The 139,939-nt window shown below is 41.5% G+C and overlaps 1 protein-coding gene across 1 annotated transcript; it reads right to left on the reverse strand.

Moving 5' to 3' along the window:
• Positions 1-292: 292 nt before the first annotated feature.
• On the reverse strand, positions 293-111,919 carry LOC127643526 (slit homolog 2 protein-like). The gene is made up of 38 exons (XM_052126320.1): positions 111,873-111,919; positions 106,980-107,051; positions 106,447-106,518; positions 105,491-105,562; positions 79,760-79,923; positions 79,533-79,544; positions 79,243-79,375; positions 75,699-75,770; positions 75,542-75,613; positions 72,729-72,800; positions 70,756-70,899; positions 70,040-70,203; positions 69,271-69,294; positions 68,916-68,936; positions 62,640-62,790; positions 61,849-61,923; positions 61,586-61,729; positions 61,271-61,414; positions 51,251-51,417; positions 50,959-51,091; positions 50,652-50,720; positions 42,725-42,796; positions 40,747-40,818; positions 40,567-40,638; positions 29,126-29,289; positions 28,966-28,998; positions 28,595-28,719; positions 24,672-24,769; positions 21,071-21,210; positions 20,870-20,896; positions 15,529-15,622; positions 14,265-14,402; positions 13,919-14,159; positions 13,658-13,788; positions 2,476-2,630; positions 2,114-2,402; positions 1,346-1,554; positions 293-589 (listed from the first exon to the last, which is right to left on the reverse strand). Exons 1-38 carry the CDS (start codon positions 111,917-111,919, stop codon positions 345-347), a joined length of 4,329 nt encoding a protein of 1,442 aa, XP_051982280.1. The 3' UTR covers positions 293-344.
• Positions 111,920-139,939: the final 28,020 nt, after the last annotated feature.

Genomic DNA, 139,939 nt, shown 5'->3' on the forward strand with positions numbered 1-139,939 from the left:
TCTCCACCTTAGTTTGCTTACCCTCGCCTTTGTTCTTTGTTCATGTTCCTCTTCCTCAGTTAGTTTTTTCCCATTGTGGACCCTTTGATTTGCTCCTGTGTTTGTTTATTTTGTCATAGCCTTAATAAAACTGCTTTTGGATCTCATCCACCTGTCTGCCTGCTCCTGCTTCTACATGAACGTTGCAATCTTACAGTAATCCATTATCTCCTTTGCAGAAAAAACAAAACAAAACATTAGTCCAACACTGACAAAAATAGATAAAACAAAAAGAGGGGACATCATTCAAGAAGAAAGCGAGGAGAGAAGAGGGGATACGGGATGTATTTCTTCTTTTTCATTATTTAGGATGGACATTTTGTGCAGCCACACTTGACAACTTTTTCCACCTCCTGTACAAAAGAGGATCCATCTGTGCATTGGAAGGTGTATTTCCTGCATTTGCTGCGGAGGGGGGCACAGCAGGAGGTCCCATCCCCACAGCTGCCCCGACATTCTAAACGGGAGACCTTCTCTGTGCTTTGGCATGCTGCATAGCCCTTCTGCGTCTGATAGTGATCTCGGACCCGTTCCCCCCGACACGCCATCTCTACAGAGAGAGAGAAAGAGAGAAAATGATTGAGCACTTGGTCACAATATTAGGTTCATTATATCAATAATGATCTGGCCACTATTATTTTCAAGTGAAACTGAAAAGTGACCCTAAGAAAACTCACAGAAAAAAATTAGAAAAGAAAAAAGAAGAACATTCCTGTCGGGAGCATAAGGAACATAAGTGCACCTCAAGCTTAAGATTAATTACTGGTTAAAGAAGGAAGGAAATTTCTCTTGATGAATTCTGAACACACACATGCACACACCCCTCACCTGGCGGACCTGAGTGGGGTCCACGGCACTTTCAGTAACAGCTTGAAAGTTTCAGGAAGGTTAAAAATGAACGTTAGTTTAATAATAACAGTAATAACAGTCCAAGATTATTTCCCTGTTTGGTTTAAAAAAATTTATCAAAACAACCGCACTAAAAACACATAAAGCAAATAAGCATTTAAAGGCTGTTAGGACACTGGTGACATACAAAAGCAGGTTGTGATATTAAAGGTGCTGTAATTGATTTTTTTTATTAAATGACATGCAGAAAACACCTCTATTACCAGTCAGATATCAATGAAATAGGTGCTATTAAATATCACACCTGTCTCTGTAAAGAGGGGGCATGGATAATTAAACGGCTAGTCTGGTGACAGTTCCAGAATGTCTAAAATTACTTACAGCACCTTTAAGCACAGCTGGCTAATTGAGTATCAGATAATTGGTAAAACAATCACTTTACGTGAGCGTGTCATACCTTTATCACAGCTTTCCCCTGTGTAGCCGCTGTTGCACTCACAATAGGCTTTCCCCAGTCCAGAAACGCGACAGTGCCCTTGTTTACATGCTATGTACTGACAGGGACTCATCTGTTCCTCCTCATCACACAGTACACCTGCGAAGCCTGGATGACAGCGACAGCTATACAAGTATGAGTTTATGGGTAGACAGGAACCATGGATACATCTAAGACAGAAAGACACATAAAAACAAAGAGTGTGTACATAGCATTTTATGTACAAAGCACTTTACAAAACCAACAAAAAAAGACAGAAAACCTTGCAGGTTTCCTACCATCATGGAAAACTGTAAAATATTAGAAATGTTATTAATTGCATTTACCAGGCCTGGAAAAGTGACTGAAATTAGTATACTCTTTAGAGAAATGTCAATGGCCTTTAAATATTTTATTAAAGTATACTATTTAAACTTGGTATACTAACAGTATACTAAGTATGCAGTTTCTCTATCTGTGCTTTGTCATTAAATGTTTAATTGGCTGGATATAGCGCTTACGTAGATTAAAACTTGGAAGCCATTTTAATGTTCAGTTTATGAATGATGATTCATTAGAGAATGCTTTTTATCACCAACGACTGGAAAAGTAATGGAAAAATCGTAACAGTTCACAGGTCAAAAAGCATAGGAACCCTGACTTTATACCTTACCTTCCACTGAAGCACAGATAGATACAAGTTAAGAAGATGAAAGAATGTGGTTGTGTTTGGATTTTTTAACCTCTTACTTATTCCCATTACATGGATTGTTGATCTGCTGGTTGCACAGCTGCCCGGTCCACCCTGCCTCACACTCACAGCTGAAGGATGAGTGACCGGTAGCATGGCACTGCCCATGAGCGCACACACTCCGCTGGCATGGCCGGCAGCCTGGCACCACCCCCTCCTGCAGCAAGAACTGGGTGAGGTCCTGGAGCTGGTCATTAATATAAAGGTTTCTGATACAGCTGTGGAAACTAGAGCCGTTTCTCCCAGAGCCCTGACGCAAAGAGGCCATTCCAGACTGCAGAGGAGTTCCTGAGAGGAGAACAGATTATTATTTAAGAAGATTATTAAGATGTTACAGTTGAAATGTTAAGATATTACATACCTCCAACATAAAGCGGAGAAGGGCTGGGTACTGGGCTTGGATTGTTTGCAGTAGTAATGGATTTGGAGCTGCCTCCATCAATGGAGAGAGACAGAGATTGATCTTTTGCCACCAGCTCCACTACATGAAAACTTCCATCATTTATCATTTCCACACTAGAGAGGGTGAGGGAGTGTGTTAGTAAACATTGAGGGTGAAACCTGCAGTCAGTGTTTTAGTTGATAAGTTAATAGTTTATACAGTAGTTAATATGTGATGTGTTACTAGTTCCCCTTCTGTCACTCACTCGACGTTGTGTTGAAAGAAGTGACACAAGGGGTCTTCCTTGGGAGCCTCATGTACCTCTGAACTTGAGAAAAGGCCAATGTGAAATAGAGTTTGTTTCTTTAAAAGAGTTTGAGTTTTTACTCATAAAAGAGCAATACACAGCAGGCGTTGAACGTCCTTTTCAGGACGAGTCTTTTTAAAGATGTCTTTCCGCCTCTGTGTAGTTCCTGGATGCGATCGATTTCTCTCCACGCATTGATCCTTCTTCCCACAGGATTGAGGATGACCCGGCTGGCAATGAAGGCGATTTGGGGATGACAACGTGCTCGGTTTCGCCGGGTACATCCCCACGAACCACCATCCACCCGGCACACTCGTCCGAGCTCTCTTGAGCCCCCGGAATTGGATGACGATATCGGCGCTGCATCGGAGAGCATCACAGTGGCGTCTGATGCTGATGACTCATCTGAGCTGCCACCTTCGGGTCTGCTCGCCCAGTCTGAGGCTGACGCGCGGATGTCTGCTATGCTTTCCCGGGCCACCGTGAGGCTGGACTGGAAACTTCCGGTTGCAATCCACCTGTGTTCCGTCCTGCATGCCATGGCTCTCCTACAGGTTCACCAAGCCAAGGCACTCCAAATCTGCACCTGGGTAGTCCCAACCCCGACGTGCCCTCACTCTCAGAGCCACGGAGATCACAGCGCAGGCACTCAGGTGGGTGATGGCCACCCTCGTGGTCCAGGAGCATCACCTCTGGCTGAACATGTTTGAGATGACCGCTTTCTCAACACCCCCGTCTCCCAGTTGGCCTCATCAGTGCCACCGTCAACAACTTCGCCCAGCAGTTTTCACCGGTGAAGAAGCAGATAGAGGCGATATCCCACATCATGTCGCGGTGTCGCCAAACCACCGCGACCCACCTGCTCGCCGAGGGCATCCCCTTGCGGCTAAACAACAGGTAGCTCTGCCTCAACCCGGGCCCAGTTCTCAGCCCCAGCGTCGAGCACCTCGCAGGTGGAATACACCCCCATGTAGCACCTGTTCCCCCTCAGGGGTGCTGGGAACATAAGGTCTGTTTATGACATCTCTTTTGGGAGCGTTGGGGAGGGTTGCGTGCAGCTGATACAGTTGCCCCTATCATGCAGCAGCCTGCTTGCACCTGTGAATGGGACCCATTGTGTCACTTCATTCAACACAACGTTGAGTGAGTGACAGAAGGGGAACGTCATGGTTACTGCTGTAACCTCCATTCCCTGTGGGAGGGAACGAGATGTTGTGTCCCACCTGCTACAGCGCTAGACCTACCAATGTAAATGGTCGTGCCTTATCCTCAGCTCCTCAGTGCATAAACCTGACTGACAGAAGCACGCCCACTTCCCTTTATACCCGTATGTCCGGGGGCGGGACATGCAAATTCTGTCTGCCAATTTCACACTGGCCTTTTCTCAAGTTCAGAGGTATGCGAGGCTCCCAAGGAAGACCCCTTGTGTCACTTCATTCGACACAACGTCTCGTTCCCTCCCTCAGGGAAGTGAGGTTATGACAGTAACCATGACGCTTATCTTTAAATCTAGCCCACAAATACATTTTCACATTATAGTTTGACTTTTAAAGTTCTCCTATAGTTTTCTTTAAAGGGATAGTGCACCCGAAAATTTTAATTCATCTCATCGTTTACTCACCCTTATGACATCCCAGACATATTACTTTTTTCTTCTGAAAACAAAGATTTTTAGAAGAAAATCTGAGCTCTGTTGGTCCACACAATCCATTTTAGGGGTACCTACATTTTGAAGCTCCAAAAATCATATAAAGGCAGCATAAAAATGAATCCATAAGGCTCCAGTGGTTAAACTCACGCAGCTCTAAAGTGCCTGGATAGAGCTATCAGTTAGCACTCCCATTCATATCTTTTGCATTGCTCAGTTGGCACGGGGTACCCTGGATGTAGCCATCTTTTCTACTGCTGTAGAAAAATGACGTCCTCACAGCACAAAGTGTGTGCGTTAATAATTAACCAATGGAATTTTACACCAGACAATGCTAAATAAAATACATAAATCATCCAATCCTGCCAGCCACTATCATGTTTATACTAATTAACTTTTTCCCTTATTGCTGACCATCTGTAATGATCATTCGCAGCAGGCGTACATTAAAACAAATACTACTAATTCTATTTTATAATATTAAATTTCAATTAAATTTAGTTAAATGATTGACCTAACAATTACTTAAAAATGGCAACATTCCAGATTGATGAATGAATTATGCATTACAACTATCTGGTTTTTAACACGCTGCTGTTTAGTTTTTAACACTCTGCTATATTCAAAATAGTTTAAATAACCATGACACAAGACAGAAAAAATCAAGAGTTACCATTTGTTAATTTTGTAGCACCTCTGAGAGGTGGCTATCCTGAGTTCTTTAAAACCTCTATCCAATTAATCAAATAAGTGGGATTTCTCTAATAAACTTATTAGTGCTTTACTTGTGTGTACGTAATTACTAACTTATTACATGAAATACTCTTTTCCTTTAAATCACCATTTAAACAATAATATTCACACTTTGAAATGAAATATCTAGGAATTACTTTTGTCCTTAAAACCCTTCCACATTTAACCCAAAAACACAATTTTTTCCTATTATTACAGGCATTTTCACATATATTCACAACAAATATTTAACATTTTAAATGCTGTATTTAGTATAACATGAACATTACACAAATATGCATTTCTCTCATTGAGCAAATTATAACGCCATTGCTGGTCAATGAATCTTAACTTTTAAACCTCTGTTTATTAAACTATGAAATTATTTATTCAACTTGTATATCTTATATTAATGAATTAATTTCAACCTGGTTACACCCCCTTTTAAATGTCTGTTTGTCCTCATCAGACACTAATAAACTAGCAAAGGAGTCCTAAGGGCATAATAACTATTGTTTCTAGTGTTTTCCTATTTTAATGACTATCCCTCAATACAATGGTTAGAGGCTGATCTCTTGATCTACCAGGCTCATCATAGGTAAGTCTAATAGTTGGCTTGGCAGTTCTCTTAGGTCTAGGCTCAGATCTGGGCTGCATTCTATCCTCCTTGACCTCAGATAATTCTTCAGGGTCAGACTCTGATCCAGCTTCACTGGTCTCTTCTAGAGCTACTTCCTGATCACACTCCTCATCCTCAGGTTCCGGTTCACTGTTGTGGTCAACATCGTCTGGGTCTGAATCATTTTCATGAACAGTTTCAGCTTTAGGGTCATTTTCTTGTTCTGTTTCAGGGTCATCTTCTAAGTCAATTACTGGCCTGGCAGTTTTTAGCACCCTCGGGACAGGCTCTCTCCGAGTGACATGTTGAGTGACATAATACTCCATGTCAGAGGACAAATCAGAAAACTCCTGTAACGCTTGAGTCTCTGGTCTCGAGTCTCTTTGACTTTTCTTGCGAGTGTCTGCTCTGGTCTTAGGTCTGGCAGGTGGATCAGCATCCTGGTCGGTGGGTGGCATTCTCACAAGCTGTCCAATAGGAAGAAGGTGGTCTCTGTGCATAGTTTTTTCTCTAGCCTTCCATCCTCCCGTTTGATCTTGAACACAGGTATGTTTGGCATCTTTCCTACGACAACATATAAGTCAGGGCTCCACTTAATTTCTAGTTTGTGCTCGCCTCTCAGGCCTAAATTACGGAGCAGGTAACTCGGCGATCATATAACCTCTTGTTTCTCTGGTGCCGTTTGTCTGCAGCATCAGAGGCTAGCTTGTAGGCTTGCTTCAAGTCTTCCTTCAGCTTTGTGACATATCGGTTGTGAGACGCATCTTCTATGCCATCTGGGGACGTTCCAAAGCACAAGTCAACAGGAAGTCTCGCCTCTCTGCCAAACATTAAATGGTAAGGCGAGTATCCTGTGGCATCACACTTTGTGCTGTTGTACGCGTGGACCATGTAAGGCACATGTTGGCTCCACGTACGCTTCTTCTCCCGGCTTAAAGTACCTAACATGGAGAGCAGAGTTCTGTTGAACCTTTCTGGCTGCGGGTCTCAATGCGGATAATATGGTGTGGTCCGTGACTTGTGTATCCCCATCAAGGTCAACAGCTCTCGGATCAAGCGGCTCTCGAAATCTCTTCTTTGATCCAAATGGATCCTCGAAGGCAGTCCATAATGTATTAAATATTTTTCAATCAGGACCTTAGCCACAACATGGGCCTTCTGGCTTTTTGTTGGGAAAGCCTGAGCATATCTTGTGAAATTATCTGTGACCACTAACATATTGCTTATGCCTTTGGAGTCAGGCTCCATGGAAAGAAAGTCCATGCACACTAAATCCATATAGGCCCTTGGCTTACAATCTGGTGCAATGGAGCAGCTCTCTGTATAGGCGTCTTGTGAGTGACACAGTCTCCACAGTTCTTGATGTATTCTTCCACATGCATCGACATCCTAGGCCAAAAGAATCTACTTCTTGTACCAGGTGCCCCAGGTCATCATGCATGGCCTGCATAACTATCTCCCGGAACACTCTTGGCAGGATGAGTTGACTGACCACATCTCCAGATGGTCTCCGGCTGCACCGGTACAGCAATCCATCTTCCATTGACAGCTTCCTAGCTTCTCTTTTCAATCTGGATAACTCAGGACTCCCGTACACGTCCTCTGGCCAGCGCCCATACCTGATGGCTTGTATGGCCGGTCCGATGGCTTCATCCTCTTCCTGAGCCTTCCTGAGATTCTTTTTGGACATGAGTTCCAGGGACTTTAACTCCATGTGTGTTGGAAAGGCATACAGGTCAGGAACACAGTTGGGAGATGCTCCAAGCTGAGCAACACAGACTGGTGTACTGCGTGCAAACTCTGGGATGCCAACTCTCTGGCAGATGGTCTTCAGTCCAGACTGAGGGATAGTCACCCAGCCATCATCATCCTCTTCTGGCATGTTCCTTGACAACAGGTATGCATCAATGTTATTTTGGCCTGGGCAATACCGCACATCAAACTCATACGTCGATAGGGCAGCTAGCCAGCGATGCCCCACCGCATTGAGCTTGGCTGTGGATAGACTACTGCTCACTTGAGTGACAAGAATTCTAGCTGATGTATGGTGGTAGTTTCTCTCTGCAGAGCTGAGTTTTCTGCCTTCAGTGTGTTCTTGGTAAAGAACAGTGCCCAGACCCTTCAAGCTTGCGTCCACATGCAGGATGTATGGATTCTGTGGATTGGCAAATGCCAGAACAGGCGCATGTGTCAGACAATGAATTATGTGATGAAACGCATCGGTGCAGGCTTTGTCCCATCTTTCCTCAAAAGGCTCTGATTCTTTCAAGTAGACTTGTTCACATCTTGGGTCATTTCTTTCTCTTCTGTGTTGGAGCATATCCCTTCGTGAGTTCAGTCAGTGGTCTGACGATTGCAGAATAGTTCTGAATGAATCGGCGGTAATAACCGCAAAACCCTAAGAAAGATTGTAACGTCTTCAGGTTTGTTGGCATTGGCCAGGTAGTGACAGCCTCAATCTTGTTTGGATCTGGGGTGACGCCATCTGCAGACACGATGTGCCACAGGTACTTGACCCTCGGCAGACAGATCTGACACTTGTCAACTGAGAGTTTCAGCCCAACTTCACCGAGATGATCTAGAACATTGAGCAGACTCTCTTCATGTTCCTCGAGAGTTTTTCCAAACACTATCACGTCGTCAAGGTACACGAGCGCTTGTAGGAGGTTCATGTCACCCACTGCATTTACCATTAACCTTTGAAAGGTTGCTGGTGCCCCAGTAATGCCTTAAGGCATTTGTTCGAACTGGAAGAATCCTAACGGGCAAATGAATGCCATTTTCTCTTTTTCTTCTTCGGACATAGCTATCTGGTAGTAGCCTGAATAAAAATCCAGTACAGAGAACCACTGGCTCCCTGTTAAGGCATTCAGTGCATCTTCAATGCATGGTGTTGTATACTGGTCAGGTATGGTTCGGCTATTCAACAGTCTGTAATCTATCCACATCCTAATAGCCCCGGTCTTCTTTCTGACTACAACTATTGGGGATGCATATGGGCTTCACGACTCTGTTATGATCCCTGCCTGCAGCAGTTCCTGTAGATGCTTTCTCACATCTTCGATATCTGCAGGGGCCAGCCGGCATGATCGTTGACGGAAAGGCCGGGAATCAGAAAGTCGGATTCTGTGCTCTAGTCCTCCTGCTAATCCCACTCTTGCATTGAGAAGACATGAGACTTCTGAGCCAGTTTCTTACATAATCTGTTCTTCCATTGTTCTGAGATAGGAGAGTCTCCAAAGTTGATCATGCTCTCATCAAAGTCAGAGGAAGCAGTCTCCTTAGGGGGAATCATCGCAACTGGATCAATGTGATACACACATCCAATCACTGTTCCCACAGGTATGGAAGTTTCTCTTGAAGATTCATTCTTGAGTAGTCACGGGCACAACCATGGGATGAAGAATCACATCAGCAGGTAAGGCAGCTGCAGGTAATGAGTCTATCATCAGGATTTCTTGAGCAACAGGCTTCTTCAGCTCGACCTTGCACACAACCAGAGCATCACCATCTGGGGTTAAGACCAAAGGGCCTGGACCCATCCATCTGACACGGCCAGCCTCATCATCATGGACAGGGACATCAACACCCTTGAATGCAGCTTGATCTTCCTTGACACAAACACGAAGGCCTAGTGTTCGAGTGACATCAATGCCATTGTCTTTGCATTGATCCACCAAGCGTCTAACATGGCTCGCATTAATGCCCACAATGACCGCCGTCTCATCTTCAGCTTTGGGATCATTTTCAGCCCTGGGGTTTGGACATATGAGAGCTAGGACAGTTACAGTCTGGCTGGTTCCTAACACCTCCGCTGGATACTCCATATCAACTACCACGTAGCCACGGTAAGGGTAGCTAGTGCCAGACTTGCTTAAACCCCACAGGGAAAGGCCAGAAACTGGCTGAATGGGCATATCAGACAAGTACTTCCGGTACCAGGGTTAAAAAATGATCATCACCTGAGAGCCACTATCTAATAAAGCAGTGCAGGGTTGTCCATTAACCTTCATCAGCACCAGGCTAGGCGGCCCAACTAACCCATCCAGAATATGCACACTCTCAGGCATGTCAGCGGTACTTTTATTAACAGAACAGTTAACTGCATTAGCGGTGGCATCACTTGATGTCTGGTTGTTCTTGGATAGCTTCAGAGCCTGGATAAGTCTCTTGATAACTTTAGCCTGGGTTTCTGGTTTTTGACACTTCCTTGCAAAATGCCCACTCTCACCACATCGATAACAGAAGCATTCCTCCGATACTTTGAATGATCGTTGTGCGGAGCTGACTACTGGTTTTGTTGCATTCACAGCTGAAACAGCAGCTTGAGGTTCAGCTACTTTATTTGTGACTTTCTGTTGCAAGCGCTTCATTTGTTTTTTCAAAGCTGCTATCTCAATGTCTGAACTTCACTCACTGTACTCTACATTTGGGGGAATTTTCTCACTGCTAGCTGACGTGTCTTGTGATTGCTTAGACATGACAGCAGCAACCAAGGCCTTAAGTTCTTTGATCTCAGCCTTCAAGTTCTGAATTTCAGTCTGTTTCACATCAGCATTCTGCCTTACATTTCCACTTTGCATGACAGGAGTAATCTTGTTTCGTGAGGCCTCAAATCCCTCTTCTGTGCGTATCTCCTTTAACAGCTGGAGAAAGGTTGGGGGTGTTGCTTTCCTCTCTCTCAGATGAAGGTTAACTAACATCATATCCGAGGCTATCGCACCACGCAACAACTGTTTTAGTCTTGCTTTATCTGCACACCCAAGGGGAAGACCATCTCTCTGCACAACCCTATTCAGCGACTGTTCTAGACATCTGAGGAAGTCAGACAGCTTCTCACCTGGTTGTTGCTGCAGTAAACGAAATGCAAAATACAACTCTTCTCCTGATTCTGCTGTCCCAAAAGCATGCTCAAGGGCCTCTAAGCAGTCTTTGGGGCTCACATCAAGATCACTGGCTCGTGCTGCTTTTACAATATCAAGCGCCGGGCCTCTAAGACTTTCCTTCAGTCTCCGCCTCTTCTCTTTGTGAGAGCAGTCACTCTCTTCCACCATGAGCCGTGCTTGACCCAACCAGTGGTCAAACTGCTCCTCTCCAGCTAGGGTGGGCAACAACCCAGAGAAAGTTTGTAGGTGGCGATAGCTTCCATGCTCACTTGAGGACTTGTCAAGTAAATCACTTTCAGCTCGCAGAATGGCCTCTGTTGTCTTGGCAGCAGCCTCATCTTCTGGAAACAATGTGCTAATTTCTTCAACATGCGTACCTGGAGCTTGTTGCGATCCAGACATCAGAAATTGTGCTTTGCTTCGTGAAGCTTCATCTGCAATGATAAGAGACCACGGCCCTCCACCTTCAATAGGAGACACTTCAAAGGGAATGATTTCGTCTTTTACTACTTCCTTACATTCACACAAAACCAAGTATCGGTTTTGTTGGCTGTTGAAGATGCGGCTTCTGACTCGCACACGTCCCAAACACTTCACTGTTTGCATTGTCTCTTCAATTACACTTGTGTCTACATCTTCTCGAATGAGCACCATGACTGCATGAGACTCCTCTAATGCCTCGCCACGGCACCATCCCTTTAATTCTGATGCTAACTGTTTTATGCTCTCCATATTAGCTTATAAGTTAGCCCTAGTTTCAGAATGCAAATTTTCAGTTGTAAATACTAAAAAAAAAAAAAAAGAAAAGAAAATCCACACTATTATCCCAGTGGTGGCTCCATTTTATGTAGCGCCTCTCTAGCGTGTTTAACTATAGTGAGAGGTGGCTATCCTGAGTTCTTTAAAACCTCTATCCAATTAATCAAATAAGTGGGATTTCTCTAATAAACGTATCAGTGCTTTACTTGTATGTAATTACTAACTTATTATATGAAATACTCTTTGCTGTCTGCCTTTTAAAGCTGATTTGTGGCCATCGGACTGCATATGAGATTTAACAGCTCCATGTTGACAACCAACGGGCTGCAACCATGTCCTAAATTCTTTGTCTTCTAGCCACTTTTGCTGGAATTTGCACTTACCCATTTCTTTTCGACTTGACTAAATTTACGTTCTCTGTTCAAACTCCTCCAGGTCCCAGCCTGCCGCTGTCCAAACATCCGGCGTTACGGGAATTTTGCACCGGCCGGAGTCAATTACCAAACTGGTTCCATGTGTTTATCACACCAATGAACATATTTTTGCGACAGTTATTAATTATGAAGGTTATATTCAAAATAAATTGGTGATATTATTTTCTCAAAACGATCTATATTTTTTATGCGTGTAGGAATAACATTTAATTCTTTTTTATGCCATTTAAGGCCTTCATTTTCGCAAAATCCACTTTTAATGCTTTTCAATGCCCCGTGGAAACCCTGATTCAAATGCCCCCAGAAATGTGTGTACTTTTTGAGCAGTGGTGGGTAATATTGCTCAACTGCCACCACCGTGACGGGCAAACTAAGACAAGAAATACTGTTAGACACAATGATGCTTGCTTGAAGAAACACACTTGATTATATTTTGAAGAACAGATGAAATAAATAATCTGTTAAATTCCCAAGCGTTGATGCCATATGACACCATGCGATGATTGGATGTGTGAATGGCGAGCTCTGTGCATTTTGCTAGTTTTAATACTTTTAATGACATAAACCGGTGAGATTCGATACACTCTGTTCCATAAATGTTCTAAGAGGACAATATGTCTAAAAATTCTAAATCCTTGGGCTCTGGAGACATTAAAAGACACTTACGTGCTCAATCTGATGCCCCCACCAGGAAGTCGACTTAGTCGGAGAGGTGCGGGAAATGTGGCGAGAGATGCTGAACATGTTGGCAATGCTGATGAAGGTCAATGCTGACTTTGAGGATCTTGCTGTAATACGTCGATCGATCACTGCCATGGAGGCGAAGTTCACTGATGTGGTTACAAGAGTGTAGGATGTCTAGAAATAGATCAATTAAATGGAGTCATCAGAGACTAATCTGCTAGTGACCAAGGTGGATTTGGAGCATGTCTGGGAGAAGTTGGAGGACATGGAGAACCATAGTCGGTGGAATAACGTCTGTATCGTCAGAGTTCCTGAGGGAGTAGGGGGACAGTATATGGTGAAATACCTGGATGGGCTCCTTCCGAATCTGCTCAACATAGCTGACCATAAGCTGGAAATCGAGCAAACTCACAGGGTTCCTGCTTGGCGATCCATGGAAGGAGACAGGCCCCGATTAATTCTGGCCAAATTTCTGAGATCATACAATAAATATCTTGTGCCTGGAAGGCTTTCTTGAAAGAACCACAGCATTTTCTGTTACCAAACTTTGCAAATTCGCCAATTTGACAATTCGTAATCGACAGTGACATTGTTCTTTCCCTGATGGCCCAGCCCGAATAGACTTTTGGCGACCCACCAGTTGAGAAACACTGCTTTAACTCACACACACACTCACTTATGTCAGACCCCTCACCTCGTTTCTCTCTGACATTTTCTCCACTGCATGTGTGTGTGGTGCAAGTTGACGAGTCTGACAGGCAGTCGAATAGGAAAGGCGATGCGCACGCGCAGGTGAGATTCTCCGTCCGGTTGCATTTGTTTTCTCAATACCGTAGAGACACAAATGTACACGGTATGAAACCCATCAATTTTCATACCATGGTATACCATGATACCGTTATATCACTGCAACACTTCAAATACAATGTGGTCACGTGTGCTTTTGATTCCTCCATATGTGATCCGATCACAAAAAATTAAAAAACCCTTTGCACACTTGTTTTTACTGCTGACCACTTGTGATCGGATCATCTGAAATGCATCTTAATATCAAGTGTTAACGGGGTCAATGTATAGTAGGTGTGTGTGTACCTGTAGATTGCAGAAGGTGGGTAGGTCCCAGAGTCATAACTGACTCTCAGTCTGCCTCTGTACAGCTCAACTGCGATGTGTTCATCATCACCTTTGTAAAGCAACACTCCATTATCCTCATCTGTGGCAATCTATAAAACTCACACACACACACCACATGAGTGTGTATACCGCATGCATATATGGTGATACATTACCTTAATTTCTCTTTCACACACAAAACAGAATAAAAGTAGAATAATAATTGTAGGTCATATATACCTGGAGTGATATATTGGCCTGTTCTGTTATAAGATTGGAGGGGATCTGCAAGAAAGATTCTCTATTGATAAAGTTGACGCTGACCAATCTCTCACACCGCACACCCTCGTAACCATGGAGACACTGACACACAGGATCTGTGTCCTTGACAACACACTGTGCACCATTGGCACAATCAGAGTGATCACACAGACTTGTTCTGGGCAGTACCATCGGAGAAGAGAAATCACAGAACAGCCCACTGCACAATCACACAGAGGGACAGATGTGTCACATGGTACACTCTGAATGGTCTGTTTATGACCTGTCAATGATAACTTTAGTGTGTTTGTGCATTTATGCTCACCTGTACCCTACTGGACACGCACACGTGTAGCCATTCACAGCATCGATACACTGAGCACTGTTTTTACACTTATTGTCTTCGCAATCATCAAAATCCACCTCACAGTGCTCCCCTGTGTAACCTGGATTGCACTCACACCTATAAACACACACCAAGACACTGTGACTATCACAGAACATAAAAAAATCCCAGCCTCATCTTTAACTTAAAAGACCCAATGAAATTGCTTAAAAAGTGTTTTTTTTCCCAGTGTTGACCTAAGTCCTGATGAAACAGAAAGTTGGGGCCAGACATATCAAAAGGATTATCCTTTTGTTTTCAATAGCCTGTAATGTCATGACCATGAAACATGATTTGCTAGCTGCTAGTGGGTTGTAAGTGGCATTTCCCTGAGGAACATTCTCATTCTAGAGAGTATTTGATTTGTAAAAAATCTATGTAGTGCAAGATGATCAATATATCATCAATATATTTTACCTGTTTTCCCAGAAGAGAATGTTGAAAATTTTCAAAAATTGAAATGCTAAAACTTAATTTTGTCAACTTCAAGGAGTACACGTGCATAGAAGACCTCAAAGATAACAACACAACTGAACTAAAAGGCACAATTTCTCTTTTTTTTATTGGCTCTTTAATTCTTTTTGTTAATTCATGCAGATTAATTTAAATGAAAATAATCCAACATTTAGAAGCCATAAAAATGTTTTCAGTAACTTAAGGTCCTGCCACAGCATCTTAAAGGGGTTCAACTCTAAACACTTTTTCACTGCTTCAGCAATTCAATTGTAGATTTGTTTTTGTGGTCGGCACCATCCTTTTTTCTTTATACTGTATAATGAAACAAGTGTGTTATCTGAATTTAGCTTTCTCTAATTCTAGAAGCTGGTGTTACTTGTCCTGATATGTAATACCACTGAATTAAAAGAGGGTCTACTTTCCATGACTCTACCTGAACATAACCCTAAAACCTCTCAAAGCTACATAAACATATTCATCATCCAATTATATTGAATCATATATTCTTTGAACCCCTCCCCTCAAGCCCATTTATATCCCAACAGGAGTGTTGGATAAATTCTTCAAGAAAGACCTCTAGAGTCGCTTCATTCGACACAACGTCTCATTCCCTCCATCAGGGAACGGAGGTTACAACAGTAACCTAGACATTCTCCAGAAAAAGTTCTGCTTGTGGATAACTAGTTATCTTTCTACTCATTCCATCTGAGGCTAAGACTATGATACAGGTAGTGTTGATAAAACTTACATGAAGCCCTTAACTGTCAGAATACATTTTGAGTCGTGTTGACATGGGTTCAGCTCTGAAGCGCAGAAATCCATCTTATCTTCACACAGCTCTCCTGCACAACACACACACACATATTTTTTAAACAGATCTATGATAGTATATATGGTATAGAAATTGTTCTAACTGTAGCAATTCTGCTATACTGTTTACACCATGGTATATCAGCAAATAAAAAATAAAAAAATAAAAAAAAACTCTCTCAAGTAGAAAACTATAGCCTTTTACTATAGGCATTTCCAGTGTAGACAGCTGATTATTATAATGCAGCATTTTAGTCTTAATGAGAAATACCAGGATGACCTACTATTCCCAGCAACTGGACACTTTACAATCCCTTAATCCCTCGGGAGCTGAGGCGACATCGTGCTGAAAATGCTGGATTTAAAAAACATCGGTGAACCATGAGTCGGAAGGCTCCTCTCAACTGTAAGTGCTATACAGTACATTCAGAAAGTATTTAGACCCCTTCATTCTTTTCACATTTTGTTATGTTTTAGACTTATGCTAAAATTCTTTAAATATTTTTTTTGTTTCACATCAATCTACACTCCATACCCCATAATGACAAAGCAAAAACTAGATTTCTGATAAATTTGCAAATTTATTAAAAAGAAAAAACTGATATCACATTGACATGTGTTCAGACTAGAGGTCGACCTATATTTTTTTTTTTCAGGCCGATGCCGATGCCGATCTTTTGAAATTCGGTTCGGCCGATGGCCGATTAATGCTGCCGATTTATTTTGGCCGATATTTGGCCGATATGTGCTTGTTTTTAACCTCTTATTTGAACCTTTTATTTGAAACACAAATAATTACTTAAGATAGACAAAATTTCTCAACAAATACATTTATTGAACACTTGACCAATCTGCACTTGTACACTTAAATTAAAAATGTATAATGTAAAAACATATTGTATAAATAATGTATAACAAATATATTAAATAAACAAAGCAGGTGTTACGAACTGCTCCGAGACACGAAGGTTGAGATCCAAATGCAGCTTTAATTAAGGGGCAATCCAGATACGTAATCCAATATTCAAAGCATCCAAGAGAAGCACAGGCATAACTAGGGATGGGTATTGTTAAGTTTTAATGGTATTACTACTCTTACCGATACTGCTTATCGATCGGGTACTTCAACGGTATTCTTAATGGTTGTTTTTGTTTATATATATATATATATATATATATATATATATATATATATATATATATATATATATATATATTATTAAACAAAGATAAACGTTATATAGGCACAGTGATTTAATTTCAGGAAGGTCTACTAACTTTACTGTTCAGGTGTGGTCTAAAATGTAATCTAATAAAGTAATCAATTGTAAAATAACACTGCATAGTTTATTATAGATAAATTAATGCTTATTAGTGCAGAAGTTATTCATTAAAGAGCTGTAAGTGATTTACTCTTTGCCTTTTGTTGTTTGATTCGCAGTAATGGCTCAATCGTCAGCATGTTCATTATTAGACAGCTTCCCCTTTAAGACCGAGTCTAATAGGCTCCTGATGCAGCATATTTTCTCCCAACTATTTCCATAACTACGTCCATTTAAGACATAAACTGTGTTTAAGTGAATCTCCAAGCCGGTCGTTTTGACATATTTTTGTGTATAGTTGATTGTTTAGACGCGCACATGAAACCCAAAGTAGCCTATACTTTGCTTGTCTCGTTGCGGTGTGTTTTGGAGCGCGCGCCGCCTTAGGAACGGTATCTCTTGCGCTCTTTTTATTATTAAACGCGTCCCGCAATTTAGCAACAGAAGCTAGACTGCATTTTACAACAATCACCGATCGTGCTGATTCTGACGTTAAGTTTGAGTTTTAGGGAGAAATGTCAGTGCACCGCTGTGAAGGGAAGGAAGTTGTGCTAGACAGAATGTGGCTTATGTATAAATATTATTTTTATAATCTTTGGAAGGCGAAATCTAAAATAAAATCAGACTAATAATCACAGATCTAAACCAGGCTACATTTAAATGTTTAGTTCTGTCCTCTGTCGTCACTCATTATGCAGGGCTCTTGTTGTGCTCACTGTGCGCGAGATCTCTCTCTCTCTCCGACTGCGAATAGCTAAATTGCATCACAGACAAATGGTTTCATATTACTATACATAGAAATGGCTGGCGAGATAAAATAACTTTCTCTTTATAGCAATAATAAATGTATTTTCTTAATTTCTCCAGTACCGACAGCAGAACCGATAATGTCCGAGCTTACCAAAGCCAGTCCTTCACTAGCCTATAGTGCGTTGGTATCTTTTTTATTACTTATTTCTCTGCATTGAGTGACAACCCTCTCAAATATAAGACACACAAACAGAACAAATAAAAGTCTCGGATTCACTGTCTGTAATTGCAAAATTCTTGCTTGCTTATTGTGACATGATAGCAACCCTTCTGCTGTGATAATGCAACTTCAACTACGCTATCAATATCCAAAGTAGCTGCACGTCATGTCGCGTTTTTTCTCGAAGTTGGCAGTAACATATCAATAGTTTTTAATTAAATATAAATAAGTTATACAAATTTAATCCTTACCATTTTCTCCAAGGAGCTTAGCTCCTTCCTTAGGCACTGGATGAGGTCTGCTCACTCTGCTGGAAAATGACTCTAGGGGCAGCATGTGTCGAACACGTGTTCGACAACAACACTAGGCTTCCCACAGATGCGCCTGCCTAATAATCGGCTTGATATACTTGGATATTGGCCGATGCCGATTATGTTAAAAAATGCTAAAAATCAGCCGATTAATCAGCCGGCCGATTAATCGGTCGACCTCTAGTTCAGACCACTCAATTCATGACACTTGAAATTTAGATAAGGTGCATCCCATTTCTCTGGATCATATTTCAGATGTTTATTCACTTTGACTGGAGTCCACCAGTGGCAAATTCAACTGATTGGACATGATTTGGAAAGGCACACACCTGTTTTGAAACACTTACTCATTCTTTATTATTGTATTTTTTCTTCAAAACTATGGAATAACATAAATGGAACTATGGGAATTATGTTGTGACTAAACAAAATCCAAAATAAATCAAAACTCTGTTATATTTTAGCATTTTCAAAGTAGTCACCCTTTGCCTAAAATTTGCAGACATGTACTCTTGACATTTTCTCAAACACCTTCTTGAAGTATCACCCTGGGATGCTTTTTAAACAGTAATAAAGGAGTTCCCATCTATGTTGGGCACTTATTGGCTTCTTTTCTTTTTTATTTGTTTCAAGTCATCGATTTCAAAAACTTTTTTTTATTAAATTTTAGTTTTTTAATAAAATAAATAAATATGGTGGCACAATTCTATTTTTGTCAACAAAAGAAAAATAATTCAAACATTTAAGCATACTCCTTCAGATCAAAAGATTTTTAAGATCATGAGAAACATTTCAGTCAAGTGTTTCAAAAAGGTCTCACAGCTGAAAATGCATTTCAAAGCAAAAACCAAGCCATGAGGTCAAAGGAATACCTGCAGAGCTCAGAGACAGGATTGTATCAAGGTACTGTTCTTAGAAAGGCTACAATTTCGGCTGAATAGAAGGTTCCCAAGAGCACATTGACCTCAATAATTCTTAAATAGAAAAAGTTTGAAACAAACCGGACTCTTCCTAGAGCTAGCCCCAAATTGAGTAATCGGGGGAGAAGGCCCTTAGTAAGAGAGGCGACCAAGAACCCGATGGTCACTCTGGTTGAGCTCCAGAAATCATTTGTGAAAATGAGAGAAACTTGCAGTAGGACAACCATCACTACAACAATCCATCCAACTGGGATTTATGGCAGAGTGTCTAGATGGAAGCCTCTCCTCAGTGCAAGATACATAAAAAAGCACCTAAAGGATTCTCAGACTGTGAGAAACAAGATTCTCTGTTCTGATGAAACGAAGATTGAACTGTTTAGCCTCAATTCCAAGCGTCATGTCTCATCATCTGCGCAATACCATCCCAATGGTAAAGCATGGTGGTGGCCCAGCCAGAACCCGGACATGAACCCAATGGAACATCTCTGGAGAGATCTGAAAATTGCTGTCCACCAACGGTCCCCATCCAAGCTGACAGAGCTTGGGAGGACCTGCATAGGGGAGGACCTTGGGAGGACCATTCTTATGGCAGTAAACCCCAAATCCAGGTGTGCAAAGCTTGTATCATACCCAAAATGACTTGAGGCTGTAATCACTGAGTTAAGGGTCTGAAAAGTTATGTCAGTGTAATCTTTCAGTTTTTTTCTTTGATAAATTTGCAGTTATCAAAAATCTGGTTTTTAATTTGTCATTATGAGGTATGGAGTGTAGATTGATTTGGAAAAAATATATAATTTAAAGCATTTTAGCATTAGGCTGCAACAACAAAATGTGAAAGAAATTAAGGGGTCTGAATAATTTCTGAATGCACTATATATACCAAGCTTGTTTCTTGTGCTTAAATAGTGCTTTTTTAACAAAATTAGAGCAGATCATTTCCACAGTCGTTGTTCTTATGTTGTATATTCGGGTCATGGGTCAATACTCACGTCCCTGGAAGAAGTATGTCCGGAATCTATTCATACTACTCGCATGCATACCTAAAGAATGTACTGTTCTATTGGTCGTGAAGTGCGCCCTTCATGAAATACAGTACATACTGTAACAGTATGCAGTTTCATAGTTTTTTGCATAGAAAAACAGTTTTTTCATATCATTTCATAAAAATAAAAAAATATTGATATTTAAAGACACATTTTGTTCAGGTCATTTGTTCAGTGTAACCCTGAGAAAACTCCACATGACATTTTAAAAGTCATAACATCAATTGTAAAACAAATCAACAAATGTTTATCAAAATGTTGTAAATACCAAGACAAATTCAAAGATTACAACCTTGTTTGTCAAAAACCCATCAATAATTATACCCTTTGCTTTGCGTCCATAAATATATAACAAAGGTATGTAATGTGTCAAACATTTAGGGGTTGAATTTCCAGCAAAAGTAACTATATTGTTATACCATTAATAAAAATACAGACATACCACCCCTGCCTAGAGCCTAGAACTGCCCCATCCCATTAAGCCAGTGTGTTTGTGCATGCATGGTAGTCTGTGATTATTCAACTTTAAAAAAGAAAGCAGGGCAAGATGTCAAAATACCAGTGCCCTGAAGAACAGCAGTACATGCTGCTCTAATGTCCCAGCAAGGAAAACATCAATGTGTATGTTTCAGATGATATAATGTCAAGCAAGCACAGACACAGCGAAGGAGACAGACACACAATCAGAGGATGAACTGAGAGTATAAACTAACCTTTCTCCACCTCATTATTATTAGCAGCTAGTAGAAAGTGAAAAAAGCAGCGAGAGAGAGGCAGAAAAACAAAGAAATACAGAGGACACGTTTGACAAGTTAGCACAAGCAGCACATTTGCATGTTAGCGTCAGAACGTTAAACACAAGCACAGAGAGCACAGAGCACTTAGAGTGTGTAGAGTTTGTGCTTGTGTGTTACCTGTGTATTCAGGTGAGCAGAGGCAGGTGTAGTTGTTGATCCCATCCACACATGTAGAGTTATTCTCACAGTCATTATCCTCACAGTCATCAATATTTATCTCACATTCATCTCCTTCAAATCCATCTGGACACACACACCTGACAACACACACACGGCAGTAACATGAGCCTTTTACTACAGACATTTAAGTAAATTAGACAAACAACATGAGTAGTATTCTTTTTGCTTTTTGAGTAGTGGGACAAAACAGGATACAGAACTGAAAGAATAAAAGTTTATGCACCAAACAATTGTTTTGGATTAATCTGTAAAAATGTTCAGACCTACGTCACCAAATGGGTGCATTTATTTACTATCATATAATCAGCATCGTCAGATACAAAGAACATATGCATCACCTGCCAGATGAAAACAGTAAGTTTGTTTGCTTTAAAAAGTAATAGCATACCTCTCCTCATTAAGCCACACAATTTAGGATATAATTCATGTTCATAGCACAAATGGTGTGGGACGAGTTTAGTGGATTGTTAAAAATCCTAACCCAAAGTATGAGCAATAATGATAGTAATTAGAGTTGACAACTTTCTACCAGCCAAATACGGGACATTCCAGCTTTAAATAGGGGGACATTGATTTCAGATGGTCCTGCGCAAGACGCTGGGCAACAGCTAAAGTGTTCCACCTAGAGCTTCTTTACATAGGAAAACAATTGAAGAACAACACGGACAGACGCAAACATGCATTTGGTTTGAACGGCCCTTAAAACTAAATGTAAACCGCTTTAATACCACGACCAGGAAGAACCAAATATTCATCAATCTTCCCTTATAATAAACACTAAGTTTACCAAAAGAGCAAAGCTGCAATCTATGGAGAAAGAGAATATTATTCTGTCTAGCATTTTCACAAGCCTTTCATTTAAAGTTGGGATAATTGATTTGCGGACAGTAAATTATTAATGTGTTAAAAATAGTATATATCACAAAAATATATATATATATTATTTGGCGTTCCAGGGCCACTGTCTTTGCACTGTTTTAACCTCTTAAGATCCTTGCCATTTTTGGGGATTTCCGCCTGGATTTGGCCTACCCAAATTAAAAAGCTTCCCATTCCCACATACTTTGGCCTAAATACACAGTTTTGGTGTCATTTTACAGGAAACCCTTTGAAGTTGCATAAAACACTGCTAAAAATAAAAAAAAATTAAATATATGTTGTCTGAACAGTAATAACCCTCCTAAAAAAAGAGGCGCTTTTTGATTTTTTTTATATAAATTCATTTTTGAAAGTTATAACTCAAGCCCTGTAAACCCTAGCAGCAAGCAGACAGCTTTGGCTGTTTCCACTAGATGTCAGCAAATACCTGAAAAAGGAATTTTGTCTGTATCATGTTTTATTTAATATCTATTTCAATTTATTTGAAGGGAGGAATTTTTTGGTGTACTTTCCGCCTACCCAAATCTAAAGTCTCCCCATACCCATATACAGTGCTATAAATGCAAAATCCCAGTGTAATTTTACAGAAAACCCTTTGTCATTACATAAAACACTGTTGAAAGTGGTAAATATGCGCTCTGGTGTCTGGTGAGACGCGTCTGTGTGTTTTGGGCACGTAACCTACCCAGTGATCACTTCACAGTCTGGATGCAATATCACAGCCCCTGATTGGTCTATTTGATCTTGAGAGACATTGCCGGAAAGCGGAGGGTCTAAGCTTTACGGCAATATATGCTTTATCCGGATCGGATGTTTACATATTTTCCTGGATTGTTGAATATCATATAACATTACTTTGTGGTGTTTCTGCACTCGTGTGACATATCGAGGGATTACTTGGGCACACAACCACAGAAAACACTGAAAAACGGCTCATTTTGCAGAGAATAATCTAAGGTAAAAGATTATGTAGCATTTGTGGCTAACTGTGCTGTCTAGTGCGAGTAGCACGGCTAATATTCAATAATTTCACTTGTATGATTGTATACTTCATGATTCATTCGAAGTGTATTAGATATGTGATTATACCTCAATAAAAAGACTTATTGGAACTTCTTACTGGCAATGAGAGCTTTCATTTGATACATGGTTTGTATATGTGCGTCATATTTGAGCGATATGAGACATATGTATTCAAAAACGCACATAATTATGACACGACTTTTGATGGGTGGAACTATGTAATTTATTGTAAATAAGTTACTTAGTGTAAAACAAATGCCAAAGTGATGCATATCTCAAGAAAGTAGACATTCTAAGCTTTCAAATGGTACCAGATATGAGCTCATAACTCCTCCGCATACATTTAAAATTGGAAGTACATTATTACTGACGTAATTTTAAATCCCGGAACCGGGATCGTGAAACCATGCATTATAATGGATTTTTCTGAGAAAATGCTTAACATGAAACATAGTGTTGTTGTTTTGCCAGTAAATAGTGGGTTTTTTTCCCCACAAGGAAAATATTAGAAATTAAGCATTTGAACTAAACCTGTACAGTACTGTACTTCCGTACTAAAAGTGCTGCATTTTTTTCACACCGTCATTTAGCTGAGTCTCTCTTTCAGAACGAGCACTGGCATTGCAATGCAATGTAATCTCATATCACGAAAAGGAGCGTTTACTGGAAATTTGAAATCATAATGGTGAGAAACAATTATCATGCACCTGAATGATATATGACAGAAAAAGTGTACTGATTGTCATTGAACTTTCCCCCAGGTTGCTTCTGTCAAGTGTGGCATCTATATAAAGTAGCAACAGCCGATCTCTCACACCACTAATGTGAAAAGGTGTGTGTTTCAGGTCTGTTTCTCTCAGTTTTTGGAACGTTCTTAGCAGTTTGGGTGTGAGACGCTAAAATATGGGATAAACAGCATGCCATATGGATTTCATTTAGAACGCAATTTTGTTCCCTAAATATTGGATGATTTTATATTGCACAGGACAGTCAGCAACCCTAATCGTGATACTTGGCTTAACAAGCACCAATAATAATTGTTTCCAAACACTCCTACTGCCCCTTCCATCCGTAATTGGTTGAGCCATTTTAACATGGAATAAATGACCAACTTCAACTTTGACAGACCTCCAGAAACCCCTCATGTAGTGTGTGTGTGTGTCATTACAGTATCTAATCATAATTTAAAGCAGAACTTCTCAAATGAAACTGCCCTCATTCACCAACACATAGGATTAATTAACACTGACAAGTGCTTATGACTGCAGATGAACTCAAGCATATCACAGTCACATCTCTCTCCTGTATATGTCCACAGAAGAGCCCTTGATTGGCTGATTACATGCATGAGTGAGCTCAGATAATTTTCAGACACTTCAGTCTGATTACGACAGATTAGGCACACACTGTCCATGAGGTATATTCATTACCTCATCAGCAGGGACACGCCCACACTAAGCTGAGCATTTATTTAATGTACTAAATGAAAGCTATTCTGCTATTTTCAACAGGAGCTGAACACAATAAAGAAGAGAATATAGCTCTTTCTCTGTCTCACACATACGTATACACACACGGGAACTCAAAGATTTGAGGTTTTGCTGATGACAATGATGATGACGAAGGTCTGTCTCACCAGTGAGTTTTCTCCTCTCCATCCTTCAGGTGGCAGGTACCTCCATTCTGACAGGGGTTACTGATGCACGCATGAATTGGTTCCTCGCAGTCTTGACCCTATACGAACATTCACACATATTACATAGAGCTGTTATTCTAATTTATGAACATGCATACATATTTCAGTAGTTCTCAATATTTAAAGCTGCACTAAGTAATTTTATTTTGGTTGCAATGAACAAAAGTTCATTATTCAGTGACTCCTTAAAAAATCAAAAACCCTGTCCTGCTCTTACCCTAATTCTCTATGGTAAGCTTACAACAATGTTTTTTATTTTGAGCTCTCGGGTCGGATTTGGCACGCAAACACAGGCTTCGTTGTTCATCCTTGCATGTTTACGTCATATCCGTAAGCTACTGTCTGTGTCCCTTCACACACATGTAGGCTGGGGAAGCAGTGGCTGTTCAGTCAGCCGCATTTCTGGACAGCAGCGGGATGACAGTGTTCTCTGGTTGGATGTTTAATTGTTAACTGTTTGGTGAAGTTGTTTACTTGCTAAAATACTTGGTTATGTTTTTTGGTAGAGTTTTTCAATCTTGTATTGGCCATCAAGCTTTAATGAATCGAATATCACTCAGGGATATTGTTGTTACAGATCACGATGTGTTTAATAAATTTTGTTTTCCAGTGGAGTTACTGTGTAATATGTTTACTAATATTCATTAGTTCTGAATATTTTATAACATTGCTGCATTTTCAAGATATTTGTATTGTCCCTAAGTGTGTGTGACACTGTTTTCTTATTTATTATAATCAAGACACAGAAAATCACATTTGTTATCACTTTTCATTCATTGCCCTTTTAGCAGATATATAATAATTTCATGTTTAATAAAGTATATTTCATCGTCATAATTATTTAATCCTTGTTTTGTGTTTTTATATTACAGTCATTTTAAAACTTTATTGTTTTCAGTGCAAAGAAAGACTAGCATTACAATTCAATTGAATTGTCCACTTAGGCACTGTAGATTGGGTGTCTAAAATACAAATTACTTAGTGTATTCCATTGAACTCATATCAGCCCTTTCACGAGTTTCACCTCTTGTACAGTACAACCATTAACGTGAAGTGGATAAAACACTTAAAAAAATATAAATAAGAGATTTGTTTTTCTTCCAAAGCAAGTAATATTTAGGTTATAAATGTTTTCATGAATAGCATAATATCAACATGAAAATAGCAAGTTATGATGAATGTGTCTGAGTTATCACAGGCAATGTCCAGGTTACCTGAAACCATTAGATTCATCAGCCAGAAGAGCAGTGCTGAATTGCAACTCACGTAACGTGTTCTTCAGCAAGTTGCTTACAATTTTATGCTTCAACTGCTAGATTGCCAAAAGTTGCATTGTCTAGCTTTAAATTAACAATTCTGTTTAGTAATATTATTCATAGTGTTGGGTTTGAATCCACCATAGTTGAGTCAGAGTCTATAAACAATCGCATCCGAGTTGAGTCCGATTCCAAAAGGGGCCAAGTCAGACTCAAAGCCTTCACAGGCAGAGTCTGAATTAATCTGTCATGAATATGAATTAAAATTGTAACCGTAAACTCAACATCAATATTTTTAGCTCATTTTAAACTTCACAAAACAGTTTGTCAATTCAAATGTAACAAAAACACCTTTATTGCATTTCATATAAACATTTTAGAATTAGTATCCTGCTGAACAGAAATCAAAGTGGTTTCAGAATGAAAGCATATGCTTTAGGTGAATGAAGACAAAACTGTCCTTCAACAAAATTCTAATTGCATTCTGTTGACATTTCAATTATTTGTTGCTTTTTCCCTCCACTCAAACATAGACTAAAGAAAGAGAAAGCTATGTTAGTCATTACAACCAAGGTTATTATGTTTCTAATTTTAATTTGTCAATTCAATTTAATTTAGTTTTATTTAAAATGATCCCTATCTAAAGAAAAAATTGTCCATACAGAGATTTCTTTCTAAATCTTTTTTTATCTATCTGCCGACTGATTAGGGAAAATACAGTACATACAAATGAGTCAACTCAGTTGTTATTAGCACTCGCTAAGAAGTTATGTCTCGTGATCTGACTGCAAATGCTACATCTTAAAACACCGGAAAAGCCCACTGACAATATGCAGGAAAGCACACAGTGCAGGGCAGTTCTGCGTGCTGCTCGTGTACCTAAATCCCTGATGCATCCGTGTGCTGCAGAAGATAAAAATATTACTAATTGATATTTGCTTGAGCGGCAGCCACTTTTGTCTGCAATCAGTCTGAAATCTTTAAATACCAACCAAATAAAATTTAATTGAGCTATTCTTTAACCGAATAATCATTTTGAGTCATACATTTAACAGAATAGTCCTTCAAATGTGTCAGAGATGTAGGCTAAAAAAGACGTGCATAAGTTACCCGGTAGTTTACAATAAAAATAAAATTAAATAAACATTTAAAATAGAAACATCATAACCAACTAAATTCATCTTGTAACATGAAGTTTAGCTTCATACACAAACTCTGTCATCGAATAATACATTTCTTTTATAGTCTATAATTAAATTATAAGCAAACCATTTCACTGCCTAAAATATCCTAATAATTTATTGTGCATGGCTGAATGTTGTGAATGGTGGACAAATGCTGTAAAAGAATGTATTTTATGCAGCTTGTCAATGCTTTGAAAATAGTCAATCAGTAATAAAGTGTTCTGTTTAGAGTTGCTGTCTGCTTTAGCAATAATGTTATTTTTTACCCTGGCTTTTTAAAAAGTTTCAGTGACTAAGCTAATTTAAGTAACTACCGAAGCCTGTGTAGACTTAATATCCAATATTATTACTATTGTTATATAATTTTATTTCGATATGCTGTTTTTAGTTAACTGTGAGAGACATGATTCTTGTTTTTAAGTTTTTAACCACAATGAAACTGCAATGCGAGCACCGTCTTGGCTGCACAAACACCACATGCAATTTTAACAGTTTTTAGGCCTTGTTTGCCTTGTTTAGTTTCTATTACATTATACCCGTCTTTATGTTTTCGTCGTGCCAGTCACCTCAGTAGTTGATGTTATACAATAGTCTCTGTAGTAACATTCACAGTACTGGTTGACTGATGAGTGTGACTGTGCACGTGCGTATGTGTGTGTGTGTGCGTGTGTTTTCTTAAGCACAGTGTAACAACTCTGGCTACATCTACAACTTCAGGGGCTAATACAGCTGCATGCAGACAAAGATATGTTCATTAATTTCTATTTTGTTATTTATTAATTTATTTTTTCATTGCATCACTAATGTCATGGACTCGGCTGGACTCTGAAAAAAATCCCAAGTCCCAAATGCAAGTCATAGTAAAAATACATCTGAGTCCATGACAAGTCCAAGTCCATTAAAATTGGACTTGTGACTTGGACTCAAGTCAGAGTCCAAACTTGAGTACCCCAACTCTATTTACTCGCCTAGAGAGCAAGAAGAAACTAGATTTTTACATTTGTGTAAGAAAATGTGAGTCGTGCTTCCCCGTGCAAAAGTCACCTCCGCAATGACAAGCTGTTGTGGGTGGTTGCTACTGGCCCAAGTCAAAAAAGCATTCCCCTAAGTCTCAAAGATATTTTGGTTCCTAGATATAGTTCATGTCACTTGTTCAGTGTAAGTCTATGGGATTTTTTCGAAAATCATAATTCCAGATGCTTATAATGTCATAGCAAACTTCTCTGCAACAAGCCACATTAAAGAAGGTATCACTCAAGCCCGCAGCACAAAAGGTGCAGGACAAACAACACACTGAATATTATTACTTAGGGTTAGGTGTTTTTTCAAATCTCTAACATATACTGTAAAACCCTAAGTATAAAAAATAATGGTAGTGATTACTATTGAACCAACAATTGTTTGTGTTTTTGGGTGTACATACCTCAAAACCATATGGACAGGTACATCTGTAAAAGTCTATGGGATGGTTATTGCAGGTTCCGTCGTTTTTACAGGGGTTAGATAAACAAGGGTTACATTTTGCCAAAACACTCACATCCACTGGAACTGTGCAACAGAGAAAAAGCAAAACAAGATACACAGACTGTTACACACACAAACACAAAAGTACATGCACAATTTTACTGGCTCACAAACACTGGAACACACACAGGATTAAGCAGGTAAATCATCACAGAGTTAGCTCACAAACTAACAAATGTCACTGTAAACCTGAGGAGAATTCAGGGGGCTGGTGGCAGATACATAGGGTTGGTTTAGGAGCTCACAATGGGCTCTGATTGGCTTCCTTACCTTGCACAGGAATACCACAAGTCCCCGGCACCTCTACAAATGTACCAATCAAATCAAATTACTTACAATATTATAGTCTGAGCACAGTGTTAGAGTTAGAGCTAATGTTATAACTCTCAGTAACGGGATGAGTGTGGGTGGGTGTTCATGGTGTGTGTACCTGTGCAGGTGAATTTCTTGGAGGGCATAGTCAACAAGAGTTTGTCAGTCATCTCTCCTGGACCAGTGCAGCGTGCAATTCCAGGCTCCTTGTAGCTGCTCTTTACCCAGTCAGAAAGCCACTGCATGTGACATTCACAGTACAGGGGGTTTGCTCCCAGAGCCCTGCAGGAAACAAACATACAAGAAGACAGATTACACAACTATTTAAACTAAACACCTGGGTCTTTTTTGCTAACCCATGTTTTTTTGTGTAAAACTTTATTATGCAAAAATCACAATTAATTAATGAGTTTGTGCTTATATTTTTCATAAATTAAAGATTAAATTCAGAACCAATGGCCTTACAAACGTAGCATGTGTTAAGCTGGAAATGTGACTTTACAGCTGAAGTGTGTAACTTTTGCGATGTTAAAATAATTTCTCAATTTCTTATTATGAAGGGACAACTATAATTAAACCATTCATAGCTTGATTTCCTCAAAAACTGTGTCTCTGTGGTGCTATAAAAGTTGTTCTGTTTTTTTTACTGGTTCATTTATCCCAACAAACAACATCAACATCGAGAAAAGGGCATCATTAAGGAATGATGTCTGCTGGCTTAAGGGGGTGCAGAAATGTCATGCTTCAGTTATAACCCTTTAACACGGGTGACCCTTGACCTCATTCCACTCCATGTTCCTAATCTATTTTTTGAAATTTGTTTTGCCCACACCTCTTTAGTATTTCTCAACCTTTCAACCTCTCAAAAAAGGTAAAATTACAAATAATTCTTTTTTTTTATAACTGTTTAATTACCAAAAGTGTATATGGTCATTAAAGACCCTAGATATGTTATAGTGTCAGGGGTTTTTGCGCTTCCATAAATCATATTTTCATGATTCAATGAGTAGTATATTCATACAAATGACTACTATATCAAATAGATTTTCTGTGTGAATTATCAGTATTCCCTATGCGTGTACTCCAGGGTTACAGCTAGCTGGTAATTACTGTTTTTTTTGACCGTCAAAAAAATGTCAACTTTCAAACACTGGACACATGTGACTTCACTTTGGCTGCAAAACGCTTTTGTGCTATGAAAAATAGAGGAACATTTTTATTATTTATTATTATTATTTATTATTTTTTATATATTTAATTATAAACCAACAGATGTGTGGGAAATTGCAGTTTAGTTTTTTGTTCCCTATCTGTCACTCACTCGACATTGTGTCAATGAAGTGACACTAGGGGTCATACTTGGGAGCCCGAGACACTTCTGATCTTTGATAAAAGGCCAATGGGAATTGGCGAGTAGTATTTGCATGCCACTACCCCGAACATACGGGAATAAAGGAGCTGACCTGCGAACCACTCATTCAGATTTTCTCTTTGGAGCCGAGCGGTAGCTATTCATTGAGCTGAATTACCATGGCTTCCGACCTCTGCTGGTTTCTGACGGCGTATTACAGCGGCTTCTGCCCCCTCTGCACTCGTGCACTGCAGAGAACGTCCCTGGGCGCTTCAGCAGAACAAACTAAAAGAGCATATTATAAAAGAGTATAAATCCTAAAAGAGTATATTATAAAATAGCAGCACACATGGAAATGTCTTTTTAAAAACTCGTCTTTTTAAAGATGCCTTTCAGTCTGTGTGTTATTCCTGGTTATGGTCGTTATCTCTCACCTTTGCTGTGAGCCACTGACATCCTGGGTGACCTCAACACCACAGTGGACGCGTTACCACGATAGGTTACCCACAGGGGCAAGTGGAGACTCCACCCTCAGGTGGTCCAGCTGATTTGGAGTCAATTTGGGCAGGCGCAGGTAGACCTGTTCGCTTTCCCAGAATCCTCCCACTACTTTGGTATGCCCTGACCGAGGGACCCCTAGGATACTAGGATGACCTGCTCCTCATCCGCAAGGTCAGGGAGGATGAGGAGCAGGTCATCCTAGTAGCACGCTACTGGCCCACCCAGACTTGTTTCTCAGACCTCACGCTCCTCGCGTCAGCCCCCACCCCTGGTGAATTTCCCAGAGGAAGAAATTCTTTCTCCTGGATGGGACACGGAAGACCTAAGTGGCCTACCACCCGCCGTGGTAGACACGATCACTCAGGCTAGGGCTCCCTCTACAAGGCACCTGTATGGCTTGAAGTGGCTTCTGTTGGCTAAGGGGTGTTCTTCCCGATGCAAAGACCCCCAGAGTCGGATCGGTGCTTTCCTTCCTGGAGGAGAGTTTGGAGGGACGGCTGTCCCCCTCCACCTTGAAGGTGTATGTAGCCGCTATAGCAGCACACCACGACACCGTGGACGGTAAGTCCTTAGGGAAGCACGACCTGATCATCAGGTTCCTGAGAGGCGCCAAGAGGTTGAATCCCTCCAGATTGCACCTCGTTCCCTCATGGGATCTCTCTGTGGTCCTTCAGGGAGCTCCCCCGCAGGGCTATGAGCCCATTCTACTAGGAGTGTGGCGGCCTCCTGGGCCTTGACCAGTGGTGCCTCTCTAACAGACAATTGCAGAGCAGCAGGCTGGGCAACACCCAACACCTTTGCGAGGTTCTACAATCTCCGGGTGGAGTTGGTTTCGACCCGTGTCTTGGCAGGAATGAACAGGTAAGTCTGAGACAGTTGGCCAGGTGTATCACTTGCGCATAGCGCCTTTCACCTCCTCTGAGCTGAAGACGTGCGCTGTTGACTCCCAGTAGTTTTCACAAAATGTGTTCCCTAGTTGACTTGACTATGGCAGACTCGCTTTGCGGAGAAACTCGCTTCCAGCCCAGTACATTTGCTAACTAAGCCCTGTACTGGGGTAAGTGCGCCGCATGCGACGTATATCTTCCACTACAACGTTTTCTTATTGGTAAAATCTTCCTTGGGCAGAGGCCCCTCTACCCAAGTCACCTTATTTGTAGAAAATCCTCACCCATTGGGTAGGACCTACCATGGGATTTCTCCATATGACACTTCCGAGGAAAAAGAGTCGGCAAGACCATGTGACATATTTCCATTGAAAATACCCCCCACCCCCTCTCTGGGCAGGATGTGGTCTCTGCAGTGCCTTCCCCTTGAGAATGCAAATGTTCATTCTTTTTGGGGAGAAAAAGAAAAAAAAAAGTGAAGAAGGCACGACTGGGCTAGCCTGTCCCTATTTTTTGGGCAGTCGACTTTCGATGCTCATAACAGCATTGGGGGAGGTTACGTGTTGGCTTGGCACGCTGGCTACGAGGCACACAGTAGTCTACCCGTCTCGCACAGCCAGTTCACGTAACACAGTTCAGCTAGTTGTGCCGTTTTTGTAGGGGGACCCCAAGTGTCACTTCATCGACACAACGTCGAGTGAGTGACAGATAGCTCCTTCATACCCGTATGTTCAGGGGAGTAGCATGCAAATATCACTGGCCAATTCCCATTGGCCTTTTATCAAAGATCAGAGGTGTCTCGGGCTCCCAAGTGTGACCCCTAGTGTCACTTCATCGACTCACGTCTCGTTCCCTCCATCGGGGAATGGAGGTTACAGAAGTAACTAGGACATTTTGCCCCATTGTTGAATTATTTTATTTTTTTAATTAGACGTTTATTCTATGACAGCTGTTTTTTTTTTTTTCAAAATGTATGAAAAAGCAGCTATAATGAACGTCTAGGTTACGTATGTAACCTCCGTACCCCGATGGAGGGAACAAGACGTTGTGTCAGAGAAGCGACACTAGGGGTCTCTCTTGAGCGCCGATATTCACCTCTGAACTATGAAAAAAGGCCAATGAGAGTTGGCAACCAGTATTTGCATGTCCCGCCCCCGGACATACGGGTATTTAAGCGGCGCAAATACGGGAGTTCATTCAGGATTTTTCTGAGGAGCCGGAAATGGTCCGGCCACAACAGTGGCTCGGCTCAGCGACGTGGCAGGGGAGACACAACGTCTCGTTCCCTCCATCGGGGAACGGAGGTTACATATGTAACCTAGACGTTCCCCTTCTGTCGCTCTCTCCACGTTGTGTCAGAGAAGCGACACTAGGGGTCCACTTATAAAAGTGCCATGCTCTGAGCCGTGTATGTGAACTGCTGATACAGGAGCGAGCAGGTATTCTTACGTGCAGGACGACCAACTGTATCAGGCTGCACGTACCCTTCCCCAATGCTCCATTTAAGCCATCAGGATTCCTTATCGTTACCCTGGAGGGGGGAACAAGGTGCTGGCCACCAACCTGGGAACGGGCCAAGCCTGGCCGGGCCTCTTTTCTCTCTATGTTTCTCGCATAGAGCAACTAAGGACGGGGCCCTTACACGCATTGAGGGAAGGGGGTCTTAGCCCTTATTCAGGGCAGAGAAGACCTTGTGGAGGCCACGCCTACCCGAGAGGGGAGGCAAGTTTAAGTGGCAAAACCATCAGAGGCCTGACTTAGGGCCTATGTGGAAAAGTTGGTGCGGTGGTGGATCCAGCCTCATAGAGGGGGGAACATACAGCACGGCAACCGAGGCAGCTGTGACTGCCTAAGGGAAACATGGGAGTCCACTCACCAGAGGGGACAGAACCGTGGTGTTACACACAGGGGGAGTCCGAAGGAGGCCTTACCTGTGGAGCACCCATACCAGTACAGGGTAGCTTGCGGTACCCGCAGTGGCTTGGGTCGGCGAGTTCCTCCGCTGAACTGCGACCCACGAGGGCTAGGGAGGAATCAACCAGTGTCCCAAACCTGAGATCTCCTGGGAATGAAGGCGCACTGTTTCCCCTGGTTAGGGGGAAGGGCGCTAGGTGCAAGCGATTCACCCGGTCAGATCGTGGGCATGCTACCGAGTTCTACGGGCTCGGTACCTGAGAAAACACGGGACGATACTGACTCAACTCGGAGATTGTAGAATCTCGCAAAAGTGTTAGGTGTTGCCCAGCCCACTGCTCTACAAATGTCTGCTAGGGCAGTGCCCCTAGCCAGTGCCCATGAGGATGCAACACTCCTGGTGGAGTGAGCTCGGACCCGCAAAGGGGGGGGCACGGCCTGGGTGTGATAAGCCAGGGAAATGGCGTCGACAACCCAGTGGGCGAGTCTCTGCTTGGAGACAGCGTTCCCTTTCTTCTGTCCCCCAAAGCAGATGAAGAGCTGCTCAGAGCATCTGGTGCTCTGTGTGCGGTCCAGATAAATACATAAAGCACGTACTGGACACAGCAGTGAAAGGGCTGGGTCTGCCTCCTCCCGGGGCAGCGCTTGCAGGTTCACCACCTGATCCCTGAAGGGCGTGGTAGGAACCTTGGGCACATAGCCCAGTCGCGGCCTTAGGATCACGAAAGTATCTGCCGGCCCGAACTCCAGGCAAGTGTCGCTAACAGAGAACGCATGCAGGTCCCCGACCCTCTTGATGGAAGCGAGCGCGATCAGCAGGGCAGTCTTGAGAGAGAGGGCCCTGAGTCCAACTGAGTCAAGCGGCTCGAAGGGGGGTCTCTAGAGTCCCGTAAGGACGGCCGAGAGATCTCAGGAGGGGAACAGGTTAGGCCGGGAGGGAGTTATCCTCCGGGCACCTTTTAGGAACCTGACGATTAAGTCGTGCTTACCAAGAGACTTGCCGTCTACCGTGTCGTGGTGGGCCGCGATAGCGGCGACATACACCTTGAGGGTGGAGGGGGACAGCCTCCTCTCCAGCCTCTCCTGAAGAAACACGAGCACTGACCTAACTGCGCACATCTGCGGGTCTTCGGCTCGGGAAGAACACCAGTCCGCGAACAGACGCCACTTTAGAGCGTAGAGATGCCTGGTAGAGGGGGCTCTGGCTTGATTGATTGTATCTATGACGGTCGGTGGTAGGCCAGCTAGATCTTCTGCATCCCATCCAAGGGCCAGACGTGGAGGTTCCAGAGGTCTGGGTGCGGGTGCCAGAGCGTGCCCCGTCCCTGAGAAAGAAGGTCCTTCCTCAGGGGAATTCGCCAGGGAGGGGCTGTCGTGAGGAGCGTGAGGTCCGAAAACCAAGTCCGGGTGGGCCAGTAAGAGGCTACCAGAATGACTTGCTCCTCGTACTCCCTGAACTTGCATAGCACTTGTGCAAGAAGGCTCACTGGGGGAAATGCGTACTTGCGCAGTCCCTCCGGCCAGCTGTGTGCCAATGCGTCTGCCACAAGGGGAGCCTCTGTCCGGGCATACCAGAGCGGGCAGTGGGAGGTTTCTTGGGAGGCAAACAGGTCTACCTGAGCCTTGCCGAACCGGTCCCAAATCAGCTGGACCGACTGGGGGTGGAGCCTCCACTCTCCGCCAGGCAAGCTTTGTCTTGACAGCGCGTCCGCTATCACATTGAGGTTGCCGGGGATGTGAGTGGCGCGCAGTGACTTGAGTCGCTGCTGACTCCAAAGGAGGAGACGACGGGCGAGCTGTGACATGTGGAGGGAGCGTACTCCGGCTTGGCGGTTTATGTAGGCTACGACCGTGGTGCTGTTTGTCCTGACTAGGACGTATTTGTTCTGAATTAATGGAAGAAACTTCTGCCGGGCCAGAAAAACAGCCAGCAGCTCTAGGCAGTTGATGTGACAGCGCAGCGGGCCTCGGTTCCACCGGCCTGCGGCTGCGCGCCCGTTGCATACGGCGCCCCAACCCAGTTTTGAGGCGTCGGATGTGACCAGAACGTGTCGGGACACCTGCTGCGAGGGTACTCCTGCCCTTAGAAAGCAGAGGTCTGTCCAGGGTTTGAAGGTTTGGTGGCAGGCAGAGGTAACTTTTACGTTGTGCGTGCCGTGGTGCCATGCTCGTCTCGGGACTCGAGTCCAGAGCCAGTGCTGAAGTGGTCTCATATGCATCAACCCCAGCGGCGCGGCCGCCGCGGAGGATGCCATATGCCCCAGGAGCTGTTGGAAACGTTTTAGCGGGAACACGGCGCCTGGCTTGAAGGAAGCGAGGCATTTCAGCACTGAATGAGCACGCTCGTTGGAGAGACGTGCTGTCATTGGGACTGAGTCTAATTCCAGACCGAGAAAAGAGATGCTCTGGACCGGGGAGAGCTTGCTCTTTTCCCAGTTGACCTGAAGCCCCAAACGGCTGAGGTGGCTGAGCACCTGGTCTCTGTGTGCGCATAGTAACTCTCGGGAGTGGGCCAGTATGAGCCAGTCGTCGAGGTAATTGAGTATGCGTATGCCGGCTTCTCGGAGCGGGGCAAGAGCTGCCTCTGCGACTTTCGTGAAGACGCGAGGGGACAGAGACAGGCCCAAGGGGAGGACTTTGTACTGATATGCCTGGCCGTCGAACGCGAACCTAGGAAGGGTTTGAGACGTGGAAGTACGCGTCCTTCAGGTCTACCGCTGCGAATCAATCTAGATGCCGGACGCCAGATAGAATTTGTTTCTGGGTGAGCATTTTGAATGGGAATTTGGACAAGGTCCGATTGAAAACTCGCAGGTCCAAGATCGGTCATAAGCCGCCGCCTTTCTTGGGTACAACGAAGTAAGGGCTGTAGAAACCCTTCTTCATTTCGGTTGGAGGGACAGGCTCTATCGTGATTTCTTCGCACAGGGAATGGGCATGTTGGCCGTGTACTGCGGAAAAATGTACGCCCATGAAGGGGGGCGGAGAACTGGCAAACTAAATTGCGTAACCGAGTCGAATGGTCCGGTGCAGCCAGCGTGACGGGTTGGGCAGTGAAAGCCACGCCTCTAAACTCCGTGCTAGGGGCACCAAGGGGACGAGTTTTTTGGACGTACCCGGCGGGGCTTCACAGCGGTGCGGAACAGGTAACGCGGCGTCGGGAGGCAACGTGGCGTCTCGAGGCTCTGGTGCTGAGAATAAACTCAAAGCACTTACCTTGCTCCGCGCATCCGGCAGGGGGCGGGTTCGTGACTGAGGAGGAGGTCTGATGCTGGCGTCCTCTGGACTCGTCTGAACTGGCCGGCCGGGGAACAGTCGTGGGGCTGAAGGCGGGGACACCGCGTCCATGGAGCCGGGACTGTTGTGGCCTGAAAGCAGAGTGCCGTGAGAACGGCATTTGCGGGCCAGGTGACCCCAGAGACAACAAGGAAATAGCTCTATAGAGTGTAAAGAATTTAACAAAAAATTCTCCTCCCGGCCCTCCACCGGTGAACGGAGTGGTCTTACCAGCTCCGGAGCTAACGTCTCGGTCTCTGGGTTTGTCATCTCAGGAGCGCCTGGGAGCCTTCTGGGTCCTCAAGGGGGTCCGTGAGACGATGGGCGTCCAACTTCTGCGGGAGCTCAACGCTGGGGCTGAGAGCTGGGCCCACTCACTTGTTAGTTGAGGCAGAGCACCACTTTCTTTCTTTCTTGAAAGCCGCAGGAGGACGCCCTCGGCGAGCAGACAGTGCATGGCCCCTGGCGGCAGGTTTGCGGCATGGCAGGATGCTTTTTATTGCTTGAAAATAGCCTTCGTCTGTTTCTTCACCACTGAGGACTGCTGGGTGAAGTCGTCAAGTGGTGTCGCCGAATGGACAGAGCTGGGAGACGGGGGCGTTTGAGAAATCGTGCTTTGTCTGGCTCCCGTACTGCCTGTCCATGGTTGCGTTTCTGGACCACGGAGTGGCCATCGCCTGTTTTAGTGCAGTTCCTGCAGCACATCAAGAACAGGACCACCCAAGTGCAGATTTTGAAGTGCCCTGGCCCGGTGGACTTGCAGGAGGGGGCCATGGCGTGCAGGGGGGAGCGGTCTGGGACCGTTCTACCACGGAGGGTAGCAAGAGCGGAGGAGCGAGGAAGCTGAGCTTGCTCAGCTCGTCATGCACGTCCGGGAAGGAATCCGGGGGGGGGCACGGCTGTGAGCGGCGCACATGCCCGCGGAACCAATTAAGCCCAGGAAAGCATAGCGGACCTTCTTGTGTCAGGCTCAGACTGGGCGGAGACCCGAAGGTGGCGGCCCAGGTGAGTTATCCGCATCCGACGCCGCTGTTACGCTCTCCGATGTAGCGGTGATGTCATCATCCAATGCCGGGGAGCTCGAGGGACCGGACGGTAGGCTGTTAAGCGGACCGCACTAATCCCGAGCTCGGGGGAAGCAGGCAAGCGTGCCGCAGTTATGTTCTCAAACTGAAAACATAACCCATTGGAGAGAATGCTCATCCCGAGCTCGGACGGAAACAAGCAAGCGTGCCGGGGAGGCGTGGGGTTTCGAGGGGGTTCACCCGGCGAAACGGAGCCCGTCACTGTCCCCAGATCGTTTTCATCGCCCGCGGTGCCTGCCTCAATCCCATAGGAAGGAGGCGAGGCGCGGGGGGCGGCTGAAGCGGCTTTTTCTCACTACAAGAAAAAGCCTACGACCTTCTCGTACTGAAAACATAGACCATTCATAAAAACGCTGCCTGCGTGTGATCGCAACCCAGGAATGCAAGGCAGTTTTTATGGCCGCCAGAGGTGGGGAGAATCAACGCATCCAGAAACTACACAGAGGCGGAAAATCGTCTTTAAAAAGACGCGTCCTGAGAAGGACCTTCAACGCCGCTGTGTTATGCTCTTTTAGAGCGAAATTCACTCTTTTAGAATAACTCTTTCGAGTTGTCTGCGCTGTCGAATCGCCCAGGGGCAAGAATGCACAGCCATGCACGAATGAGAAAGCCGATGTTATGCGCCGTCAGATCCAACAGCATGCAGAGCGTCAGAGGATTAAACAGGAACTGGGTGTGTAACTCGCAGCAGACTGCATGCACGACCATCGTCTCCGAAGAAATTTTCTGAATGAACTCCCGTATTTGCGCCGCTTAAATACCCGTATGTCCGGGGGCGGGACATGCAAATACTGGTTGCCAACTCTCATTGGCCTTTTTTCATAGTTCAGATGTGAATATCGGCGCTCAAGAGAGACCACTAGTGTCGCTTCTCTGACACAACATGGAGAGAGCGACAGAAGGGGAACAAATGTTTAACAATCATTTGACTTGATTGTGTCATTATTAGCATATATCACATTATTTTGCTTAGTCCATCGTGTTTACAGTGCAAAACCATCATTGAAATGAGATGACCGGATTTTTCCTAATTTGTCCAGCAAAATGTATCATTCTCAGACTCATTGCTGGAGCCAAAATTTCTTATAGGAAACTCTTGTGTAAACACACTACCAGTCAAAAGATTTGAAACACAAGTTTTTTTTCTTCACATTTTAGAATAATAGTAAAGTCATCAAAACTATGGAATAAGAGAAATTGAACTAAGGTAATTGTGTTGAAAAAATAAAAAAATAAATCTAAACTATGTTATATTTAGCATCTTCAAATTAGTCACCCTTTGCCTAGAATTTGCAGAAATGTACTCAGCCTTTTCTCAACAAACTTCTTGAGGTATCACCATGGGATGATTTTTAAACAGTATTGAAGGAGTTCCCACTTATTGGCTGCTTTTCTTTACTATTCGGTCCAAGTCATCCATTTAAAAAAAAAAAATCTTTTTATATACATTTTAGTTTTGTAAATGAAATAAAAACTAATCAAACATATAAGCATACGCCTTCAGATCAAATGTTTTTTTTAGATCATGAGAAATATTTCAGTCAAGTGACCCCAAACTTTTGAATGGTAATGTACATGCCAGGTCTTTAAAGACCCGAATATGTAATCATGTTTGGCAAAACAACCATGTATTTAAGGGAAAATACTTAATTTTAACCAACAAATTATATATCATATAGCTTGATCTTGGATAGGTTCTGCTTAAAAATGCAGCCTGTGAATGTATATGTACAGCTGAATGATGAGGGGTCCAAAACACAAACAAATATAGTCTATGCCTACAGTATATAATAGGTTTTGAGAGTGGCATACTTGCCTTTACCCAAAGAGTAAATCTGGCTGTGCGTGCTCTCAGGCGAGAGCGCATCTTTAGAGAGTGTAGACATGTCCTTATTTAGAATAATCTGGATTCATCAACATTAAAAAGAAGGTAAGAAAAAATGTATGTGCATATGCACTAACAGTAACACTGCCGTAAGACCACTTTACACTATTCATAGTAAATGAGACCCATTATTATAGGCACATTTAAGTGTTATTCATGGAGAGCTGCAAAAAAGTAAAAAAAAAAAAAAAAGAACACGTGTTACTCATTGTACAGTCATTTAGATACACTCGTCTGTATGAGATTATTTAATTTATCCCAAAGTGAGGTATTAGTATTATGTTTCAGGTAAATTATATTTATAATTGTTTGTGTTTTATTTATTTTTTATATATACAGTATATATTACTGTGTGAGTGTGTGTGCTGTTTTTCTTAATGTTGTTGGATCTAATTTGCTGTCAGTTGATCCATGGGAATTGTGGAAAATGGTCATTGTGAGAGACAAAGAACCAATCTGTGGCTGCTAATGCTCAGACGTTGAGAGTGTTTTAGTGTGTGTGTGTGTGTGTGTGTGTGTGTGTGTGTGTGTGTGTGTGTGTGCTTGAATGAGAGTAAAAGAAAGAATGAAAGTACATCCAGCTGTCAAAACCTATTTGGTGCACCCGTAAGTGTGGATGTGTGTGTGTGTGTGTGTATTTTGCCATTCTGAGGTACTTACAGGTGGGAGAGAGAGGACAGATCTTTGAAAGCTCCATCTGGGATCACAGCAATATCATTACCATGGAGAGACCTGCAGAAAGAAGTGAGAGAAATTAAGCAATCCAAGAGGCTTCAAAACACATAAATCAAAGTCTAATAGCACTTAGACACACACACACACACAAAATTAGATACTCACAACAAGCGCAGAGATTTGAGGCCATCGAAAGATTTTAAAGGAATACACCTCAGTCTGTTGTAGCTTAAAATTCTGGGACAAAACAGAAGATATTATAAATACTGCCAAAATATGCATTCAGGCAAATACACACTTTAGAGCAATAGTCTGTCATCATATACATACTCCCCCTTAAGTTGTTTCAAACTCATATTACTTTTTCTTCCATGGGACACTCAAGAAGAAATGTTGAAGACTGTTCCATATAATGTAAACTTACATACATATACAACAACAATGAATAGCGATGTAGCTATTTTAAAAATAAAAATAACATAAAGAAACATAAACGTAGTCCATATTACTTTTCTTATTTTCCATTTATTTTATTTCTGGGACTCTATTTTCATGAGTGCACAAAGCGCAACACTCGCTGAGAGCCCAATTCTTAGCACAATTTTTGTACCAGCAATGGGCGTGGGGGAGTGTTTGTGCTACTGTGATTGTAGGCGCACAAACTGTGGGTATATTGTATGTAAATGAAGTTGCGCAAATTGCAATTTGCTATTTTACTAAGAATATGGTCATTGCACTATGCCAGTTTCAATACCACCTCTTAAATCAGCGCAAAGTCCAAATTCAGTTCCTGCCTTTGCAGTTTGGAGATTTCACCAGCAGGTGGTAATAAAGTTAATCTCATTTGATATTCTGAAAGTACAGAACATTAAATGATGTCCCTTCAATCGCTGTTGAAGTTGTTTGTTGAATCAAAAAAATATTAGATTTGTGTTGCATTTTCTAAATAATTTTTATTCTTGTGTTTAATTCACTGCAAAAGGGACCAGTGGAAGAAGGAGAGAGTAAAATGTTTGGATTTGGTTTGATTTTTTTGACCACATTTTGATTATATTTTAGTTTCGTTTAAAGTGTAATTTTAATTTAGAAATATATTTGGTTTCATTTTTTCGTGTTTCAATAAATGAATAAAATTTTTCAAAATCAAATTTTGACCAGTAGAAGTGAAGAGCATGGCGAAAAAATTACTGTTAATACTAGCCATGATATGTGTGTCAGTAGATGAAAATGATTAATAATACTTAAATTCTCTACAATTAAATGGAATATCCTGAACCACATTTTCTATGCATAAAAAATTAATGTGTCCCATTTAAAAAGGACGCACAACATAATGTAAACGTATAGTTTTATTCTTCCAATTCATTACATACAGTTAATTTACACTACCAACTTCTTATGAATGTACTGTCTTTGTTTATATCGCTAGTGCTTGACAGGGTAAGGACTGTATAAAAGGACGGAGACGGTGCTGGAGAAGAACCTCCATTGACCCGATTTAGCACCATGTGCGCTCCATTTTGCCAAACTCACTTGCCTAAACTAAGTGCATGCTCGCACAAAATATTCAAAACTTCATGGACATGCCCATTGAGTTTGTGCTTATGAGTTAAGGCATTATGCTGTGCTTAGCTCTTGCATGTTTAAAATAGGGCCCCTAATATTTCTGGAGCAAAACAATTGCTTTGTGTGATAAACAGAACAAAATCAAAGATGCTCTTCACAACATTTTCAATTATTAGCTTTAAATTTTAAGTCTGTTCATCATACAAAGCAACCACTTGGCTTCAGAAGACTTGGAATATAGTGCACAAGTCATATGGACCACATTTGTGGTAGTTTTAAAGTGTTTTCTCTTTTTTTTTTCTTTTTTGTAATTTTGGAGGTCACCACAATTTCTCATTTACTTTCAATATATGGAAAAGTGTAGCAAGGACAGTCTTCAAAATGTCTACTTCAGTGTTCCATGAAAGAAATTCACACAAGTTTGTAAATGACGAGTAATTTTCTTTTGTGGGTGGATTTTTTTTTTTTTTTTTGCACTCTTCATAACATTTAGAGAAATATACAATTGTTAAAATGCACACTCTCAGCTTCATGCACAGCAACACAAACCAAAGGCATATATCATGGTGGCACTCACAGGGTGAGCAGCTCGGACATGTTACTGAAGCTGTGGTTGGACAATGTGCTGATCAGGTTATTACTCAAATCACTGCAAGAAAACACACATAAACACACAGACAAACAAAGGCTGAGTGTTATGAGTAAAATCAAACACACAAAGCCAACATTTAGGGTACATGACAGTAACAAAACGCTATGCAGCATTAAACAAGCAAAAGACCAGATTCTTAACATTCTGCACAAATAAAAATACATTTAATTGGCGAGCTGCAGAATTTATATAAATAGTTTTATTGAATTAAAATATCTCCATCATAAACAAACTGACTAAAGCTTCACTGCAAATAAAATTACAAAAATCTTTCTCGGAATTTCAGCTTCATCATGCCACGTTGGTGAAATGACCTCCCCAACTCCATTCGTGAAGCAGACTAGCTCTGTCTTCAAAAAACGACTTAAAACGCATCTTTTTCATGATCACTTAACTAGTCACTAACAACAATTTTTTTTTTTTTTAAAGTTGTACTTGTATATATGTTTTGAATACTATTCTGATGCTAGTAAAACTTTGTAATTTGGCACTTTTGTACCACTGTCTCCTTAAGATGATTCGCTTATGTTTTCCTCTTTTGTAAGTCGCTTTGGATAAAAGCCTCTGCCAAATGAATAAATGTAAATGTAAATAAATGTAAAAAAAAAAAAAAGAATATGCTTTTAAAAGATGAAATGACTCAAGAGAGAAATATTTAAATCAAACTGGTCCAAACTAAATTAAAGAATTACATCACAAGTTTTATTGCATGACGTAAGACAATGCAGTAGAACTGATGTAAAAACAATTTCATTTTAAAGATGTTCAAACAGCAGATCTACACTATTTATGCCGTGACTTTTAAAAACTGCAAACAGCATACACAGAACAAGTACAGTTGTGTTAAATTCAAAGTCATAATAAAACATACAGAAGCCTTCAGCAATCTTTATGCATTGCTTCACTAGAAGTTACTTTTCTTTGAGGGCATTTTTTTATAAACTTCCTTTTGCTCTTAATATTTGGTATTATTCTTTATAAACTGACAAAAAATGTACTTAGGACCTCTCTAAGAACATCCATGCTGCCCTGCAAAGGCAAAATGCAGTAACTACGTCAGTATTGAGAAATGTTGTGACTGTCCAGTTGAATGTACCCATGCTAATGCACTGATTTTATATAATAGTTGAGTCAAACCCATCTGATGCCCAATTTCAGTCATAATTGAGTTTTGACAAATGTAAAGGTATTGCGTTGTGCCTTTGAATGGCAGTATGGTATAAATAACTAATTTGGACCAGAGGAGGAAGGGAAATTAGTAATTAGTCTGTTGACATATGTAATTGATGAATATGTTCATTTGTGTGTATAATGATTGTAGTTCATTAGAGGCTAATTCTAGTGTTGGGTTTGAGTCTGTCACGATCCCCTGTTGTCTGCCCCGTGTTTCTTGTTACCGTCACAAACTACACTTCCCATGATTCCCGGCCCTCATCACTGCCAGCCTTGTGTCATTGTTCTCACCTGATTGTCGTTTGTCATCATCATGTCTCCTGTGTATTTAAACCCTGATGCTTCTCCATTCCCCTGTCGATTGTTGATGAATGTGGATGTTTGGATGTAGCTGTCTTAATATGTTTACCCAGTTTGTCTAGTTTACCTTTGTCCACCGTGGATGTTTCTTCAGCCCGTGTTTCCTTTGGATGTTTTCGTGTTTTTTTTTGTATTCCCATCGTGAACGTTTCCTTTGTTACAGTCTTGTTTGTTTTTACTTTGTTTTCAATAAAACCCGCACTTGGATCCTCACCCCTCGTCTGCCTCCTCCTGCCTTCGTTACAGAGTCCACCTTAATCGAGTCGGACTCAAGACCGAGTCAATAACAGGCCAAGTCTGAGTCGAATCCAAGTATTAATCGAATTAATCTGTTCATGAATCTGAATTAAAGTGTAACCATACACTCAACATCAGTATTTTAAGCTTATTTTAACCTTCACAACTAAGAAAAACTATTTGTCAATATAAATGTAACAAAAACACCTCAGTTGCATTTCATATATACATTTTATGATTAGTATCTTGCTGAACAAACTTCAAACTAGTTTCAGAATGAAAGCATATGCTTTATGGGTATGAAGACAAAACTGTCCTTCAACACACTTCTTATTGCGTTCTGTTGACATTTCAATAATTTGTGCTTTTTCCACTCAAACATAGACTAAAGAATGTGAAAGCTGCATTACTCACTACAGAGGTATTATTATTTAAAAAAATTTATTTAGTTTTATAGTTCATTTTCAATTTGTCCATTCAATTTAATTTAGTTTTATCTAAAATTATGAATGAAATACATTTAATGTAATTAATTAAATACATTGAATGTGTTTACTACATTTAATAAATGGTAATATTAACACATTAAATAAATGGCAATAAAATTAAATACAACAACAACATAACAGAAAGGATCAGATACCATTAAAAATTAATGTTTATACTACTAAACTTCACACTTTTCGGTCCTCCTGCTGTGTCCAGGTGTAACCTACTTCCCTAAAGTCAAGATCAAATTTTTATTATAAACTCTGTAGTTGTATTCTTTTCAATTTATATTTAGTATGGATAATAGATGAATAGAGACTTCTCCTCTCACTTGTGTATTTATGGAAATTTTTGCCAATAAAATGCAAGTTACAGCTTTACAGGTATTACACAGAGGTTGCGCTCCAAATATGTGATGGACTGAGTTTTCAATTACAATCATCCATCATGTTAGTATAAATGTCCTTGATATGTAGTACATTTTATTTTGTCTCGATATAGTCAACATTTTCAGTTACAAATGATTTTACGTAGTGAGCATGAGTCTGATAAACCTTCTGTTCCCTATCTGTCACTCACTCAACGTTGTGTCAATGTAGTAACACTAGGGGTTGCCCTTGGGAGCCCCAACCACCTCTGATCTTTGAGAAAAATAAGAATTGGCGTGTGGAATTTGCATACCACTCCCCTGGACAAAGGGGTATAAAAGAGCTAGCTCACAACCAATCATTCAGAGTTTTTCCTTGGAGTCAAGCAGTTGTGTTCATCGAGCTGAATTCCTCTGCTGATCCATCCACCTCTCAAGAAAGCTGTTGGATTTATGGTGCATTATGGCGGTTTCTCCCCCTCATGCACCAGTGGACTGCAGAGAACTCCCCTGGGAGCTTCAACAGTCTACAGTAAAAGAGTATATATATTCTTGCAATAAGAGTATATTTTCCTACTAAAAGTGTGCCACTGACGGAGACCGTCTTTTTATATGTGTTTAATTTCTGGTTGCAGTCGTTATCTCTCCGCTTCCGATGGCCACGATCAATGTCTCAGGTGCTTGGGCACTGCCCACGCAGAGACAGTGTTCGTGGATGGGTCATGTACTCACTGTGAGATCATGACCAGGTCAAAGTTGCGGTCGTGGCTTTCCTTCATCAGAGGGAAAGCCACCCCAGTGGCTCCCAGCCTCTGTCCTTCTACCTACGGGTTTGAGGTCACATTGGTTAGTACTGGGGGTGATTTGGGGACCCAATGGGAGCTGCTCCACATGGTAGCCCCCACATACCTCCCATTCCCCAGCATGCTCGTTCACCCCGATCAAGTTCTGGGATGACACTGCTGGCTCGTCTCAGGGTGAGTTTGCGGTCTTATTCGGAGCTCGTGAAGCAGATGAGCTCTCGATAGCAGTATCGGAGAGCAGGCTGGTTCAGTCTGATGAAGAGGACTCGTCTTGCAGGCCGACGCGGAGCTGACAAGGCGGTTGCGGTGCACCTGTGTCTGAGATACCTGTACAGGGCCTGTAGGTTCATGTCGTCACTGCTGACAAAGGCCTACAGTTCTACTTGACAGGCCACCTCCACCCTGCACGCCATGGCTCTCCTGCAAGTGCACTAAGCCAAGGCACTGAGAGGCTTGCACAAGTGTAGTTCTGACCCGGGAATGATGAAGGAGCTGTACTCGGCAACTGATGTCAGGCAGGCGATGTCCATATTGGTGGTACAGGTGCGCCACCTTTGACTCAACTTGGTTGAGATGAGGGAGGCTGACAAGGTACGGTTCCTTGATGCCCCCATCTCTCAGGGTGGCCTATTCAGCGATGCCATTGAGGACTTTGCCCAGCAGTTATTGGTGGTTAAGAAGCAGACGGAGGCTATTTAGCACATACTGCCCCAGTGCAGATGAAGATCCCACATCCCGTCTGCTCATCGCCAAGGGCTTCCCCCTGCTGCAACAACACCGACTCCAGTGCAGACCGCCCCAAAGGGCTGGGAGGAGAATCTTTTGTTGCCTTTCCTTTGATTTCGCCTTGCACAAACTCCCATTCAAGATGGTGACACAGAAACATTCTAGTGAGCGTGAAGATTGGTTCGTGGCAGAAGACCTGAAGGACGCATACTTCCATGTCTTGGTTTTACATTGGCACAGGCCCTTTTTGCAGTTTACCTTTGAGGGCCGGGCGTACCACTACAAAGTCCTCCCCTTCGGCCTGTCCCTGTTGCCTCGCGTCTTCACGAAAGTCACGGAGGTAGCCCTTGTCCCGCTAAGGGAGGTGGGCATCCACATCCTGAACTGATCTTAATGACTGGCTGATTCTAAACTTGTTGTGTTTGCACAGGGACCTGCTGCTCAGGCACCTCAGCCAGCTGGAGCTTTGGGTCAACTGGCAAAAGAGCAAGCTCTCCCCAGTTCAGAGCATCTCTTTTCTTAGGATGGAGTTAGACTCATGAGTGAGCGTGCGCAGTCGGTGCTGAACTGCCTGAAGCCATTCAGGTGGAGAATGGCAGTCCCACTGAAACAATTTCAGAGGCTCCTGGTGCATATGGTGTCCTCAGCGGCAGACAGACCATGGATGCATATGAGACCACTTCAGCACTGGTTTCAGACTCGAGTCCAGAGATGGGCATGGCGCCGCGGGGCACATCGCGTGGTCAATACGCCAATCTGCCACCGCTTGTTCAGCTCTTGAACAGACCTTGCATTTCTGCAGGCAGGGATCCCCTTAGTGCAGGTATCCAGGCTCGTTCTGGTTACAACAGACACCTCCGAGCATGGCTGGGGCACCGTGTGCAACGGGCACGCAGTCGCCGGCTCCTGGACAGGTCCACGACTGCATTGGCATATCAACTGCCTCGAGTTGCTGGAAGTGTTTCTCGCCCTGCGGAGGCTTCGGCTGTTGATCCAGGGCAAGCGTGTGACTTCTCTGTAGTCAGCAGTGACTCAAGTCTTTGTGTGCCACTCACATTCCGGGCGACCTCAACAGCATTGTGGGCGTGCTTTCGCGGCAGGTCAAGCTCAGTGGAGAGTGGAGACTCCAACCCCAGGTGGTCCAGCTGATTTAGTGTCGATTCAGTCAAGCGCAGTTAGACCTGTTCGCTTCCTGTCAATCCTCCATCTGCCCGCTCTGGTATGCCCTGATCAAGGCTCTCCTCAGCACAGTCCCGGAGGCTATGCAAGTATGCATTCTCCCCAGTGAGCCTACTTCCACAGACCCTGTGAAAGGTCAGGGAGTACAAGAAGCAGGTCATCCTAGTAGAAAAATACTGGCCCCACCAGACTTACTTCTCAGACCTCACACTCCTCACGATAGCCCTCCTAGAGAATTTCCCTGAGAAGAGATCTCTTCTCTCAAGATGGGGCACCATCTGGCACCCACGACCAGACCTCTACAATCTCAATGTCTGGACAGGACGCGGAAGACCTAATTGGCCTACGATGGTAGACACGATCACTCAGGCTAGGGCTCCCTCTATGAGGCACCTGTGTGCCTTGAAGTGGCATCTGTTCGCTAAGTGGTGTTCTTCCCGACGCGAAGACCCCCAGAGATGTGCAGTCAGGTTGGTACTTTCCTTCCTGCAGGAAAGGTTGGAGGGGCAGCTGTCCCCGTCCACCTTGAAGGTGTATGTGGCCGCTATAGCGGAACACCACGATGCAGTTGATGGTAAGTCTCTCGGGAAGCACAACCTGATCATCAGGTTCCTTAGAGGCACGAGGAGGTTGAATCCTCCTAGACCACGCCTCATTCCCTCATGAGATCTCTCAGTGGTCCTACAGGGCCTGTGGGGAGCCCCGTTTGAGCCCCTGGAGTCAGTTGAGCTAAAGGCGTGTTCCCTGTGGCAGGCGAGTTCTCTGAGAAACTCGATGCTGGCCCAGTATGTGTGCTAAATAGGCCCTCTAATGGGGTAGGTGCTCCACATGTGCTGGTTGCCTGTATGTAACTTCCATGAGAAAGTTTCCCCATTTGAGTCCCCTCTGCCACCGGTCACCGTGTTTGTAGAGCACTATTCCTGTATGATTGGACCTACCACGGGGACTTCTCCACATGCGACACTGCCGACAAAACTCGGTAATACCATGTGACGTATTTCCACAAAATTACCTCCCCTTCAGGCAGGGTGTGGTCTCCGTGGTGTCTTCCCCTTGGGAAGGGACAGCTCCCCGACGAGGACACTTGTGGCCCCCAGCTTTCTTTTTTGGGGAGTAAAAATAACAGAACAGGCCATTTTGCGGATTTACCCATTTTGGGCAGTCGACTTGTCCACGAGGTGCGGGGACCGTACGACACGTGTAGGAGCATTGGGGGAGGTTACGTAATTACTGGGTGCGCTGGCTACGAGACACGTAATAGTTTGCTTGTCTAGCACCGCCAGTCCACGTAACACAGTTCAGCTAGTTGTGCCATTTCGTATAGGGACCCCTAGAGTGACAGAAATGGAACATCCTGGTTACTTTCGTAAACTATGTTCCCTGATGGAGGGAATGAGACATTGTGTCCCTCCTGCCACAACACTGAACTACCCACTGAAATGGCCAGGACATGGTCTCGGCTCCCCAGCACAAAACCTGAATAAGTGGTTGCAAGCCAGCTCCTTTTATAACCCTATGTCCAGGGGAGTGGCATGCAAATTACACTCGTCAATTCCCATTGGCCTTTTCTCAAAGATCAGAGGTGTTTGAGGCTCCCAAGGGCGACCCCTAGTGTCACTACATTAACACAACATCTCGTTCCCTCCATCAGGGAACGGAGGTTATGAAAGTAACCAGGACATTCTATGTAATAATTTGCAGAGTTGGGGAATGTACTTTTTAAAGTGCACTTATGTTATTAATATTTCTGCATGAAAGTGGCACAGCATGGGCGCACAGATTAGAAAGTTAATAAAGTACTTTGAAAGAGTGCGTGCTGCTGCTCTCAGCCAGAATAATCACACGTAAGGACACATATGTGTGAAAACTGATGCGCAGTATCAAATATACAGACCGTATGATAGTACTAACTGTAGAGAGCACATCAATATGAAGACAAAGCCGGACATTTAGAGGCAATTCTGAAATCCCGGCAAGATGATTTTTCAGGTCTGAAAAAGAGGACATGTTCCAGAAAAAGAGGACGTATGGTCACCCTATGTTATGTTATCTTTTTGTTAGTTTGTTTGTTTTTCATTGCATCACAAATGCCATGGACTCGGCTGGAATCCAGAGTCCGAAATGCTTGAGTCCGAGTCAAGTCAGAGAGAAATTTATCTGAGTCTGTGTCAAGTCTAAGTTCATTAAAATTAGACTCATGGCTCGGACTTGGACTCGAACTCGAGTATTCCAACTCTAGCAAATTCAGTGGCAATCTTTGGTAGAGATGTAATATTATAGATTGCTCTCACATGAATGTCCAGGAAATGAGGTCCAAATCTAAAAACCTACTTGGAACAAATCTACAAACATTAAAATTTTCTGGATTTGGGTGGATGGGAAAATAGATGAAATACAATATGTACCAGGCAACTCTGTCCCTTTAAATGAGCCCAATATTTTTATGATTTGGTGGTTTTAAAAGGGCAGGGTCTGGATACCAGTACAGTATTTTATCTCCAGAGAGGGTTGTACCTACATGAGAGTGAGGTGTTTATAACTGGATAGTTCCAGAGAGACTTGCATGAACTGGTTGCCATCGAGATAGCTATCAGAAAAAGACAATCACGTTATTACTCTAACACAGAGGAAATAGCACATTAGCAACAGTGTAATAGGATAAACTTCAAAAACTCATATAGCAGGAGTGTACATTGCTTCAAACGTCAGCTATACGTTGTTGGAGACTGCCTGAATCAGATAAGAGTTATTTCGAAAATGGATATATCATGGAATTACTATGAGATTTGTGACTGTGGAGTACAAATGTGTTTGTGTACACTCACAGTTCTGTAGCATCTTTAGGAATGCCCTTGGGTAAAACCTTGAGTCCTTTATTACTGCAGCGAACCACTGAATCCAAACATGAACACTCAGCAGGACAGTAAGCCTGAGGTGAACAGCTATTCACATCATTACCTATAAAGGAAAGATAATTATACTCAGCGGCTGTGCTCAAGTTAGTGTAACAGATCTTATAGTGAACCTCTTAAGAGTTAGAAACAGGATCTTCAGTACCATGCAGACCTCTTACACACACACTCACACACACACACACACACACACAAATAGTCATACCGTCTTCACCGGCAAAGTCTTGTACGGCTACATCTTGAATAGGGATCTCTTTTAGAAAGTATGGGCTCTGACAGCGGGGGTTGCCTGTGACAATTAGTTTCTTACGAAGCCATTCTCCCAGGCAGGCCAGATGACAATTACAGTTAAATGGATTGGCCAGCAAGTTCCTGTGGAATTACACAAAGAAAAAAAATCAGCAAAGCATCCTGGAAGCTTACAAACAAATACAACACTTTGTTTTGATCCCTTTGTTTTCAAAAGGATCAAAAATCCTCCTGATATGTTTCCCCCATTTTTATTTTGCAAATAGTAAAGTATTGATCACAAAATAATTATTTTCCCCCAAAAAACTAAAACAAAAGGTCTTTAACCTTTTTCAGGCCAAGGACTCCCTGGTTGAAAGAGAAACGTAGCAGGGACCCTCAGCTACTGTACATATTGTATAATATTAAGGGGGTAATTCACTAAAAATGTATTGTGCCTGGTAAAAGTGAAAGTTATTTGCACGTGCTGCTGTCTGTGTTTAGAACCCAATTCACTAACGAATATACGCAGATCTGGCAACGGCACAAACATGTCTGCAAAATCGCTGTTGATTTTCTCCCCTTTTCTCCCTAGTTTGGAATACCCAATTCCAGTTGCCTTCGCGTCTGAGACCGTCAATCTGAACATTATATCACGTGGCTTGTTGAGCTTGTTACCGAGTAGACCCAGCGCGTGTGGAGGCTTCACGCTATTCTCCACAGCATCCACACATAACTCACCACGCGCCCCACAGAGAGAGAGATCCACATTATAGTGACCATGAGGAGGTTAACCATGGTACTCTGTCCACCCTAGCAACCCACCCTAGCCAATTGGTTGCTTAGGAAACCTGAATGGAGTCACTCAGCACACCCTGGATTCAAACTTGTGACTATCTGACACACTTGGGCAGGACTGAACAACATCACTGACTACTGTGATCTGAATCATCTCTTTAACATGCCGAAAGTGCACTTAACTACACTGCGCATCAGGATACATGCTAGGTCAGGGTTACTCAATAGGCAGACTCCGGTCCAGATCCGGACCAAAGGAAAATTCAATCCGGTCCGAGATCTAAATCTTTATGCTTGTTATCTGACCTGTGTTTTGTAAGCATACATGCATAGGTGCTCGGAGCAGGAATATAGCGCGCTCAACGCTAAAGAGAAATCTTCCTCGTTAGAGTGGGAATATAGCGTGCCCAGTGCTGCGTGCTTATTTCCATGCTGAACATGCTTTATTCCCGCTCCGCACGCATTGCCTCTCTCCCAACTATGTGTGTGTGTGTGTGTGTGTGTGTGTGTGTGAGAGAGAGAGAGAGTTTATTCACACAGATGTATATGAGAGATTAATTTATTTGCGAGTGAGTGAGTGTGTGTGTGTGTGTGAGTGTGTATTTATCACTTTGTGGGGACCAAATGTCCCCATAAGGATAGTAAAACCCGAAATTTTTGACCTTGTGGGGACATTTTGTCGGTCCCCATGAGATAAACAGCTTATAAATCATACTAAATTATGTTTTTTGAAAATGTAAAAATGCAGAAAGTTTTCTGTGAGGGTTAGGTTTAGGGGTAGGGTTAGGTTTAGGGGATAGAATATAAAGTTTGTACAGTATAAAAACCATTATGTCTATGGAAAGTCCCCATAAAACATGGAAACACTACATGAGTGTGCGTGTGTGTTTGGGTATATACACACGTGTGTGTGTAAATAAATAAAACTCTCTCTCCCTCACACACACGCACGCACGCACGCACGCACGCACGCCACGCACGCACACACACACACACACACACACAAGTGAATATATAAAACACACACACAGTTAGGAGTGTTTCACTACATGAACCCTTAGATGATACCTCAGAGAACCATACACTGAACTGAAGAACCTATACTGAACCATAAATAACTTTTTTAATCTCCAGAGAACCATGTAACTCAAATCAAGAACCCTACATCATAAAAAATGGTTCTTGACAAGAAGAAGGTTCTTTGTGGAACCTAAGGTGCTGCCAAGAACCATTTAAGAACCCTTTTTTTTAAGAGTGTATAGTCACCGCATAAAGTCCGAACTGAACGTAGATGAATGTGTGATTATTTTAACAACAGTAGCGGAGACACCTCTATAGATACTGGCATCTTTCGCTTAAACACACTAAAACACACAAAAATTAAGCAATGTAAATATGTCTTCATCTGTCTGATGTGTTATTCAAATGGTTCAGCTAAGCTAGGTTTGTGTAAGGACAAGTTAAAATGCTGCTTTTAGACTATTACCTTTTTTCTGTCTAATTACCTTTATTAATAAGCATGCATGGTCTATCCTACACTGTTCAGCTTTCAACACCATCATCCCAGCTATCCTATGGAATAAATGAACCCAGCTATCTGTTCCCACATCTATCTGTCAATGGATCACCAGCTTTCTGACGGACAAGCAGTAGAGGAAATTTACTTCCAGCACTGGTGCCCACCGGTTATGTGTGCTTTCCCCACTACTCTTCTCCCTATACACCAAAGACTACACCACCAAGGACCCCTCTGTTAAGCTCCTGAATTTTGCAGACGGCACTACTGTCATTGGCCTCATCCAAGATGACAATGAGCCTGCATACAGAAGGGAGGTTGAACAGCTGGCTCACTGGTGCAGTCATAAAATCCTGGAGCTGAACATGCTCAAAACAGTGGAGATGATTGTGGACTTTAGGAGGAACACCCCAACATTGACCCAGCTCACCATTCTAAACAGCACTGTGGGAGCAGTGGAGTCAGTCAGGATCCTGGGCACTACCATCTCAAAGGAAGTGGGAGAGCCACAATGACTCCATTGTGAAAAAGGCCCAGCAGAGGTTATACTTCCTTTGGTAGTTGAGGAAGTTTAACCTGCCACAGGCACTGCTGATACAGTTCTCCTCAGCAGTCATTTAGTCTGTCCTCTGCACTTCAATAACTGTCAGGTTTGGTTCAGCTACGAAATCATACATCAGAAGAATACAAAAGGACAGTTTGGACTGCTGGGAGGATTATTTGTTGCCCCCTGACCTCCCTTCAAGAACTGTACACTTTCAGAGTGAGGAAAAGGGCTGGTAAAATCACTTTGGACCCCACTCACTCGGCCCACTACCTTTTTGAACTGTTGCCATCTGGCCGACACTACAGAGCACTTGAGCATCAGAACAATTAGTCACAAGAACAGTTTTTCCCCTCAGGCTATCCATCTCATGAATAGTTAAAACTATACTATAATTTCGTGCAATACACAGCCTAGTCAGTTATATTATTTAACATATCTTACCTCTTCTGCATTACATTCCCTTGCACTGTATATAACAGATTTGTTTTTGTACATGCTATATGTATATTGTTGTCTTATTGTGTATTTCTACAGTATATATACCTATATTTTTATTCGCTCTTTATTTTTGTTCTATTTTTATTTTGTATTATCATGTCTTGTTGTTGTATTGTTTGTGCACTGGAAGCTTCTGTCAGGAAGAACATTTCCTTGTATGTGGATGCATACTTGGCAATAAAGCTCCTTCTGATGTTAGCCTTTCATAATTAACAAACAGATTTTTGTTCTAATTTTATGAAAATTAATCAGAGACGTCATCATGGCATCGGTGGCAAGGAAAGCCTATTTATACTTAAATTAAGCAAACTGTATTGTTATGCTTCACTGTTGTTATGTAAATTGTTTGTTGTAAGCAGATTCTCACTTTACGGAAAATATAAAAATTGTCCATTCAGACTTTTACATTTTTATACATTTTCTCTCAGGGGACAACCTTGAACCCCTATACAGTATTTTATATGAATCAAAAATCCTCCTATAGGTTATGTATTACCTTGTCTTGTTTCACCGTTGCCCTTTGTTTATCATTTTTGTCACTTTTGTAACTCCTTAGTTTTCACTTTTGTCCCTTGTTTAGTTCCATAGTCTCCTTGTTAGCTTTCGTGTTCACCGTTCATTGTTTGCACCTGCCCCCATTAATTTGCCATTTGCTTCTGTTTATCATCTTGTTATCTTGTTTGAGTTCTGTTTGTTCATTGGCCCCTTTGTCCCTTGTTCATGTATTTATACCCCGGTTCTTTGTTCAGTCCTGGTCTATCGTTGTTTGTTGTTAGCCTGGTATGTGTTCCCTGCCTGAGTTCTCTGTTTTGTTGCCTGAGTTCTCTGTTTTGTTTTATCCTGCCCGTGTTTCAGTTTTATGTTTTATTTCCCCATTGAGGGTTGTTCCTTTGTGTTTACTTGCTTGTTTATTAAATAAAGTCAAACCGCATTTGGATCCGCATCTCCTCGTCTGCCTCGCTGCTCAATCGTTACAGAACGATAGACCAAACCATGGATCCAGTGGTTTTACGCGCCAGATACCACCTGCTCTGCCTGAGGCAAGAGGACCGTCCGACTGAGGCCCACGTCCGCGACTTCCTAGAACTTGCGGCTGTTGCGGACTTCCTGGACACCTCCCTTGTGGTCTTCTTCAGGGACAACCTGAGTGGCTGGCTGAAGGAGCGGCTGCCGCCAGCATCACGCGGCTGGACTCTCCGCGACTTCCTGGAGGTGACCTTACTGTTGTGCGGCTCCCCGTTCACTGTGGGCCATGCTGGGAAGGACCCTACCTCCCCACCTACTGTGGAGACTCTTCAGCCGTCCCAGGCTCTCCCTGTCACGCCTGCCCCAGAGCCCACGCCTGCCCTGGTCTGCGAGCCAGAGCCCACGCCTGCCCCGGTCTGCGAGCCAGAGCTCACGCCTGTCACCATGAGCGAGCCAAAGCCTACGCATGTCACGGTGAGCGAGCCTGCGCCCACGCCTGTCACGGTGAGCGAGCCAGCGCCCACGCATGTCACTGTGAGCAAGCCAGCGCCCACGCATGTCACTGTGAGCGAGCCAGCGCCCACGCATGTCACTGTGAGCGAGCCTGCGCCTGCGGCCTCTACCGTCAGCGAGCCGGAGCCCTTGCCAGCCACGGCCAGCGAGCCTGAAGCCATGCTGACCAGGAACAGCGTCCCAGCTTCGCCAGTCGCATCAGCCCGAAGGAAGAGGAGAAGGGGAAAGGTCTCTGCTCTCCAGCCTCCGCCTGCCGCGGCCCCGTGCCCTGGACCGCTCTTGGCTCTGCCCTCAGGGCCCAGCGAACCCAAGCCGGCGCATACCACGGTAGCCCAGCCAGTGCCTGTCGCCTCAGAGGTCGGTGAGCCAGTGCCTGTCGCCTCAGAGGTCAGTGAGCCAGTGCCTGTCGCCTCAGAGGTCAGTGAGTCAGTGCCTGTAGCCTCGACCGTCCCTGAGCCAGCGCCTGTAGCCTCGACCGTCCCTGAGCCAGCGCCTGTAGCCTCGACCATCCCAGAGCCAGCGCCAGTAGCCATGACCATCCCAGAGCCAGCGCCAGTAGCCATGACCGTCCCAAAGCCAGCGCCAGTAGCCATGACCGTCCCAGAGCCAGCGCCAGTAGCCATGACCGCCCAAGAGCCAGTGCCAGTAGCCACGACCGTCCAAAAGCCAGCGCCAGTAGCCATGACCGTCCAAAGGCCAGCACCAGTGGTCACGCCCGTCCAAGAGTCAGCGCCTCTCGAGCCTCCCAGAGCTCCTCTCGAGCTTCCTAGTACTCTGCCTTCCGAGCCTTCCGAGCTTTCCAGAGCTCTGACTTCTGAGCCTCCTAGGGCTCCGCCTCCCAAGTCTCTCGAGCCTTCCAGGGCTCCTCCTCCCGAGCCTCCTAGGGCTCCGCCTCTCAAGTCTCTTGAGTCTTCCAGGGCTCCTCCTCCTGACCCTTCCAGGGCTCCGCCTCCCAAGTCTCTCGAGCCTTCCAGGGCTCCTCCTCCCGAGCCTCCTAGGGCTCCGCCTCTCAAGTCTCTCGAGTCTTCCAAGGCTCCGCCTCTCAAGCCTCTCGAGCCTTCCAGGGCTCCGCCTCTCAAGTCTCTCGAGTCTTCCAGGGCTCCTCCTCCCGAGCCTTCCAGGGCTCCGCCTCTCAAGTCTCTCAAGCCTCTCGAGCCTTCCAGGGCTCTGCCTCTCAAGCCTCTCGAGCTTCCCAGAGCTCCACCTCTCAAGCCTCTCGAGCCTTCTAGGGCTCCGCCTCTCAAGTCTCTCGAGCCTTCCAGGGCTCCGCCCCTCAGGCCTCTCGAGCCTTCTACGGCTCCGCCTCCGAAGTCCTCCTTGGCTCCGCCTCATGCGGCTCCGCCGGCCCCTATCCTGCGGCCACCACCCAGGTCCCCCAAGCCTACCCACATCCCGTGGTCAATTCCCAGGCCTCCTACACCTGTCCCTGCCTGGTCGATACCTCCCTGGACCCCTAAACCTGTCCCTTTGTGCCCCCAGGGACTGCCTAATTGGCCCTGTGGACTGTCTCATTTCCCTTTGTGCCCTCGTGGACCGTCTCATTTCCCCTCGTTGCCCCTCTTGGACTTCCTGCCTGCCCTTTGTGCCCCCTTGGATTTCCTGCCTGCCCTCTGTGCCCCTTGGTCTGCCTTCTTGCTCTTGTGCCCCCCTGGTCTGCCTGTCTGCCCCGGTGCCATCATTTTGTTTTATGTGGGTTTTTTGTCTTTGGTTTTTGTTCTTTTGGATCGTATGGAATCCGATCCTTTGAGGGGGGCTCTGTTATGTATTACCTTGTCTTGTTTCACCGTTGCCCTTTGTTTATCATTTTTGTCACTTTTGTAACTCCTTAGTTTTCTTTTGTCCCTTGTTTAGTTCCATAGTCTCCTTGTTAGCTTTCGTGTTCACCGTTCATTGTTTGCACCTGCCCCCGTTAATTTGCCATTTGCTTCTGTTTATCATCTTGTTATCTTGTTTGAGTTCTGTTTGTTCATTGGCCCCTTTGTCCCTTGTTCATGTATTTACAGGTGAAACTCAAAAAATTTGAATATTGTGCAAAAGTTCATTAATTTCAGTAATTCAACTTAAAAGGTGAAACTAATATATTATATAGACTCATTACAAGCAAAGTAAGATATTTCAAGCCTTTATTTGATATAATTTTGATGATTATGGCTTACAGCTTATGAAAACCCCAAATTCAGAATCTCAGAAAATTAGAATATTGTGAAAAGGTTCAGTATTGTAGGCTCAAAGTGTCACACTCTAATCAGCTAAACACCTGCAAAGGGTTCCTGAGCCTTTAAATGGTCTCTCAGTCTGGTTCAGTTGAATTCACAATCATGGGGAAGACTGCTGACCTGACAGTTGTGCAGAAAACCATCATTGACACCCTCCACAAGGAGGAAAAGCCTCAAAAGGTAATTGCAAAAGAAGTTGGATGTTCTCAAAGTGCTGTATCAAAGCACATTAATAGAAAGTTAAGTGGAAGGGAAAAGTGTGGAAGAAAAAGGTGCACAAGCAGCAGGGATGACCGTAGCCTGGAGAGGATTGTCAGGAAAAGGCCATTCAAATGTGTGGAGGAGCTTCACAAGGAGTGGACTGAGGCTTCAAATGTCGTATTCCTCTTGTCAAGCCGCTCCTGAACAACAAACAACGTCAGAAGCGTCTTACCTGGGCTAAAGAAAAAAATAACTGGTCTGTTGCTCAGTGGTCCAAAGTCCTCTTTTCTGATGAGAGCAAATTTTGCATCTCATTTGGAAACCAAGGTCCCAGAGTCTGGAGGAAGAATGGAGAGGCACACAATCCAAGATGCTTGAAGTCCAGTGTGAAGTTTCCACAGTCTGTGTTGGTTTGGGGAGCCATGTCATCGGCTGGTGTTGGTCCACTGTGCTTTATTAAGTCCAGAGTCAACTCAGCCGTCTACCGGGACATTTTAGAGCACTTCATGCTTCCTTCAGCAGACAAGCTTTATGGAGATGCTGACTTCATTTTCCAGCAGGACTTGGCACCTGCCCACACTGCCAAAAGTACCAAAACCTGGTTCAATGACCATGGTATTACTGTGCTTGATTGGCCAGCAAACTCGCCTGACCTGAACCCCATAGAGAATCTATGGGGCATTGCTAAGAGAAAGATGAGAGACATGAGACCAAACAATGCAGAAGAGCTGAAGGCCGCTATTGAAGCATCTTGGTCTTCCATAACACCTCAGCAGTGCCACAGGCTGATAGCATCCATGCCACGCCGCATTGAGGCAGTAATTAATGCAAAAGGGGCCCAAACCAAGTACTGAGTACATATGCATGATTATACTTTTCAGAGGGCCGACATTTCTGTATTTAAAATCCTTTTTTTTAATTGATTTCATGTTATTTTCTAATTTTCTGAGATTCTGAATTTGGGGTTTTCATAAGCTGTAAGCCATAATCATCAAAATTATATCAAATAAAGGCTTGAAATATCTTACTTTGCTTGTAATGAGTCTATATATTATATTAGTTTCACCTTTTAAGTTGAATTACTGAAATTAATGAACTTTTGCACGATATTCTAATTTTTCGAGTTTCACCTGTATACCCCGGTTCTTTGTTCAGTCCTGGTCTATCGTTGTTTGTTGTTAGCCTGGTATGTGTTCCCTGCCTGAGTTCTCTGTTTTGTTGCCTGAGTTCTCTGTTTTGTTTTATCGTGCCCGTGTTTCAGTTTTATGTTTTATTTCCCCATTGAGGGTTGTTCCTTTGTGTTTACTTGCTTGTTTATTAAATAAAGTCAATCCGCATTTGGATCCGCATCTCCTCGTCTGCCTCGCTGCTCAATCGTTACACTATACTATGTCCCATACATATTCTGAAAGTAAAAATGTTTAAACACAAAAACTGGACCGCTGTCATTCAGCTTCAAAACAAACTTTTGCTCTTTCTCTGAGAGTTTTGAAGAGACTATTTTGACTGTTTTTTTTTTTTGTTTGTGTTTTTTTTTTTTACAAAGTACTATTGCTGCCAATGTGGCAAGTTATAAAAAATATTCAAAAATATATATTATATAGTTTCATAGCAATATGACACCGTTTAAGCGACGTATCATTCTCCAGACCTTTGCTGGGAAGAAAATGTAGAGATCAGACCTCTTTTAATTTAATACCACTTGCTAGGTTATAAAGATGTTTACCATAATTTCATCATTATTTGATGAATTACTGCTGATTGATAGAAAATGCACACACACATCTCTTTAAAATAAAATTCATTTTAAAGCCTGTTTTCATCTGGTGGTTATAGCAGGCAGCTATTAATTGCGGCAGGCAATTTTTGTGCAATCTATTGTAAGTCTTATTTGTAAGTCGCCCCCGTAGTCTTGAATTTTCAGCCTGGCATATAATAACATGTGTATAGTATCATATTATTGGATTTACTTACTGTACAATAATTCATTTTCATTTTACTTGATACATTTTAATGATGCAAAGGCAATTAAATATTTAGCTGAACTTGAAAAGGAATATTCCAGGTTCAATACAAGATAAGATAAACCGACAGCTTTGGTGACATACTCTAATGTTGATTACCAAAAATAAAATAAAATCGAGGTTACAGTGAGGGGCCAATTTTAAAGGTTTAAAGACAGAAATGAGAAACGTATAATTTTATAAAAGCACATTTTCTATAAAACATTTTTTATTTTTTTGCGTAAAGTTGTTTAAATCGTCGATTTATGGATGTTTTACAGATGTTTTAGAGTTTTAGGGTTTACAGTGTTATGTCCAGGTCAATGAAGTTGTAAAATTGGATATTACTTAACACAGAAAAGGTTAGCAATATTTAAATCTTGTGGCTATATTTTGAAAGTGAGCATCTTAACGTTCACTGATTGGCCCATTCACTTCCATTGAAAGAGCCTCACTTTAACCCAGATTTTAGCTTTTTTTTAAAGAAAAGGAGGGGCAAATTTAAATAAATTTTAGAGATATCAACATTATGTCACAAATGCTGTCAATTGAGCTTAACTTGCATTGAACCCAAATATTCAATTCACTTAAAATAGCTTTTTTATTTTTCACAAAAATCTTAGATAAAACAATAATTGGCTGACATACTTTTAAAGACCCCCTGCTACAGTAAACATTGACGAAGAGAAGAGAAGAGAAGAGAAAAGAGAAGAGAAAATGTAGTGGGGTTGATACTCACAATGTTGAGAGGGAGTGGAGAGTGTCAAAGGCTCCCGGGGACATGGAAGTGATCAGGTTATCATAGAGGGAGAGCAGCCTCACAGAGCTCAGACCAGTAAAACTACCGTTATTGACACAGCTTATCTTGTTACTCCTCAACATCCTTCACATGACAAACACACAATCAATTAAACCAGCCAGAAGCTGCAAACCATGTTCCCATACCTAAGAGTAAAATTAGGCCAAGACTGCACATATTTGTTATTGTGATCAGCACAAAAATTATTGGTGTTTGGGAAGTCAATATACACGTGTACACATGTGTAGTACTCACAGTGTACGGAGGCCACCGAGACCTTTCAGCATACTGTAGTGCACGTTCTCTAAGCGGTTACTAGTTAATATGAGCTCATTCACGCCACTGGCCCCCTCAAACGTACCTTCCTCAATATCTGTGATCTTATTATTACTAAGGTTACTGTGGGAACACAAAAATGAGCATATATTAAAAGTACTCTGACAATGGTTACTTAAACAATTCCCTGTAAAATGAGACATGACACAGATAGAGACATAAATTGGGAGGCAGAGACTTACATTTTGCGCAGATGTGGAAGCTTCTTAAAAATTCCTGTTGACTCCAGCACTGTAAATTCATTATTGTTCAAGCGGCTATGTGGAAAAAACAAAGACCAAACACAACACACAACCAGTAAAATGTTAATTATTTGTTTAATGACTGTGTATCTGTTTTTATGCGTGTGCATGTTTATGTGTGTGTGTAAGTACCAAGCAGTCTTGGCTATGCCATTGCAGATAAAAGCAGTGTAGTTTGGTAATATCTAAAAACCCATCTCTAAAATCTGAGACCAGATTGAAAATATGGAATTTTATCATAGCAAAACAAAGAAAAGTAACAATGTAAAACAAAGATGAAATATTTAAGAGTCTGCACTATCTTGGTCACGAATCAAATGTAAGCCAAGGTGTGACAATGAACTACTTTGAACACAAGTCCAGATTTCCTTACTTATGTCCCGATTTCCTTGCTTCTATTGAAGCACACTCTTTGAAACATTCTTAAATCATGCTGAAATACCATGGAATGTCAGGTTTTGCACTTTTGGAGTGCATGCCAGCTCTTGTGCATGCTGTCATTTAAGCAAAAGGGGGACATACCAAATACTAAATATTTTGAAATACAAGTAATTATTTTTTTAGAAAATAATTTCACTAATGTTTTTATATATTTGGATCCCACTGTATATGCACATGTGAAACCTGCAAGTTTTCTATAACATGTTCATCTGTTTTATTATTCATCTTGTCCTTTTTTGCAGTGGCTTTGTAAGGGTAGATATAAACAAGTGTAAGACAGAGACACTCACAGTTCTGCTGTATATTGAGGAATGTGCTCTGGCATCTTGGTAAGTTTTTGTCCAGAGCAGTCCACTGTAGTTTCTTCACAGTGACATTTCTCTGGGCAGGCAAGATCAGCAAAGCAATCCCCACCTAGTTCAGATCGGTAGTCTTCCACACCTATAAATGTAAAACACACCACGCAATCACAAAAAGAGAGCGCATGAGAGAAACAGAGTGAAGAGCATGAGATAGAAAAAGAAAGCACAAAAAAGAGAGGAATGTGGAAAACCGTAAAGTGGTAAAGGATCACTGGGGTGAAACATCAAAGGTTAATTGTCCAAGAGCAGAGGAAACTCCAAGTTATCACCATGGCAAAATGCTATCAGTAATCTCCTGATTACTAAAACAACATATAAAGCCATGCTGACATATGACAGGGTTCCCAAACTATTTGACCAATGACTTTCCATGACTTTACCACAACTTTTACAATGGTATGTGATTATAACATAAGGATATTTTATAAACTGTAATTCACATTCAGAACAATTTACTAATGACACATTCATAAAAATAAAATTAAAAAAACGGACTCAAAAGAATTCTATCGGGAAGACACACAGGCTTGAGTTAAGTTTGAGATGCCATTATTTGATAGATGTAAAACGGGAGGTGATGTCTCTCTCTTTGGCGTAGGCCCCGTCCGTCAGTCCGATGGAGTTGTACCCGGAACCGTCATGTCCTGCCGGAGATAGGAGGCAGGGGCGAGGAGCCTACCCCCCTGCGGGACAGGGCTCAACTGGTGGTGGTGGGGAAGTGGAGGTTGCAGTGTTAGCACACCGAAACAGCAATGTGATAGATTGTGAGCGGACTTATAAAGCATTGGCTTACGTGCGATTGGCTAGGAGTTACCCAGCTAATGATGTGATGATGTACACCTGCTGGTCTTCCCACTAGAACTACGCTCCACTTCCATTTCTATCGGGAAGACACGCGTGTTTGAGTGAAGTTTCAGATGCCATTATTTGATAGATGTAAAACGGGAGGTGATGTCTCTCTCTTTGGCGTAGGGCCCGTTCGGCAGTCCGAGGGAGTTGTACCCGGAACCGTCATGTCCTGCCGGAGATAGGAGGCAGGGGCGAGGAGCCTACCCCCAAAAAGAGAGAAAGTAGTATACTACCCCCAAAAGAGATGATCCAGTTTGTTACGAACCAGGTCTTGTGTTGGGCGTTCATTCTGGAGGAGGAATTAAGAGATGTGAGTGTCAGAATTTGACGTGAAAGTTGCAATACCTCTGGCATGGTTGTGTGAAGCCTTTGCGATGGGAAAGCAGTTTTATTTAATTTTTTTGAGTTTGAGTTTGATTTCATCCCTGTGCATTTCCTCTTTGTCCTCAGGTGTGATTTTGGGCACTCTGTCGAGAGCCCCTGGTTGAGCAGAATCTTTGGTTTAGGCCGGCATTGCTGTGCAGCGTATTTGTTGAAAAATAAACAACATTTGAAAGGAAAAAGTTGTTTGAGGCATCTTTGCCGAAGGGGACAACGTGTGTAGAGCCATACGATAATGGCGACGTTGCGTGCAGTCCCTTCGTTGAAAGACATTTGGTATGAAAACCCTCCGGCGAGGGAAAAGTTGTTTGAGGTATCTTTGCTGAAGTTGACAATGTGTGTGGAGCCATACGATAATGGCGACATTGCGTGCAGTCCCTTCGTTGAAAGAAAACAACATTGATATGCAAACCCTCCGACGAGGGAAAAGTTGTTTGATGGTTATCTTTGCCAGAGTGAACAGCATACATAACGCCATACGATAATGGTGATGTTGTTCTGCCATACCTTGTTGAAAGCCATCTCGTTATGGTGCGAGCTTCCGGCGAGGGCGGCTGGTTTGAGCAATACCTATGCGAAGGAACTGTGCTTGAGATTATGGAAGCCCGGCAAGGGGAGACATAGTTATGTGCCGTCCTTGCAAACGGTGAGCTTGCTTGGATTGAATCATTGTGTAGTTAAGGATGAGCTGGGGAAGTGCCACCAACCACCACCAGATATGCATGAGAACTTATGGCTGATGGGGAGTTGAGCTTGTTTGATGATTTGGGTCAAGTTTACTATTTCAGGTACGATTGGGGAGAGCAGCGGCCGAGCATTGTAGATTCCAGTATACCTCGAGGGGTGCCTGTCGAGCTGATCTGTGGAACTCCTGCAAAGCGAGGGAGGGGCTGGAATGATGAAGTTACAGGAAATGCTTTGCCATGTCAGACGTCTCATAGGGGACATGATGGTTCGAGGAGTTTATTGATTGTAGTAACGACTGCGGAATTGTCGCATGACTACGATGCATTTGAGTTTCTGGAGGGAACCCATATGATGCTGGCCGTGATGATGGGTGTGGAATAAGAAAGGCCTATTTTAAACTTCTTTTGTAGATGTAGCTTGCTGTGTCATCGCGGAACGAGGCTGCAGTGGTTCTGGGCATGTATTTCCTATTTCTGAACTCAAACATATATTTTACCCCATATAGGGTAAATAACCATTGGAGGGTAGAGGGGAAGGTTGTCTGCTGGACCGTATGATGAAGTGCTGTACGAATGGCGAGGAAGGATTTGAAGCTTGGGTCTTGGTGTCATTTCTTTCTTCCCTCCGCTGAGCCGCATCGAGACTGGTATTGTAGATCGAGAACACTTGTTAAATACATTCAATTATGAAATTTCTAGCAATGGGATTACTTACGAAGAGAGCGACTGGAGTGTAGGAAGCTATATTGAAGAAAGTATAATTCTGGCCATTCCCCTGTGAACCATGGTCCTAGACAGCAACCCCTGAATCCTATGGAGGGAGCCATGTCCGAGAAATAGGGGCGTGTCTCCAGAGATTCTCGCCAGCCATCATCGATTGGTGGGTAGGAGAGGCTGTCTATGGAATGAGCTAGTGTGGGGAGGCGGAAAAACGGCAGAGTGGCCTTGAGGAATGATAAGCATGGCAAAATTGAGGTGGCCTGATGGGGCTGGAGATGTGTTAGGAGACCCAAACTGAACAGGGAACGACGTGAAAATAGACCTGATCCTGTCATGTTTCTTTAGGGGGGAAGCTTGCATTGTTAGAGAATGTGTGTGATATCTAGAATTCTAGAGACGTGGCTCGTTGTAGGTTATTTTTTTTTTCTCTCTCTCTCTCTCTCTCCCTCTCTCTTATTCCTTGAGCTGGAGCAAATACGGTGAGAAGAATAATGTCTCAGCTTCATGAGAGTTTAGTTGTTGGCTGTAAAAGGAACATGGGAGTCTTCATGTACTCCCGGCATAGAGCCCTGAAGGTGCAGTGGAAAGTTTGGTTTTTGAAGGAGGTGTGCCCCAAAACATACAAAAATGTGTGCATGTTTGTTCAAATCATCTTGGTTCTGATTAGTTGTTGCTGTAGTGGTCTGACCACGATGGGTGAATGATTTGTGAAGACGTGCCAACTAATTTCTGCTCTTCGATTATGCCTGAATTATAATAAAACGAAAGTATACCATGAGATGGGAATTACTCGCTGTATGACCTGATCATAGCAAAATGCCTTACGGTGGTGGTAGACAATCTGATGAATAGGGCAAGTGGTGCAGAGCCTGCCACTAGGTGTCAGAGGCGCACCGCACGTGGTGCTAGCGATGAGAACATGGAAGTACGTTTGGAGTAAGAAAATGCTGCGTTGATGCGTATTTTTTTGCACTCGGGAGTGACGTCGCTCTGCTTAAGTTTAATATATTTGCATTCTGATATATGCATGCATGGATATGCGATTAATATTACGGATTATACGTCTTTTCGAAGGTCTAAGTGTTCGACGTTGATATCCGATCTCTGTTGCATGATAGCAGTCCTCCAGAAACAACAATTTGTTTATTTGTGCCGGAAGTGCGGATGACAACATGCAATATCAAAAAACGGGACTTCATACTTTATTATGAATCGCCAGATGAATCCAGTTCAGCCTGCTTGGGTCAATTGTCCATGACAGAGTTCATTCTATAACATCCAGTAGCACTTTTGTACTCAATTATAAATCTTGATATGTTCTCTATGTTTACATGAGATCTCACCTGGAAGAATTACACTTCATCGTCGTTCTTCGACAGACTATGCAATCTGAGCAGCATTCCTGTTGTAAAACTGTATATTATCTTATATATGAAGTCTTCTAAACAGAATGAGCCCATCTCAAATCCAAAACATTTTTTTATTTTTTTGAGATTGTAGTTTTTTGCTTTGAAATAACAACATATATTAATTCTGAAACTTGAGAAGTGAAGCCCAAAGTGTCTTCTTTCAAAAGATACTACAGCTGTGTCCATACTCCAAGGGGGCCAGTAGATACAGCCATTTAAGTTGGGTATGTAATTTGCATGGTTTGTGCTCAAGAAAGGGGGGGCCCATCAACAGGTGAAACTGTGATGTCATGCTCCCTCGGAATGCTCACATCATGGGCTCGGACTTCCTAGTGAGTAGGGCATAGGGATGATGAACTGGATTGGAATGCACCCGTTACGTGATTTGGGCGAAGGCGACCGCAAAATGGGGGAATCTTACTGAATGAAGTAAGGAGAGCCCGTATGATAAGCGCTGACTGTACATGATGATATGCCTGAATAATTATCTTAATTCCCCGATGGGGAACGCTCGGGCATGCAGACTGTGAATGACAAGTGAATGAACCTTGACAGGTTGCCCTCATGAGATTACGCGATTGCCTGCCATAGAGTGAATGCGCTGTTGACATGAAATACTGGCTTTTGATATTGATGTGAATGCGTTATGATGAACAAGCAGCTTTGCAACTTTGTGATGAACAGGTAGCATGGCAACGGAAGGTCTAGACCCATGACTAGATCTGAATGCATTTGATGGATATGAAAATGATTTAGCTTATTTCTGATGGAAGCCGGCTGCTGCCTGAGCCGATGATTTTGCAGTATTCACAGGGTGCGCGCTCCTTCCGTGCCGTGCAATGCGATTGAGAGAGATCTCCTGAGTGAATGAGATATGGGTGAAGCTCCGGGTTTGCTGGTTGTTTACTCCCCATGGGTTTGATGTTGGCAGAAGTTGAGATGAAGTGACGACGTCGTTGGAAAGGGAAGGCGGGCTTCCAGAGATGTGCTGTGGCCTGGAGAGGTTGACACGCGTCTAGTTGCAGTGTTAGCTCACCGAAACAGCAATGTGATAGATTGTGAGCGGACTTATAAAGCATTGGCTTACGTGCAATTGGCTAGGAGTTACCCAGCTAATGATGTGATGATGTACACCTGCTGGTCTTCCCGCTAGAACTACGCTCCACTTCCATTGATTCACTCACATTCTTTTCAGGCATGACACGGTCTGGTTTGTGAACAAGTATTACTCTACCCAAAAGCAAATAGAGAATAGAGCATAAGCCAATAGAGAACAGCACTTTAAACCTGTATGTTCATTATTATAAATTTCCATGACTTCCAATTACTTTTAATTACTTTTTCAGGCCTGGAAAACACAGTTTTCAAATGTACTGATTTCTCCAGGTTTTTCATGATAGTGGGAACCTTTATATAAGCCATGACTTTAGAATGTTTTGCACACACACACACACACACACACACACACACACACACACACACACACACACACACACACACACACACAAAGTACAATATGCACAAAGACATACCTGCCCATTCGATGCATACAATAAAAAAAAATTAAAAAAAAACGTTTGCACACACACACACAGGTTGACTCTTGTTGCTTGCCATGCTGTAGATGCTGCAAGACCTTCCATGGTGCTTGACAGAACCATGTATTAGTCCGAGTCTGCAAATACATGGTTAGATCAAGCACAAAGGAAAACCTCGCTGAATTTCCTCTACAAGACACAAAGAGAGAGAGAGAGAGAGAGAGAGAGAGCGAGAGAGAGAGAGAGAGAGTAACAAAGGGTCAAGAGATACAGGATGAGATACTACGTTCAGGTTGAAAAATATAAGGGATGTGAAAACAGATGGAGATATTGAAAAGGTGGAAAGTGCAGAAACAGAGGAGTAGTGCAGAAACAGAGGAGTGTGGCAACTGTTGTACAGTAAATATGCATAATGTCTATAAACCAGCAGTTCTACTCTATATCATACATTCAAACACACATATACATTCACCTGAAACCACATTCTTTATAAACCTCTGAACTCATTTAAAAAATATTAGGGTTCCTGGTCTGTGATTGGCTGGGATTGAGGGGGAGGGGCTTGTTGGTTGACTGATTTGGGTGGAGGGGACTATGGTGGCACTAGTGTAAATTACTTACACTTATTGATATGATGAATCCCTGAGTATGTGTGCAAGAAAGGAAGAAAGAGACAAAGAATGTCATACACTCACACTCACACACTGGAAAAACTGTGTGTCAAACCCATGCCACCAAATGCGCTTGTGAGCATGCACACAGCAAAAGTGGCATAGACCAGGCTGGTGAAGTTTTAACAGGCACTGCATCCACAAGCAATCCTGAATCAGTAAATCAATTCATGAATAAACCAAATACTAAACATGTGTGAGTGTGTGATTGCGTGCATTGGTGTATTAGTGTGCATTGTGTAATTGAGGCTCTTGTGCATTGCACACACAAAGGCATAAACACAGTACTTGGTAGTTGGACATACCTGGTATAAAGTACTGCTCTTTAGCTATACAAAGAAAGATATACAGATAACTGAGAAAATAACTGTGTATGTGTGTGGTTTGGGTGGTTTACAATGACATTTTTTAGGTTACATACTGGCAATTACAAGTGTATTATGCTATAAATATGGTTTATTAGGACATTTCTAGTGTCTCCATAATATAAATCACTTATAAAACATACTAAACAATGGTTTTTTTTTAATGTAAAAATGTAGAACGTTTTCTGTGAGGTTTAGGTTTAGGATCAGGGTTAGTGTTAGGGTATAGAATCTATAGTTTGTATAGTATAAAAATCATTATGTCTATGAAGAGTCTTCATAAGGATAGCCGCACCAACATGTGTGTGTGCGTGGGTGTGTGTTTGTGTGCAGATCAATAAATTAATATGAATCAATCAATGTTCAGCTGACATACAGTAAACTGATTTTACACACACATACGCACAGACACATTTGCATTCAGATTTGTAATCTGCTTAGATAGGAGACGATAAGTCAAGCTGAGACCCTCAAAAATGCATATGCCTGTATAAGTAAAAGATGCTTTCATCCTCAACCACACACACTCACACATGTATTGCCACTCACATTCTTGAAGTCCATTCTAAGGAACAGTCAAAAAGAGTGCGTGTGTGTGTGTGTATGTGTGTATGTGTGTATGTTTATTTGAGTAAGTCTGACAAATTAATAATATTTACACCTTTAACAGCAGCAATTGGCAAAAAGCCATTTACATGTGTTCATGTACCTGAACAGCGGAACTTCTTGCTCTTGATCTGGCCGATGCGCTTGTTGGCAAGGCGACGTGGACTGGTGCAACGAGCTCCACTGGTCTCAGTTGGGTTGTCTTGCAAATAGTCAGCCAGCCACTTCAAATGGCAGTCGCACATGAAGGGGTTCTGGGCCAGATGACTGATAAACAGAAATATATTAGTTTAAGATGAGCACCGTTGCATAAATTTGCCTCTGTCCAGTCTAATTTTTACTGTAAATATGTACATATGAATAGCTTTCGAATGTGATCAACACAAATTGACGTATGATTACAGCACACATATATCAGCAAATGTCTGAGGACCACATATGTGCTTATCTAAAGGATTGGTATACTACTGAACGCTTAATATTTATGCTTAATATTTTGTAGTCTAATACATTCATTTCCAGTGGTCGGTCACTTTAGACCGGGAGCTCCACAGATGTAATAAAGTGAAATAAATCCAATACAATTTTATGAAAATTATCTAAAATATATATCTATATATATATGTGTGTGTACAAATGCCCTGTGTGAACAAAGTCATGGAATTTTGTTCCAACTGGATGAAATAAACTACAGTTTTCAGAAAAATGTAAGTTAATTGGTAAGTTTTGACCGGAACACATTATAAGGGTTAACTATAAAAAAGAGATAAAGTGGGAATAAATAATTAAATCAATTACTATTTTCTTTAAGAAACTCACAGCGTCTGTATGGCTCGGAGAGATGAGAAAGTTCCCTTTGCAATGGTCTGGAGTTTGTTGTCATAAAGTGACAAAAGATTGAGATTTTGCAGGTCTTGGAAAGAATCTACACGCAAACAATTGATCTTGTTCGCATTTAGTAACCTGTTGGGATAAACATTCAGATGTGACATTTTACACAAATTTCTCAAGCAAACAGGAAGGAAAATCTATACATTTGTTGTAAATTGAGATATTATAAATGCCACTTGCAAAACGATTTAAATCTACAAACAAATAAATGAGCGACACTTTAAAGAGGTCATGAAAGTTAGAATCAAATTGTCCTTGATATTTAGACATATAAGAGGTAACTGTGCTATAAAACATACTGTAAATTTTAGAACTCAAAACTTGGTCCCCCATCTAAAAAGAGCATTTATTGTTTCCACCCTGCTGAAACATCTGTTCATGACGTAATGAAACATTGCTAATTTGCCTTTACACATCCCTCAACATTCGTCATTGCACCCTTGGCCCCGCCCCCTGGCATACAGTTCAAGTCAAAAGAACAGGCCTTCCGTGGCTAACTATTCCTAAAATAACACCTAAGGGGACCCATCTGGACAATGTTAAATTATTTTGTATATAAACATGAACTACGTAGACTCTTTGACCGCTGCCATGAATCTGTCGCAGTATCAAGTTGTTAGGAATGTTAGGAGATGATCAAATTTGCTTCACCTGTGAGTGGTTATAATGTTGTGGCTCATCAATGTATGTAAAAATGTACTAAGATGGACGTCTTTGACAGATTTGATGTGTATCCAGTGATGTGCGCCACAGTGCAGGATGATTTTGTATGTATATGTGTCTAGTTTCACATCTCTGGACTATGTGTGCTGGTTTTTTTTTTTTTTTTGGGCTAATGTCGGCTGGTGAACCAGACATAATATGATTCAAGCTTTGCAAAGGAACTGTTATTGAAGTATTGGGCAGCTAAAAACACTTGGACCCTTTCAAAAACATTAGTAAATCGTTTCATTCATGAATATTTCATATGTCATGACTGTTTGATAATTATACTGATATGACTGTTTAATATTGCTTAGTGTTAACAGTTGTGCTTGAGATGAACAGTTTAATATATTCAGATGCAATGTGTTGGATGTGTGTTATGTGTAAACCCTGCAAATTTGTTTTATGATGTTGAGGGGCTTGTGTTCATTCTCTTCAGATTGAGTTTGCTGAATTTGAGGGGCTGCATGATTTTAGTCAATCAGAACAGTGGGCGTTTACGTTTAAGTTAAAAGGAGGTGCTCAGGCCAGGGTGGAAAATTATCATATATTACTAAATTCTGACTGTTTTGGTGCAAAAAAACGTTTATAACATTATCACTGGATCTCAGGGAAGATAATTAAATTACAAAAAATAGCACTTCACAAATATTCCCCTTGTTCGCTGTGCCTTATGGGAAGGTTCTGGATAAACTGAGGCTTCAGTTTGCAAATCAGCTTTCATCTAAACACAATTTATGGTCCGCATCTCGTATAAAACAATAAAATAGTGTATTTGTTTGTGAGAAAGAGCGAGAGGGTGTGTGTTTGTGTGTGCGGTGAGTTATTAGGGTATTATTGCTTTCAATGTAAGTTTCACAACTTTTAGTTGTTTATCTCTGAAAAATTAATTAGTATGTGTGAATAAAAGTAACATCTATATTCAACTTTGACATGGTATGAGTGTGTGTGTGTGTTGTTCTGTAGTAGCACAGAATGCTTATGATATACTTAAACCCCTATTAATACTTTGATTAACATGTATTTCCTAACACACCTTCCTCAAACACAAACACCTGTCTACCTGTGCTGTCTGTCATCAAGGGAATGAATGATTCTTATGGTGTTCTCCTCACGTGTCCACACACACACACACACACACAAACATGCCTTCAAAGCCTCTTCAAACACAAATGAATAAAACGTGTATTACTCACAGTAGCTGCAATGAGAATAGTCCATCAAAAAGGCCTTTGGTAATTTCTGTGATTTTATTCCCATATAAAACTCTAGAAGAAAGAAACACAAGGGGACATTAAATAAAACCAAAGATTAAAGATGCTCATTACCTACCCACACACACACACAACCTTGATTCCTTGAATGGAGCATGAGATGTCCCACCTGAAATCATTTTAGTGTTATCAGCCACAAATCATATTTAAAGCAATAGTTCACCCAAAAATTTAAATGTAGTTATCATTTACTGACCCTCATGTCATTCCAAACCCATGAGTTTCTTTCTCTTGTTGAACACAAAAGCTAATGTTTAGCAGAATGTCCTAACTGCTCTCTTCCATACAGTGAAAGTGAATGGGGACTAGGGGCTGTCAAGCTCCAAAAATGCAAAAAAAAAAAAAAAAAAAAGAATTTGACTAATTTTCTTATACAATTTAAGTCTTCAGAAGCATATGATAGCTTTGAGTGAGGTATAGACTGACATTTAAATCACAATTCATTGAAAATAGTGCTTGACTGCGGTGGTTGCCATTTACTTTAATTGTATGGAGCAGATTAGACATAATGTTATAAATAATTCCTTTTGTTTTCCTGAAAGAAATTCATATGGGTTTTATGACATGAAAATAATTATTTTTTGTGAACTATTCTGTCCAAAATAGATCAAATAGTGTTGACCCACATATGTGTGGCAAAACCATGAAAAAAGTATATGTAAAATAATATTCCCAGGATAATTATATCAATGACATGCTCATATTCATTACATTCTCCTAACTGTCCATTACCCTATGCAAGCTGAGGTTGCCGTATTAATGTGTGAAGAATATTGGAAAATATATGACAAATCTAAAATAGCCACATAGAGTTACAGTAAATAATTTCTTGGCATCTTCATTTTAGAATGAACAAAGACATTGTGGCTTTGGCTATATGCTGATATCCTACATATAAAACATATTTCATTGCTGTGATGTCATATCAGGACTTTCATGTATGGCTGTGCTACACGTAAATTGGATGTCTCTCCTGGCTAGAGATTATGTTTTTTAATGGCTGGCTGGTGTTCCTAAGAGGCTGGTCTGGGGGGAACGAGGGAGGGGGAGAACTGTTCTGCCCTCTAGGTTCTGGCTAATTGGAACCCAGTCAGTAAAGTAAACCAAAGAAAATACAGAGACCAAGGGAGCAGGACATGGACACATATACCCCCATAACCCCACACACATACAGACACAATGAAAATATCAGGCCAACACAAACAGCTTAGTGCATTCAAGCAACATATTCATACATGCACAAGTTTTAGGCAGTTATGAAACATTTTGTATAGTGAGGGTATTTGAAAAAATAATGCCATGAATAATTTGTATGTATCAATATACCTCAAACAAATTGCAGTAAACATAAAAAACTAAATCAATATTTAGTGTGTCACTTGTGCACAGTTTTGCAAGGTTGTCAGAAAGATTGTTCCAAGTATCTCGGAGATCTTGCCCCAGTTTTATGTATTTAGGATGACTTAATTGCTTCTGTTTTTTCAATTAATCCCAGACTGACTCAATGATGTTGAGGCTATGGGGGGCATACCATCTGTTTCAGAACCACTTGTTCTACTTCTATTCCATTCTATTTGAGAAAATACATTTTTGGAAATCTACATTTTATATTTTCTATTGACACACCAAAACAGAAGATATAAAATAATAATAATCATAAGACAAATGTTCAAGTAGAACATTTTGCACAGTACTGTACATAAGAATGTGTCCATATCTAAACAGTCTTTAAAGGATGTTAAAGGGACTGTTAACCCCAAAATTAAAATAATGTCATCATTTATTCACACTCACATCTGGCAAGCACTCTTATTAAGGCAAGATGACTAATTTGAACTTCTTTCCTGAAGCTTTTAAAGTTATCTTCCAGGTTCAATAGAGGTTAAGCTCAATCAACAGCATTTGTGGCATAATATTGATTACCACAAAATTATTTCTTTTCTTTTAAGTAGGTTATAGTGATGTACTTACAATGGAAGTGAATGGGGCCAATCCGTTAAAATGCTATTTCAAAAGTATAGCCACTAGACATAAATAACATGCGTATTAACATGATTTTAGTGTGATAAAATCACTAACTAACCTAGAGACAATTATGACTTCGTTGCCATGACGATGTAATGTCAACAAATCCTAAAACGACTTTAAAAATTAGGATTTAAACAACTTGCAAAAATTACGATTTAAACAACTTTACAGCTAAAATAATACATGAGTTTTAACTGATATATTTAACTGAGTCTCACTGTAACCTATATTTTTGCTTTTTTAAAGAAAAGGAGGGATGAGTTAAAATAGTTTTTTGTGGTAATCAACATTATGTCACAAATGCTGTCGATTGAGTTTAACTTGTATTGAACCCGGAATATTCCTTTAAGGTCCTTTTTTGTCCTTTAAAGCCCCTGGCCCCATTTACAATTATTTTGTGGAAGAGATATGAGGGTAAATTATGACAGAATATTCATTTGTTGGCGGAATATCCTTTTAATCTATTAGAACGAGGAGTGTCCTGGACTCCTGTATGTTTGAATGGTGGGCTTTTGGTTGACCGAGATCCTGCTGGGATATATCTGTTCTATCATCTCTAAAAGTTTGAACGAGTCAGATCATCAATAATTGAAAGAAGAATGGAAGCTGAATATAACTCTTACATCCTCTTCTCACGCACATTCGCACACACACACACACCCACACACCCAGACACATCCTGTATATATATATATATATATACTCACAGAGAATTTAGAGATCGGAGACCTTGAAAGGAGTCAGAAGCCAGTTCAGTTATTTGATTATTACTCAAATCTCTGAAAAAAAAGAGAGACGAGAGAGGTGAGATATGATAGTGTGTGATTGCATACAGTATATGTGCTCACAGGGATGCACACTTACATTCTCCGCAAACGCTTGTAAGGTGAGAATGCTCCTGGTGGGATTATCTTGATGGAATTCTGCTCCAGTCGACTGTGAACAGAGAGAATAAACCAAATCAAAAAAAGTTTACGTTTCAGAGGGAATAATCCAAATCACAAAAAAGTGAGGTTGAATGGAAAATGATGGGCTATTACATGACTATTTTATACTATAAATGTCTGTTTTTATAGTACAAAAATGTGAGAAAATAAGAGGTGGTCGGGGTGAGGAGGAAGAGAGGTAAAATTTGTGACAGGTAGAAAATTTTGTCATAGTGTAGCAGCTGTGTCTGTTTGTTGTATCTCTAAATTGAAGCAGTACCCATGTCAGCCAGACTGTCTGGTTGTGTTTGTGCATTTTAGTGCTCTTTGTTCAGACAATCTGGTACAAATCCACATCTTTGTTCTGTGAAAAATATAATTATAAGCACACTGACATCTAAACACCGCCTCAAAAACAAACAAAACAACAACAACAATAAACAGACACATTCACTATTCAGAAAAACAACTTTATCTTTCATTAAATGCAACTATCTGATAAACACATCTGCATAATAAGAGGTAAATCAACATCAGCTGTAGTTTTTTTCCATCTGGGATGTCAATAATGAATCAAGAAACATAATTATATTATCCATTCAATACTAGAACAATCAACACATAGCAATGCCTATTTATAATTAATTTATAACTCTCCCACTGTCTATTAGTAAATATGTCATAAATCAAATAAGCTCTCAAAAGTTGACAGAGAATGAAAATTAGGCCCCCACATACTGTAGGTGGACAAACACACACATACACACATTTCATTCAAGCAGAGCCAAATGAGATAATCATACTCATCTGTCAAAGCTCTGCATGCACCTTTCAAAGGAAGAAAAATTAAGGGATGACAGACCGAGACAGGAGGGAAGAAAAAAAGATAGCCAATGACCCTGGCATTGACAGTCACAACAGTTAAAAGATGTGGCTTCTCAATCCGGTTCCGTTGCCAGAGTGTTGGCCCTCAGACGAGATACTATTGATAAAATAAATAAATTTCCATACTGAATTAATGTAGATGACTTTAGCATGACCTCCAAAGTTAAAATGCTTGATACAGATATGCAAACCTCGCTTGTGTTTGTTTGTGTATGCGTGTGCAATGTGGGAGCTACATCTATTAAAAGGAGGCAAAAATCCTATTTAGTTGTGTGTAAGTTTAGTTTAAAGAAAATATATATGCTCTCATATAAAAATGTTGGGTAGAAGCAAAGTCTTGGACTGCATATTGGGACATGAAACCAAAACTTTGTGCCTGCCCTACCTCAGCAAAAATAACTTGCCTTCAAGTCTAGAAAGCATGACAAAGAAAGACTTAATAAAAATAGTTATAATATATTACGTTAAGGTATGGTAGCCCTTTGTTGAATATATACAATTACTACCTTTAGAATTTGCTGATTTGATGTGCAATGGCTGCTTGTACTGTGGACTTGACATTTCCCACAGGATTTTTGTTCTTTGTTTATATGGTTTTTGTTTTTTGTTGTATGTAATTTTATTTTATTTATTATTTCATTATTAATAATTTACGTTAATGGGGTTTGTTCTGTTATATGCACTGAAGGCCAAAAGTTAATAATAACAATGTACAGATTTTTCTGTTTCGGAAGGAAATTGGTACTTTAATTCACCAAAGTGGTATTCAACTGATCACAAAGTATAGTCAGGACATTACTGATGTAAAAAAACAGCACCTTTACTATTTGAAAAAAAGTTATTTTTGATCAAATCTAGACAGGCACCATTTCCAGCAGCCATCACTCCAACACCTTATCCTTGAGTAATCATGTTAAATTGTTACTTTGTTACTAGAAAGTCACTTGCCATTATATCAAACAGAGTTGAAAGCTATTTGGTTCGTTAAAGGAAGCTTAACATTGTCTTTGTGTTTGTTTTTGAGTTGCCACAGTATGCAATAGACTGGCATGTCTTAAGGTCAATATTAGGTGAAAAATGGCAAAAAAGAAACAGCTTTCTCTAGAAACTCTTCAGTCAATCGTTGTTTTGAGCAATGAAGTCTATACAATGATTGAAACTGAAGATTTCATACAAAGGTGTACACTACAGTCTTCAAATATAAAGGACAACTGGCTCTAACAAGGACAGAAAAAGATGTGGAAGACCAGATGTACAACTAAACAAGAGGATACTGTAAGTACATCAGAGACTGTAGTTTGAGAAATAGACGCCTCACATGTCCTCAGCTGACAGCTTCATTGAATTCTACCCACTCAACACCAGTTTCATGTACAACAGTAAAGAGAAGACTCAGGGGTGCAGGCCTTATGGGAAGAATTGCAAAGAAAAAGCCTCTCTTGAAATAGAAAGAAATTGGACAACAGATAATTGGAAAAGAGTGTTATGGATCTTAACCCCATTGAGCTTTTGTGAGATCATCTAGACTGTAAGGTGCGCGAGAAGTGCCCGAGAAGTGCCTGCAAAGCTGGAGGATTTTTGTTGAGAATTCTTTAAAGTAGTTTAAGAAGTTCTGAACATTTATTTATTTAATTTTTTTTCAAATTGTAATAGTAATTTTTCACGTTATTAATGTTCTGACTATACATTGTGATCAGTGGATCACATCCTTGTGTAGTTGCCGTGTATAAGATCTTATAATTTGATGGTTTTTGTGTAGAGTTTTGATGCAAAAACACCATTTTGAGAAGAGTTAATATAGTTTTGAATGAAGTGCTTGCTTTTGCAAGAGATGTGTGACATTTTGTATGTTGTGTGTGTGTTTTTTTTTTTTTTTGTGTAGAGTTAAGAGAAAAGGAGCCATAGTTTCTGAAATTGTAAGCAATTGTCAAAAACTGTAATAGTAATAATAATATCAGATAATGTGAAGCGGCTGTGGCTCAGGTGGTAGAGCGGGTTGTCCACTAGTACCAGGGTTGGTGGTTCGATTCCAGACCCACACAACTCCACATGCCGAAGTGTCCTTGGGCAAGACACTGAACCCCAAGTTGCTCCCAATGGCAGGCTAGCGCCTTGCATGGCAGCTCTGCCGTCATTGGTGTGTGAATGAGTGTGTGAATGGGTGAATGAGATGCTTAAAAATGTGCTATATGAGTGCAGACAATTTACCATAATTCAAAGATATTTTATTATGCCTTGTCATCAACAAGGTGTTTCTGCCTGCAGAACTGCTGTTCACTGGATGTTTTTTGTATTTGGCACCATTCTGAGTAAACTCTAGAGATTGTTGTGCATGAAAATCCCAGGAGATCAGCAATTACAGAAATACTCAAACCACCAGTCCCTGTAAATTAAATGGCCTAAACAACATATTAAACAATGTTTTTTTTTTATGAAAAAATGCCAACATTTTTCTGTGAGTGTTAGGTTGAGGGGTAGGTGTAGGGTTAGGGGATAGAATACATAGTTGGTACAGTATAAAATGGAGAATCCTCTTAATGACAGGAGTACCAACGTGTGTGTGTGAGTGCGTGCCTGTGTGTGTCCTTCTCACTCACATTTCAGTAATGGTCTCTGGCAGGTTGGTGGGTATTTCAGTCAGGATTTTTCCCCGGCAGTCCACTATATTATTACTGCAGGTGCACAGCTCAGGACACTGTAGCACACTACAGGACGAGTGTGACTGGGACCCTGAAACATACACACAAAGAAATGACGAGTATGCAAAGGTAATATGATATACAAAGCTAGGGTTAGTTTGAAATAAATGAAACATTTCTTAAACAAAAATTTGGGTAGAGGCAAATTTGGGTTTTTTGCCTGCGTTATTTCAACTCAAATAACTTACCTGAATTGAAGTCTTGAAAGCATGAGCAAAAATAGAAAGAATATGAAAGCACTGACAACAAAAGAGCAAATTAATGTATTTATTTTTGCACACACAAACCCTTATCAACAGGGTTGATAAGGGTTTGTGTGTGCAAACCCATATCAAGGGTTTGCACACCCTATTAACAAACCACATCTAATATAAACCAACACTAAGAACTAACACAGACAAATATACACACACACCTGAACAGATGAATTCTTTTTTTTGCACTTCAGCAATGTTGTGGCCCCTCAGGGACGGTGGGGCCATGCACTGAGTATAGAGGCCTAGGCGGGGCCTCTGTCTCAACCAATCAGAGAGCCATGCCACATGACAATCACACAGCAGTTTATTAGAATGCAGACGACTAGAAATTGAGATAGAGAGAGAGAGATTTTAATGTAAAAAATTTTAAACACATTTATTACAATTTATTTCCACTTATAAACATTAAATAACACCTATTTAAATTTTAAAAAGAAAAAATACATTTTATAAAGAATTTTTTTTTTACTTATAGGTGGGGTATGTGATTTGCAAAACGGCCGGCAGATTTTGAAAATACACAACTCATAAGGTCCTACCTTCTCTCCTCCAACGCTGGCCCTGACTCCACCCATTCGAAAAACATGGACGCGCAATCATGCACGAGCGAAAACTCAGATGCGCGAGAGCGAGCCAGGCTAGCATAGGTTGGAGTTTCTGCATGACGTCACCATTTACCTGCTAAGACCGTCAACATGGCACAACATTCAGCGGTAAGTTGCACCAGATATTATTAACATTCAACAGTCACATAAATCATTAGTATTGTTAGAAAATTGATGTTTTTGAAATGTAAATATATATTGTATAAATATATATAAAATATATAAAAATATATTGGACGTCCTGGTTGTCACCGAAGTTTATGGCTAAATATAGGGCTGACCGATATAACGTTATCAGATGAGATTGTTATGCGCATCTCGTCAGTAAAGCACATAACATAAAGTGCATTCATTGATTAGTAAATCGCCATCAGCTGCTTTCAGATGGAGCGGCGTATACTACACAGAGCCGTAGTTCACTAACAAGCTGGGCCGTGATAATGAAGGGTAAATTGCCCAGCTTGTCAGTGATGAACTACAGCTCTGTGTAGTAAATGCCGCTCCATCTGAAAGCAGCTGATGAGGAACGGGACACGCGCGCCAGGGTGGTGGGGGCATGGTACGACCGTTTGATTGACACATTTTCTGTCCAATGATTCTAGATGGTCTTGAAAATGATCGGCTGGAGTTTTTCGAGTCCTGCCCGTTCCACAGATGATTAAATTGCTTAATTTTCATTTCAGTGCTTCTAATTTACAGCCAGTAAGTGGGTTAGGAATAGGATTTCAAGTTATTTTGAAAAAATGGTCAAAAAAGAAAATCACATACCCCACCTTTAAATTGAGTAAAATGAAGTTCATTGTCTACAACAGAGCACAAAACCTCTCCATAGCACCAAACATCCTCAAACATTGCAATACATAAATTAGCTTTATAAAAAACTAAAATCATTCAACAATCTTGACTTCACCATGGCACAAAAAATGGCCACAAGATTAAAATCCTGATTTTGTTACATTTTATCTTTCCTACTCATGTATATTGCTAATTTATTTTTACCCAAAATAAAATTTAACAGCTGACACTCTCTGGCATCTCCTTGTATATTTTACACCAAAAATGAAAGTTTACATTGCAAATTCATCATCAAATGATTTAAACAAGTTCTGTAAAACCTCAAATAAAAGTTTAAGTCTATAACAATTCATACAAACGTCATAGTTACTGTCATAACCTCCGTTCCCCGAGGGAAGGAATGAGACGTTGCATTGAATGAAGTGACACAAGGGGTCTTCCTGGGACGCCAAACATACCTCTGAACTTGAGAAAAGGCCAATGTCAAGTTGGCAGACAGAATTTGCATGCCCCGCCCCGGACATACAGGGAATATAAAGGGAAGCGGTGCAGCAACTGTCAGTCAGGATTTTACACTGAGGAGCCGAAAATAAGGTACAGCCGTTTACAGTGGTAGGTCTAGTGCTGTGGCAGGAGGGACACAAAGTCTCGTTCCTTCCCTCAGGGAACAGAGGTTACGACAGTCGTTGTGTCGAATGAAGTGACACAAGGGGTCCCATCTAAATACGCCACGCACTGACCATGTTACGTGAACTGTCGAGACAGGTGCAAGCAGGCTACTGCATGCTAGAGGCAACTGTGTCGGCTGCACGTAGCCCTCCCCAACACCCCCAAAGAGATGTCACATACATCTGTCATATGGAGTTTATGTTGATAATATAGAAATTCTGCAGCAGAGTGATGACATCTCGGATCATTACCTCGTCTCTTGTATGCCGCAATCAGCTAATATTACTTAATCTATACCACGTTATCGTTCAGGTAGAACTATTCTTTCAACCACTAAAGATAGCTTCACTAAAAATCTTCCAGATCTATCTCATACACTCAATAAACCCAAAACCCAGAATACCTTAGGTTCCCCGCACCCCTGAGGGGGGGAATAGGTGCTACATGACTAGCATGGGAGCAATCCCAGCAGCCACGCCCTTTTCTCTCACTATGTCTCTTGCGTAGGATGTGAGCTATCAGATGTCCTATTCTTTCAGGGGGAAAAGACCCTGCGGAGGCCACATCCTGCCAAATATAGGGGGAGGCAACGTGTGGCAAATACACCAAGAGGGTTGTGAAGCCGTATGTGGGAGTGGCACGGTGGTAGGTCCAGCCTAATGAGGGGGGACTATACAAGCACGACGACCAGGGCAGCGGGGCTGCCCAAGGGAAATGCAGGTCCGCCGACAGGGGGGCATTACCGCGGGAAATACATCATGGGGAGTTAGCCCGAGAAGGGAACTAAGCACATGGAGCCCGACACCAGTACAGAGCACCTGTGACTCGTAGTGGGTCTGGCCGCGAATTGCTCCTATGAATTTGCAGGCCAGAAAAATAGGGAGGAGAACATCCAGGTAGTGACATGTAGTGGCTAACCTGGGACAGAAGGCACACTAGATCAACTTGGTGAAGAGTGCTGTGTTGCAGCGTTACCGAGTTCTACCGGCTCGGACCTGACAAAAAACGGGACGAGACCGACTCAACCCTGAGATTGTAAAATCTGGCGAAGGTATTGGTTGTTGCCCAGCCTGTCTGCTAAGGAGGTGCCATGGGCCAAACCAGAGAGCCGCAACGCTGCCATTCTTGGCTGTCTCATCAGGATTCATCACAGATATAAAGGCATTTACAGCAATAATACAATGTAAAATTTTCCACTGTATATCTCCAATTTTTTAGTTAATGGTGGCTTGTAAAACATTCTCACATTTGGCTTAATGACTTCATCAAAATCTAAAACAGTTCACCAGGGTGTATCAATTCTTCCATTTAGTGCATTTTTATAAAAATATTTTACACATGACTTATAACTTTTTTTGCCATTCACTTCTTCAAAGTCCATGTCCATACATTTTTCGGAATCCGTTAAAATTCCACCATGCTCCTCTAAATTAGGTGAAATCAACAACTTTGGAAAAAAATCTTTATCATAGGGAGTAATTTCTCCATCACAATATTTCCTGAGTAAATCGGTCTCTTCTACTGAAAGAAGAGTCTGCATTTTTCAACCATTCGAGTGGATCTAACCCCATTAGGCATTGCCACCGCATCCACCTCAAAAGATCTGGTCCCGCCAAACTTATAAGTTGATGAAGAGTTACCACATTATCATTTATAAAGGCTTCAGTCAATAAAAATGATGCACTTGTTATGTCCAGTCTTGCACCATAAACCAATGGCTCTTCCAGAAGCCAATACAAGGATGTGGGACTTTTATCCTTTGGAGTATAAAAAGACTGGCCACTGCCACTGTTCTCCAACTTACAGACTCTGGGCCTATCAGGAAACGTTGTATAAATTGTACTTGAAAGGTTGCTGTCCTGCTTTTCAAATACACAAGTCCTTGTCCACCTTCTTCTTTTGGTAAGTACGTTATGGACTACCCAGTGCATTTTATCCCAGAAGAAGTCTATCAACATTGACTGGATATTAGCAAGAAAAAGTGGTGGCGGGTCAACACAAGTCAGCCGATGCCAAAGAGATGGAGTAACAAGGTTATTTATAATAAGGTGTAGACCACTAGTATTTGCTTGATCCAATTCCATTTATCCAAACAGCCCTTTAATTTATCAGCCATCCCTTCCCAATTTCTTAAATGAAAAGACTCATCTCCAAAATAAGTTTAAAAAAAAAGGAAAAATAAATAAAAACATTTTTGGGGGTTACTGTTATCCACTCTCCCACCAAAACAGCTTCACTTTTTATTCAATTAACCTTTGCAGCTGATATCATCTCAAAATCTTCCAAAGTTTTCATTAAAATGTTCACATCTGAAGAATAAAATAGGATTTATAGACAATTGGAAGAGTTTTTGGGGTAGACCTGACCTGCTAAAGAGAGACGGACTCCATCCCTACAGAGGTGCCGCTCTCCTCTCTAGTAATTTGGCTCATAGTCTTAATAATGATAGTATTTGACTAACTGGGGCCCAGGTCAGGAAGCAGACAAACTGGTTAATCTAAACGTCTGCTAGCTGCCTTGAGATGTCACACAGGTCACATAAACTACAACACATAGGGACAGTATCTCCTAGATATCTCATAGACACTCTGTTTGTTCCCCAAACTACCAAACACAAAACCCTCACTAAATCAATTGAAAAAAATTTAAGATACACATCATATAAAAATAGGGATACTAAACATTAGATCTCTTTCTACCAAAGCACTAATTGTTAATGAAATGTTTACAGATCATAGATTGGATGCGATCTGTTTGACTGAAACCTGGCTTAAACCGGATGAATATATTATTTTAAATTAATCTACTCCCCCAGGTTATTGTTATAAACATGAGCCACGTTTGAAGGGTAGAGGAGGAGGTGTTGCTAGTGAAGTTTTTGGTGTTACTTAAAGGACAAGATATAAATGTAAGTCTTTTGAACTAATAATGCTTAATGTGACACCGTTGTCACAGTTCCTCCTGACACTCCAAGCACTTACACTCCACATTCTCTCTCTCCCGAATACTAATCACCCGCACCTGAAACCTGTTCCCTCATCATCTGCCTCACACTATATAAGCTCCACTCTCCATTCACTCTGGGTCTGGTCTCATAAGTCGATCATAGACTCACTTAACTGCTTCCTCTCCCAGACGTTTCATGGCCATCGTCCAGAGCTCCTTGCTCCTTCGTTCCAGCAACGTAATTCTCCTCTCCAACGCTCCGGCGTGTTCAAGCTCCTCACTCCACTGCTCCATCGACAAGTTCCCGTGATCTCCTCTCCATAGCACTGCGGTATGCACTCAGGTTCACCAGCTTCCCTTTTCCCTCAATAAACTACAACTCCGGGTTTAACTCTACCTTCGAGTCTGTGTATCTGTTACAGAAGACCAGATCAACAACAATCTTGAACCCGGCAGGATCCGATACCTCCGCACCTCCATTAACCACCAGCGCTTCTGCAATTCCTTCTCCTGGTTATTCCGCGACTCCCGTTGCCAACCCAGCGCCCTACTCTGGAGTGGCGGAGTACTGCAGTGGTTTTCTAACCCTGTGTTTTTTTTTCCCTACTCTAGTGTTTGCTACAGAAGGACTGACCCATAGCTATGGATTTACCAGATGTGCAAATCCTCCTCCTCGAACAAGGAGATCGTCCAGTCGAAGATCACGTGCGTGAGTTTCTCCATCTAGCGAATTTGGTGCACTATGAGGACCACTCTCTAGTATATTTCTTCAGAGCTGGTCTGAATAGTGCACTGAAGGAGCAGATGCCTCCGGCGGGTCCTCACTGGACGCTCTGTAGCTTCGTGGAGATGGCACTAGAACTCAGCGACTCACCTTTTACTGTGGGTGTGGAGGATGAGGACTTGGGATCTCCTCCCACAGTAGACTTTCCCAAGCCTTCCACGGCCCCAGTCGCCAAGCCTTCCACGGCCCCGGTCGCCAAGCCTTCCACAACCCCTGTCCGCAAGGTAAATCAACGCCTAAATAATTTTTTTTGGGGGGGGGCTAACCCTATCCTGTTCCCAGTGGCCGATTCACTGCTGCATCCAGCAGCGGCCACGGTCAGCGAGCCATCGCCAGTGGCCTCCACCATCCCAGAGCCAGCGCCAGTGGCCTCGACCGTCCCAGAGCCAGCGCCAGTGGCCTCGACCGTACCAGAGCCATCGCCAGTAGCCTCGACCGTCCCAGAGCCAGCGCCTGTAGCCTTGACCGTCCCCGTAACCACACTCCCTGCTGGCCGAAGGAAAAAGAGAAGGAAGAGGGCACCTTTTCCCCTGTCTCTGCAAATGTTCTCAACCACGGAGGTTGTCCCCCAGTCTCTGCCAGTGCTCTCCTCCATGACTCTGCCTTCTATGGGTCCACCCTCGAAGTACACCCTAGCTTCGCCTCCCACGGCTTCATCTCCTGGGCCTTCCACGTCCCTGTCCCCGGAGCCTTCTGCGGCTCTGCCTCCTGGGCCTTCCATGGCTCTGCCACCCGGGTCTTCCACGTCTCCGTCTTCCAGGGTTCTGTCCCCGACTTCCAGGGCTCTGCCTCCCGAGTCTTCCACAGCTGAGCCTTCCAGTGCTCCGGCCCTTGAGTCTTCCAGTGCTCCACCTCACGAGTGTTCCACAGCTCCACCTTCCAGGGCTCCGCCTCCCGGGTCTTCCACGGCTCCGCCTTCCAGGGCTCCGCCCCCAAAGTTCTCCATGGCTCTGCCATATTCGGCACAGTCTCCCGAGTCTGCTTCGGCACCGTCTCCCGAGTCTGCTACGGCACTGTCTCCCGAGTTTGCTACGACACTGTCTCCCGAGCCTGCTACGGCACCGTCTCCCGAGTTTGCTACGGCACTGTCTCCCGAGCCTTCCAGGACTCCACCTCTCGAGTCACCCAGGGCTTCAACCTCGGAACCATCCAGGTCTCCGCCTCCGGTGCCTCCTTCGGCTCCGCCCCTCGAGCCTTCCATGGCATCAACCCCAGAGCCTTCTGGGGCTCCGCCTCAAAAGCCTCCTACGGCTCCGCCCCTCGAGCCTTCCATGCCTTCCAGGGCTCCGCCTTCAGAGCCTCCCTCAGCTCCGCCCCTCGAGCCTTCCATGACTTCAACCCCTGAGCCTTCCAGGGCTCCACCTCCTGAGCCTCCCACGGCTTCACCTCCTGATCCTCCCTCGACATCACCTCTGGAGCCTCCCTCGGCTCCGTCTCCAGGGCCTTCTATGGTTCCACCTCCTGAGCCTTCCATGACCCCACCTACCATGGCCCTGTCTCCGGAACCTTCTACGGCTCTGCCTCCTGAACCATCCATGGCCCTGCCACCTGAGTCTTCCACGGCTCTGCTCTCCTTGGCTCCACCACCAGAAACTTACATGGCTCCGCCTACCACGGCTCCGCCCTCGGAGTTCCCCATGGCTGTGGTCCTGAGGCCGACTCCCAGGCTTCCAGACCCAGACCCTACCCTGCGGCCGGCTCCCAGGCCTCCTGAACCTGTCTTTGCCCTATGGCCAGCTCCCAGGCCCCCTGATCCAGTCCCTGTCCTGAGGCCGCCTCCCAGACCCCCTGATCCAGTCCCTGTCCTGTGGCCACCTCCCATGCCCCGATCATCCTCCTGGGATCATTCTTCCCCATTTTCTCAACCTCTTCTGTCTTGGGGCACCAGGAGTCACCCATTTAAAGAGGGGGGTAATGTCACAGTTCCTCCTGACACTCCCAGCACTTACACTCCACGTTCTCTCTCTCCTGAATACTAATCACCGCACTTGAAACCTGTTCCCTCATCATCTGCCTCACACTATATAAGCTCCACTCTCCATTCACTCTGGGTCTGGTCTCATAAGTCGATCATAGACTCACTTACCTGCTTCCTCTCCCAGACGTTTCATGGTCATCGTCCAGAGCTCCTCGCTCCTTTGTTCCAGCAATGTTCCACGTAATTCTCCTCTCCAACACTCTGGCATTTTCAAGTTCCTCACTTCATCACCCCATCGTCCAGTTCCCGTGATCTCCTCTCCATAGCACTGCGGTATGCACTCAGGTTCACCAGCTTCCCTTTTCCCTCAATAAACTACACCTCCGGGTTTAACTCTACCTTCGAGTCTGTGTATCTGTTACAACCGTCAGATATAAATAAAACATCTCTTTTGTCTTTTGTCCTTGCTAAAATGTATAGATCACCCAGGACTTATTCTGATTTCCTTGGTGAATTTGCACATTTTTTTATCAGATCTTGTAGTTACTGTAGATAGAGCTTTAATTGTTAGTGACTTCAACATTCACATAGATAATGAAAATGATACATTGGGATTAGTATTTATCAATATTCTCAACTCTCTTGGAGTCAGACAAATTGTAACAGGACCAACTCATCGCCATAATCATACGCTAGATTTAATTCTGTCATTTGGAGTTGATGTTGATAATATAGAAATTCTGCAGCAGAGTGATGACATCTCGGATAATTACCTCATCTCTTGTATGCTGCAATCAGCTAATGTTACTCAATCTACACCACGTTATCGTTCAGGTAGAACTATTCTTTCGACCATTAAAGATAGCTTCACTAATAATCTTCCAGATCTATCTCATACACTCAATAAACCCCAAAGCCCAGAATAACTTGACAAAAAATATAAATCCAGTCTTCTCTAGCACTCTTGATATTGTCGCCCCACTTCGATTAAAGAAATAAGTGCTGCACCATGGTACAATGATCACACTCATGCTCTCAAGAGAGCAGCTCAGAAAATGGAGCGCATGTGGAAAAATACAAAATTAGAATTATTTCATGGCGCATGAAAGGATAGTGTCTGTAGCTACAGACGGGCACTAAAAGCTGCCAGGTCAGCATAATTTAAAAATAACCACAACAATCCTATGAGTTTATTCAGTGCTGTGGCTAAATGGGTTAGGAATAAAGCCTCAACAGAACCAGATATTACGTCGCAGCACAAGAGTAATGACTTCATGAATTTCTTTACAGATAAAATTTAAATAATCAGAAATAAAATTGGAATTATGCAATCATCTGTCATAGCACCTCAGAAAACCGTGTCTAATAATTTTCCTCACGTAAAACTTCAATCCTTCACTGTCATTGGTCATGAAGAGCTAACAAAACTTATCGAAACATCAAAAGCCATGTTTGTTAGATCCTATATCAACATGTTTGTTAGATCCTATATCAACTAAGCTCTTAAAAGGGGTATCTCCTGTAATTTCAGAACCTCTTCTTAAAATTATTAACTCCTCGCTATGCTTAGGACATACCCCTAGAAAATTTTAAATGGCAGTTATCAAACTGCTTATTAAGAAGCCACAACTTGATCCTGGAGAATTGGCTAATTATGGACTGATTTCAAATCTCCCATTTATGTCAAAAATGTAGTATCCTCCCAAATATGTTCATTTCTACAGAGAAATAGTATATACAAAGAATTTCAGTCAGGATTTAGGACTCACCACAGTACAGACTGCATTTATCAGAGTTACAAATGACTTGCTCTTATCATCTGATCGCGGCTGCATTTCTCTTCTAGTGCTTTTATATCTTAGTGCGGCATTTGACACGATAGATCACGACATTCTCTTGAATAGGCTAGAGAATTATGTTGGCATTTGTAGAGTTGCATTAGCAAGGTTTAGGTCATATTTAGCAGACCGCTACCACTTTGTCTATGTAAATGAAGAATTGTCAAACCAAACAAAATTAAAATATGGAGTGCCACAGGGATCAGTTTTAGGGCCTCTGCTTTGCTCCTTGTATATGCTTCCCCTGGGAGATATTATCAGGAATCGTGGAATAAGTTTCCACTGCTATGCCGACGATACACAACTTTATATTTCTTCAAAACCTGATGAGATTTAACAATTATCCAAATTAACACAGTGTATCAATGAAATAAAAGATTGGATGCCCAGAAATTTCCTTCTACTCAATTCTGACAAAACAGAGGTACTAATTATTGGACCAAAAAACTATAAAAATAAGCCACTACAATATAATTGAACTCTCGATGGATGTACCATTACATCATCTTCAACAGCGAAGAACTTAGGTGTTATATTTGATACCAATCTGTCCTTTGAAAATCAAATTACCAATGTTTGTAGAACAGCATTCTTCCACCTAAGAAATATTGCTAAAGTACGTCACATGCTCTCTGTTGCTGATGCCGAAAAACTAATTCATGCGTTCATGGCCTCAAGACTAGATTATTGTAATGCATTACTCCAGCAAGAGAGAATGTCCAGCAAGATCAATAAATAAACTTCAATTGGTTCAAAATGCAGCAGCCAGAGTGCTAATTAGAACCAAGAAATATGATCATATTAGCCCCATTTTATCATCGTTACACTGGCTACCTGTTAAATTACTTATTCATTTTAAAATTATGTTAACTACGTACAAAGCTTTGAATGGTCTAGCTCCACAGTACTTAAATGATCTTCAACCACGCTATATTCCATCACGTTCATTACGATCGCAAAATTCTGGCCTGTTAATAGTTCCTAGAATATCAAAATCCACAAAAGGAGGTAGATACTTTTCATATTTGGCTCCTAAACTATGGAATAGTCTCCCTAACTGTGACGAATGCAGGAAAAGGCAGACAGGGGTTGCGGATCCAAAAGCAGGTTTTATTAACAAACTAGCAAAATAAACAAACACAAGAACAAAAGAACAGTCCACGATGGGAAAAACTTAACTAAACACAAACGAACACACAGCTGGAAGAATGAACATGAAGGGCAGGAAACAAGGGCAAATGCACAACAAGAAACCAGACATGAACATTCAACAATCGACAGGGAGTGAACAAAAAGCAGGGCTTAAATACACAGGGAGTGATGACTGGATTAGACACAGGTGAGAACAATGAACCAAAATGGCAGTGCTGATGGCAGGTGGATAGTAGGAAATGTAGTTTTAGACAAGGACAGTGAAACACGGGGCGGACAACAAGGAAAACGTGACATGGAGCGTGAACGGTGACGGGTGAAATGGAAAACACGGAGCAGACAAGGAAACATGACATGAACGTGAATAGTGAGACACAGAACACAGGGTAGACAACAGAGGAACGTGACACTAACACTGTTCGAGATGCAGAAACACTCCTTCAGTTTAAGTATAGACTAAAGACTCATCCATTTAGCCAGGCATACACCTAATTTATCATCCAACCCACAATTAGGCTGCTTTAGTTTAGTCTGCCAGAAACAGAAACCAGAAACATTGATCATGATTTATAACTCTGCAATAAATTGAATGACATCTATGCCTATATTATTTTATTTGTTTCCCTGTCTTAACCTCGGGACTCCTATCCTGAAGGTCACCAGAACTGGCTGGATCCAGCACCCTTCCAGCACCCTTCCTGCTTCATGTTGGACTCCACTTCTACTGAATGATAGAAGACTGAATGATGATGACTAAATGCAGCCGGTGCCAGCCAAACATCACTTCAGTCTATTATGATGGACTTCAGAGGATGAACTGATGCCAACGCCAACCATAAGACATGGGATACTTCATATGCCATTGTCTGAACTTTGGATTTAGGATGGACCCAACCGAACCTCACCGAGATTACAGGCCAGGTTGAACTGCGTTTCACATCCCTGATCTTTACCTACATCACCTCGGTCTATTGATGGACTACGATCTTGAAATGGAATGCATAGACTAACAATTGCCAACAAAAGCCTTCATCAGCCAATTAACAAGGACAATTGCATTTATGTGAACTTCTGCAGTTAATCCAGGATGGACTTCAAAGACATTAGTCATTAATCTTACAGTTCACACAAAATCTTTGTTTAAACACTGACCCTTAACACATACTTAGTTGAATCATTTTAAACCATGACTTTAACTATACAAAAGTGATATTTACATTATATTCATGATGTTAGCCAGAGGAGAACTGGCCCCCACAGTGAGTCTGGTTTCTCCCAAGGTTATTTTTCTCCATTAATCAACATCTTATGGAGCTTTGTGTTCCTTGCCACAGTCGCCTTCAGCTTGCTCACTGGGGTTATTAATACGTTTATTATTGAATTACTTATTTTTAAACACAATTAACAATCGTATTTTATCTAATTACACAATGATGATTCATCGACATTATAGACATTACAAATGTATCGTCTGTTAATGCCTGATCTTCTGTAAGGCTGCTTTGAAACGATGTGTGTTGTGAAAGGCTCTATACAAATAATATTGACTTGACTTGACATCATTTTGCTCTTTAACAATAACAACTGTTTATCAGTATGAGCTGATAAAACACAAGTACATTCACAGTTCATAAAGGAGAGGCCTTTTACAACCCTTCTTCATCTCCAGCCGAGATGAAGAAGGGTTTCTACAGCCCTTTCTTCATCGTACGCAAAAAACGCGGTGGGTTGGGGCCAATATTGGACTTGCGAGTTCTCAACCAAACTTTACACAGACTCCCATTCAAAATGCTCATGCAGAACCAAATCTTAACCTGGGTTCAGCATCAAAATTGGTTCGCGGCGGCAGACCTGAAGGACACTTTCACGTCTCCATTCTACCTCGACACCGACCCTTTCTGCGGTTCGCGTTCGACAGCCAGGCGTATCAGTACAAGGTCCTCCCCTTTGGCCTGTTGCAGAGGCAGCCCTTGCCCTGCTTCGGGAAGTGGGCATCCGCATACTCAATTACCTCGACAACTGGCTCATCCTAGCACACTCTCAAGAGTTTCTATGCGCCCACAGGGACCAGGTGCAGGTCAACCGGGAAAAGAGCAAGCTCTCTCCAGTTCAGAGCATATTTTTTTTCTCGGCTTGGAGTTAGACTCAGTCTGAATGTCAGCACGCCTCACAAACAAACGCATGCAGTCAGTGCTCAGATGCCTCGCTCGCTTCAAGCCAGGTACAGCAGTTCCTCTCAAACAGTTCCAGAGGCTCCTGGGGCATATGGCATACTGTGTGTTAATCACATCTTCCTGCCGTCAGACTTTCAAACCTTGGACAGACCTCTGTTTTCTGCGGACATGAGTCAATCCTACAGCAGGTGTCCAGACATGTCATGGTCATCACAGACACCTCTCAACTGGGTTGGGGCACCATGTGCAATGGGCATGCAGCCGCTGGCTCATGGATGGGGCCCCGCCTGCATTGGCACATCAATTGCCTCGAGCTGTTGGCTGTTTTCCTTGCCCTGCAGAGGTTTCTCCCACTAGTTCGGGGCAAGCAGGTATTGATACATTCAGACTACACCGCGACAGTAGCGTACATAAATCGCCAAGGCGGCGTGCCATCTCATCATATGTCACAACTCGCCTTCCATCTCCTCCTTTGGAGTCAGCTGTGACTCAGGTCGCTGCACACCACTCACATCCTGGCGACCACAACATGATGGCGGAGCCAGAGCTCCCTCTACCAGGCAGCTTTACGCCCTCAAGTGGGGTCTGTTCGCAAATTGGTGTTCTTCCAGATCTGAAGACCTGCAGAGATGCGCAGCCCACCACGACGCATTGGATGGAAAGTCCCTTGGTAAGCACAACCTGATTATCAGGATACTTAGAGGCACCCGGAGGTTGAACCCTTCCCGGCCAAGCCTGTTCCCCTCCTGAGATCTCTCAGTGGTCCTCTCAGGCCTTCAGAGACCCCCCTTCGAGCCGCTTCATTCAGTCAAGCTCAAAGCCCTCTCCTTGAAGACGGCCCTCCTGATCGCACTCGCTTCCATCAAGAGGGTTGGGGACCTGCAAGCATTCTTGTCAGCGACACTTGCCTGGAGTTCGGTCAGGCAGATGCTCACGTCATCCTAAGTCCGCGACAGGGCTACGTGCCCGAAATTCCTACGACCCCCTTCAGGGACCAGGTCGTGAACCTGAAAGCCTTGCTCTGGAAGGAGGCAGACCCAGCCTCTTTGTTGTTGTGTCCGGTACGTGCTTTGCGTATCTATGTGGACCGCACGCAGGGCTTTAGATGCTCTGAGCAGCTCTTTGTCTGCTTTGGCGGATGGCGGAAAGGGAACACTGTCTACAAACAGAGGTTGGCTCATTGGGTCGTTGATGCTATCTCCCTAGCCTATCACACCCAGGCTGTGCCCGCCCCTTGAGGGTTTGAGCACTCTCTACAAGGAGTGTGGCATCCTCGTGGGCACTGGCCAATGACACCTCTCTACCAGACAACTGCAGAGCAGTGGCCTGGGCAACATCCAACACCTTTGCTAGATTGTACAACCTAAGGGTTGAGTCGGTCTTGTCCCGTGTTGCCGACCGGGTGTTCCGCTTGCACCTTTCATCCTTCACCAAGTTGATCCAGTGTGTGCCTTCTCTCCCAGGTTAGCCACTAAGCTCTCGCTTCCTGGATGTTCTTCCACCCTAGTCCTCTGGCCTGCGAATTCAGTGGAGGAATTCGCCGCCAGACCCACCACGAGTCAATTGCTCCGTGTTGGGCTTGGGATCCACAGGCATAATTCCCGCTTCAGGCAACTCCCTGTGATGTATTTTCCGCTGTGTGGTCCCCCTGCTGCCAGGACCCACGTCTCCCTTGGGCAGTTCCGACTGCACTCCGGTCGACGTGTCTGTAGTAACTCCTCCTATGTCAGGCAGGATCTACCACCGCACCATGTCCACGCAGGTTGTGGTCTGGGCAGGTTGTTGTCTCAGCAGAGCCTTTTCCCCCTTAAAGAATAGGAACAGAAAAGGATAGCCCCAGCCACTTTAAACTCTATGACGAGAAACATAGAGAAAAGGCTGTGGATGGCCGGCTTGCTCCCATGTCAAGTCATGTCGCCTGTACCCGTGCGGGTACTAGGAACCTAAGAGCGGTATATGACACTTTATTAGGGGGTGTTGGGGAGGGTTATGTGCGGCCGACACAGCTGCTTCTAGCACGCAACAGCCTCCTTGCACCTGTCTCAGCAGTTCACATAACACGATTTTGTGCATGCCGTTTTTAAATTGGACCCCTTGTGTCACAACAATTGACACAAGGTCGAGTGAATGACAGAAGGGGAATGTCATGGTTACTGTTGTAACCTCCGTTCCCTGATGGAGGGAACGAGATGTTGTGTCCCCCTTGCCATGACACTATTCCTACCACTGTAAGGTGCCGTACCTTATTCTCAGCTCCTCATTGCAAAAACCTAACTGACAGACGCACTCCCACTTCCCTTTTTACCCGTATGTCTGGGGGCGGGACATGCAAATTCTGTCTGCAAATTTCACATTGGCCTTTTCTCATGTTCAGAGGTATGCGAGGCTCCCAAGGAAGACCCCTTGTGTCACTACAATCAACAACGTCTCATTCCCTCCATCAGGTAAAGGAGGTTACAACAGTAACCATGATGTTTCAGAACTTAACGACATGGAAACCTAAGCCCGCGGACGGGCCCTTAAATGTACAAAATAAAAGTATGCGATAAACAAAACTGCTGTGTGTTACATTGGTACACATGCCACATATCTTTGGAAAGCTACATTTCTTGATTTTCTATTGATATAAACCATTTTAAGATACAATCACAACAGCAGGTACAATCTATATCTTTGTCAGACCACCAACATATAAACAACCAATAACAACATTTAGGCAACTCACCTACGAAGCTTCATAGTAGTCCACTGAGCCATAACTTCCCGACAAAAACGGTGTTGTTTCATTGTCAAATGTCCAAATGATCAAATCAAGTAAAATGTTTAGTCCAAATCACATTATTACATCAATAAATATCCACAGACTCTTGTTGCATCATTTCGAAGCACCTGGCAGCTGTGCCTAATCTTTCACATATAATCGGTACTAACTTCAGTTCAGATGTAAACATTTCCTATATCCGGTATCAAAATGGAAGCACGCACTCTGACCTTTCGATTGACACCTCATTTGACCCAATAGGAGCTTCCATGTCCTGTCCAAAGCCTTCAATACCCAACCACAGTCTGTGTCGAATGTAAGGGCATACCCACTTTCCTTTGTTTACTGATCAAACCAATTACATCGAAGAGTGGAAATGACTGACGCATCGTATAGCCAATGAAATTCTGAAAACAGTGATATGCGGCTTTAGTGGATTAATTAGAGCATGATTCTGTTATGCGTGTACGCAAACTATAATCTCCTTTACCCACTGTTTTGCGCCTCCGTGCGTAAAGCCATTGGAGAGTTGTTTTGGAACTGTTTACACATTTGGCGATTTAAATATGGTGAAACGGACGCTGAAAACAGGATTTTCACCTCAGGATGTGATATAAGAAGGCATTCATTGTGAAAATTCTGAGTTTGGAGATGAAATTTCTGAAAACAATACGGATGATTTGGAGGCAGAGGAAATATGGAGAGATGAGACATTGCTCTGGACAAGTAAGTGTTTTCTTGTGTTTTATAACATATATTACTGTATATTCCGCATAAATAATCTTTAGTTTGAATAATGAATACACATTTTGTAATAACCCTTTGTCGTGTGTTTCCTCAGTGAATGTTTGAACCGTTTGTGCGTGTTTTTAGTTCATTGTTTGTTTCAGATCTATTGACATGCTATATAGATGTTTTGTATATTTACTGTAAATATATATTTATATATATATATAAATGGACACGAAATATATATATATATATATATATATATATATATATATATATATATATATATATAAATAAATCAATAAATATAAGTTGAAAATAAGAATATATGTTGTGTTTGAGAGTCTATTTGATACAATGTGGGTAGGTGGGGGAGGGGTAGGCCCATCTATTTGTTACAATGCTGAATTCATGGGGGGAGGTGTAGGCCCATCTCTTTGTTCCATAGTACATTGGCAAAGTATACAGTATTTACAGTAAATATACATACAATAATACATATTTACACACTCGAAAAGAAAAACTATATATATATATATATATATATAGAATACAGAAAAGATGGAAAAGTTGTGTCTAGCTTTCTAAATTACATTTATTTATTCTCCCCCACTCAGCAAGCGGCCACATAAAGTGGAGCAGCAGGACAGCACCTCATCAAGAGAGGAGGGCTTTCAGAGAGACCCTTGCTGACAGAGTTGGGGTCTCAATCCACAGCCAGACCCGTATCTCCTGCTCCACGAAGAGCACATCACAGGCCGTTGCACATCACCAAATCTTGCACCGCTGGTCGTCTGAAGTGCAGGCAGTGTCATGCAAAGACACCAGTGAAGTACTCTTCCTGTGTTGTGCCTATGTGCTTTGTACACAAATGTGACTGCTACAATGACTGGCATGTTGCTAGAAACATGTAAAATTTTATAATGGTTTGTAAATACTTTGTGTAAAAATTCATGTAAATAGTTTGTTGAGTATTTTTTATATAAACAAATTGTCCACCATAGCACTAGTTTTGACTCTTTTATATGCACAACATTTAGTTTCAAGAAGGGAAAAGGCACTCTAATGTGTTTATGCATCAGTTACTCTGTGTCAGCAAAACTAATAGTGGATCTGGATATGGAATATGATAGCTCTAAGTGTCATCTTTCATTAGAGCCCAAAATTATGACTGTACGTTGAAGCGTTCAAAAGTAGTAGCCTTTTTGTCCTAGGTTACCAAAGGGTCCTTTTGGAGTATCCAAAAGGCACTTTTGTAAAACGCCTGGGTGTACCCTTAGAAAAACATGTGTAAAATATTCATTTTTTATGGTATTGTTATAACATTTGAACTTGGACTAGGTAAGGATTCATGCTGTGATCCCATTGTGTTCTCAAGCTAATAGCTACAAGTTATAGTCATCTGCAGGCATCTGTATGCAAAAAAAATTTCAGGCGGAAAAAAAAAACTTCTATTTCATTGTGTTCAAACTTCTATTACTCAGAATCAGTAGCACTTACAGTAATTCTGTCTGCTGGGGAAAAAACTTCAGAGTGTCCCCTTTCAAATGTGACCAAAACCATGCATGTACTCCAAACGGTTCAAGAACAGCTTTAAATTTACTTTGGGTATGCCTTGATTAGGCCTTTTAGGCTAATTTTACAGGATTGGGAAGAGTAAATTCTGTATATACGGTCTTTGATCGTTATTTTTTCTAAAGTGAAAAAAAAAAACTATGATGGAACATCCACCTGCTACACAATCTGGAAACGTGATCTGACCAATAACCCTCGTGCCTTTCTTTTAAATAAATCACACGACTGATCTTTTCATAAAAAGAGAATCAAAATGTTCTTCCCGTTTCTTGAATTAAAACTTAAATTTCAAAAATTTCATTTTCTATATTCTCTGTAGACTGAGTTAAAAATGTTGTGACATTTAGAGTATATTGTTGAAATAAATGACTAATATTTACTTTCACAGTGTCCCACCAATCTTGTAAAGAAGAAAATTTATATTTTTGTTCTCTGAAAGACTTCCAATAAAACTTAAAAATATCTTTAAACTGTAAATCTAACAACGTCACATTGAAATGTTAATAGGGACTATTTAACTTAACAGAACTTACAATCATTTTACACACAACCAAATTGTGGTCAGTGAAACCTACTGGAACAATTGAGTAATTTATGAAGAAACTAAGATGATGTTTCAAAACATATCTAATTGTGCCATTGACAACAAATTATCACGAGTGTGTGTCCATGTATATTGTTTAACATTAGAATTAAAATTTCTCCATACATCACATAGCTCATTCACTTCTATCATTTGTATCAGTTTTCGGCATGAAGCCATATGTGGCTCCACATGATTCCTATCTATGTTTCTTTCAAAACAATTAAAATCTCCTCTCAAAACCAAAAATTCCCCATCATCACACTTTTCTATTACTGTATTAAATTTATCTAGAAAAGCATTCTTTCTGTTTGTGAGGTTGGTGCATATATACAAACAAACAAACATGAACTTCAAATTGAGCCTTAATTTTTAAACATCTACCTTTTACAATCTCTTAAACTGAAAAAGATGAGGGAGTAAAAATCTTATAAAAAAAAACTACAACTCCTCCACTGAATTAAGTATTATGACTCAAAAGAGACTGCCCACTCCTTAGCCCATTTAGTAGCAATTTTTCCATCGCTATGTGTCTCCTCCAAAAACAGCACATCTATTTTATTCTATTTTATTACTTCATGTATCTGTGCTCTCTTTCTGCAGTCTCTAGCCCCATTCACATTTAAAGGTGCAATGTGAATGTTGTTCATCATTGAAAATGAAAATGAAACTAGACTACAGATGGGAAAACATCCAATAAGGGCATACAAACTAAACCATTTCATTATCATTACTCAATTGGAGTTGGATTTTTGTAACGATTTTTTTAAACGATAAACTTCTTTATCAGTATATCTTCCCTCACCCATTGAACACTTAATATTCTCCTGAAGTCTTCTGAGATCTGGAAAATATTCAAAACTTTGCACTCCTCTCATGTTTTTGGTCACTTTCAAGAACTTTCTTATCTCTTCCACTCCATAGTCAAGACATGACCAACTGGATTGAGAGCAAACTGAGACATTAGAATCAGAGCATTCACTCTCACTGCTTTCATTGTCCACCGTACTCTGTTGCTGATTTTTTTCTGGCCTGTTTCAAAACCATGCTAGTTACTTTTTTCTCTCTTTAGAGGTATTTTAAAAACAACCTGATACATGTCCATTAACATGATATCATTTTGAATTACACTCTCCACGTTAGACTCAGTATCAGAAAACTGAATCAAACCTCTGTGTGTTAACCAGAGCCTCTCCACAATCAGAGTTGTTGCTTTCATTAATCTCAAGGATTAGCACATCAGATTGTTTGGTGGTTTTTTTCATCTCTTTTAACACTTTGTCTAGTCAGCTCAGAAATTGTTTTTTTTCAACTGACAGTTGCTGACAGACATGGGGACTTGTGACTTGGTGACTTGGACTCGAGTCGACTCGAGTCGCTATTTTTATGACTTGTGACGTGACGTAACGTTACCGAGGGTCATCGCTTTCAGCTTCAAAAATTATTATCAAGATGGCAAAAGACGAACAGCGCTTTGCAAGACATGCAACGTTAAGATCGCGGACAGCCAGACGACAACCTCCAATTTCGTCCGCCATTTGAAGAGCCATTCTGCCCAGTAAGTGCTTGTCAATTTGTTAATTTTATCTGGTTAGTTGGTAGTTAGCTAATGTAATAATAGCAGGGTTCCCACGGGTCCTTGAAATCCTTGAAAGTTTGTGAATCTAAAAAATTAAATTCAAGGCCCTGGAAAGTTCTTGAAAATAAACATACATAGATACAGGTCCTTGAAAGTGCTTGAATTTATTTTGTGCAAGAAGTTTTCTGGAAAAAAAAAATCTGTCCATTAATTTTTTATTTCGCCAACACTTCGTGGCTTATGCTGCATACTAGCCTGCTTGATTTACCTTAGTTACACGCATTTATGTTAAGTGTTTCCCGCGCGAGGTACTTTGTTTTGTACGTTGCCATGACGTTCACGCGTGCTGGTACCTCAAGGTGCAATACCTTTTAAAAGAGGTAATGACTAATGGATATACTCTGAGTGTGTGTGTGTGTGTGTGTGAGTGAGTGAGTAAGTGTGGGTGTGGGAGTGTGAGAGCGCGAGAGACGAGAGTGAGTGTGTGTGTGTGTGTGTGTGTGTGTGTGTGTGTGTGTGTGTGTGTGAGCGCGAGAGTGAGTGAGTGTGGGTGTGGGAGTGTGGGAGAGAGAGTGAGTGTGGGTGTGAGAGTGAGTGTGTGAGAGAGAGTGTGTGTGTGTGAGAGAGAGAGAGTGTGTGTGTGAGAGAGGGAGTGTGTGTGAGAGAAAGAGGAGAAATGTAACAAAGTTTAATGTAGGTAACTGTGTTTGAGAGAGAGAGAGAGAGAGAGGGAGGTGTTCTGAGAGGAGTCTGTTGGATGTTAAGCTGTTATTTGTTTTATGGACTCAATGTTGAAAATTTAAAACATTTCAAACACTGTTGGCAGAAGTGAAAAATAAATAATTTTATGAAGTTACAATTTTGTTTGATTCCATGATGTATTTTACTGAACATGAGTATTGTAATTTACTGACAGTAACTTATATCTTGTTTTTTCACTTTATTATGATCAGATTCTGCAGGTAAAATTAAAATAATAAGGTGACTTGACTTGGACTTGATTTGACATAGCCTGTGACTTGACTTGGACTTGACTTGACATAGCCTGTGACTTGACTTGACTTGACTTGCCCAAGAAAAAAATACTTGGGACTTACTTGAGACTTGAAGGTTAAGACTTGAGACTTACTTGAGACTTGCACATGTGTGACTTGGTCCCATCTCTGGTTGCTGAGATCTAAATAAAATCTGTATGTATGTGTGCTAGAATGTGTTATTGATTGTGCATTACAGAGTTTCATGTTCATTAATTAATGTCCTGTTCCTGCCAACAGTGCAGCAACCAGCCATTATCCACACATAAACACACACACGCACATAGTGATTTCTCTGTTAACTCAGATTCTAGTGTTTTTTGTGTGGTCAGCACCTTCAGGAATTACCTCTGCATCTCTCTGTTTTGTCTTTCCCTACAAACGATTCTTGCCATAAATTCCGAGGCCTCAAGAGACTTTTTAAACCATTCTCTTCTCAAACCATATTTACAGTTTTTTACAATATTTCTCAAATGTGTGAAAAATTTACAGTTTTTCACAAATTTCTCAATACTGAGAATGCATTTTCAAAACTCTTCATACTATGGATCAGTTCCCCTTCTGTCACTCACTCAAAGTTGTGTTGATGTAGTGGCACTAGGGGTCACTCTTAGGAGCCCCAAACACCTCTGAACTTTGAGAAAAGGCCAATGAGAATTGGCGAGTGGAATTTGTATGCCAGTTCTTCGGTGCCGAGCGGTTGCGTGTAAGCAAGCTCAATTCCACTGCAGGTCCATTCAGCTTGAAGAAGTGTATCCTGTTGTATATAAAGTGCATTCCAGCGGTTTTCTCTCCTTCTGCACGATTAGTGCAGAGTTCTCCCCTGGGCGCTTCGACAGCACTAAAAAGAGTATATATTTCTGTAAAGAGTATATTTCCTCTATTAGAGCAAAACATTGATGTGAACGTCTTTTTAAAAATGCGTCTTTTTAAAGATGGCTTTCCGTCTTTGTGTGAATCCTGGATTGCGGTCATTATCTCTCTGCCTCTGACAGCCACGGGCACTGCCTCATGTGTCTGGGTTGCGATCACACTGAGGCTGCGTTCGTGGATGGTTCATGTTCTCATTGTGAGAACATGACCATGGCAAAGTTGCGGTAGTGGCTTTCCTTCCACCGGGGGAAAGCCACTCCAGCCGCCCCCCACGCCTATGGGTATGAAGCTGGCTCGGCTGGTGCTGGAGGTGATTTGGGGATGCTGAGGACTCGACTGGGCTGTCACCTTCGGGTCTGTCCACCCAGTCTGAGGCTGATGCAGAGCTGACCACCATGCTTGCGCGGGCCGCCGGGAGTGTCAGGTTGGACTGGAACCCTCCACCCTCCCCTGAGCCCTCGCGGCTAGATGATTGGTTCCCCCAATCCCTTTCTTCCCGGAAGTGTACAACAAACCTATGAGGTCATGGAGGGCACCTTTTTCTGCCCAAATCCGATTTCCCAGCTTGTCCGCTCTCTCTACGCTCGATAGCGGGGAGGCCCACAGGTACGCGGCGATCCCTCAGGTGGATAAGGGGGTCGTGGTGCATCTGTGCACTTTCTCAATGCGGCCATCTCCCAGAGTGGCACCATTGTCCCCTTAGTGCCCCTAGCCCGGAGTTTGGACGCATAGCTAAAGCTTTACAATCTGTCGCAGTGGCTGGCCAGGACCATCCGACTTGGCTACGTGACTCACTTAGCAAGGCGCCTGCCCCAGTTCAGCAGCATCCGCTTCACCTCGGTGCACAGCGAGAACGCCGCCACCATGCGTGCGGAGATCACAACCCTTCTGCGCAAGGGCGCGATAGAGCCTGTCCATCCAGCTGAGATGAGGAAAGGGTTCTACAGCCCTTAGTTCATCGTGCCAAAGAAAGGCAGTGGGTTGCGGCCAATCTTGGACCTGCGAGTACCGAACCAGGCCTTCCACAGACTCCCATTCAAGATGCTGACGCAGAAGCACATTTTGGCATGTGTCCGACATCAAGATTTGTTTGCGCCGGTAGACCTGAAGGATGTGTACATTAACATCTTGGTTTTACCTCGACACAGACCCTTCTTACGGTTTGCTTTCGAAGGCTGGGCGTATCAGTACAAGGTCCTCCCCTTCAGCCTGTCCCTGTCCCCTCACGTCTTCACCAAGGTTGCAGAGGCAGCTCCGCATATTCAACTACATCGACGACTGGCTGATATGAGCACATTCTCAAGAGTTTCTGCATGGACACAGGGACCTGGTGTTAACGCACCTCAGCCATCTAGTGCTTCAGGTCAACTGAGAAAAGAGCAAGCTCTCCCCGGTTCAGAGCATCTCTTTTTGCCCTGCGGAGGCTATTGCCATTGATCTGAGGCATGCACGCGCTGGTCCGGATGGACAACCCAGCAACGGTAACATATATAAATAACCAAGGTGGCTTACGTTCTCGTCGCATGTCGCAACTCGCCCACCATCTCCTCCTCTGGACTGAGGTCACTGCTGGCCATTCATATCCTGGGCAGTCTCGACACCACAGCGGACGCACTGTCGTAGCAGGCAACGCTCAGTGGAGAGTGCAGACTCCACCCCTAGGTGGTCCAGCTGATTTGAGTCAATTTGGCAAAGCATAGGTGGACCTGTTTGCTTCCCGGGAATCCTCCCACTGCCCGCTCTGGTATTCCCTGTTGGCACACATCTGGCAAATACGCATTCCCCCAAGTGAGCCTACTTGCACAGACCCTGTGCAAGGTCAGGGAGGACGAGGAACAAGTCACCCTCGTAGCCCCATACTGGCCCACCCAGACTTGGTTCTCAGACCTCATGCTCCTCGAAACAGCACCTCCCTGGCAGATTCCCCTGTGGAAGGACCTCCTTTCTCACGGATGATGCACCATCTGGCACCTGTGCCCATACCTTTGGAACCTCCACGTCCTTGAAGGTGTATGTGGCCGCCATAGCGTCATCCAATGACACAGTGAAGGGTAAGTCCCTAAGTAAGCACATCCTGATCATCAGGTTCCTCAGAGGTGCACAGAGGCTGAATTCTCCTAGGCTATGACTCTATTGTCTAGTGAATGTCTATTCACTAGACAAATGTCTAGAGAGTGACAGAAGAGGAACGTCTCGGTTACTATCGTAACCTCAGTTCCCTGATGGAGGGAATAAAATGTTGTGTCCCTCTTGCCACAACGCTGTACTACCTGCTGGAATGTCCGGGACTCTGTCTTGGCTCCTCAGCACAAAACCTGAATGAGTGGTTGCAACCAACTACTTTTATACCCGTATGTCCGGGGGAGTGGCATGGAAATTCCACTCTCCAATTCTCATTTGCCTTTTCTCAAAGATCAGAGGTGTTTGGGCCTCCCAAGAGTGACCCCTAGTGTCACTCCATTGACACAACGTCTCATTCCCTCCATCAGGGAACGGAGGTTACAATAGTAACGGAGACGTTTTCATTGCTTTAACGCAAAATCCATTCAGTGACCACATCTAACATAATCATGAATCTTTTGTCACTCACTTTCAATAACCAGCAAAACTTTATGTAAAAGCAGCTTTAATTGATTTTTTTTCACTTGTTTGCATACTGTTCCCCTTCTGTCACTCACTCGATGTTGTGTTGATTGTAGTGACACAAGGGGTCTCTTCTGAGAGCCTCGCATACCTCTGAACTTGAAAAAAAGGCCAATGTCAAGTTGGCAGACAGAATTTGCATGCCCCTCCCCCGGACATATGGGTATAAAGGGGAGCAGGCGAGCGACTGTCAGACAGATTTTTTCTTCGGAGCCGAGCGGTTGTGCAACAGCAAAGCTGAGTTCACCACTTTTCCACTCACCTTTACTGGAGATAAGCTCTGCTGTTGGATCTATGGCGCATTCCAGCAGCTTTCTCCTCTCTGCATGTAACCTAGAAGTTTACTGTGTGGAATATTTCTGCATGGCAATAATAATGAATTGGTGTTTATTTAACTTTGGGCATTTTTCTGAGCCAGCAGTTGATTTTTATTAAAACAGATTTCAACATTCTTATTTATTGAATTTGAAGGTAACATTAAAGCTGTCTTGGCCATTCAGCTGTAAACTTTTTACTGTGCCTTCGTAATTAATTTTTACTACATTTCAAATGTAATTTACATATAGATTTTAATTATTGAAAGGGGTTGTTCTCATCATTTACTCAGTCTCATGCCATCCCAGATGTGCATGACTTTCTTTCTTCTGCTGAACACAAACAAAGATTTTTGTAGTACTTCTCAGCAACTGAATGGCGATGACAATGTTAAAAATCACATTAAGTGATTAAAGTAAAGTAATCCATACGACTACAGTGGTTTAATTTGTATCTTCAGAAGCAATATGAGGTGTGGGTGAGAAACAGATCAAATCATTTTGTACCATAAATCTTCACTTTCACTTTCAAAATATGAAAGTGAAAGTGGAGATTGATGGTAAGAAAGGACATAAATATTGATCTGTTTCTCACCTACACCTATCATATTGCTTCTGAAGATACAAATAGTTTAGTTAACAAGGACCAGAATACTGAAATAGCAATTAGCCACTTTTGCTCATCACACAAATTGGAGTCATGACCACAGAAAAGGAATCCAATCTACAAAATGTATGCAAATTAAACAAAAATATTAATGCGATTATTATACCTTATTACCTCATAATGACAATTATTAAGGGCCAGCACGATAAATGCTGGATATGATGCCAATGGTTTAATGCTGTTTGAGTGTATCTGTGCATGTGTCGAGTGTGTGTGTGTGCGTGCGCGCGTGTGTGTGCGTGATACTCACAATGTCCTGAGCTTGGGCATGTGGTTAAAACTGGCCACTGACAAACGAGTGATATTGTTGTTATTCAGCATGCTGTGAAACAAAGATAGAAAAAGACAATAATTTAAGACTTATTTTGAGAGCACATACAGTATATGCAATAATGAGACTTAAAGACATAGTCCACCCAAAAATTTAAAATTCTGTCATCATTTACTCACCTTCATGTTGTTCCAAGTAAGTTAGCTAGCAGATGCTTCAATCTGCTCTTTTCCATACAATGAAAGTGAATGGTGACCACAGTTGTCCTTGGCCCATATTCACTTTTAATGTATGGAAAAAAAAAAACATGGTTGACATTCTGCTAAACATCTCTTTTTGTGTTTCACACAAGAAAATCACAAGTGTTTTGAAAGACATGAGCAGATGATGAAAGAATTTCAATTTTTGGCTCTCTCTATAATCTATTTAATGTTTTTTATATTACATTATATGGCATTTTTTTTGGAGTACATATATATGTGTTTGTTTGTGTGTGTGTGGTTATGTGCAGAGAACCACTTTGTTAATTCATATCTGCTATTTATACAGAGATTTTATCTCCTAAACCCCCTTACATCTGTGTGTGACAAACCATTAAAATAATAAAATAATCTGACACAATCCCATTTATCCACTTATCCCACTTTACAAAGTACATACAGTATGTGTTTTATACAATCAGTCGACACTGCAGGCACGATCTTGACATCTACATACATCAAAACCTATACCCATTTATCATGTGTATACAGTTTTCTAATCTCAATTTCAATCTCTATATCAAATCAAGTTTGTAACTGGAACAATCGCAAGACTAGTGTGACCCAGCCATGACCTAAGATCCAAGACCTTGCTATTTTTGAAAGATCTTTGTAATGGGTTTAATTGAAAAGAACACATAATCAAACAAGTACACACACGCACAGTGCACTTACAGTACTTCTAGGTCCCGCAGAGCTCGGAAGGCTCCGTCTTCAATGCAGGAAATCTGATTATAGTCCAATTGCCTGAGAGAGAAAGAAAGAGAGAGGTATAATGTCTGCATTTGAAGATGATGTGATCTTGTTGGCAGTTCTTCTGTTTGGTGTTCAGTTCAGTCATGGTACAGCTTTATAAAGCAATACACTCAAACACATCACTAATCCTCACTAATAAACCACATTCTTCCCATTCTTTCAATCTCTTCCTATGATGTCACAATATTTCTGTCTCTCTTTCTTTCTCTTGCTGCTCTTCACTTTACAGCCTCTTCACTCTGTCTGATGTGCTTTCCTCCACTAAAATCTACCTGCACTGCCCACTCCCCCCATTTCTCTCTCTCGTGTGTGTGTGTGTGTGTGTGTGTGTGTGTGTGTGTGTGTGTGTGTGTGTTGGTCAGTTTGCCTAAGCATCTCATTAAAGCACACAATCATTAGATTATCGTGACACAGCTCTTTTTCACTCTATTTCACACATATAGCAGACTCACAGGTTTTTGATCTCAGTAGCTCCTCTGAATGCTTTTCTGGGGATTCCCTGGATTTGATTCTCACTCAGATCACTTAAAAATACAGAGATAGAAAATTAACAATCATTGTAGTAGTGAAGACAATAGATACGGAGGGTTCCAAAAGTCTGAGACCAAAATGAAATTCTGGGATTCTTTTCCATTTTAACTTGTAAATTAATAGAAAGTTTTAGTATTTTGACATTTTAAAAAGAGAAAATTCCACTAAGGCTCTCAGATTTTTATCCCCATTGTATTTATTAGCGTGATCTTTAGTTATTTTTTTAGATACATTTGGTCAATGAGAAAAATAGGAGAAAGGGAAGTCAGTGTGCAAGAGTAAAATGAGGGAATAAATAAAACGTCTCATCAAGATCTTCCAGTGTGAAAACTTCACATAATACCTTTGCTCTTATGTGATAAAATATCACACACACACACACACACACAAACTCACAAATCACTGAATATTCACAGACATATGCAGACTCAATATAAGAAAAATAAATTACGAAAAAATTGGTACATGAGAATGAGAACAAATTATACTGTATGTCCCCTCTTTCAAATTCACCAGCTGCTGTGCAAAGAAGGAACACAATAAAAATGCACGAGCACAACACTCTTTTGTGCATGCACATGCACGTAGTTTTGATGAGACTAAACAAATATTTCTAACTGAAATTCCAGGATGTTCAAGCATCAAAGCAGACATTAAACTTCCCCACCAGCCTGGGTAAGTATTCATTGCTCTGTAAAAATGTAATTCTACCGTGAACTGAACATGAACTGAACGTGAACTGAACGAGAATTGTCTGTAACCTGGTTTATTGACATCTGTACAAGACACCAGTTTGCATGCACATTTATTAGATCAAAAATACTTCTAGATTACAGAGCAAACATTCCAGATGTCATACAGATGGGAGCAAACCAAACAACATAGAGATCAACCAATATTTTTTACGACTGATACCAAATATTTTTAATAAAGTAATTATTGTTTTAATTTAGCATTTTCATGCATAAAAATAATCAATAGATTACAATAATAAAAACATAACATGTATTATGAATATTTTATCAATAGTGATGATGATGATGATGACGATGATGATGATAATTATTATTATTTATATGCCTTTATTTTAATACAAATTTGTTTTGCATTCTAAATGGTTGCAAAAATTATTATCTTTGAAAAGAATGAAAATGGCAGCCCTTGTCAGTAAACTTGATATTAAAGAATCAATTAAGTAGAAAAGTGTGAATATTGGTTAAAAAGATTTATTGGTCAAACCAATTATTTTTGTTGAAGTGTCGTCAACATGTATAGCCAATTCACCTTCTTTCACTCACTCGACGTTGTGTCGATATAGTGACACTAGGGATCACTCTTGAGAGCCCCGAACACCTCTTTTGAGAAAAGGCCAATGAGAATTGTTGAGTGGAATTTGCATGCCACTCCCCGGGACATACGGGTATAAAAGGAAAAGGAATGCCCACTCTCATTCAGATTTTTTACTATCAGTGAGCTGAATACTACTGCTGTTCCATTCACCTCTTAAGAAGCGTATGCTGTTGGATATAAGGCACTTTTCCAGCAGCTTTGTCTCCTTCGGCACGACGAGTACAGATTTCACCCCTGGGTGCTTCGACAGCACCAAAAGAGTGTATATTCCTGCTAAAGAGTATATTTTCTCTATTATTATCTAGAAGGTGAATCGGCTATACATGTTGTTGACACTTCATGTTGTTGGCTCCTCAGCACAAAACCTGAATGATAGTGGGCATTCGTTCTCCTTTTATACCCATATGTCCAGGGGAGTGGCATGCAAATTCCATTCGCCAATTCTCATTGCCTTTTCTCAAAAGAAAGAAGAAGTGTTCGGGGCTCTCAAGAGCGACCACTAGTGTCAATACATTGACACAACGTCTAGTTCCCTCCATCATGGAACGAAGTTATGACAGTAACCAAGAAGTTCTAATTATTGGTTTATTTATGTGTTGTCATGCATATTAAATAATCAATAGATTATAATCATTCTGAGATGCTATTCTGCTTACTACAATTGTACAGATTGGTTATCTGAGTTACCGTAGACTTTGTCAGTTTGAACCAGTCTGGCAATTCTCTGTTGACCTGCCTAATCAACAAGGCATTTCCATCTGCAAAACTGCCATTCATTGGATGTTTTTTGTTTTAAACCATTCAGAGTAAATTCTAGAGACTCTAGAGAAAATCCCAGGAGATCAGCAGTTACAGAAATACTCAATCCAGCCCATCTGGCACCAAAAATCATGCCGTGATCGAAATCACTGAGATCACATTTTTTCTGAGATCACATTCATTCTGATGGATGATGTGAACATTAACTGAAGCTCCTGACCCATATCTGAAATATTTTATGCGTTGCACTGCTGCCACATGATTGGCTGAATAGATAATAACATTAATAAGTAGGTGCGCATGCGTTCCTAATAAAGTACGCAGTGTAAAGTAGAAAAAAAAATGAGGGAATAAAAGAGAGAAAAGGTGTTGAATGATAACCTTGAGCAGCTTTAGAAGAAATGTTTCATTCACTCTCTTCCTCATTTCAATAGATGAACAAAAACTAACAGAGGCTTAATCCCTGTTTTCACCCCTCTCTCTCTGTCATACACTTTCTGCTCCCTATTCTTTTCTCCTGCTGTGAGAAAAAAACTCATAAAACACAGTAAAATGCTGAGAGAAGTCATTGTATTCTAATGAATGCTTTACACACTCTGTTATCACTGTTAATGAACATAAGAAAGAGTTACTGAAGAGAATCCATCTGCAGTGATTATGACGATCAATTAACTTATTCATTAATTTATTATAATCACCATAACCGAAATGCTTGGATTATTACAAGAGCTCACCAAAATCAGATTTTAAGCCACAGTCACATGATCAGATATCCATTCAGGGGTCCCCAAAGGAAAACCTTTGCACATATCGAGTGTGCATGTGTGTGTGTTTGTGTCTCTGTAGAGGACAACTTTAATGATGTGGCTTCCCTCATAGAAAGCAGACCCTCAAAAACAACCCTCTCATTTACAGACATACATCCACACAGCATGTACAGATCATGAATAGCCAATTGAGCAAGTCTGACCTGTCAGTCAAATTCCTCAGCCGTCAATCATAATTTGAGACAGTATCCAAAAACTAGACACTGACCACCGTGTGTGTGTGTGTGTTTAGATAGGGGCAGATGCCTGTCATGTCCATCAGTGACAGATGACAGCACCAATCACAGAGCAGCAGGGAATAAACTTAAAAATGACAATGAGACATACAGATATTTTGAATATCAAAACTATCCAGTCAAACACTCATACTTTCACATACATGCACAAACACTTGTCAAGATGGGATATATCTTGATCCGCTACGGGGCAGTGCAATCTTACCAGTATGGACAATCAAAAACGCACTTTCAGACAAAGTACTGTATGCATTTACTTACTATAGAATTGTATTGACTGAATACAGCTAAAGCTGTATATAAATAATAACTATAGACTGAATCTAACCCTTAAAGAAAACTTTTCATCTATTAATTTTTTTTGATTGTTTTTGAAATACTAAAATCAAAATTAACTACAAATAGTTTTTCCATTTGATTTATGATTATATCCCCATGATTTAAAAATCTAATAACATTTATTATAAAAAATGAGAGAGGCACACCGAAATCCTGTCAGTTTTACTACTTTGATTTTTGCAACAACAAAAAAAAATCAAGAGTCTGCCTCACATTCAGACAACAGAGTGCTGAACAAAACGAGAGAAAGAGAAGTAAGGAAAGTGGGGAAACGTAAACAGATAGGGAGAAGTGAGTGGAAAAAGAGAGGGAGAAACAGACAAACGGAGATACTATCACATCATTGAACCTTTGAAAGCAAACATTACATTACCGCCAATCTGAAAAACCAAAAATAACAACATCTCGCTAAACGACACAAGCACACAAACATCAGAGCTGGAAGTGTTTGTATTTGCTTGGACGGTACCAGAAACAGTCAGTTCACTAAGATGCCGAAGTTTGAGCCATGGTTAAATAGTCTCAGATTTGAGCCTTTTCAATCTACTGCCAATGTGTGTTTGTCTGGAACGACCCAAAGATGTAGAATCTGCATTCTTACACACTCCCATTTTACTTCCTTTATTCTTCTTTCACTTTTTTTATGTTGCTTGTCAAGTATTAATTTCATGATCGACAGATACAGTGGCCCCAAAAAGTATTTGTGATAGAGTGAAAAGATGATCTGCACTCCGATAGTGAACTGCTAATGTTTTTATTACATAACGTTATGGGGGAATGGAGACAGATGCACAGACCTTCCTCAATGTGTATAACAATCATCATATTCACCCTCTTTTTATATACAAACCACATCTCTGTAGCTTCAATCCATGACTTACATTTTCAATCATGATTTGTCACAGGATAGAATCAATTAAAAGATCACCAGGTGCTGACAATTAAAGAAACACGATTAACATTCAATACAATTTACCCACCCAAATAAATCTGAATGCAAATTCACAAAATCAACACAATACACAATTAACACTACACACAAGAATTCACGAGTTCACCTCCTTGCCTGATCCTAGAAAGAGGTCAATGAGAATAGGTAAATATTATGATAATGGTAAACGTGTTTGGCTTGCTGTTCAAGGAGAGGGACACACAAACGAGAGAGAAGGCCCGATCATAGATTCCCCCCAAAAAGGAGAAAAGATTAAAGGACAACAAGATTTGGGTAACATGGAGAGCTGAATATTTGTATAGATGGAAATAAGATCTTTTTTTTTTTAAATAGTAATAATTTAGGCCCTACCCGATGCGCACCATGGAGGTAGAAATGTTCAGGAAAGACTGGGCCATTGCTACTTGTGGAGGCAGCCTCACACAAGGATCTGCCTGGGGGATAGAACGGAGAAGAGGAAGGTGACAGATGAGCTGAAAGAGATCCCTAGAACCTGGTATAATACCCAAAGAATAGGTCTCCTGCGTGAGTGTGTTGGGTCGGAGAATTGAGGTCCAGACCCGAGGTCCCCAGAGTTGTTAGGATGTTGGGCCTCGATGGAAATTAATAAAGAGGCCCTGGGGCTGGTCCGGATGACCGGTCCTGTGGGCCAGTGCTGGCAAAGTGGTTAGTTTTGAGGCACTGTGTTTGAGGGACGATTCTGGACCCAATTCACTCGATCAGGAGAGCCTGCAATTCAAGCGGGTGAGCCCATAATAAGTTTTGAAAAGGAGAGAACCCTCACTGTGATTCGAACAGGGGTCCCCTGCAGCCTTTGATCGGGAGAGCCCACACTGCAATTCGAACAGGTGAGCCCATGAGTTGAATGAACATGAAGCTAACACTGTGATTTGAATGGGAGGGCACACACTGTGATTCAAAAGGGGGGCAGACTGTTTTCGAACGGGAGATTCCATGACCAATGCATGGGTGCTCACATGGCATTCAAATGAGAGGGCCTTCACAGCAATTCGAAAGAAACATAGTAGGCCTACGCACCAGGGGGTTCCAAATGCTGTGTGGCTGATTTATTGGGAAGAGATAAGATTTTTGTGAGCTTGTCTAATGTGTGCTAGGTCTGTTCCTATATAAGAGTATTAGGCTTTGGAGGACCACCTTTCAAGAGCTTTAATTTGGAGGTCATGTAAGCCTTTTTGGGAGGCTGTTGTTGCAGCTACTACGTGGAACGAATAAAGGGAGAAGAGACTGGGCGGAATACCTAATTTAAGCAGGATGCATTTGAGGTGTTTTTTTAAACCAGTGTCTCGAGACTGGCTAGTGGTCATCGTCAACGAATAGTGGGTCTGCAAGGGAACTAATTTAGGTGTCCCTGTAGGCTAAGTTGTGACTGAGGGCTTGGTAGGTTTAGATTGTGTGTGTGTGTGTGTGTGGGGTGGGGGGAGGGGGGAGGGGGTTGTAGATTTAAGATGAAGATGGAATGGCCACATTTAATTTGATCTGTTTTACTTAGTTTAATATGGATTCTGATGGTGTCATTATTTAGAATTTGGAGGTCCTAAAAAGTGGGGTGAATACTAGAATCATATTTGGAATTAAAGGACATTTCTGAGCTTCAGAGAAAACCAAAGAAGGAGAGAATTAATGTAGTGTATTGTTCTAGATGTGTTGTGTGAAGGATAGCCTGAACGGAGAGTGGTTAGGCATCTTTGTAATAGGTCTAGGGTCAGAGGTTGCCTTGAATTGGTTCTGGCGGGCTGAATTTTTGAATTCCTATATTGAGGAGATAAAATTGGTGGCTGTTTAGTGAGGGGCATTGTTGGCCATGGAATAATTTGTAGAAAAAGTGTATGCCGCTTAGGTGCTATACTTGGATTGTGCAAATGCTTTGAATTTGAATTATGGAGGTTTCTTAGAGAATGAGGAGATAGAGATGAGAGAAAAACTGTGGAAGGGAATGTTGTTACTTAGATGGAAAAGCTTGAAGATGTTCCAGGCTGTCCAGTAAATTTGGAGAGTTCTTGCGGAGATTGCTTGAATTATGAGGTCACGAGATTATGAGAGGCTGTGGAGGTGTCTGAGTGGATGGTTTACTGGAAGATCAGTTCCGAAAATGGAGGCACATGAGCTGGATTCTTGTCTGCTTCTTGGGCCATTGTCCTGAATTTCTGGAAGAGAAAACGAGAGAGGCAGTCAGCAATTTGATTTTTACGACTTGTGTTGTGCTTTGATGATGAACTGGTTCCAGGCAGAGATGCAAATGAGACGTCTTAATAGTGGCATGATTTTTGGGGAATGTGAACAGCCTTTACTGATACATTGGACTGTTCCTTGATTGTCACAGTGGAAAAGTATGCTTTTAGATTTCCATTCCATTCCCCACAGATGAGCTGCTGCTACAATAGGGTATAGTTAGAATAAGGTGGTGGAAACATCTGATCGGGGACCAGGTGGAAGAGAACCAGTGGTTTTGAAAGTACCCTCCAAAACCTACGGTAGGGGCAGCAACAGTGAATAACTACTGGTCGCTGGGGGTGAAGAGGAGGTCTTTGTAGAAGTAGGAGAGTCCATTCCATTGATTCCATTGTTTGAGAAATGAGAGCCATAACTGTAAATTGGCATGGCAGGCTGAGTTTAAATGTACTTGGTCATTTAGAGCTGGAGGAGATGAAAGGGTGACCTTGAGGCACTATACACATAGCAAAGTTGAGATGGCCAAGCAGGGAGAGGAAGTCACGTTTTTGCATTGAGGTGAATCCAGGAGGCTGGAAATTATTATAATGATTCTATCAATTTTTTCCCTGGGGAGAGAGACTTGGAATTTTATCGTGTCGAGATTGATTCCCAAGAATTCGATGGTAGAGGGTCTGATGTTTTCCCAGGGAAGATGGGGAACACATTTACGACAGTGGATAGGTGGAGAGTTGTTTGGGGAAACAGTGAGAAAGTCATTCGAGCAGATGGATAAGGAGGGGAATTGAGTAGTTATTTGACATGATCCAGCAGAGGGCTTCAGAGACCATATCAAAGAATGGTGGTGGCGTAGTGGCTAAAGCACAGGGCTGTTAATCAGAAGGTCGCTGGGTCGCTGGTTCGAACCCCACGGCCACCACCATTGTGCCATTGAGCAAGGCACTTAATTCCAGGTTGTTCCGGAGGGATTGTCCCTGTAATAATTGCACTGTAAGTCGCTTTGGATAAAAGCGTCTGCCAAATACATAAATGTAAATATGTTGGGGCTACTTTTGCTGCTGAAGGTTAGTCGGATGACAAAGTAGTATTTGTTTCGCCAGTGTATCCCGAAAAGGTGCCAGAAGTCGGGGTAGATTGGGCATAACTTTAAAAGCAGAGGTGGTGTCGACTTTAGCGAGCCAGGTCCCTTGGCTGACGATTTTAATCAATTTAATAGCGTGTTCTATGTCGTGATATTGAAGAGAGTACTCGTCAATTGTGTTTATACTGTTGATGCTTGTGCAGAGGTTTTCATGGGTTGCTGAAAGGGTCGATGATAATACGCTTTTTTCCTGAGAATTTCCTTGTAGCAATCCCGATGGGACTGATGCAGAGTTTAAAGGGGGGAGAGTCAAAGGGGCCAATCATGCAACCTTAATCTAGTTCCTTTTTTAGGATAGTGTCGATGACCTCTGGTTCTGCAAATGCTGACTGTAAATTATTGCAGATTATGCTGGTATCTGGTAGGCTTTCTAGGACTGGGTCAAAGACTTGGCTTAGACCAGAAAGGAGAAAGTTTGTGAAATCTTTGTTTGGGTGTTTTTTTTTTTTTGTTCTTTAGCCAAGAGAGAGACATTGATAAGCGAGGAGAGACACTTTTTTAGATCTTTATTATTTCATGCAGAGGATTTCTACAATGGGCAAATAAGGTGGGTGTGGGCACCACCACAATAATTACAGATGTTGAGAAAGCGGCAGTGTTGTCTAGGGCAACTAAACTCATTGAAGTTGTTGCATAGTTGCTTTCCTGAATTATTATTAAATTGTTTGAATTTTAATTTGAAGAGATTTGGGAGCTCCTTGGCTGTGGGACATAGGAGGTTGATTTGACAGTTTTGGGAATTGATTTAGGTTCTGGAATGTGAGGGTTGATTAAAAAGCAAGAGGATGATTGGTGATCTGAAGACCTACAGATGACACAAGAGACACTGTGACAGCCGAGAAAAACTCTATTGTAGAGTTCCATGACTTGGGTGCCAAAGTATGGACATTGGTTCCAGTGGGCAACTCTTGTTGCACATTTGGCAAGGAAGAGTTTGTGGTAGGTATAGAAATGTCAGCCTCCGAAGGAAAGAGAGATTGGCAATTATAGTTACACTTGATCTCAGAAGTTTACGTACACTTAGTTTGAAGTCATTAAAACTTATTTTTTAACCACTCCACAGATTTCATATTAGCAAACTATAGTTTTGGCAGGTTTTTAAGGGCGTCAACTTTGTGCATGCAAAAGTAATTTTTCCAAAAATTGTTTACTGACAGATTGTTTCACTTTTAATTGACTATCACAATTCTAACGGGCCAGACGTTTACATACAGTAAGTTAACGATGTCAAGCCTTCAAGCAATTACCCAATTAGCCTCTGACAGGCTAATTTACTAATTGGAGTCAATTGGAGATGTACCTGTGAATGTATTTTAAGGCTTACCTTTAAACTCAGTGCCTCTTTGCTTGACATCATGGGAAAATCAAAAGAAATCAGCCAAGACCTCAGAAAAAAAAACTGTGGGCCGCCACAAGTCTGGTTCATCCATGGGAGCAATTTCCAAATGCCTGAAGGTACCATGTTCATCTGTACAAACAATATCGCAAGTATAAACACCATGGGACCATGCAGCCATCATACCACTCAGGAAGAAGCAGCATTCTGTCTCCTAGAGATGAACGTAGTTTGGTGCAAATCAGTCCCAGAACAACAGCAAAGGACCTTGTGAAGAGGCTGGAGGAAACATGTAGACAAGTATCTATATCCACAGTGAAACGAGTCCTATATAGAAATAACCTGAAAGGCTGCTCAGCAAGGAAGAAGCAACTGCTCCAAAACCACCATAACAAAGCCAAATATTTTACAGTTCGTAAGTGCACATGGGGACAAATATCTTACATTTGGAGAAATATCCTCTGGTCTGATGAAACAAAAATTTAACTGTTTGGCCATAATGACCAACTTTAAGTTTGGAGAAAAAAGGGTGAGGCTTGCAAGCCAAAGAACACCATCCCGACCGTGAAGCACAGGGGTGGCAACATCATGTTGTGGGGTGCTTTGCTGAGGGGGGACTGGTGTACTTCACAAAAGAGATGACATCATGAGGAAGGAAAATTATGTGGATTGAAGCAACATCTAAAGACATCAGCCAGGAAGTTAAAGCTTGGTTGCAAATGTTTCTTCCAAATGCACATTGACCCCAAGAACACCTCCAAAGTTGTGGCAAAATTGCTTAAGGACAAAAAAAGTCAAGGTATTGGAGAGGCTATCACAAAGCCCTGACCTCAATCCAATGTGTGGGCAGAACTGAAAAAGTGTTTTGACCAGTTTTGTCTGGAGGAATGGGCCAAATTTCCAGTAACTTATTGTGTGAAGCTTGTGGAAGGCTACCCAAATATTTTTACCCAAGTTAAACAAATTAAAGGCAATGCTACCAAATACTAACAAAGTGTATATAAACTTCTGACTCGCTGGGAATGTGATGAAGGAAATAAAAGCTGAAATAAACAATTCTCTCTATTATTATTCTGACATTTCACATTCTTAAAAAGAATTAGTAATCCTAACTGACCTAAGACAGGGAATGTTTTCTACGATTAAGTGTCAGGAATTGTGAATTAGTTTTTTAAATGTATTTGGCTGAGGTGAATTCGGACTTCAACTGTAGGTAGTCTTTTAGTTCCTTGCGTCTATTTGGAAAAGTGTAGCAGATAACATCTGTATATCTTCCAGAATTCAGCAAGTGTAAGTATGCGGTTTGAGTTTTTAGTATTACAGAGAATGCCCTGCAGTCAAGGGAGCAAGATGATTCACAGTTAGAGACAGACGAGAGAAGAGAAGCCAAATCTATATCAGCACCTGATAAAATCTGTGATGAGAAATGGCTGAAGATTGGGGGGTGTTGGCAAGGGAGTACCCCAGTAATAGACGGCAGGTTACTGAAGCGGATGGATTTTGAGAGGTGCTGGCAACCCAAGCGTGGCGGCACGTTGAGCATAGGGAGGTAGTTCGCTTGACTTTTGGGAGCAGGGCTTCTTGGCTTCCCGAGAAGCTTGGTAAATCTTTGGAATTAGTTTTGATCTGAAGAGAAGATTGTAGAGTTTAAGTTAGAGTAGAAGGATAGACTCAGCACCGAGGGTGTGCCGTAAGACATTGACAGTCCATTTTGTGATCGCTGGATAACTGGATTTGCTGGAGACGGAGTGGGATTTGCAGACATGACAGAATGGTGAGGTCGTTCTATGAAGGTAGCCAGTGAATGAGAGGAGTTTCTTCTGCAACACCAGTTTGGGGGGTGCGGTGTTGAACTACCTCTATTCTTTAGTTGGAAGTCGAGATAGTGGAATCTTGGGGTGTGAGTCGGGGCAGGAGGGCTGAGGAATTTCTGACTCGAGAGAAAACTCGTCGTGGTTAGCCATGGTTGAGTTCAAACTCATCAGGGTCAGCCATTGTTGCTTGCCAGAAGTGAGGAGTGCTTGGAGAGAGGTGAGATATGCTTATATATGTTTTTGTGAAATTGATTAATAGGATCAGATTAGTAGGCTCCTACCAAATCTTTGTTTATAACTCCATAAAATTCATGATTTTATATAATCACTAAGATCCAATCATTGAAACATCAGTGTATATGAAACATCATATACACTGTCATTAATCATTATTAGTGTTCACATTTTGGATTCCTGTTGATGTCTTGTGCCAAAAATATATATCATCAATCAAATGTTTCATTATAATTTGATCAAAGTAAAATTGATAGGTCTAGTTCTTCATACAAATTATTAGGGGCTAGTGCTTTGAGTGTATATATCCAGAAAGCTTCACATTTTACCAGTTATTTAAATTACCTCCTCTATGGTTCACAGGAAAACTCAGACAGCTTCATCATGCCAAAGAGGATGCTTACAGGGGTGGGTATAAAGTATTGTACAACCAGGCCAGGAACACACTGAATAAGGAAATCAGAGTGCATGAAAGAAGTTACTCTGAGAAGCTGAAAAACAAGTTTGGACCAATGACTGGCTGATGACCTGAATGTGTTCTACTGCAGATTTGAAAGGCCCAATCTCACACCCCACATGCACTCGGACTTTCACTTCACACAAATATTAACACCTCCTGCAACCCTCCTCCTGCTACTCAACCTGCACTCAAGATCTATGAAGATGATGTGTGCCGTGTCTTTCGGAAGCAAAGGTCAAGGAAGGCTTCAGGCCCAGATGGCTTCTCACCAACGTGCCTTCGATCCTGTGCTAACCAACTGGCCCCCATCTACACACAGATCTTCAATAGATCTCTTGAGCAGTGTGAAGTCCCATGCTGCTTTAAATGCTCAATTATTATCCCTGTCCTTAAGAAACCAAAAATCACAAGACTACAGACCTGTCGCACCTGAAGAACATCACTGGACCCTTTCTAGATCCCCTTCAATTTGCTTATCGAGCAAACAGGTCTGGGATTGCATCATGTCCTGCAACATCTGGACAGACCGAGGACATACGCAAGGATCCTTTTTGTGGACTTCAGCTCGGCTTTCAACACCATCGTCCCAGCTATTCTCTGGACTAAGATAAACCAACTCGTTGTTCCCATGTCTATCTGTCAGTGGATTACCAGCTTTCTGATTGACAGGCAGTAGCTTGTGAGACAGGAAAAATTCAATTCCAGCACCTGTACCATCAGCACCGGTGCCCCCCAAGGATGTGCGCTCTCTCCACTACTCTTCCCCCTCTACCCCAATGACTGCACCACCAAGGATCCCTCTGTCATGCTCCTGTAGTTTGCAGATGACACCACTGTCATCGGCCTCATCTGAGATGATGATGAGTCTGCATACAGAAAGGAGGTTGAACAGCTGGCTCACTGGTGCAATCATAACAAACTGGAGCTGAACACGCTAAATATGGTGGAGATGATTGTAGACTTTAGGAGGAACACCCCAACATTGTACCCCCTCACATTCTAAACAGTACTGTGGCAGCAGTGGAGTCATTCAGGTTCCTGGGCACTACCACAGGACCTGAAGGACCTGAAGTGGGAGACACATATTGACTCCATTGTGAAAAAGGCCCAGCAGAGGTTGTACTTCCTTCGCCAGCTGAGGAAGTTCAACTTGCCACAGGTGCTGCTGAAACGCTTCTACTCAGCAGTCATTGAGTCTGTCCTCTGCACTTCAATAATGGTCTGGTTTGGTGCAGCTACGAAATCAGACATCTTAAGACTACAGAGGACAGTTCGGACTGCTGAGAGGATTATTGGTTGCCCCCTGCCCCTCCTTCAAGAACTATACACTTCCAGAGTGAGTAAAAAGGACCGTCAGACACAGGAACAGTTAAAATTGCCTCATTGAGCAATAATTATGTGCAATACACAGTTAAGTCTATTTATATTATCCAACATATCCACTTATGCCATTACATACATTGCACTGTGCATAATATACTGTATTTTTGTTCTTTATATAATGGATTTGTATTACATTTGCACTATGTGTGTGTATGTGGGTATGTATGTAGGTGTGTATCTGAGTGTATGTATGTATGTATGTATATGTATAATTATTTATTTTTCTTCTTCTTTTTTTCTTTTTTTTATCTATGTCTTGCTGCTGTTTTTGTATTGTTGTGCACTGGAAGCTCCTTTCACCAAGACAAATTACTTGTATGTATAAGCATACTTGGCAATAAAGCTGATTCTGATTCTATGAGATCTTTGAACTTCCTCTATGTGTTCCAATTGTTTTGTCCTATGAACCATCTCATTAAAATGTTTTGCTACTGGAGACATTATATCTTTACATCTAATAGTTGACTTGTATTCATTAATCCTACATTTTAGTTGTCATAACGATTTACAGATATATTTTTTTTTTTGGCAAGGGCACCTATAACATATACTACTCACTTAATCACAGAAACTGTCCTGTTGTTTGACACTTTCACTCATTGATTAAAGTAATCATGGCTGACTGAGAATACTACATTTTTACAATGGCATCTGAAACTGAAAATGATTGATTTTACATGATGCTGCATCCAAGCCACTAGGTGTCAGTGCAAGTCCAAGATGACACAAAGTCAAAGTTCCTGAGAGCACCTTTAAGCCTCGCTTAAAAATGTCTGAATCACATTCAGAGTGTAACCACATGTATAGCTTATCACATGAATTATAACTATGTTCAACTGAGTTTGAGAACCACAAATCGTCCAAATACTCTAGTCTTAATTTTGAAGTAATATCTATTGGTTTATAATTTAAAACCAAGCAAAGGTCTTATTTTAGAAGCCCTGCCCTTTAGGCCGGTTAATAGATTTGGCCAGTTCCAAATCTACCAACAGCCTTGTCAACATATAATAACATTTTTCAGTTTTTTTTATCTTACACTTATTTTTATTTGATTAGGGCCCAAACACTGAAACTGTGAGGCCCTATTGTTCTTCTAAGGATTATTAGGTCCCGAGCACCTCCCTATTGTTTTTGGAATGCGTTTTCACGATTATTATTATGGCACAAGCATCAAAGATGCTGGCCAAGATTAAAAGCCCTCTTGTTTTTCAAATGTTTTTTTCACAATTATTATTATTAGGGCCCAAGCCCTGAAAGTGAGGAGCCCTATTGTTCTTTTAAGGATTATTTAGTGCCCAAGCACTGTAAGTGCAGAGGTCCTATTGTTTTCCTAAGGATTACTGTTAACATTCTTCTTTTCAAGATTTCAGGGGATTTTGGGTCCCTTAGCATGCTCAAAATCTTCTGAAAATGTGCACACACATCAGAAACTTCAGCAATTTGAGTTAACTTGGGGGGGTCAAAGGGGCTCTCTGTTGGCCCCTTGAATATTGGAGTTTGAAGGCTCTGTAGCACATATCTTTTCACCTACAGTCACCAAACATTGTGCGCATATAGATCTCATCAAGCTGGACAACATTCACCATCATAGTCATAGGCTCTGCCCAACAGGAAGTCTGCCATGTTGCATTGTTTGAAAAATGCATGCTCTGGATTTTGAAATACTCCTCCTAGGGTATGTGACAGGCACCAAATGTGGGCAACATCATGCCAAGACATTGAAGATGCTAAATTCCGAATAGATTTTTCATATTTCAACCGCTGTTGCCATGGCAAGGCGATAAATGAATGGCAAAAAATAAAAAAAGGAAATGCTAATATCTTCGGCGTGTGTAGTGCGATTAGAACAAAATGTATATTTATGTTTGGTATTGGGGGCTGATCACATGGATATGACTATTGTGGGGCACGATCATAGCGCCACCAACTGGCAGCAGGAAGTGTAGAACTTTTTACAGACTTTGAAATAGCACTCTTTTTTTATCTGAAAAAAGCTTCAAAGTTTTTTTTTATAATAATGTCAAGATAGTACAGATTTCAAATTCTGAAGGGATTTTCGATATCCTAAATACGGTTGCCATGGCAGCGCATTAAACACTATTATTCCTTTTTCTGTATATTCATATGTTTTTGAAGTACTTGGCATGCTTGAATTTTTATGATCTTTTGCACACATATCAGAATCATTGGCCATTAGGGCTGGGCAAAGGTTCATTCATGGACGTGTAGAGGGGGCTCTGTTGTGGCAAATAGAAAATGGCCATGTTCAGGGGACTCTGTAGCACATCAATGTGACAGGGCGGAGGGCGGGGTCAGGTCGTGATGCAACACACCCGGTCTATAGTCAGGCTAATCAAGCCTCGGAGAGGGATAAAGGCCGACTGGAGACTGCAATGGGACAGAGTGAGAGATTTGCGGGCAGCTGTCCGACACCTTTGTGTGTATGTCTTTTTGTTTAGTTATTCATTAAACTATTATTTATACCATCAAGACGGTTCTCACCCCCTCCTTTCCATTAATCCCTTTACAATCCCTTTTCAGCTACAGTCACCAAACTTTGTACATACTGTATGTAGATCTCATCAAGCCAGACAACTCACACCACAGACATTAGTTCCGCCCAACACGAAGTCAGCCATTTTGGATTGTTTGAAAATGGCATGCTCTGGAAGTTGAAATACTCCTCATAGGGAATTTATCTGACTGGCAAAACACTTAGGCAACGTCATGCCAAAACATTGAAGACGCGTAATTGTGAACAGATTTTTTATGTCTCAAATGGGGTCTCCATCGCGATGCAACAAATGTACAAAAAAAATAGGAAGAATTGTCTCATATCTTCTGCGTGCATCGTGTGATTTACATAAAAATGTACCCATATATTTGGCCTTGAGGGCTGATCACATTGATGTATCTACTGTAGGTCAGGGTTGTAGTGCTACCAACTGACAGCAGTAAATGTTTTTACATTAAAACAGTCTTTGAAAAAATCTATTTACATTTACACAAATTGTTTCAAAGTTTTCAATGCATTGTTTTACTAAAGCCACCAGGAGGAAATGGGCCCATGGTGCTTGGGCTCATTGATTGCTGCTTACAGTGTAGTATATTTTTTATCAAGTTAATCAGGAGTAATCGATGAAAACTTTGTTGATTTATACCACAGTTATGTCTGAGGGGCAAACATGCAGTTTACTCTATGTAAAGGCCTGTGACGTGATGAATATGTGCTCACATAGGTTTGACTATTTGTCTGTGTGTGCAGAAACAAAAATAGCATTACTTAGGGGGGAGAATTGATCTCTTCCAAAGGACATTCTGTTACTTCTTAATATGGTCAAGACCAGAGTCAATGAAGAGCATGATAGATAATGCATGTAAGCCCCACCTTGTTTGAGGAGGTGTATTTAAGTAAAACCAAACCAGAGATGCTTCAGTTGTTGTTGGTACTGTGGTTTCACCGTAGGCAACTCGGCTTTATTGTGTGATAATAAAGTCTATTCTTCTGAAATCAAAACCCCAAAGATGCTGAGTGATTTTTCACAAAATTGGCATGAAAGGCTACAACAATTATTTCAATTTTATCTAGCATGACTGGTCATAGAACAAACCCAAGAAAAAACTTCTGAGTAAATTTGAAACGTAGAGAACATGCAATGATTTAAATTATTCTTAAAATTATTTTCTTTAATTCTAGTCTCAGTGACAACTTTCAGTGTACCCATGATCAACCAATGCCTACACTGTATATATAAAACAAGAAATAAAAGAAAAATATCTAATCTCAAAAGCTATCTCTGTTTTCTAAGTTTGGGGGCCCCCTGTGTTTGACTAGAGACATCATGAGAGACACCATGAGAGACACCGGGTTTAACCACTCCTGCTCTCTCTCCTTACAGAGCGCAGGATCTGTTTCTATTAAGAGCATTCTCAGGTCTCACTCAATCTCTCCAGTCAGACTTTTTCTAGCAAAAATAATAAACACTATCTGTCTTATTTTTGTTGGTTGATCAAGTTTACACCAATAATGTTGCACAAACATATACATTGTTCTCCAGACATATTTAAACACATGAAAAATAAAACGTATAATCCTGGTTAAATGTATATATAAAGACATTATAGTTTAATTTAATATTGTTAAAAATGTTATTCTTTCATATTGGACTAGACAGAACATAAAACAGACACATGAATGTGACATTTTCACATTTAAGATTTACTTTTCATATTCCAGTTTCACAATCCTTCTTTTTAATTTCCCTTTCCCATTTTCTGTGGCTTTGATAACTACTGGTCTTATTACAAGAAATACTATCCACATTCTATCTAAAGTATTTGGAGCTGACCTTTGGGAGCTGACCTTTGGGGTCACATAGGGAGGTATTTTTAAAAAGGGTCCTGTCATTTTTACCCTCCTCTGCATGCCTCAGCTTTTCTGGCCTGCCTCATATTTCTCAGTGAATTTTAAACTTTCTGGATATATATTTTCCTGTTTTTAGTTTTTACTCTTATCTTTTTATTTATTTTTTTACATTTTAATCTAAATGTCTTTCTAAATCATTTTCCTTATCTTCTTCTAATATATGAATTATTATACCCCATACATGAATACATTTCCTATATGTTTGTCAATTTTTAGGATCGGTTTTCATCTAGATTTTAGTTCTTATTTCTCCACTTGTTCCTTCTTCATTTTTACTTGGCATATAAAAATGAAAAATTATTTTAGCACCATTAATTTAGATAAATCAATACATTTAGAGAATAAATTAGTCTCTTATTTCTTCTTTAAATGTATTTCCTTCTACACTAATCTTCAACAGCGATATTTTGAAACAATTTTCCCGATTTCTTTCACCTTTACTTTTTAATACTTTTATTGTGCTTTCTCATTTCTTTGAGATTTTACACAGTGGACTTCTAGATTTTACTCTTTCCACTGGAGTTTTACCTTATGTAATATAACAACACTTATCTTATATACAACCTTTGTTTAAATTCCAATTACTTAGTTGACTTCAGTTAAATGCAATACACTGGACTTAAAGCTTTAATTCTTATTCTTATTATTTATTATTTTATTTTTGATTTCTCAAACTGATTTTAATTACTTTACAGTTGTTTCATTTTTTATTTCAATTTCAATTTTTTATTGTTACTTGTCCCTGTGCTTGAAATGTTAAACTTTAAGCACAGATATTTATTTTGACTTCATAACTTTTCTATATGAAGTTTACTTCTCTTCTGTGATTTGACCAGTTCAGAAGTTAAGCATATTTTCACTGCCAGCTGCTAGTTCTAAAAAAAACCTCACAAGCTGAGAGTTAACTTTCTGTCTACGCAGCAAAGCTGAGTCTCTCTAACTTGGTCACACACCCTACAATATCTCTTGAATGTATAGATTATCTGCATGAAGTCAAATACATTTCTATGCTACAGTCTAGTTTAGGAGTTATGTTCTAGCCCATTCCAATCAACAGCTGCTAGACTAAGAACAGCCAAGACTAAATGTTTTCCAGCCAGTTGTAAGTTAACTTTTTTATTTTTTTTTCCCTAATTTCGTTTTACATCTATATTATTTCGCTATTTTTATTCTTTTTCTTATTATTTGTTTATACTTTATTAAATTTATTTTTCTATCTATATATCTTTATCATTGGTTTTATCTCCACTTTGCAATATTTAGAATATTTATTAGGTGCCTTCTCTGCCTGTAATTATCAGCTCTCTTCTGCCTCCATATATTGATGGAAGGTTCAAAATAGCCCAAATATATTTTCCCTGCTGTAAATTGCATATATACACCTTACCATTTATGCAGCACAGGCTGATATTTTGGAACATTTTTAGTTTTCTATATTTTAACAACGGAAATTTCCTTCCACAGTTTTATGAGACAGCTTTCATTTCAAACATTCATTCAACATATAAATGACACACTTTCATTATTGAACAACTTTACTCCATTCGCTTTGTCTCTTATTTATTTATTGGGCTCATATTACATCCACACAGTGTTCCTTTTATGGTCAACGACTAATCACACATTCCAATCCCTGTACCGAACTTATATTTTTATTCAGTCATACTTTTTCATACACATTCACTCTGCACACTCTTTGAACCACAATTATTCTTACAAGCACAGAAATATTACACTTATTACAAACACAAGGCCTTTATAAACACAGAGCTCTCAGAAGATACACTAAAATTCTAAAACACCCCTATTTTACCATCACTGATTCACTTCCTTAACACAGTGAACGACAACTTTTCACCCCTCTTAGGTGACCTGCAGGATTTATTAACAGTAATTTATCTATTTACTTTTTAATCTTTAATGCCTATTCAGACCTCTTATATTAATATTTCCCAAGAGCGGTATCCGCATATGCCTATTCAGACCTCTTATATTAATATTTCCCAAGAGCGGTATCCGCATATGCCTATTCAGACCTCTTATATTAATATTTCCCAAGAGCGGTATCCGCATATGCCTATTCAGACCTCTTATATTAATATTTCCCAACAGCGGTATCCGCATATGCCTATTCAGACCTCTTATATTAATATTTCCCAAGAGCGGTATCAGCATATGCCTATTCAGACCTCTTATATTAATATTTCCCAAGAGCGGTATCCGCATATGCCTATTCAGACCTCTTATATTAATATTTCCCAAGAGCGGTATCCGCATATGCCTATTCAGACCTCTTATATTAATTTTTCCCAAGAGCATTATTCGCATTTATGCCTATATTAATATTTTCTTAAACTTTATCTGCCCTTATTTACTGTTATTTCATCTAAGCCCTTAACAGCAAATAAAAACCGATCATTGCATGCAATTATTTCTTCTGGAATCAAAACCCTTTATTCTTATTTTCCTTTCTTTATTGGTTTAGAAGAGCTTTTTGAGCGTTCTTACCACCACAGGCAAACTGGCAAGTAACACAAACGTTTATAAGCAAAATATGCTTACCTCTTAATGGTGGCCACCGTGTTTGTGTTTGCTTTCCCAGCCAGCCCGCGATGTAACGACTCTGCTCTCTTCTGTCCCTGTTCGGGCGCCAATTGTTGTAGCCTTTCATGCCAATTTTGTGAAAAATCACTCAGCATCTTTGGGGTTTTGATTTCAGAAGAATAGACTTTATTATCACACAATAAAGCCGAGTTGCCTACGGTGAAACCACAGTACCAACAACAACTGAAGCATCTCTGGTTTGGTTTTACTTAAATACACCTCCTCAAACAAGGTGGGGCTTACATGCATTATCTATCATGCTCTTCATTGACTCTGGTCTTGACCATATTAAGAAGTAACAGAATGTCCTTTGGAAGAGATCAATTCTCCCCCCTAAGTAATGCTATTTTTGTTTCTGCACACACAGACAAATAGTCAAACCTATGTGAGCACATATTCATCACGTCACAGGCCTTTACATAGAGTAAACTGCATGTTTTCCCCTCAGACATAACTGTGGTATAAATCAACAATGTTTTCATCGATTACTCCTGATTAACTTGATAAAAAATATACTACAACAGCTATATTTATTATAATTTGTATTATTACAATTATTTTCAAGGTTTTCGATACTTTTGTGGTTCATAACGTGTGAAAAGACATTTATCTGAAATAGAAAGCTTTTGTAAAATTATACACAACCATTCAAAAGATTTGGGTCAGTAAGAATTTAAAAATGTTTGGAAAGAAATTAATACTTTTATTCAGCAAAGATGTATTATATTGATCAAAACTGACAGTAAAGACATTGATAATGTTAAAAGCTTTCTATTTCAGATAAATTATGTTATTTTGAACTTTCTATTTTTTGTATGAATGAGTGATCTGGATGGTTTTCACATAATTTTGTAGCAAAAATTCAAAGCTACAAGATCCGTTTGTAAAATGCATGCTCAGGAATTTGATATACTCCTCGCATGGATTTCATTTTACAAGTACCAAATGTGGGCGAAATCATGCCAAGGCATTTACAATGCTAAATTGTGGAAGTATTTTTGATATATCAATCGTTGTTGCTGTGGCGACACGATAAAATAACTTAAAAAATTTAATAAGGAAATATTTTATAAGGAATAAGGTCTCATATCTTCTGCGTGCAGAAAATTAAAAACATCAAAATTGAGCCAAATTGGTTTGTCCTTGCAGGCTTATCACATTGATGTGACTATTGTGGGTCACGGTCGTAGCACCACCAACTGGCGGAAGGAAGTGTGTTACTTTTTACAGGCTTTAAAATATCCCTATTATGTTGTCCTGAATTGCTTCAAAAAACATTTGAATTATGTCAAGCAAGTGCAGTTTTAAATTCTGAAGGGATTCTTGATATCTTAAATACTGTTGCCATGGCAATGCATTCATTCTCATCATTCCTTTTTCTGTATATTCACATGTTTTGCGGTATTATGCATGTCTGAATTTGAAAGTTAATTGTTAATAAACATATATATTACATTTTATATAAATAAAATATAATAAAAATATAAATTGAAATATAAAAATACTAGAAGAATGTTTGACACTCAGAGTAGCAATTACAAGAAATGTCCAATAGAGGGCATCCAAGCTCCATTGTAGAATGATTCTCAAAATAACACTGAGGTTCTTTGTGCTGTCTCTAGAAGGGATCCCTCTTTCATATGTCATGTATATGAAGCATGTGTAACTATGTTCTTCAGTTAATTATATTTCTATCGGGAAGACACGCAGGGTTGAGTTAAATTTGAGATGCCATTTATTTGATAGATGTAAAAAGGAAGGTGATGTCTCTCTCTTTGGCATAGGCCCCGTCCGGCAGTCCGAGGCAGTTGTACTGGAAACGTCATGTCCTGCCGGAGATAGGAGGCAGGGGCGAGGAGCCTACCCCACCCTGCGGAACAGGGCTCAACTTGTGGTGGTGGGGAGATGGAGGTTGCAGTGTCCTGCCGGAGATAGGAGGCAGGGGCGAGGAGCCTACCCCAAAAGAGAGAAAGTAGTATACTACCCCCAATAGAGATGATCCAGTTTGGTACGAACCAGGTCTTGTGTTGGGCGTTCATTGTGGAGGAGGAATTAAGGGATGCGAGCGTCAGAATTTGACGTGAAATTTGCAATACCTCTGGCATGGTTGTGTGAAGCCTTTGCGATGGGAAAGAAGTGATTCTCAAGATTGTGATTCTCGAGCATGGATCAGTTCCGGCTGTTCATGTCCCACCTTTAAGACATGAAGATGCAGTATCGCACTTAATATTTTGTGAATATTTGCAAATCTCCTTCCGAATGTGCTTGATAGCTGATTCGACGGCTGTGCCAAGTTACTATTGTCTCTGACATATTCCGGAGACCAGATACACACATGCCTAAACATGTATGGCTGAATTCTGGCATTTACACTGTCGATCATATTGGTTCTGATTATTTGTTGCTGTAGTGGTCTGACCACGATGAGTGAATGATTTGTGAAGACATGCCAACGAATTTCTGCTCTTTGATGATGCCTGAATGATAATAAAATAGAAGTATGCCATGAGATGGGAATTACTCGCTGTATGACCTGATCATAGCGAAATGCCTTACGCTGGTGGTAGATAATCTGATGAATAGGGGAAGCGGTGCGGAGCCTACCGCTAGGTGTCAGAGGCGCGCCGCAACAGTGGTGCTAGCGATGAGAACATGGAAGTACGTCTGGAGTAAGAAAATGCTGCGTTTTATGGATCGCATAAATGCGCCCTTGGAGGCGCTCTGGGAACCTCATTGAATGTTGTACCGAACTAAGTCAATTCTTTCACAAGGCTTGGTGAAAGCTATATTAACCTGGTGATACGTATTTGTTTGCACTCGGGAGTGACGTCACTCTGCTTACGTTTAATATATTTGCATTCTGATATATGCATGCATGAATATGCGATTAATGTTAACAGATTATACGTCTTTTCGAAGGTCTAAGTGTTCGACGTTGATATCCGATCTCTGTTGCATGATATTTGTTTATTTGTGCCGGAAGTGCGGATGATAGCATGCAATATCAAAAACGGCACTTCATACCTTATTATGAAATAGCGATCACCAGATGAATCCAGTTCAGCCTGCTTGGGTCAATTGTCCGTGACAGAGTTCATTCTATAACGTCCAGTAGCACTTTTGTACGTAATTATAAATCTTGATATGTTCTCCATGTTTACATGAGATCTCACCTGGGAGAATTACACTTCATCGTCGTTCTTCGACAGACTATGCAATCTGAGCAGCATTCCTGTTGTAAAACTGTATATTATCTTATATATGAAGTCTTCCAAACAGAATGAGCCCATCTCAAAGTCCAAAACCTTTTTTTTTTACTACAACTGTGTCCATACTCCAGGGGAGCCAGTAGATACAGCCATTTAAGTTGTGTATGTAATTCAACTGTGATGTCATGCTCCCTCGGAATACTCACATCATGGGCTCGGACTTCCTAGTGAGTAGGGCATAGGGATGATGAACTGGATTGGAATGCACCCGTTACGTGATTTGGGCGAAGGCGGCCGCAAAATGGGGGAATCTTACTGAAGGAGAGCCCGTATGATAAGCGTTGACTGTACATGATGATATGCCTGAATAATTATCTTAATTCCCCGATGGGGAACGCTCGGGCATGCAGACTGTGAATGACAAGTGATTGAACCTTGACCGAGTTGCCCTCATGAGATTACGCGATTGCCTGCCATACTATGAGAGTGAATGCGCTGTTGACATGAAATACTGGCTTTTGATATTGATGCGAATGCGTTATGATGAACAGGCAGCGTTGCAAATTTGTGATGAACAGGTAGCATGGCAACGGAAGGTCTAGACCCATGACTAGATCTGAATGCATTTGATGGATATGAAAATGACTTAGCTTATTTCTGATGGAAGCCGGCTGCTGCCTGAGCCGATGATTTTGCAGGATTCACTGGTGCGCGCTCCTTCCGCGCCGGGTCGTGCAATGCAATTGAGAGAGATCTCCTGAGTGAATGAGATATGGGTGAAGATCCGGGTTTGCTGATTGTTTACTCCCCATGGGTTTGATGTTGGCAGAAGTTGAGATGAAGTGACGACGTCGTTGGAAAGGGAAGGCGGGCTTCCAGAGATGTGCTGTGCACTGGTTATCCTGTGGCCTGGAGAAGTTGAAGCGCATCTAGTTGCAGTGTTAGCACACCGAAACAGCAATGTGATAGAGTGTGAGCGGACTTATAAAGCATTAGCTTACATGCGATTGGCTAGGAGTTACCCAGCTAATAATGTGATGATGTACACCTGCTGGTCTTCCCGCTAGAACTGCGCTCCACTTCCATTTCTCATTTCATGTGAATCTATTTTAGTTATTGAATAGGTCATTAAAAACGACTATTTATCAAATAGGTGATTAGAAATAATCTGCCACCCAAAGTAAAATTTTCCAAGAGTGTATTTTTATTTAGAACTAATTTTGTGTTAATGTTCCCTTTCAAATGGCTTATTACAGCTGTTACAGACAAGTCCAGTTATTTTTATTTGTATAGTGCCTTTCACAACACACATCGTTTCAATGCAGCTTTACAGAAGATCTGGCAATAACAGAAGATAAAACTGTAATATCTATAATGTCTTAAATAAAATTAAATAATAATTGTATTTATAACCCCAGTGAGCAAACCAAGGCAATTGTGGCAAGGAACACAAAACTCCATAAGATGTTGGTTAATGGAAAAAAATAACCTTGGGAGAAACCAGACTCACTGTGGGGGCTAGTTCCCCTCCGGCTAACATTATTAATAATATAAGTAAGTGTTAAGGGTCAGTGTTTAAACAAAGATTTTGTATGAACTGTAAGATTAATGACTAATATCTTTGAAGTCCATCCTGGATAAACTGCAGAAGTTCACATAGATGCAATTGTCCTTGTTAGTTGAGTTTTTTTGGCAATTTATTGATAATCATTCAATTTCAAGTGTGTAGTCCATAATTAGACCGAGGTGATGCAGGCAGAGATCAGTTCAACCTGGCCTGTAATTTCGGTGAGGTTCGGTTGGGTCCATCCTAAATCCAAAGTTCAGACAATGGCATATGAAGGATCCCATGTCTTATGGTTGGAGTTGGCATCAGTTCATCCTCTGAAGTCCATCGTAATAGACTGAAGTGATGTTTGGCTGGCACCGGCTGCTATTAGTCATCACTCGGGAGTGACGTCACTCTGCTTACGTTTAATATATTTGCATTCTGATATATGCATGCATGAATATGCGATTAATGTTAACAGATTATACGTCTTTTCGAAGGTCTAAGTGTTCGACGTTGATATCCGATCTCTGTTGCATGATAGCAATTTGTTTATTTGTGCCGGAAGTGTGGATGATAGCATGCAATATCAAAAACGGCACTTCATACCTTATTATGAAATAGCGATCACCAGATGAATCCAGTTCAGCCTGCTTGGGTCAATTGTCCGTGACAGAGTTCATTCTATAACGTCCAGTAGCACTTTGTCCTTGTTAGTTGAGTTTTTTTGGCAATTAATTGATAATCTATGTATTCAATTTCAAGTGTGTAGTCCATAATTAGACCGAGGTGATGCAGGCAGAGATCAGTTCAACCTGGTCTGTAATTTCGGTGAGGTTCGGTTGGGTCCATCCTAAATCCAAAGTTCAGACAATGGCATATGAAGGATCCCATGTCTTATGGTTGGAGTTGGCATCAGTTCATCCTCTGAAGTCCATCGTAATAGACTGAAGTGATGTTTGGCTGGCACCGGCTGCTATTAGTCATCATCACACAGAGACACGAAGCAGTGGAGTACAACATGAAGCAGGAATGGAGCTGGATCCAGCCTTTTCTGGTGACCTTCAGGATAGGAGTCCCGAGGTTGAGATGGGGAAACAAAGAAAATAATATTAGCATAGATGTCATTCAATTAATTGCAGAACTATAGATCATGATCACTGTTTCTGGTTCCGGCAGACCTAACAAAAGCAGCCTAATTGTGAGTTGAAGTAAAAATTAGGTGTATGCCTGGCTAAATAGATGAGTCTTTAGTCTAGACTTAAACTGAGTGAGTGTGTCTGCATCTTGAACAGTGTTAGGGAGACTATTCCATAGTTTAGGAGCCAAATATGAAAAGGATCTACCTCCTTTATTCTAGGAACTATTAACAGGCCAGAATTTTACGATCGTAATGAACGTAATGGAATTTAGTGGGGTAGAAAGTCACTTAAGTACTTATGAGCTAGACCATTCAAAGCTTTGTACGTAGTTAACAGATATTAAAATTAATATGAAATTTAACAGGTAGCCAATGTTACGATGATGGGACTAATATGATCATATTTCTTGGTTCTCGTCAGCACTCTGGCTGCTGCATTTTGAACCAATTGAAGTTTATTTATTGATCTTGCTGGACATCCTCCCAGTAATGCATTACAATATTCTAGTCTTGTGGTCATGAATGCATGAATTCGTTTTTCGGCATCAGCAACAGAGATCATCGGTCGTAATCTAGCAATATTTCTAAGGTGGAATTTCTGGCCATCCAATCTTTTATTTCATTGATACACTCAAAATCTCATCAGATTTGGAAGAAATATAAAGTTGGATATCGTCTGCATAACAGTGGAAACTTATTCCACAGATTCTGATAACGTCTCCCATAGGAAGCACAGACAAGGACAAAAATATAGGCCTTAAATCTGATCCCTGTGGCACTCCATACTTTACTTTTGTTTGGTTTGACAATTCCTCATTTACATAGACACAGTGGTAGCAGTCTTTAAAATAGGACCTAAATCATGCTAATGCAATTCCACAAATGCCAACACAATTCTCTAGCCTATTTAAGAGAATGTCATGATCTACTGTGTTGAATGCAGCACTATGATCTAAAAGCACTCGCTGTGAAATGCAGCAGTGATCAGATGATAAGAGCAAGTCATTTGTAACTCTGATAAGTGCAGTCTCTGTACTGTTTTGAGGCCTAATGCCTGACTTAAATTGTTAATTTATTCCATTGCTCTGTAGAAACGAACATAGTTGGGAGGACACTACATTTTCTTCTTAATAAGCAGTTTGATAACTGCCCTTTTAAAGTTTCTTGGGACATGTCCTAAGGATACCAAGGAGAAAATTAAAAAGAGATTATGAGATTACAGGGAATACCTCTTTTAAGAGCTTGGTTGCTGTTGGATATAACAAACATGTTTCGCGATGTTTTTTTAGCTATTCATGACCTATGACAGCGAAGGATTGAAGTTCCACGTGAGGAAAATTATGAGACACTGTTTTCTGAGGTACTTTCTGAGGTACTTTGGGGAGGCTGTGGCTCAGGTGGTAGAGCGGGTTGTCCACTAATCACAGGGTTGGAGGTTCAATTCCCGGCCCACATGACTCCACATGCCAGTGTCCTTGGGCATGACACTGAACCCCAATTTGCTCCCAATGGCAGGGTAGTTCCTTGCATGGCAGCTCTGCCGTCATTGGTGTTTGAATGTGTGTGTGAATGGGTGAATGAGTCAGTGTAAAATGCTTTGAATACTGTTAAGGTTAAAAAGGAGCTATATAAGTGCTGACCATTTACTATGACAGATGATTGCATCATTTCAGTTTTATTTCTGATTATTTAAATTTTATCAGTAAAGAAATTCATAAAGTCATTACTGTTGTGCTGCAACATAATATCTGGTTCTGTCGATGCTTTATTCTTATACCTCTAATTTTGTATTCTTCCACTTGCACTCCATTTTCTGAGCTTCTCTTTTGAGAGCAGGAGTGTGATCATTGTACCATGGTGCAGTTCTTTTTTCTTAAATTGTCTTTAATCAAAGGAGGAAAAGCTTTTTTTAGCTCTTCATGACTTATGACAGCGAAGGATTGAAGTTACACATGAGGAAATTTATGAAACACTGTTTTCTGAGGTACTATGACAGAGGATTGCATAATTTAAATTTTATTTCTGATTATTTAAATTTTATCAGTAAAGAAATTCATGAAGTCATTACTCTTGTGCTGCAACATAATATCTGGTTCTGTTGAGGCTTTATTTTTAAACAATTTAGCCACAGTACTGGATAAACACCTAGGATTGTTGTGGTTAACGTCAATGAGTTTACTATAATATGCTGACCTGGCAGCTTTTTGTTCCTGTCTGTAGCTACAGACACTATCCTTCCATGTACCGCGAAATACCTCTAATTTTGTATTCTTCCACTTGCGCTCCATTTTACGAGCTTCTCTCTTGAGAGCATGAGTGTGATCATTGTACCATGGTGCAGGGCTTTTTTCATAAATTGTCTTTAATCAAAGGAGGACTACACTATCACGACTGCTAGAGATGGCTGTATTTATATTTTCGGTTATTTCATCAAGTTCTTCAAGGCTTTGGGGTTTACTGAGTGTATAAAATAGATCTGGAAGATAATTAGTGAAGCTATCTTTAGTGGTCAAAAGAATAGTTCTACCTGAAGGATAGCATGGTGTAGATTGAGTAACATTTGCTGATCACAGCATACAAGAGATGAGGTAATGATCCGAGATGTCATCGCTCTGTGGCAGAATTTCAATATTATCAACATCAACTCCATATGACAGAATAAAATCTAGTGTATGATTATGGTGATAAGGTGGTCATGTTACATTTCCATGAGAGTTCAGAATATTGATAAATGCTTATCCCAATGTGTCATTTTCATTATCTATGTGAATGTTGAATTCACCAACCATTAAATCTATCTACAGTACATACAAGATCTGATAAAAAATTTGCAAATTCACCAAGGAAATCAGAATAAGGTCCAGGTGATCTATTAACTGTAGCAAGGGTAAAAGATGACAATGTTTTAAAACGTACAGGTGCTGGTCATATAATTAGAATATCATCAAAAAGTTGATTTATTTCAGTAATTCCATTCAAAAAGTGAAACTTGGATAATGTATACATTCATTCCACACAGACTGATATATTTCAAGTGTTCATTCCTTTTAATTGATGATTATAACTGACAACTAATGAAAAACCCCAAAATCAGTATCTCAGAACAAAATCTCAAAACACCTGCAAAGGCCTTTAAATGGTCTCTCAGTCTAGTTCTGTAGGCTACACAATCATGGGGAAGACTGCTGACTTGACAGCTGTCCAAAAGACGACCATTGACACCTTGCACAAGGAGGGCAAGACACAAAAGTTCATTGCTAAAGATGCTGGCTGTTCACAGAGCTCTGTGTCCAAGCACATTAATAGAGAGGCGAAGGGAAGGAAAAGATGTGGTAGAAAAAAGTGTACAAGCAATAGGGATAACTGCACCCTGGAGAGGATTGTGAAACAAAACCTATTCAAAAATGTGGGGGAGATTCACAAAGAGTGGACTCCAGCTGGAGTCAGTGCTTCAAGAACCACCACGCACAGATGTATGCAAGACATGGGTTTCAGCTGTCGCATTCCTTGTGTCAAGCCACTCTTGAACAAGACACCGTGTCAGAACACAAAAAGGACTGGACTGCTGCTGAGTGGTCCAAAGTTATGTTCTCTGATGAAAGTACATTTTGCACTTCCTTTGGAATTCAAGGTCCCAGAGTCTGGAGGAAGAGAGGAGAGGCACAGAATCCACGTTGCTTTAAGTCCAGTGTAAAGTTTCCACGGTCAGTGATGGTTTGGGGTGCCATGTCATCTGCTGGTGTTGGTCCACTGTGTTTTCTGAGGTCCAAGGTCAACGCAGCCGTCTACCAGGAAGTTTTAGAGCACTTCATGCTTCCTGCTGCTGACCAACTTTATGGAGATGCAGATTTCATTTTCTAACAGGACTTGGCACCTACACACAGTGCCAAAGCTACCAGTACCTGGTTTAAGGACCATGGTATCCCTGTTCTTAATTGGCCAGCAAACTCACCTGACCTTAACCCTATAGAAAATCTATGGGGTGTTGTGAAGAGGAAGATGCGATACGCCAGACCCAACAATGCAGAAGAGCTGAAGGCTCTATCAGAGCAACCTGGGCTCTCATAACACCCAAGCAGTGCCACAGACTGATCGACTCCATGCCACGCTGCATTTCTGCAGTAATTCAGGCAAAAGGAGCCTCAACTAAGTATTGAGTGCTGTACATGCTCATACTTTTCATGTTCATACTTTTCAGTTGGCCAACATTTCTAAAAATCCTTTTTTTGTATTGGTCTTAAATAATATTCAAATTTTTGGAGATACTGAATTTGGGATTTTTATTAGTTGTCAGTTTTAATCATCACAATTAAATGAAATAAACATTTGAAATATATCAGTCTGTGTGTAATGAATGAATGAATATAATATCCAAGTTTCACTTTTTGAATGGAATTACTGAAATAAATCAACTTTTTGATGATATCCTAATTATATGACCAGCACCTGTATATCTGACGTCTGAGTAACACCAAAAACTTCACTGTAATTTGTAGCAACACCTCCTCCTCGACCCTTCAGACAAGGCTCATGTTTACAACAATAACCTGAGGGAGTAGATTCATTTAAACTAATATACTAATATATTAACTAATATATCCAGTTTAAACCAGGTTTCAATCAAACAGAGAGCATCCAAACTATGATATGTAATAATTTAATTTACAATTAGTGCTTTGGTATAAAGAGATCTAATGTTTTGTATCCATACCTTTATATGAAGTTTATCTTTCATTGGTTTGTTTTGTTCAAGTTTGACCTTAATCACCTTTTTTCATAGTCTCTATGAAATATCTAAGTGATATAGTCTCTATGTGTTGTAATTTATGTGACCTGTGTGATGTTTCAAGGCAGCTAGCAGATGTTCGGATTATCCAGTTTGTCTGCTTCCTGACCTGAGCCCCAGTTAGTCAAATACTGTCATTATTAAGACTATGAGCCAAATTACTAGAGAGGAGTCTTCCCTGGAGGGATGGAGTCCGTCTCTCTAAAGTAGGTCAGGTCTAACCCAAAAACTCTTCCAATTTTCTATAAATTCTATTTTATTCTTCAGACACCACTCAGACATCCAGCCATTCAGTGACACTAATCACCACGAAGAGCAGGGAGGGGGCCAGACCATATTACAGCATCTGACATCATTTTTGCAAATTCATATACCTCTTTAACATTATCTCTAGTGATTTGCAACTGGCGAAGCCAGACATCATTAGTGCCGACATGAATATCAATTTTAGAAAATCTACATTTAGCATTAGACAGCACTTGTAAATTTGATTTGATGTTAGACGCTCTGGTTCCCAAAATGCATTTAACAATAGTGGCTGGAGTCTCTATTTCCACATTCCTTACAATAGAATCACCAATAACAAGGACTCTTTCAACATGATTCTCAGTGGCGCATCACTGAGTAGGGAAAATCGTTTGGAAACCCTAAGAGGAACGGGAGAGTGTTATCGCGTCACCCAAACACCCTGCTGCGGGGGCTCTACAGCTGGAACCAAAGTGTGTGTTGCTCTCTCTACTGCCTGCATCCAAAACAGTATCTACTGGTTTCTCTTTCTCACTGACCTCCACTAGCGTTTGGATGCGTGTCTCTAACTCATTAACCTTCTCCATCAGCCTGACTAATTCCTTACATTTATCACATTTTAAACCTTCACTGCTGACGGAATAGGCTATTGTAAACATGTGACATGCAATGCAGGAAGAAATAACTTGAGCAGAATGCCAAAACTTACCACAGTTTTTTGTTGTTGTTGGTTGTTCCTGAGCGGTTAGGGTTTGAGATTGATGTGAATCCCTCATGCAATTGTTTGTTGTTGTTGGTTGTTCTAAGCGGTGCTTTGAGTTCGATGCAGTAATCTGTGTAACAAAGAGGAGAAAAACGGGTGCGAGCGGTAAAATAGATAAAAATAGAAAGCGGATACACGTGGTAAATGCAATCATTTACATTTACATTTTTACATTTATTCATTTGGCAGACGCTTTTATCCAAAGCGACTTACAAAAGAGGAAAACATCAGCGAATCATCTTTGGGAGACATTTCACTCGCGATAAGAGAATAAAAATAAAGAGAAATATCGCTGCAAGCAGCGATGGCGGGCCCAAGCCGGTGGCACCGCCACCCCCGTGCCTTTAGGGTCGCTGGTGGCACCGCCACCCCCGTGCCTTTAGGGTTGCTGTGCACGATGGGCAATAACGTAACCTCGCTTTGACTGTCGAAAAGATGTGTGCTGTAGAGCTTGCCTCAGTGTGGGCTCTGCAAAACTGCGCATCGAGGGCACATATCAACCACAAAGTATGCGTGAGCACCCTTCTGATACCTAAAATGAAAAATGAGACACCTTACGGTCTCATGGAGTTAATGGACACATGAAATAAGTACACAAGACTGAAAATTCATATGAAGTGTGCCATTTGGGACAGGGCCTATGACCGTGAACCACAATAGTCACATCTATGAGGTAATTCAAATGTAGAATAATTTTGAATGTCATAGGATGTCATAGGTCAATATCTTTTGCAGCACTTAAATGTGTTAATCCAGAAGGCCAGTATTTATCTGGAGGTCTTTGTACAGGTTTAGTAATGTAATTATAATTAAATGCAATGCTGAAGTTTCATCGAGATCAGTTAATGTATGCAGAAGTCTGACAGATTTTGACAGACTACCTTGCTTTTAAGCTCCCTTTATGTGCTTTTTGGAGCTTCAAAGTTCATTTGCAATGTGTTCCACATTCAAACCTAAATATCTGACTTTCTGTTGGTCTGTTTGTTCACTTGAGACATAAGAAGGTGATTTCAAAGCATTTTGAAAGTGACACACTTCCTTCTGCCAGTTGGTGGCACTATAACTTTGACTCACAATAGTCACATCCATGTGACACACTGCTGAAGTTTCATCGAGATCAGTTAATGTATGCAGAA

This window comes from Xyrauchen texanus, chromosome 5, assembly GCF_025860055.1.
Source record: "Xyrauchen texanus isolate HMW12.3.18 chromosome 5, RBS_HiC_50CHRs, whole genome shotgun sequence".
Classification (NCBI taxonomy): Eukaryota; Metazoa; Chordata; class Actinopteri; order Cypriniformes; family Catostomidae; genus Xyrauchen; species Xyrauchen texanus.

What these genes read in the sequence shown, in the direction of transcription:
- LOC127643526 (XM_052126320.1), bottom strand. Translation starts at nt 111,919, where the DNA reads ATGGCCCAGTCTTTCCTGAACATTTCTACCTCCATGGTGCGCATCGG. An exon ending in CTCCGAGCCATACAGACGCT is followed by an intron (nt 70,204 to 70,755) that starts GTGAGTTTCTTA and finishes TCTGTTTATCAG; the next exon opens with TCATCTGGCCCAGAACCCCT. An exon ending in CAAGAAGTTCCGCTGTTCAG is followed by an intron (nt 69,295 to 70,039) that starts GTACATGAACAC and finishes TTCTTTGTATAG; the next exon opens with CTAAAGAGCAGTACTTTATA.